Source organism: Hyaena hyaena, unplaced genomic scaffold (assembly GCF_003009895.1).
Source record: "Hyaena hyaena isolate Hyena2069 unplaced genomic scaffold, ASM300989v1 scaffold_21, whole genome shotgun sequence".
In the NCBI taxonomy this organism is placed as follows: domain Eukaryota; kingdom Metazoa; phylum Chordata; class Mammalia; order Carnivora; family Hyaenidae; genus Hyaena; species Hyaena hyaena.
The window spans coordinates 1,241,329-1,359,379 of record NW_024080653.1 but is presented as its reverse complement, the minus strand read 5'-3'; the positions used below and the strand labels follow the sequence as shown (position 1 = coordinate 1,359,379).

General features: G+C 53.1%; 6 protein-coding genes and 1 pseudogene across 14 annotated transcripts; 3 read left to right on the top strand and 4 right to left on the bottom strand.

Moving 5' to 3' along the window:
• The first annotated feature begins 5,078 nt into the window (after nt 1-5,078).
• On the top strand, nt 5,079-21,381 carry EXOC7 (exocyst complex component 7). 8 transcript variants are annotated; one of them, XM_039226336.1, is made up of 21 exons: nt 5,079-5,189; nt 5,385-5,450; nt 6,587-6,771; nt 6,962-7,067; nt 9,200-9,422; nt 11,299-11,466; nt 13,887-13,979; nt 14,890-14,958; nt 15,877-16,022; nt 16,250-16,402; nt 16,651-16,749; nt 17,016-17,078; nt 17,335-17,401; nt 18,066-18,104; nt 18,757-18,822; nt 19,040-19,160; nt 19,383-19,478; nt 20,388-20,451; nt 20,677-20,718; nt 20,821-20,954; nt 21,207-21,381. In XM_039226336.1, the coding sequence occupies exons 1-21, from the start codon at nt 5,130-5,132 to the stop codon at nt 21,307-21,309; spliced, it is 2,163 nt and encodes a 720-aa protein (XP_039082267.1). In that variant the 5' UTR covers nt 5,079-5,129; the 3' UTR covers nt 21,310-21,381. The 8 variants fall into 8 exon arrangements, with proteins under 8 accessions (XP_039082267.1, XP_039082270.1, XP_039082269.1 ...); XM_039226339.1 differs by lacking the exon at nt 13,887-13,979; XM_039226338.1 differs by lacking the exon at nt 14,890-14,958.
• Nucleotides 21,382-22,095: 714 nt separating this feature from the next.
• ZACN (zinc activated ion channel) lies at nt 22,096-25,609 on the bottom strand. Its single transcript, XM_039226271.1, has 9 exons — nt 25,480-25,609; nt 25,271-25,395; nt 25,067-25,111; nt 24,822-24,928; nt 24,425-24,594; nt 23,577-23,701; nt 23,239-23,449; nt 22,951-23,115; nt 22,096-22,488 (listed from the first exon to the last, which is right to left on the bottom strand). The coding sequence occupies exons 1-9, from the start codon at nt 25,607-25,609 to the stop codon at nt 22,301-22,303; spliced, it is 1,266 nt and encodes a 421-aa protein (XP_039082202.1). The 3' UTR covers nt 22,096-22,300.
• A 1,501-nt stretch (nt 25,610-27,110) lies between these two features.
• Nucleotides 27,111-29,527, bottom strand: GALR2 (galanin receptor 2). Its single transcript, XM_039226269.1, has 2 exons — nt 29,160-29,527; nt 27,111-27,897 (listed from the first exon to the last, which is right to left on the bottom strand). The coding sequence occupies exons 1-2, from the start codon at nt 29,525-29,527 to the stop codon at nt 27,111-27,113; spliced, it is 1,155 nt and encodes a 384-aa protein (XP_039082200.1).
• A 5,612-nt stretch (nt 29,528-35,139) lies between these two features.
• On the top strand, nt 35,140-65,656 carry SRP68 (signal recognition particle 68). The gene is made up of 16 exons (XM_039226491.1): nt 35,140-35,316; nt 36,875-36,941; nt 38,592-38,705; nt 40,448-40,643; nt 41,438-41,520; nt 41,797-41,906; nt 42,261-42,343; nt 44,252-44,392; nt 52,681-52,779; nt 55,006-55,070; nt 60,247-60,403; nt 61,034-61,128; nt 62,178-62,307; nt 63,829-63,904; nt 64,337-64,389; nt 64,850-65,656. The coding sequence occupies exons 1-16, from the start codon at nt 35,154-35,156 to the stop codon at nt 65,075-65,077; spliced, it is 1,860 nt and encodes a 619-aa protein (XP_039082422.1). The 5' UTR covers nt 35,140-35,153; the 3' UTR covers nt 65,078-65,656.
• Nucleotides 65,657-74,076: 8,420 nt separating this feature from the next.
• Nucleotides 74,077-92,882, top strand: EVPL (envoplakin). The gene is made up of 22 exons (XM_039226177.1): nt 74,077-74,208; nt 77,261-77,360; nt 77,923-78,077; nt 78,182-78,308; nt 79,062-79,187; nt 79,392-79,430; nt 79,550-79,711; nt 79,826-79,933; nt 80,111-80,206; nt 81,548-81,673; nt 82,119-82,265; nt 82,448-82,602; nt 82,765-82,862; nt 83,157-83,329; nt 84,505-84,683; nt 84,783-84,921; nt 85,014-85,207; nt 85,591-85,741; nt 87,951-88,034; nt 88,147-88,257; nt 88,365-88,457; nt 89,173-92,882. The coding sequence occupies exons 1-22, from the start codon at nt 74,111-74,113 to the stop codon at nt 92,611-92,613; spliced, it is 6,102 nt and encodes a 2,033-aa protein (XP_039082108.1). The 5' UTR covers nt 74,077-74,110; the 3' UTR covers nt 92,614-92,882.
• A 530-nt stretch (nt 92,883-93,412) lies between these two features.
• LOC120228228 (cyclin-dependent kinase 3) lies at nt 93,413-111,604 on the bottom strand. Of its 2 annotated transcripts, XM_039226498.1 has the most exons (12): nt 111,562-111,604; nt 110,237-110,355; nt 106,820-106,974; nt 97,747-97,837; nt 96,688-96,813; nt 96,290-96,367; nt 96,087-96,207; nt 95,823-95,993; nt 95,630-95,731; nt 95,168-95,371; nt 94,372-94,463; nt 93,413-94,146 (listed from the first exon to the last, which is right to left on the bottom strand). In XM_039226498.1, exons 2-12 carry the CDS (start codon nt 110,323-110,325, stop codon nt 94,011-94,013), a joined length of 1,365 nt encoding a protein of 454 aa, XP_039082429.1. In that variant the 5' UTR covers nt 110,326-110,355; nt 111,562-111,604; the 3' UTR covers nt 93,413-94,010. The 2 variants fall into 2 exon arrangements, with proteins under 2 accessions (XP_039082429.1, XP_039082430.1); XM_039226499.1 differs by lacking the exon at nt 94,372-94,463.
• On the bottom strand, nt 103,285-103,402 carry LOC120228310 (annotated as a pseudogene).
• Nucleotides 111,605-118,051: the final 6,447 nt, after the last annotated feature.

Sequence of the window (118,051 nt, the reverse complement as noted above, 5' to 3'; positions counted from 1 at the left end):
GAACCCACGAACCGCGAGATTATGCCCTGAGCCGAAGTCGGACGCTCAACCAACTGAGCCCCCCACGCGCCCCTAAAAGAACCAACTTTGACTTCCTTGATTTTCTCTAGCAATTTTCTGCCTTCAATTTCACCAATTTCTAATGTCCGTTATTTCAATATTCTGCTTATTTCGGATTTAATTTTTTTTTCTTTTTCTAGTTCCCTAATGTGGAAGCTTAGATTTACTGATTTTATTCTTTTTAATTAATTATTTTTTTGTTTTTTAAATGTTTTTTAAATTTTTTAAAGAATCTTTTTTACCTTTCTTTTTTTAATGTTTATTTATTTTTGAGAGAGAGAGAGAGAGAGCTCACATGTGGAGGAGGGGCAGAGAGAGAGGGAGACACAGAATCCAAAGCAGGCTGCAGGCTCCAAGCTGTCAGCACAAAGCCTGATGTGGGACCCAAACCCACGAACTGAGAGATCATGACCTGGGCCAAAGTTGGACACTGAACTGACTGAGCCACCCAGGGGTCCCAGATATACTGATTTGATTTGATTTGATTTGATTTACTTATTTTTTTTAATGTTTATTTATTTTTGAGACAGAGAGAAACAGAGCATGAGCAGGGGAGGGTCAGAGAGAGAGAGGGAGATACAGAATCTGAAGCAGGCTCCAGGCTCTGAGATGTCAGCACAGAGCCCGACGCGGGGCTCGAACCCACGAACTGTGAGATCATGACCTGAGCCAAAGTAGGGCGCTTTACTGACTGAGCCACCCAGGTGCCCCTTTATTTTATTTTTTTATGTTTTTTTTTTTTTTTTCTGAGAGAGAGAGAGATACAGCATGAGCAGGGGAGGGTCAGAAAGAGGGGGAGATACAGAACCTGAAGCAGGCTCCAGGCTCTGAGCTAGCTGTCAGCACATAGCCCGACACAGGGCTCGAACCCACAAACCGTAAGATCATGACCTGAGCCTAAGTCGGACACTTAAGCAACTGAGCCATCCAGGTGCCCCCCAGATGTACTGATTTTAAATCTTTCTTCTCTACTGTATCCATTCAATATTATAAATTTCCCTCCAAGCCCTGTTTTCACTGCATCCCACAACTTTTGATAAATTGTATCTTCCTTTTCATTTAATTCAAAATTAAACACGAGATGCCATTCCTCGTCTATCAGACTGGCAAAAATGTTAAAATTCGATAATACTTCGTGTGGGTTTAGGTGTGGGGAAAGAGGCACATTTGTAAATTGGTATTGGAAACACAGAGTAGTTCAGCCATTTTGGATGGCAATTTGTACATATCTATACAGATTTTTAAAATATATGGTTTGGGGCACCTGGGTGGCTCAGCGGGTTAAGCGTCTGACTTTGACTCAGGTAATGATCTCACGGTTCATGGGGTCGAGCCCCGTGCTGGGCTCTATGCTGACAGCTCAGAGCCTGGAGCCTGCTTCGGATTCTATGTCTCCTTCTCTCTCTCTGCCTCTCCCCATGTGTACTCAGTTTCTCTCTCTGTCTCAAAAATAAATAAAACATTAAAAATTTTTTTAAGTATATGGCTTAACTTAGGAATATGTAGATGTCTGTACTGGGGTGCTCTGTGCAGGGTGTATAAGCCGTCCATGTGTAGGGGCAGAGTCTCCAATAGCAAAAACTTGGAAACAACCCAAGTGTCCATCAATGGAGGAAGGCTTTGCTATAATGTATCTCTTCAGTGAAATACTATGCAACGGAGGCGGGAGATCTCTGATACTGATATTGAAAGATGATCAAGGTATACTGTTAAAAGAAGATGCAGCCACAGGAAAGGATGTTTAATGTGATAGCATTTGCGTTTTTCACTTCTTTGTTTTTTAAATTTTTTAATGTTTATTTTTCACACACACACACACACACACACACACACACACACACAGTGCAAGCGGGGGAGGGGCAGGGACAGAAAGGAAGACCCGGAATCCGAAGCAGGCTCCTGGCTCTGAGCTGTCAGCACAGAGTCCAACGCGGGACTCAAACTCGGGAATGGTGAGATCATGACCTGAGCTGAAGTTAGACACTCAACTGACTGAGCCACCTAGGTGTCCCTTGTTTTGTTGTTGTTGTTTTTTAAGAATTGCATTAGGACTCCTGGGTGGCTCAGTTGGTTAAGCGGCCGCCTTCACAACTTCAGCTCAGGTCATGATCTCATGGTTCATGGGTTCGAGTCCTGCGTCGGGCTCTGTGCTGACAGCTCAGAGCCTGGAGCCTGCTTCGAATTCTGTGTCTCCCTCTCTATCTTCCCCTCCCCCACTTGTGATCTGTCTCTGTCTCTCTCTCTCAAAATAAATAAACATTAAAAATTTTTAAAAAAAAAGAGCTTTGGGGCACCTGGTGGCTTAGTCAGTTGAGCATCTGACTCTTGATTTCACCTCTGGTCATGACCTTACAGTTGTGAGATCGAGCCCAGCTTTGGGAGGGCTCCTTGCTGGGTGTGGGGCCTGTTTGGGATTCTCTCTCCCTTTCCCTCTGCCCCTCTCATTTCTCTCTCTCTCTCTCTAAACAAGCAAGCAAGCAAACAAAAAGAGAGCTTATTCTGTGTATAATATGTTAGGATTTGTATGAACACAGTTGGAAAGTGGTAACTGTGGTGACTTCTGGGACAAAGGGGCTTGGGGGTCAGCTCGTCAACACACGCCTGACACTGGGCTGAGAATAATTTAAACTCGTCTTTCATTCTGTCCCTCTTTTACTAGATATGGTTGTCATAAACATAACCTCCTTTTTACAATGGATTTTCTCGCAAATCAGATTGGCGGTTTTGCATGGCAGCAAACACCACGGGGGAGCTGCCCAGAGGTGGAGGCAGGGAGCAGCCACAGCTGTCCCCGCTCCCGGCCAGCTGTGTTGACTTAGTGCACCTGACCTCTCTCATCTGCAGAAGAGAGACAACAGCTGTGCCTGACTTGTCAGTTGATTGTGAGGATTAGATGAGATAAGGAGTCAGGATGGTATTTGTAGCAGAGATGGGCAAACAGAAGGCTCTCGGTACAGGATAGCTGACTACAAATTACACTTAGTGAAGGAGATTTGAGAAGATACAAAAGAAGCGTGCACACCTGTAATTTAATTGCAAAAACACAATGATGCCGTATAAAGTTCAAAGTATTTGTTCACAACCACAGGGATCTTAAGACTTACAGAGCATGATTTATCAGTATTTTTCTTGAGCATCTACTGTGGGCTAGGAGCTGTTCAGAGATGTAAAGTGCTGAAGGAGGCTCTCTGGGCTGCTCTGCTGAGCCCAAAGCCCTTTCCACTGTACCCCTCCAGGCCCCCATTCTGTACTGTGGCACCTCACTGTTTAAACTTTCCCCTTTACTTAGTTTTTAGTTCTTAGTTCCTTAGTTCATGACGACTGCCTCAGTGAAATCATCCCAGGTGCCCTTCCTCAATCAATCTGCTTTCTTTTTTTTTTTTTTATGTTTGTTTATTTTTGAGAGAGAGAGAGAGAGAGAGAGCATGAGTCGGGGAGGAGCAGAGAGAGAGGGAGACACAGAATCCGAAGCAGGTTCCAGGCTCTGAGCTGTCAGCACAGAGCCCGACGTGGGGCTTGAACTCACAAACCGTGAGATCATGACCTGAGCTGACGTCAGATGCTTAACAGACTGAGCCACCCAAGCACCCCTGAACCTGCTTTTTTATCTGCCCTATCTGCAATGGGGCTGTGCTTCTTGGAGATTTTCTTCAATGCCACGTTTGTAATGTCTTCCTGCCCCAGTGGAAGAGTTGCATAACCCTTCTCTGGGCTCTTGGTCCCATCTCTTTCTCCTCTTAGATGTGGCGGGTCCTGGGGTGACCTTGGGAATGCCATGGCTTGGCATCCTGAAATATTCCCACCCACCAGTACATGCCTTCTTGTCTGTCCCCTTCTGCCTGGATGCTGGGTCCGTAGAGGAACTGAGGAAAACCACACAGCCATTTAGCTCCCCGAGGACTAGGGCCCGAGGCAGGGTGGGCAGGGAAGGGATGGAGGAAGGAGTGACATTAGGGTTTGCAGGAGCTGAGTCTTGTGAATACAGAACATCCAGGGCCCTGTGGTTAGTGGAGGCTCTGGGCAGAGGAGTTAGGATGTTTTGGGACTCTGGAGAAGGGGCCCCGTCAGCCTTTTAGCCTTATCTGATTGCCCCAAAGCCTCTGTGAGAGAAATGCTCCCTGTGTTTCTGAATCCCCGCAGATAGGCGAGGTCTCTCCTGAACTGCTAATAGTTAAGATGCTGGGCCCCAATCCCTCAGGCAGGTTGGGGATCTTTCAGCCTTGCCCTTACACCTTTTCCGGATCTAGGTAAGCTCCCAGCAAAAGACCCTTCTCCACCAGCAGCCTGGCTCTCCCCTCCCCCCCCTCCCGCTACCCCCCAGCAAATAAAACCAGAGCTCTCTCCAAAACTGATGCTGTAGGGTCGGGATTGGACCGCCAGCTCCAAGCCGCCAGACGGATGCTCCGAGGACTCCGCCAGCCCCCAACCCCGGGGATCTGGCAGGCCCCACACAAGCCAGGATTAGGGTTATGGCTGCCACGTAGGCCACGGACAATCACTCTGTCCCCAGCCCCCAGTCCGGGGCTTGCACACGCGGCCCGGTGCACAAAGTTTTGCGTAATGTAGGGCCGATGGAAGAAGCCACTACGCAAGCCCCTGGTTCATTAAACGGCCACACGTTCGGGGCCTATAGTGTGACACGCTCCGTGCTGCGGTCTGCGGGAAGGAGACGTCGGTGCCTGGACACAAAATGTGATCTAGAGAAACAAATGTGTGGTTTTCCCCAGCGGCCTTTATCCAAAGGGTCAGCATTCACACGAAGACGGCAAATGAGCTGTCACCGTCCTGCCAGCCGCGCGACACAGCACCGCTTGTGAACCTTTTCTGACAAGGCAGGCAACCCGCGTTCGCCACTCCCAAGATGGCCACCTGCCCCGGCCCATACTCAGTTCTGCGCAAGCTCAGTTCCAGCTGCCACTCCCAACATGGCACCACCAGTGCGCCCCCCCCCCCCTCCCCCCGCCCCGCCCGGGGAGGGACATAGGGCGGAAGTGGGTGTGGCACAGACGGGAGCCGAGAGGGCTCGTAGCGGCTAGGCGCCGGGGAGTGGGAGCTGCTGGGCCGAGGCGATGATCCCCCCGCAGGAGGCGTCCGCCCGGCGGCGGGAGATCGAGGACAAGCTGAAGCAGGTGCGAATGGGGCCGGAATGCAGGTGAAGGAAGGGGCCGAGATCCGGGCCAGGGCTTCTACTCAGGGAGGAGACAGGGCTGGGAGGGAGCACTCGCTGCGAGGAGAAGGGGTTGGGGGCGAGGCCGCGAGGTTGGACGCGATGGTCAGCTTTAGCCTCTGGCTTCTTGTGATGCCCTCCCCTCCGCTTCCCCCAGGAGGAGGAGACGCTGTTCTTCATCAGAGACAGCCTGGAGAAGAGCGACCAGCTCACCAAGAACATGGTGAGTAACCCCTCAGGTGGGAGGGGCAGACAGGCCTCCAGACCCTGGGGGAGAGCCCTTTTCCTGGCGGTTCCGGTACTGAGGGCCTGGATTGGAGCCTGGGGGGTGATGGGGGTAACGTGTGGGTTTCTCTAGCAACAGTGTGGGGTGGCTTACCTAGCTCTCTTCCCCCTTTTCGCCCCTTCCCTGGGGATGCTGGCTCAGGCGTTCAGCTTTCTGTCCAAGCTCTCCATTCTTCCCTCCCCCCTTCCGCAGTCATTTAGCGAGTGTGACTGACGTGGGCTGGGTGCTGGTCCTGTGTCATCCTCACTTCAAGTGATGATCAGAGGACAAGGTTAGCCGGAGTTTCTGAGTCACAATACACTCAACCTTCACCTCAGAGGGCTTTAGGGCTCGATGGAACTTAGAAATCCGACAGATCTGGGATCTGCTCCTCACCCCTCCCCTTATTTGTGTGTGGCGCCTGACAGGTAGCTCTGACCTTTAGTTAACTCATCCACTAGGAGACAATGCCAGCCTCCCAAAGTGGCTCTGAAGGCCATAGGAGCCAATGCATGGGAATGCATCTTGCATCGTACCTGGTTTACAATAGGTGCTCAACAAATACGAATTTCCTTCCTTGTTTCTAGAAGAGACCAGGAAAGCTGAAATTGAGTAGATAAAAACTTGGGTATGTGTTTAGTAACACAATCATAAAATCCTCGTCCTTATTTAATGAGATTCACCCTTAGAGAGAGAGGGTTCTGAAGGTACTGGCAATGCATTTGAGACTATTCTGTATGGCACTATTTCCTGTTCACTCTAGTAAAGCATCAGAGAGAAGGTGAAATTGAGATTTGGCTTCAGAGGGTGGAAGGGAAGCCATCCTGGGGTGATTACCTTAGAAGGAGTTCGTCTGATCCTTGGGTTGCCTTCAAATCAAACTTCATCCAGTTTATTTGGACCACCTCCTCCTATGTGCTGTGCACATAGTAGGCACTGGGGGTACAGGGGTGAATAAGTACACCCTCTCCCTTCCCTCATGGACTTTATTATCTAAAAAGCCAGAGAAAAGGCGGCAAATGCGGTAGACCCCGTGGGTGGGTAGAAGCAGTTTGGGGACAACCTGAGTCCTGAGACTGGGCTGCCCTCCGCAGGTGTCGATCCTGTCCTCCTTTGAGAGCCGCCTTATGAAGCTGGAGAATTCCATCATCCCTGTGCACAAGCAGACGGAGAACCTGCAGCGGCTGCAGGAGAATGTTGAGAAGACTCTCTCCTGCCTGGACCATGTCATCAGCTACTACCATGTGGCCAGCGACACTGAGAAAATCATCAAGGAGGGGTGAGCTCGGGCCAGAGGGTCACATGGCTGACACCTCTTAGGCCAGCGACCCTAGGCTTTAGAAGGGAGGGTTTGAATAATTGAGCCTAGAATTCCCTGTGTGAATTCTCTTCTTTTCCAAATATTATTCGCTTGGTCTTTCCTCTTCATCTTCCACTGCCCAGGCCAACGCAGCTCTTCTCCTTCACAGCCCAACAGGCAGGCTGGAGGAGTATCTGGGGAGCATGGCCAAGATTCAGAAGGCGGTGGAGTATTTCCAGGACAACAGCCCAGACAGCCCAGAGCTCAACAAAGTGGTGAGGGGCCTGCAGGCTAACGTGGGAGGTTTGGGGACACCAGCCCCTGTCATGGTCTCATGAGGGACACTGGACCAGCTTAAAGGAGATCATATAGAAGAAACTAGTGTGTAATACAGTATGCATACTGTAGCCATTAAGATCTCTGCTTCAGAAATTATAGATACACGTTTTTATTATATTTTTGTAATTTGACTAAACTATAAATTATATAGCAGATGTTTTTATTTTTTATTCTTATAATTATTTTTTTATTTGAAAGAGAGAGAGAGTGAGAGAGTGCACAAATGCAAATTGGGGAGAGGGGCAGAAGGAGAGGGAGAGAGAGAATCTTAAGCAGGTTCCATGCTCAGCAAGGAGCCCAGTGCAGGGCTCGATCCCACAACCTTGGGATCATGACCTGAAACGAAATCAAGCGTCGGACATGCATCCAACTGAGCCACCCAGGCACCCCATAAATTTAACATTTGATCTTCATACATGAACGTGTGTTTTTTTGTCGTAGTGGCAAAATATACTTAATACAAAATATACCACGAAAAAAGTTTTTTAATGTTTGTTTATTTTTGAGAGAGAAAGAGCGTCAAGCAGGGGAGGGGCAGAGAGAGAGGGAGACACTGAGTCCAAAGCAGGTTCCAGGCTCTGAGCTGTCAGCACAGAGCCCAATGCAGGGCTCAAACCCACGAACCGTGAGATCACGACCTGAGCCAAAGTCTGGACGCCCAACTGACTGAGCCACCCAGGCGTCCCTCTTCTCTCGTTTTTGAAACATCTTTATTGAGATACAGTTCACACACCATAACGTTTGCTCACTTAAAGTACACGATTCACTGGTTCTAGTATAAATCGCAGAGTTGCACCATGTCCCTGGAACCGATTTGAGAACACTTGGATCACCCGAATAGGAACCCTGAACCCACTGGCAGCCACACCCCTCCACCCCTCTTCCCGCTCACCCAGCCTCTGCAAGACACTGGTCTGCGCTCTCTTTCTCCAGATCTGTCTATTCCGGGCTTTTCCTGTGCACAGGATCGTATAATATGTGACTGTTTGTGTCCGCCGCCTTTTACTTAGCATGTTGTTTTCAAGGTTCACGCACACGGTGGTGTGGGTGGTGTGTGTCAGTCCCGGGTATGGCTGAATAATACCGAGTTGCATGGGCGGACCACATCCTGGTTCTCCCTTAGCCACTTGATGGACTCACCACTTTTTGGCTGTTAGGAGTAACGTTGCCGTGAGCCCTCAAGTACACTCATTTGTGTGGACCCATGTTCTCTGTTCTCTTGGATGTTCTGGATATCTGTTCCTTATCAGATATATCATTTGCAAATGTTTTCTCTCATCCGGTGGGGTTTTTTTTTTTTCACTTTCTTGATGGTGTCCTTTGCAGCACAAGTTTTTCCTTTGACATTGATCGGTTGATCTGTTTTTTCCTTTTGCAAACCATTTTCCTGTTCCTTTTTTCTTTTTTTAAGTTTATTTATTTTGAGAGAGAGCGCGCGAGTGGGGGAGGGACAGAGAGGGAGGGAGGAGGGAGAGTCCCAAGCAGGCTCTGCACTAACAGTGCCTCGCCCAATGTGGGGTTTGAACTCACGAACCTGTGAGATCATGACCTGAGCCAAGTAAGAGTTGGATGCATGGGGTGCCTGGGTGGCTCAGTCGATTAAGCGTCCAACCTCGGCTTGGGTCATGATCTTACAATTCGTGGGTTCGAGCCCCGCGTCAGGCTCTGTGCTGACAGCTAGCTCAGAGCCTAGAGCCTGCTTCAAATTCTGTATCTCCCTCTCTCTCTGACCCTCCCCTGCTCATGCTCTCTCTGACTCTCAAAAAAAAAAAAAAGTCGGATGCTTAACCGACTGAGCCACCCAGGCGCCCCTGCAAACCATTTTCTAACAAGAGGAAATATTAACAGCTCAGTGAGAAAACAATCAGCCAATGTTTGTGAAGCATCCACGTCTTGTAGAACTGTGAGTTCCGCCTGTGAACATACATTTTGAGAGCACACGAGGCAAAGACATAAGCAAGGAGGGCTTCCTGGCCTTTCTTCTCAGAAGTGAAGGCAGAGGAGGCGCCGGCTGACTGCGGAGGCAGCCTCGGACCCTCTCCCTTCCTCCCTTCCGGTGTCCCCCTAGAAGCTGCTGTTTGAGCGGGGGAAGGAGTGCCTGGAGTCTGAGTTCCGCAGCCTGATGACCAGGCACAGTAAGGTCGTCTCCCCCGTGCTCATCCTGGATCTGATCAGCGGTGAAGACGAGCTGGAGGTGCAGGAGGAGGGGCCCCTGGAGCACCTGCCCGAGGGAGTGCTCCAGGACGTGATCCGCATCTCCCGCTGGCTTGTGGAATATGGCCGCAACCAAGGTGAGAGGGCCCAGGGGGCGAGGCCAGATGGAGTGGGATGTTTTTTTCCCCCTTTGATTTCTTTAATCCATGTGGATTCTGTTGCCTTTTTAATAAAAAGAAGTTTAATAGGAAATAACACACGAGCAATAAATCTACAGTTTGTGTACCAAATTGTGAATCCAGCCAAATTCAGGCTTTTCTTTATATACCTTAACCTCCTGTTTCTTTACTTTTTTGTTTGTCTTTTATTAAAAAAAAAAAAAAATTAATGTTTTAATTTATTTCTGAGAGAGAGAGATAGAGAGACAGCGTGAGCAGGGGAGGGTCAGAGAAGGAAACACAGAATCCGAAGCAGGCTGCAGGCTCTGAGCTGTCAGCACAGACCTGGACGCGGGGCTCGAACTCATGAACCATGAGATCATGACCTGACCCGAAGTCGGATGCTTAACTGACATTTAATAGTCAGGCACCCAGGCGTCCCCAGTTACAAAGACGTCAAATAGTGCAGAAAGCCTTTGTTCTTTTTAACAGCTGCATATATTTTGCGGCATGGCGGTAATATCATTTCTTTAGCCGGTCCTGGAATTTAAAAAAAATCTTGAGTCAAGCAAAAATTTTAGAAAACAAAAACTCCAATGAATATTCCATGTTAAGGTTTTTTAGCCCCCCAAGCCCTCCTTCTCTTTGTTAGCGTGTACGCACGCCCGCTGTCAGTGTGCATGACCGTTATCCCCGTCTTCCTTCACAGACTGCATGGTGACAAGTCTCAGGGCTACAGGTAGTGACCTCGTGAACGCATCATGGCTCATAAGCTGCACTGTGGGGGGGCCTCGGGGTCGGCAGGACATTTTTAGGGGCTCCCTGGCCAGAAGAGGGAAGCCGGTGGACAGCCTGAAGACCCCTCAGCACCCTTCAGCCAGAGCCTCTGTGCTTTGGCCCATTCTTTGCATCGGGGCTCCCTGCAGCCCATTTGTTGGGACCTGCTGAAATGTACCACGGTGTTTCCTTGCTCACTCGCGTTTTTGGATTTTCCGGTTTTCTGGTATTGAGAAATAGTACGGCAGGGAGCATACCTGTGCGATTGCCTTTCTTAGGTAGGGAGTTCATGGGTATTTTCTCAAAGACGTAACCATCGGATAGAAGCGTCCAAACAGACCCATAACCTTCTGCCATTGTGAGCTCCTCTCCAGTCGACAGGCCCACACGGTCCCGTGGCTCTTTCTTCTTCATTAATTTCATTGACCTCATTTAGGACTGTCACAGTCCTTTTTCCCCCCCCCAACTTGCTCCTCATTAACGGCTAAAGATACAGCGCGTTTTTCGTTCACCAACGTTTGTTTTCTCTTTGGCTCCTGTAAATCGCCCACGTCCTTTGTCCCCTTCCCAAGGTGAATCTGGATGTTAGTTTTCTGTTTTTTATCTAAAAGAAACTTACCTTGGAAACGTAATTATCGGTTTCCCTTTTTAAAAACAGCCTGGGGGCGCCTGGGGGGCTCAGTCGGTTAAGTGTTTGGACTTCGGCTCAGGTCATGATCTCACGGTTGGTGGGTTCGAGCCCCGCATTGGGCTCTGTGCTGACAGCTCAGGGCCTGGAGCCTGCTTTGGATTCTGTGTCTCCCTCCCTCTCTGTTCCTCCCCTGCTCACATTGTGTTTCTCTCTCTCAAAAACAAATAAACATTAAAATAAGGTGAAATAAATAAATTAATAAAGGTAGCCTGATTTGGGATCAGGCTATGTGGGTGACTGAGAGCCACAGCAGATGCCGCGAACGGGTTAGCGGGCAGAAACAGCAGGCTCTACTGCTTCCCTGCATGCTTGTGTAGGGGGAGAGGGGGTCCCACGGCGGGGCAGGGACCCCAGCTGCCACGGTGCTGTCGCCCCATCTCTCCCCAGATTTCATGAATGTCTACTACCAGATTCGCTCCAGCCAGCTAGATCGCTCTCTCAAGGGCCTGAAGGAGCACTTCCGGAAGAGCAGTTCTTCCTCTGGAGTTCCCTACTCGCCTGCTATCCCCAACAAGAGGAAAGACACGCCCACCAAGAAGCCCACCAAGAGGCCAGGTGAGCCCCGACCCTGGCCTGTGCAGCCCCTGCCAGAAGGCTGCGTGGGGCCTGCCTTGCTTTGGGCCGCCCTGGGCTTAGCCGTGTCGGTCCCTCCAGAGCCTGCCCTCACGGTGACCCCCGACTGTAGGTTCCCAGGACAGAAAGCAGGTGTCTACCCACCTAGCAGGGCCCCATCCATTGCGGCCCCGCGCTCCCCGTGTGTCAGCCGCAGCTTGGCAAGCTGCCCTTGGCTGAAAGAGAGGCTAGGATATCACAAGGTGAGGAGCTGCCGTGAGCATCACCAGGCAGAGAAAGCCCGTGAAACCAGGGTCCTCTTCCACCTTAGCCCACGCTGCAAGCCGCGGTGGCAGGCACGTGCCGGGTGTGGCCTTGGGGACCCCGTCTCGTGACAGCAGGCTGTGTGTAGGGCGTTCCGTCCCCACCTGCCCATGCCCCTCAGAGCACCTGCTCCTGCTCCGGCCTTCAATTAAGGTTTGGAGACACGACAGAGCGGAGGCTGCCCTCGGGGGCCCTAGCGAGCAGAGGGCTAGGGAAGCCGGGCCTGGCGGCCCTAGCAGGAAATACACCAGGACACGGTGGCTGTCCCGGGGGTCACCTGGAAAACCTGCTCCAAACAGTGACTGTGCTAAGCTGGCCTGCCCAGCTGCAGCTGTCTGCACGCATTCGACCCATCCCGGTGCCTTTGCGAGTTGGGCAGGGACCTCGAGGCTGTGAGGCTGCCTGCCTCAGCCAGTCTGTGCTCTCTTCCCCATCTCTTCTCTGACAGGCCCACGTTGGGCGAGGGGTGTCCCAGAACCGGTCTGCACTGGCCAGGCCGGGGTTCACAGTGGGCCTAATCCGTCCTCGGCTTATGGGCCCCAGAACCAGGCTCTGGCTGTGAGGATCCCTGTGGTTGCCATGCGGGCTCCACACTTGTCAGCAGCCAGTGGGTCAGGACCGCTGTTGGGAACTAGGGAACCGGGCCCGGAGGAGAGGCGCAGGGAGGCCTGGGTCGGTCAGTAATTTAATACCAACCTCAGCGTCTCTGTGATAATTGGGAGCCTGATGGGTTTGGCGGCTGCCTGATCAGTGTCCCCCGTCCACACCCATGGCAGCGTTAGGCTCGTCAAGGCCCGTCTGCAAGCCCATCTGCTCCTGGCCAGTTGTGGGGCAGGAATCTGATTCGCTCATTAGCAGGATCGCTTGTCGAATGGGGAGAGCACAGGGAGACAGATGCTGAGCTGGGGCCCTGAACCTGCTCATTAGTAGCTAATTGTGATGTGGTACAAACAGAAAGAAATGAGCCACTCCAGACCTTGCCCCTTCTCCCCCAGCTGGGGGTTGGGGGTGGGGAGCTGCCCAGGACCCAAGCTGCCTCACTGTGTTCAGAGACACGGCTGGGGGTGGGAGACACAGGACTCTCCGGGGACGATGGACCAGAGTTACGTACTGGGGCCTCGTCCCGCCTCCCAGTGCATTTCATTCACGAGGCAGCTGTCTCGTCCATTTTCAATGCTGTTTCATTTGCCCGCGTTTTCTGCCCTGAGACGTCTCGTTCCTGCAGAGGTGGCTGACCCCGGCGGCTGTAGGCACCGCAGTGCTGTTTTCGTTGTTTTCACTTGTGATACTAACTGTTGTTTTTTTCCCCCATGCCGAGAGCATGCACCCTTTCTGCTGCCCTCCCTCCGGCTCTGTGTGGTGCCTTCTGTTAACTGCCCTCCTCCCCCCCCCCCCAGCTTCTGAGTTTTTTTCCCATTGCTTTGGGGGTTCAGGTGGCTTTGATGCACGGGGCCAGGCTGCCTCAGGGCCTCCAAGCCTTCCGCCTTGGGCATTGCTCTCCCAGGAAGCTCAGTGCTGTCTCCCCGACTCCCGGGTTCTGTTTTCTGTCCACCTCCGTTTGGCCACTTCCCAACACTGAGCATGCCCAGCAGGGGGACTCTGCCTGGGGTTTCAGGCCGGGCCATGGGCCTGCTGGCCTCCAGGGGTCCCCAGGCTCTGCCAGCCCTGGCTGTGCCCTCTGGGTGTGAGATCTTCATCACCAGCTCCTGTGTCCTGAGCCCTGGTCTATTCTGACTTAAATGCCACTCGCTAGTGTTTTTTCTTTTTGGCTTCTCCTGATGGATCTTTGCCCATCTCCTCTCCTTCACCCGCTGCACTTTCTAAAGAGAACTCAGTCCCGCACGGTGAGGGTCAGTAGCAGAGTCAGGAGGCCCATGTGGGAGACGACCAGCGGCCGTTCCTTCCCGCCCGTCTGCAGCGTCTCTGGCGGGCCTGGGAAGGGGCCCGCTGGAGAGGGGGCGTGTGGGCATGCTCACTGTTGGGGGTGCCGGGTGTGGGGCTCGGGGCCGGGGTGGGGGGGCAGGTGGAGGGCCGCTGCTGTTTTCTCTCACTCATTTCCTAGGTCCTCTTATCTCCTCTCTGTGTGGCTCTGGTGACAGGGACGATCCGTAAGGCTCAGAACCTTCTGAAACAGTATTCCCAGCATGGTCTAGATGGGAAAAAGGGGGGCTCTAACCTCATTCCTCTGGAAGGTAATCACCCTGTGTTCTCTCCTGTTCCCTCCTCTTCCACCATGTGTCCACACTCGCGGCAGGGCAGAGCCCCCGAGCCCCCAGGAGGGCTGCGGGAGAGTCCCTGAGAGGGAAGCAGGGGGTGGGAACAGCACGTCCCTGGTGCCACTCGTTCCGCTGGCACAGGGGCAGCCTTCTTGGCCTCGGCCTGGTCCTGTCTGGCTGCCGGCAGCTCTGCCCTCCCCGAGGCTTCCCACTCCCTCCCCTCCCTGTCTCTGTCCTTGTCTCCTATTTGAACTCAGGGGAGGTTCTTTGTCATGGGCAGCCCTTTCACGCTCAGACCAGCAGTGGTAGGACCAAGCTGGCCTAGGCCTCCGGGCCGCCCCCTCCGCCCCCGGCTTTAGAAAGGGGAGTGTGAGCCCCAAGGGGGACTGGCAGCCTGCAGGCCATGCCCCTCCGGTACCTCCTGTCAGAGGAAGGGCAGCCCTGCCCTGGTGGACCTGACCCTCCTTTGGAAGAATAAGCCGGGGAAACAAAAGAAGGCTGTTCCATTCACCCAGCAGGGACATTTGTCCAGCTGAGTCTCTCCCCAGATATGGCGAGGTCAGTAAGCCCCCTGGGGCCGAGCATCAGACCCTCTGCAGCTGTCAGGAGCCCTTCAGAGCTTGGTGGCCCTGCAGGCTTTCTCTGGCCTCGGGCTTGGAGAAGCAGCTCAAGAACGGTCTGGGGCGCTGCAAGTCAGGCTTGAAATGGCTGTTCCCAGGGTGGTCCCAGTCACAGGAGGGGCTCAGAGCCCGCTCCGGCACCCCTTCCCTTGCACCCCATCTCACACCCCACCCGGGAGATGGAGGGCTTCTTCCCTGGCCCCGAGGGCGAGCCCACCCGGCCCCCGGATAAACACTGCTCGCGTCTGCGACCGACCTCTCGCTAGGTCCCGAGCATGATTTCCGAGTTAAGCACCTGTCGGAGGCCCTGATCGACAAGCACGGGCCACTGGCTGGTGAGTACGCGCAGCCCAGCCCGAGGGCAGCCAAGGCAGCGGCCCACAGAGGGCTCTGCTCTGAGGATGAGCCAGGCCTATCTGCCTCCCTCCCTCTCTCTCTCTCTCTCTCTCAAGTCTCTCTTTTGGGTACTAGGTCTCCTTGCCTCTCCAGATGGGAGTGCATGCCTGGCTCTCAGGGCCTGGGCCAAGGGAGAAGTTGCTGCTACTTGGAAGGTGGCTCCCGGCAGGGCAGGGAGCCCTGACATCTGACTCCAACAACAGTTCCAAAGCTCTGACTCGGAGCCCGTTCCTTTGCTGATAGCACCAGGTTGCCTGCAGGCGGGGCCGGGTCTCCTCCGGGGGCAGCTGACCGGCCGGGAGCCCTCCTTTTCTGGGACTCACATCACCTTTTCTCAGAGGTTGCCCCTATGCCAGCAAGCCTCAGAGCGCATAGCCCACCACCTTCCTAGATATTCCAGAAGCTCTGGCTGGGCTGATAACTGCCTTCAGTGTCCCAGCATTTTCTCAGATGAATGGGCACTGCTGCTTGCCCACCTTGGCTGCCTTTCTAGTACCATCCTCAGGCCTGGGGTCAGGTACACCTTAGTCAGGAAGCTGATTTAGGGCTCCTGCCTCTTTATCCCTTTATCCATCTCCCTCTACCACCTGTAGCACATGGTACCCTGGGAGATAAATACTGTCTGGCAGGGCTGAAAGCAAAGCCACAGGGCAAAGGCTGGATTCAGCCCCCATTCTTTTCCCACGAACCGGTCAGGCCTGCTGGAGCCCTCTCAGCTTTCTGCCAGAACGGTCCACCTCCTCCCATGTGCTGCTGGCCTGGCCTACAGGCCAGGAGCTGGGGAGACCCATGCCCCCCCAGCAGGGAGAGCGGCTGCCCCCCAGCCCAGCTGCTGAGGGGCACTGCCGTCCCCCCAGGGAGAGACGACACGCTGGACGTGGAGACCGACGCCTACATTCACTGCGTCAGCGCCTTCGTCAAACTGGCCCAGAGCGAGTACCAGCTCCTGATGGATGTCATCCCCGAGCACCATCAGAAAAAGACCTTTGACTCCCTGATCCAGGTCCTGCCCCGCCCCACCCTGCTCCTGGGGCCTGGCCTGATGCCCCAGCAGAAGCTGTCACTGCAGAGGCTTGAGTTCGTCCACAGCCACCAGCGCGTCTGGCGGGAGGGGGTGTCTCCCCATTGCCATCTGCGTCTGCGGGGCACCCTGGCTTCCTTCCAGGAGTCCTTACTGTCCCCAGGAGCCAGATCTCACCTTTCTGTCCCCCTGTGTCCTTGCCCTCTCAGGATGCGCTGGATGGGCTGATGCTGGAGGGGGAAAACATCGTGTCCGCTGCCCGGAAGGCCATCATCCGGCACGACTTCTCTGCCGTGCTCACCGTCTTCCCCATCCTGCGGCACCTCAAGCAGACCAAGCCCGAGTTTGACCAGGTGCTCCAGGTATGTGGGTAGGAAGGCCCCTGGGGACACGGGGAGGAGGCCTCTGGCCCGCCTGGCGCGGCCCCCCGAGGGAGCCGCCTTCTCCGGCCCTCACACCTCTGCTCCCGGTGTGAGTGGAAGGGCTTCAGCGGGGCCCTGGACATGTGGGGACACTCCCGGGGTGACCGGACAAGAGGGGAGGCCCTGGGGTGAGGGCCAAGGAAGCGGCTGGCAAGGAGCTGGCCTCCCCTGCTGTGTTTGATCCTTAGGGAACGGCCGCCAGCACCAAGAACAAGCTGCCTGGCCTCATCACCTCCATGGAGACCGTCGGAGCCAAGGCGCTGGAGGACTTTGCTGACAACATCAAGGTGCTGTCTGTGGGCAGGACCACCAGGGGCCTGCTTCCTGCCAGGACCCGCTGGCCTCCCTTTCTTTCCCGGGGGGGGGGCTCCTGGGCCCCCCGAGGGGTGAGGCTCCTACCCCACTTGTCCTGTCCCGTCCTGATCGCCTTTGTGCCTGAGGGGCGCCCTGACACCGATCTGCCACGAGGTGGCACCAAGAGCCGACTGCCTGGGGCCCGGGGTGGGGGGGCCTTGGGAGCAGGTTCCGGAAGTTGGGCTGGTTTTTTCCACAGAATGACCCGGACAAGGAATACAACATGCCCAAGGATGGCACCGTGCATGAGCTCACAAGCAACGTAGGTGCTGCCCCAGGCCGCCTCGGGGGGTGGGGGGGGCCCAGGCTGGCCCGGAGCCACGTGCCGCGTGCCGGCAGCCAGATGCATGGCAGAGTACTTGGCATCTCCAGTAGAGCATTCAGGGCAGGAGGCTTGCGACCACCCGACTCTGGGCAGACCCCTGGCCCTGCACGTGCCCTGGAAAGGTCGGGGGGGTGCGTTTGGGAGGCGATCTGACCTTTGGGTCCTGCCCTTAACCTTTCTTCTCCTCACACAGGCCATCCTCTTCCTGCAGCAGCTCCTGGACTTCCAGGAGACGGCTGGCGCCATGCTGGCCTCGCAAGGTACTTGCTGCCTCCCAGTGGGGCCCCTGACCGCATGCCCCTCTCCTCCCTCTGGCTGGAAACACGGGGTTACCGGCCACCTCCGGAAGAGATTTCCTCCAGCCCTGTGCAGTGGGGTTTGAGTGTGCCTTTCCTGTCTCCCTCCCTTCTCGCTCCTTCTGCCCTCCCGGCTCTGGAGAGTGGCAGCCCCTGGGTCAAAGATGCCCCGCCTGCCTCGCCCCTCCTTCCGCATGTCTCTGCTTGCTCTTGTGTTCGCCTGTCTTCCCAACGGGTCCCACGCAGCTGACCGTTCCGTGGGCTGGCGCTCAGGGCTGGCCTGGTGTCTTCCTGCCGACCGCTGCCCTGGCACAGGGGCATTTCTGAGCACCAAAGCCCAGCCCAACTTGTTGGGGCCCCTGGGCCCTCCCTTCCCCCGCCCCCCGTTTTGGGGTGAGGAGCGAGGAGCGGCCTCTGGCTTGTGGTTCTCCAGCCCCCCACTTCGCTGCGTGTTCCCTTGCGCTCGGGTCCGGCCTGGGTGTGTCCTACTATCTGTGTTCTGGCTGCCAGGGGAGGGTTCTGCTTGACTCGGGGGACATGGTCTCTAACCTGTGTTTGCACTTTGCGTCTTTCTCCCTTCTTTGTCTCTCCCTCTGCTCTTCTGAGTGCACTGCCTTTCACTCCGTAGTTCTTGGGGACACATACAATATTCCTTTAGACCCCCGAGGTAAGCAGCGGGGCTCTGCAGCCCTATGGTACCCCGGTGTAGCCCCACGGAGGACAGAGACCCCTGGACAGACTCAGGACCTACTGGGGAGCGGGTGTCAGAGGGGACATGGGTGTCTTCGCAGCGCTCCCAATGGTCTCAGCTCCCCACAGGGCCGCTTTCTGTCCCTGAGCTTACTCAGGTGGCACCCTGCATGGCCCCTCCCCCTTGGCCTCTGCTTGTTCAGAGGGGGCCTGATGGAGGGGGTTGTGGGAAGTGGGGGAGAAGGGGCAGAGGCCGTGGGGAGCCAACAGATGGGATAGGTTGGCCTTGTAGACAGCACCCAGCGTGGGTCGGGTCTGGGGGGCACGGGGGTCCCACTCCTTTCCCGCCGGCCTTCCTGCTGGTCATAGGCCAGCTCATTAGCCATGGCACCCAGTCACCGCAGAGGGGCTGGCCCTGGGCTCCAGGAAGGGTCTGAGGGAGGGTTCCCTGCAGCAGGCAGGAGCCCAGTGGCTCTGCAGACACCCAGCTCTGCCCTCTGAGCTCCCCCGCATCGTCTACTCAAGGAAGGCTCGGGGCCTCTCCCAGGGTTCCCACAGTGGCTTCTGGGGCTGAGGGAAGGGTCCTGGCTACTCCCACCATTGCAGTAACTGCCCTTTTCCTCTCCCAGAAACCAGCTCTTCAGCCACCAGCTACAGCTCCGAGTTCAGCAAGCGCCTGCTGAGCACATACATCTGTGAGTGCCGTCTAGCTGGCCGCCCGGCCTTTGGGGCTGTAACCTAACCTGCGATTTAGGGGCTGAGGGGCGGCGCTGGGCAGAGGGCCCCTGAGGCATGTGGAGCCCAGAGTTGGGAGGGACAAGGACGAGGGGTAGGAGCTGATTCATGGACCAGGGATTAGGTCATGTTGGTCAGACTGCCATGGTGGATGTAGCCACACCCTCCCCCGTGCAGGTAAAGTACTGGGCAACCTGCAGTTGAACTTGCTGAGCAAGTCCAAGGTGTATGAGGACCCGGCTCTGAGCGCCATCTTCCTGCACAACAATTACAACTACATCCTCAAGGCCCTGGAGAAGTGAGTAGATGCAGGTGCCGTGTACAGCTCTCCCCCCCCTTCCTCCCAGGGCGGCCCGTGCCCTCTGCGCAGCCAGGCGAGGAGGCAGCGCTTTACCCCTTGAGGCCCCAGGACCTGGAGTGCATAAGGCAGGCCGCACTGGCGCTGCTGCGGAGGCCGGCCACCTTCGGGCCTTGAGAGCCGACTCGGTCCCCCTCTGCTTTCGCCCTGCTCCTGCCCCAGGTCCGAGCTGATCCAGCTGGTGGCTGTGACCCAGAAGACTGCCGAGCGCTCCTACCGGGAGCACATTGAGCAGCAGATCCAGACCTACCAGCGCAGGTGGGCCCCTGCCGCGCCCTCCCCTCACCCCTTCTTCCTATCCGAGCTTCAGGCGGAGTGGGGTCGGTAATGGGGTGCCCTGTGGAGCCAGTCCCAGCCCTCCGCTTGCTGTTAACCACTGACAGCGAGGAGAGGGGGGCCGCCTCCCCTGCCGCCGCCGCTGTTCTCGGGGCTGCAGCAGCCAGCCTCCCCAGAGGGGGCGCTGCGGGGGCTGCGGGCTAAGAAGAATTGAAAGGCCGCCGTGGGAGGTGTGGGAATGTGAGGCCAAGCGAAGAACAAGCTTGCCAAAGCACTTGAGCTTGCGGAGCCTGGGCCTGCGGCTCCCCTCCTGCTCCTCCTCCAGGGCCCTCTGGGGTTCGCGGGTCTCCTTTTGCGTGTTCCTTCCCGTGAGTGGTCTCCCTCCTATCTTTGTCCTCTGAGTGCTTCTCGTATCTGTTCAACATCTTGAATTTTGTTTCTTGTTCTTAAAAGCAAGCAGCGTGAATGTTATCTTTGTCCGAGGAAAAAGTCTCAGTTGTGTTCTGCCTAGACGTGACCCCAGTTGGTTGCTGACCTCCCCCTCGCTCAGTAGATCAAGAGACTTAAAAAGCAAAACAAACGAAGGGCGCCTGGGGGGCTCAGTCAGTTAAGCACCGACTTTGGCTCAGGTCATGGTCTCACGGTTTATGGGTTTGAGCCCCGCCTTGGGCTCTGTGCTGACAGCTTGGGGCCTGGATCCTTTTTCGGATTCTGTGTCTCCCTCTCTCTCCGCCCCTCCCCCACTCATGCTCTCTCTGTCTCTCTCTCTCTCAAAAATGAGTAAACATTAAACACACACACACACACACACACACACACACTAAACCTGGGAAGCGGCAGCAACCTGAGGCGTTCCCTTCTCCACCTTCTGCTTCTCTCCCCTCCTGGCAGCTGGTTAAAGGTGACTGACTACATCGCTGAGAAGAATCTACCTGTATTCCAACCAGGAGTCAAGGTGGGTGGAAGGCCTGGGCTGGGAAGGGCTGCCCAGCAGATGTGATGCTTGTTGTCACATCTCTGGGGAAAAAATGCACGAGCATCCCACTGGGATGAGCGAAGGATGCCTGCAGCCACCAGGGCAGCGGGAGAAAGGGCTGGGCCAGGTGTCTCGGGAGGGAGCCAGTGTCAGGGCGGCTCTGCTCTGAGGGACACTTTCTCTGCCCTGTCTCGCCACCCCCAGCTGAGGGACAAGGAGCGGCAGATGATCAAGGAGCGGTTCAAGGTGAGCTGGGGTCCTCTCCCCTCCACTGCTTCCTGCCGCTGTTGCAGGGACACGGGCCCAGAGTCTTTGGGTTGCTTCTATTTCCACCTTTTTGGTGGCCAGGGCTTCAATGATGGCCTTGAAGAACTGTGCAAGATCCAGAAGGCCTGGGCCATTCCTGACACGGAGCAGAGAGACAAGATTCGCCAAGCTCAGAAAAACATCGTCAGGGAGACCTATGGGGCCTTTCTGCACAGGTAGGCCCTCCAGGCTCCACCTTCCCAGCCCTCCGCCCCTCACTTCCCCCCTGGCTGGGGCTCTGCTCTGCTCCTGTTCAAGAAAACACGGAGAGGCCGGTGGGTGTAGGTGGCAGAGCCAGTGCCCTGGGTTTCGCTGGGGGGCCAGACAGGGATGTCACTCAGGGGCCCCCTGTCAGGAGTGCCTTAGGCTGGGATGGAGCCGGTTTGGGGGGATTGCGAGCCTGCCCCCTGACCTCAGTGCCTGGTCAGGTACGGCAGCGTGCCCTTCACCAAGAACCCCGAGAAGTACATCAAGTACCGCGTGGAACAGGTGGGCGACATGATTGACCGCCTCTTTGACACCTCTGCCTGAGCCCGCTACTGTCACTGCCTGGTTCTGCCAGATCAGCCATCTTGTTGGACAGATAAACCAGTGTTAACTTGCCTCCGGGCCTGGTGAGTGTGACATCCTTGGGGACAGGGGCCTTCTTCCAGCCCTTCCCCAGCCCGGCGCCCTGTCCCCGAGCCCTCGGGTCCTGGTTTGCATTCCTTCCTGGGGCCCCCCAGGCCACCACTCTCCCGGAACACTGGAGTTCCCTCACACCTTAGGTTTCATGACCCTGAGCCTGCCTGGGCCACTTGCTGGCTTCCAGACAGGAAAGGACAAAGAAGAAAGACAAAGGCCTGTGTCCACAGTTGCCTCCTGTGTACAAGGGCGGGAGAGCAAATGGCCCACCGCTGGCCCAGTTTAGAGCTGGGGGTGGAGAACGCCCCCTTTAGCTCAGAAATGTCTGTAGGTCCCAGGGGGGCAGGCCACAGCGCAGCCAGAGAGCATGGAGAAAAGACCAGTAAGACCGACCCACTCATGGATTCGGTGCAGAAAACGTCCCCCATCACCCACGGTCAGCAAGTTGGGGTGTTCTGCCTCCCAGGCATCCCCCAGGGGACTGGAGCGGAAGTGCCCTCTCTCCATGGTGTCTGGGGTCCAGCACACTGCAGAAGGAGCTCTGAGAAGCTGTGGCCTGACTCAGTCCTGTCCTGGTGCCCAGGGCCCCCTGGCCCAAGGCCAAACAGCGGTAGTCTCAGAAATGGGGGCCAGGAGCACAGCGGGACTTGCGTGCGTCGGCCCCACCCACCTAGGACAGGGATGAACAGCCAGTTCAGTGAAGACAGGTGCTTGAGGTGCACACGCACACGTCACTTGGGTGACGGGTTTATTTCACGCTCTGCTTACATGCTGTCAGAAGGGAGAACTCAGGGTGGCCTGGGATCCTCCAGGCTTCGGAGAAGAGTTGACTTCCTCCTTTCTCCAGACACTCTGTCATGGCCCAGCCCCTGGGTGTGCAGCTCCAGGCCCTGTGCTGTCACAGCCTGGGCTGCCCGCCGTGGGGTACGGCCTTGCCAGGGGCTGGGTCAGACTTGCACGTCGCCCACATCCAGAGTCCAATGAAGAAGAACTGGCTACACACTACCCCCACCACATACGCCAGGAAGAAGACGCGGTCGGCAGCCTCGGCCAGGCTCCTTCTCGACCCCTTCGCTCTGGGGGCGCCTGGTCAGGGGAGGTGCAGGAAAAAGCAGTGTTTTTTGGGGCTCACCCAACATGCTGGCCCAGAGCAGAAGAGTGAACCCTAGGGAGCTGCCAGCCTCTATCTGTCCCTTCCTTAGATTTACAGCTAATATTTGGGTCGGGCCCATTTCAAGCCTTCTTGAATTGAAGAAACAGGCTCATAGAGAGGCTCCGGTGGGCATAGGGTTATCTCCAGGAGTTGAAGTCACCTGGGCCCTTACAGAAGCTAACCTGGCTCCCTGCGCCAGACCTGCGTCTTCCAAGGTGGGACACAGTGGAGCCCAGGGACCGTGGAGCGAGCAGAGTGAATGCACGGAGCCTCTAAATAGGCTAGCGGATCCCGGCCTCAGCCCTGGGTGCGGGCCTGCTGTCTCTGCCCAGTCACACCTGCTCCTAGGCTTACTCCTCCCTCTTCCCCTGGTCCAGGAAGGGGCTCCTGCCCACCTTCAGGATTTGGCTCTGAGTCCCCATGATCTTGCTGCTCCCCTCTCCGGGCTGGGCTGGGGCCGCTCTTGGCCCTGAGGTTGCCCCAGGCCAGCAGCGCGGCCAGCATCACAGTCTCCATGGTGCTGACGAAGAGCAGCAGCAGTAGCACAGTGAAGTAGTAAACTGGGGGCAGGAGGGTGGGGTGGGGAGGTCAAGGCCAGGCCTGCACCTCTCCTGCCCAGGGAGCGAGGCGCCGCCCGCCCGCAGAGGGCAAGGGGAGGGGCCGGGGAGGGCGCAGGGACTCACTGAGCAGCGGGTTGCAGGAGGAGGAGCTGGGCAGGGCCTGCACCAGGGAGGAGTGGAAGACCAGGTAGCCCAGCAGCAGGGTCACCTTGTAGGCAATGCGCTCAGCGGCCCGGAGGGGCAGCAGCCCCCCGCAAATGTCCGCCAACAGCAGCGCCTCCCCAGGCACCAGCAGAGCTATGATGGCCTTCAGCGCTGTGTTCTCCAGGCGCAGCTGGAGGGAAGAAAGTCAGGGCTTTGTGGGGGGGTCAGGGGGCTGGGCCGTTGCACGGTGACTCCATGGCCTCTGACCGTGTGCATGACGCCCCCATCAGCCCTCTGTCAGCCGCGTCCCAACTCACCGTCACCTGAAAGCAGGGCACCAGCTGCTGGGCTGGGACTTGGGTTTTCAGATCCCGAACTACGTACTCCCTCTTGACGCTCACGATCTCGTTCACCGCGTGTACCCGGAACTCCAGCTCCAGCGCTGGAAGGGGTGAGGGTGGGAGTGGCCAAGTAGGAAAGAGGTACCCCTGCCCCCCTCCGAATCTCTCTTGGGAGTAAGGGGCAGGGACCAGCTGGAGTCCAGGGGTGATGGTGGCTGGGGGCTGTGCAACCCCCCACCTTCTCTCCAGCCCGGGAAGGGCCTTCTGAGATGCGGAGGTGAATTGAAGTAAAAATAAATGCCCTTGGCACCGCTCCTTGGAGAGAGGAATGGTTATGGACTCCTCCACCGGTACCTCATCTCACACCTGCCCTGTTAGCCCCGTGGGGCAGCCGCTTCTAGTATTTCCTGGGGGGGGTGGGGGGAATGTGGGCCAAGGGTGGAATTTCTGGGCCAAGCTGGATGTCACCCTTGGGTCTGTGGGATATTTACTGGTGGCTACGCCTTCAGAATGCTTCCAGGAATAAGGCTGCAGCAACCCAGGGCTCTGGGCTCGATAAGAGTGGCCCAGACACTGCGGTTAGGCCCTGGCCATTGAGGGCAGTTGCCCTGGGGACGCTGAGGGGAGACTAAGGGGGGCTGCAGCCCAGAGCAGGGGAGAGCTGGGGGGTGGGCCGCCGTTCGGGAGCTGCTCTGCTCTGGGATCCCTTCAGCTCCCCTAGACTGGTGTGAGCACAGGCCTGCTGCCCCCGTATGGGTTGTCTGCTGGAGCCCAGAGGCTCCCCTCTCCCCTCCCCCTTCCCCCAGCTCGTGTCCAGTCAGCACCACTGTTGCTGAAAGCGTAGAAGCTGAGGTTGCAGTCGCTCTGGTCCCTGGGGAAGTGGAGGAGCTCAAAATCACAGTTGGTCTCGGTGGTGAGGGCCAAATACAGGTCAACGTGGCCGTCGGGGTCCACTCGGGCCCGCGGGCTCTGATCCTGCCAGTCCACCCAGAGCCTGTTGGGCAGGGGGAAGACACCACAGCCAGAGGCTCAGCCCTTTCTCAGAAGGGGTATGTGGGGCAGACCCCGGCACAGCCCAGCTGCCCTCTATTGCCATCCGGGTTCCAGAAGGGTGAGGGAGACACGGGGCAGGGAGGCACCATCTGTGGTCCGGCACGGCCGCCAGGAGGGGGATAGTCACTAAGGAGGGCTTCCCGGCACAAGAATTCCCACCTCACTTACGCCTCCCGGATGGTGAGTCCCGGAGTCCAGAGTGAGTCCCAGGGCAGTGTGACTGCATGCCATGGGTGCACACCCGCGTTCCAGGCCAGGCGAGTATCCAGCCAGGACTGGGGACACAAAGAAGCCGCTAAGTCTCCCGCTCCCATTTATTCACAAGCCTCTTGGCAGTTTGCTGAAGGCTGGTGCCCCTGAGCTGGACGAAGAGGGGGTTCTCCCGTCCGCCTTCCCAGCCCCTGGGCGCTTACCAGCCGAAGCAGCAGCATGGAGGACACTGTGTACCGCAGGATGTCCTGAGGGAGGGGGCAGGGCGGGCAGTGTGTCACCTGGGGTTGGGCACTATGGGACAGAAGGAGGCAAGAGACCCCACCGCTTGCTGGGCGCTGAGTCCGGTCCCATCCCCAGCTCAGCACCTGTTTCCTGCTCCCTCCACGGCCTCCGTTAACACTTACCACGTTAAACACGTTGGACACAAACACTTGCACGTCCACGATCAGGGGGGCGCTCCCATTGTTTGGAATCTGGATGGTTTCCTCAATCTCCTGGGGCCAGTTGGGGTCGAAGTAGGCTGGCCAGGCTGAAGAACGGAGGTGGAGGTCATTTGGGTGGGTGCCCTGGGGTCCAAATCCCAAAGCTTAACGACTTTACTCTCTCCACCTACCAGCGGCTCGCGTTCTAAAGCCCCGCCCCTGGACCGTGGGCCCAGCGGTGGTGGTGGCAGTGAGCGTGAGGAAGGCCAAACGGAGCAGGAGCTGCCGGGCCATCTGCAGTGGCGACGTGGAAGGCTGCATGGAGCAGCAGCATCCAAACTGCAGCCTCTATTTCTGTTGCTTTGCTGGGGGACTGGACAGTCGGGCGGGCAGCTGCCCTGTGCAGGGTCTCTGGGGCCTTGGAGTCGGCACCCTCCCATCCCCAACCCAGGGTTCTGCAAACACCTGAAGACAAAGCACAGGACCCAGCCCCACCCATCCTGCACCTGCCCAGGCTTCCCTGCCACGCTCCATTTCCACCACCTGCAATCAGTTGCCCCATTCAAAGATGGCCAAGCGGACTGGGCAAGCACAGATCCCCCCTCCCACCCCACCCCCACCTGCTCCTCTCAATCTGGGCACATGCCGCGGGTCTTCCCTGACGTTTTGCAAGAGGGCACCTGCCTGGTTTAAGTATTCAAGCTCTTGCCAAAGTACCCTGCCCTCAGCACCATGAGATACGTACACCGTTGGGAGTTTTCCTGCCTCTCCTCACTGAACTGATTCCATGTAAAAAGCCTCGAAAGGCTCAAGAACTCCCAAGAGTGGGGCAAGCCCTGGGCGGGCAGAGGTTGGGTCCTGAGCAAAGCCCTGTGGCATTCCCGCTCCAGCACCCGAGTCTCAGCCCGCCCCAGCCCAGCAGTGCCTTCGAAGGGCTCCTGGGTGTCCCGGAGCAGGACTGCCGGTGAGGGGTGGCTTCCCTGGCCCAGAGGAAATACCTAGCTGCTGGAGACCTGACCCCAGACAGAAAGAAAGCCCAAGGCTGAAAGTGGGTGGGCGCTGATCAGTTTGCGGACACTGGGAAGGGCCCCAGAGAGCTGTGCAGGAACGTTACTAGGAACACAGTGTCTGCACCCGCTCATCGACCGACTTAATCGTGAGGGCTTAAACACTCTGCCTGCCTTTGTCGCACGCGTTGGTGGCTGCCGGTTCCCCGATCTATATATACTTGGCGCCTCTATGTGCAGAGAGCCTTGGTCATCCTGTGCTTCCCGGCTTCAGTTAGGGATTTCCATGCTGACTTTTTTTTTTTTAATATTTTTTTAATGTTTTATTTATTTCTAGGAGAGAGACAGAGAGAGAGAGACAGCGTGAGCAGGGGAGGGTCAGAGAGAGAGGGAGACACAGACTGAAACAGGCTCCAGGCTCTGAGCTGGCAGTCAGCACAGAGCCCGTCGCGGGGCCTGAACCCATGAACCACGAGATCATGACCTAAGCGAAAGTCGGTCGCTTAAACGACTAAGCCACCCAGGCGCCCCTTCATGCTGACTTTTAACTCGGCTGCCTTTGGTGCCTTTGTTACCCTCTTTCCCTGTGGCTCATTAAAGCACCTTGCATCCATTCATCCACAGCTCCCCCGTGAAGTCCCAGAGGCTTCTGACCAGGGGGCCTCATAACCATGAGATATGCGGAGACACAGGGGTGGTTGCATGTGAAAAGGTTTGCATATTTTATTAACAGATGAAATTCCCTCCCAAACCGCCCCCCACCCCCACCTCTGACGCCAATCCTTTAACACCAAAGCATACTCGCTAAAGTGCGCTCAGGTCGCATTCACTGTCGGGATGCCGTAGGGCGCATTTTGGTCGCGCCAGGAAGGGCTCAAGGCTGGCGGACCGCTGAGAGGTGCCAGCACAGGGGCGGAGGGCCCGGCAGCCTCGCTCACGTGCGTCAGGTCGGTGGATTCGCGCTCCAGGACGCTGCTGCGGTGGGTGCCCTGCGCCGCGTTGCACACGCGGCCTGAGGCTCTCCGCGTGGCACGGCGCAGCAGACCTGCGCAGATCTTGCGGAAGCCCTTGCGGAAGTGCTTGGAGACCAGCGCGTAGACGATGGGGTTGACACAGGAGTTAGCATAGGAGACTAGGTGTGAGAGGATGCGCAGCGCGTAGGTGGCAGGTGTGAGCGGGAAGCGGCCGAACCACACGCAGAGGATGAGCGCGTGGTGGGGCATCCAACAGAGGCAGAAGAGCGCAGCCACGATGATGATCATGCGCGTCACCTTGCGCTTGGCGCGCCGGGCGCTCGAACCGGCGGCCACCGGGTCAACCGTGCGCCACAGGTAGCGCAGGGTGCGCGCGTAGGTCAGGCCCAGCACCAGCACGGGAAGCAGGTAGCTGAAGACAAAGGTGCAGAGGTCCATGGCGCGGCGACGAGGCGCGCTCCACGCCGGGTGGCACACAGTCAGGTTGGCCAACTTCGACTGGCGGTAGTAACTCAGGTAGGGTCCGGAGAAGAGCAGCGACAGCCCCCAGATGAGCCCGATGGCAGCCAGCGCGTTGCGAGGCGTGCGCAGCTCCCGGGAGTGCAGCGGGTAGCGGATGGCCAGATACCTGTGGGTCAGGCCGGGAGGAGAGACGGGTGAACAGCTGAATTCGCGGCGCAGGGCCGGATCTTTAAACCTTGAACCCCTCACCTTCTCTCAAAGAAGGTCCCTAGCGTAGGATCGCACCGCACACGGCCGGAGAGAGCATCCCAGACACCGCACTAGCGGAGATGCAGATTCGGGGCGGAACCGGCAGCAGGAAAGGCTGGCGCGTGTAGGTCACTCATCTGTTCTTCCCGGGACATAACCACAGTTGGACGCCACCCGGAGGGCACTCCAAGGTTGAACCGGCTTTGGGGTTCTGAGAGGCTGTGATTACCCACCAGTGCCTGTGCCAGGCGCCTTGGGGCTCTAGCAGCCAGCCTGGTGACCCCGTGAGGTTCTATGGGTCCCACCAGCACTCTCTGAACCAGAACCCACACACTCTGCGCTCAGTGGAAGTGGGAGGTATATGGGGGAGGTGGCCTCACCTAGATGCCTGTCCAGGAGAGATCGGGGGGACGTGAGGGTACAGTGACCTGGGGAAATCATGGAGTCCGACCCAGATTTCCTCCCCAGGAACTATCCAGGTGTCCAGCAGAGATGGAAACCCTCTGGCGCCCTCTTCTCTCTGCCTTTGACCCTGGGCCTGGATGTATGTCCGTGTGTGTGTGTGTGTGTGTGTGTGGTGGGAGGTGTCTAGGGACCCTCGGGCGTGTCCGTTTGGACTTTGGCCGGAGCCCTTGCAAAGGACTCAAATTCCGCAGTCTGGACCAGAGCCGACTGCGCCGAGCAAACCGTGGATTCGTGGCTAGAGAGGTGAAGGTGCCTGAGTTTGACGCCAGGAAACAGACCATTGGTTCCATGCACACGATTACTGGATGGGCCACTCTGAATGAGTCACTTCTGAACTCCATCTCCTCTGTCAATTGCGCATGGTAATCCCATCTCAACTCCACAGGGGCACTGAGCTCAAAAGAGACAGAAGCATGGGAAAATGCTCTGCGCCAGAAAACGCTCCACCTTCAGGTGCCAGTGGCGCTGGAGACCTGAGATCTCCAGGATGGAGGGGCGAGGACTCACCTAGCCGAGGGACACTGCAGTCCCCCATTCTTATTCCTCTTTTTCCTCCTCGGCGTCAGTTTGTCTCTCACTGTCTTCCAGTCCCTTTGCCTTCTTAGTGTCCTGTCTACTCTCCATAGATCCCTGCTTGACCCTGGAGTCCCTCTCCCTTCTCCAGCCACCACCCGGGTGTCTGACCCTCCCGGGACCGCCAGGGGACTCGCTCACCTGTCCAGGGAGACAGCGGCCAGTGTGAAGCTGCTGGCGTACATGGTGAGGAAGATCAGAAAGTGCACAGCCTTGCAGAGCAGCCCGCCGAACACCCAGCCGTCCAGGGTGTAGATGGTGGCCTGGAAAGGTACGCAGCACACGATGAAACACAGGTCGGCCACGCCCAGGTTGAGGATGAACAGATTGGTGGTGCTGACCGCCTGGCCGCCGCGCAGCAGCACGGCCAGCACCAGCGCGTTGCCCACGGTGCCCACCAAGAAGATGAGCACGAACAGCATGGGCACGATAATCGCCTCGGGCTGCCAGCTGTCCCTGCCGTTCGCCTCACTGGCGTCCTCGGCCCGCGGGCCACCCGAGCCATTCATGGCGTCCCCGACCCCGAGGCTGTCAGGGCTCCTGCCGCCGTCTGAGTTCTGGCGAGCGCGCAGCTCCCGCGGCTCCAGCCGCTGCAGCGCCGCGCGAGTCGCCCGGAGGTGCGGGCGGAGTGAGCCTCGCCGGGCTGGGGCGGGAGTTGGGGTGCGCTGGGGTCAGGGGGAGGAGCGAGCAGCCCGAGGGGTGGGTTGAGCCCCGCGGCAGCCTGCCGCGCTGGGGGAAGGGCTCTCGAGGGGCCCACCCCGAGGACAGGGGCCGCCGGTGCCTGCTCCGCCCGTCGGCGCGCTCCAGCACCCAGCCAGCCGGTGCCGCGCGGAGAGACGAACTGACCTTCCAGCCGTGCGCCCCGACTCCTGGCGCCTGCGTGTGCGCCACGGAGCTGGGAGCGCACGCCTGGGGACCACGCATACCTCTCCCTGCAGTCTGGCCGGCGTGCCTGGCCTCCCCAGGCTGGCTGGGCGCGTCCTGGGAATATTCCCGGGAGGCCCCAAGGGGGTGGCGAGGAGGTGCCGAGAGGCGGAGGTGGACGGAGGGGCCTCGGCTTTCCCCAGCTGGCGAGGGGGACTGCACTGCCGTGCCCCTTCTGTGTGTCAGTCGCTGTCCCTTGGCGCCGTGCCTCAGTTTCTTCAGCTAACCTGGGATCATAGGACCTTCTGGGAGGGCTCTGGTGAGCGTGGAATGCGATGTGTGGCCTGAAGCCAGTTAGTTGAATCTCAAATGAATCAAATTCCTCTCTGTCTCCTTGCCCCAGTCAGATATCCAAAAAGGGAAAACATGAAGGAAATATATAAATAGCAGAGTCCCATGCACCAGGAGCATTTTCCTACATGGCCAGGAGGGTGTTTAGGTTTCAATAAAACTTAAGTATTTATTTCTAATTTTGACTCATTAGACATCAACACTGGTGACGCAGAATCATTACTGTTTCTATAGAATGACCCACATCCCCTCTCCCAGTTTTCTGGGTCTGAAATTCACCATCCTCTGCCACTGTAGCTTGGTCTCTGCTTCATCTTTCCCTGCCGTGTTCATGGGGCTCCATTCTGGAACATTCTTTTTTCTTCCCCCCCATCTAAGCCCCCAAAGCCCTACTCCTACACCTTTGGGCAGGGAAACCTTAGCCATACCCCTGCCCTGCCTGCCTATTCATCAAATCAAAAGATAATAGCAGTTCATGTTTATGAGATGTTTGCCATTCTTTTTTTTAGTACGTATTTTTTTTAAGTCTATTAATTTATTTTGAGAGAATGCGGACCCACAGGTGCATGCACTTTCAAACCGGGGAGGGTCAGAGAGAGAGGGAGAGAAAGAGAATCCCAAGCAGGCCCTGCACTGCCAGCACAGAGCCTGATATGGGGCTCGAACTCACTCAGGAACCATGAGACCGTAACCTGAGCCAAAGTCAGATGCTTACCCACGTACTGGTCTGAGTCCTTAAGATAGACCAGTGAGCACTAGAAAGATCAAGGCCCTCTGTGAATTTCCTTTTAACAGAGGAGATAGACAATAAACTCAAGTAGGTTATTAACCTGTTACAAATTGATAAGTACTTGCAGGAAAAGTAGATCAGGGTAAGGGAATTGGGAGTACCATAGTGGTGGAGATGGTGCTATTTGAACAAGGGGCCAGGCAGACCTCATCAGGAAGGTGACATTTGAACAAACACTTGGAGGAGGTGAGGGAGCTAGAGTAGCAGATATCTAGGGGAAGAACATTCCAGAAACAGCAGTCAATGAAAAGGTCCACAAGCAGGAGTGTGCTTGGCATGTAGGGCTTTTTCGGTTGCAAGGAACATGCTTTCTGTTGTGAGCGGAATGAGGAGCCACTGCAGAGCTCTGGCTAGCTAGAGGACTAATACCATCCAACTTACTTTTTTTTTTAATTTTTTTAAAAATTTTATTTTTGAGAGAAAGATAGAGACAGTATGAGCAAGGGAGGGTCAGAGAGAGAGACACACACACACAGGATCCCAAACAGGCTCCAGGCTCTGAGCTGTCAGCACAGAGCCCGACGTGGGGCTCGAACCCACAAATCGAGAGATCATGACCTGAGCCAAAGTCAGATGCTCAACCGGCTGAGCCACCCAGGCGCCCCCCAACTTACTTTTTAAAAAGATCTTTATTGAAATATAATCCTCATGTCATACAATTTACCCACTTAAAGTGTGCACTTGGTTTTTAATATATTCACAGTTATGCAGCCATCACCACAATTTTTTTTTTAATATTTTATTTATTTCTAGGAGAGAGACAGAGAGAGACAGCGTGAGCAGGGGAGGGTCAGAGAGAGAGGGAGTCACAGACTCTGAAACAGGCTCCAGGCTCTGAGCTGGCTGTCAGCACAGAGCCCGACGCGGGGCTCGAACCCACGAACAGCGAGATCATGACCTAAGCGAAAGTCGGACGCTTAACCGACTAAGCCACCCAGGCGCCCCACCACAATCAATTTTAGAATGTTCTTCCCCAAAGAAAGTCCTGCCTTTTAGACATCAACCTCCAATCTCCACTCCCACCTAAGCCCTGGGGATCCAGTTACCAATTTCTGTAGATTTGCCTTTTCTGGACATTAACATATGTATTATATTTTATATAATAAAAATATTATATTTTATATATAATATGTATGCTATATAATTTTTAAGTTTTTATTTAATTTAAAATTTAAATTTATATAAATTTAAAATATAATTTTATTTTTTATTTTATTTTTTAAGGTTTATTTACTTAATTAATATCTTACTTATTTAACCTCTACACCCAATGTGAGGCTCAAACCCATGACCCCGAGATCAAGAATCACATGCTCTACTGACGGAGCCAGGCACCCCTGGACATTTCGTATAAATGGGATTACACAGTATGTGGTCTTTGTGTGGCTTTATTCACTTAGCATAATATCTTCAAGATTCACCTGCACTGTAGTATGTATCAGAGCTTCATTGCTTTTTATGGCCAAATAATATTCCATGGTGTGGTCATACCAATTCTGTTTATCCATTCACTTGTTGCTGGACATTTAGGAGACATATTTTTAATTTTTTTAATGTTTTCATATTTTTAAATGTTTATTTATTTATTTGTGGGGTAGGGGCAGATGGAGAGAGAGAGAAAAATCCCAAGCAGTCTCTGCACTGCCAGTGACAATCCTGACTCAGGGTTTGATCCCGCAAACCGTGAGACCATGAGCTGAGCATAAATCAAGAGATGGCCGCTTAAAGTATTGTCATCCAGGCACCCCAGGAGACTTACATTTTAAAAGATTTTATTTTATGTTTTAGTGTTCTCTACATCCAATGTGGGGCTTGAGCCCACAACCCCAATATCAAGAGTCACACGCTCGATGGACTGAGCCAGCCAGATGCCCTGAGACTTATTTTTTTAAGATTTCAATTGTGGCAAAATGCACAAAACATACAATTTACCACCCGAGACATTTATTTATTTATTTTTTTAAATGTTTTATTTATTTCTAGGAGAGAGAGAGAGAGACAGCATGAGCAGGGGAGGGTCAGAGAGAGAGGGAGTCACAGACTGAAACAGGCTCCAGGCTCTGAGCTGGCAGTCAGCACAGAGCCCGACGCGGGGCCCAAACCCACTAACCGTGAGATCATGACCTAAGCGAAAGTCGGACGCTCAACCGACTAAGCCACCCAGGCGCCCCCCACCCGAGACATTTAAAAATGTATGATTCAATAGTAGTAAGTCAATTCACATTGTTGTGCAACCGATCTCCAGGACTTTTTAATCCTGCAGAATTGAACCTCTGTATCCATTAAACAATAACTCCCCATTTTCCTGTACCCACCAACTGGCAACCACCATTGTACTTCCTATGAATTTGACTACACTAGATACCCCATGTAAGTGGAATCATACTAGTCTTTTTTTTTTTAATAGTTTATTATCAAGTTGGTTTCTGTATAACACCCAGTGCTCATCCCCACAAGTGCCCTCCTCCATGCCCATCTCTCCCCTCCCCTCCCCACACCCATCAGTCCTCAGTTTGTTCTCAACATTCAAGAATATACTAGTCTTTTTTGGACTGGCTTACTTAGCCCAATTATTTTCAAGCTTCATCCATGTCATAGCATATGTCAGAATTTCCTTCCTTTTTAAGGCTTAATACTATTTCATTGTATGGATATACCACTTTTTGTTTATCCCTGTGGGCCACTGGGTTCTTTCCCTCTGTTGGTTATTATGATTAATGCTGCTATGAAGATGAATGTACAAATACCTCTTGGAGACCTTGCTTTCAATTCTTCTGGATATATACCCAGAAGTGAGATTGCCAGATCATACGGTAATTCTTTAATTTTCCAAAAAAACCATCATACTGTTTTTCACACTGGCTGCACCACTTTACATTGGCACCAAAGAGCACCAGGGTTCTGATTTCTCCATATCCTTGCCAATACATGTTATTTTCTGCTATTATTATTTTTTTTTTTTAGAAAACAGGAACCATCCAAAATAAATAAATCAAAATAGTAATCATCCTAATGGCTGTGACAGTTCATTGTGGCTTTGATTTGCAGTTCCCCAATGTTTAGTGATACTGAGTAAAGACTTTTTAAACTTTTAAAAATATTTATTCATTTTTGAGAGACAGAGAGAGAGCAAGCGCGCAAGTAGGGGTGGGGCAGAGAGAGGGAGACAGAATCCGAAGCAGGCTCCAGGCTCTGAGCTTTCAGCACAGAGTGGGATACGGGGCTCAAACCCACAGTGAGATCACGACCTGGGCTGAAGTTGGACACTTAACCAACTCAGCCACCCAGGCGCCCCAGTAGAGACTTAGTTTAAATTGTCTTCATTTCATCTTCATAAAAACCATCTGAACTGGTTACCTCCATTTCACAGGGGAGGGAAAAGATTTAGAGGAGACTAAGTCATTTGCCCAACATCTTCCAACCAGTAATGGGGGAGACAGGGTCTAAGAGGTAGGACTCAGACCTTAAAGCCCACAAAGTGCCATATTGCAAAGCAAAGAATTCCGTGTCCGTCGCCCAGCACTTCTTCCTCCTGAATTGCTTTAACTGCTGGCTCCAAAGACCAGAGACATGGGTCCCCAGCAGTCTGACAAACTTCCTACACTTGGTGGCCGCTTGCGGGCCCCTGACCCCACCAGCGCTTCCTCTGGCCATGGCTTTCTCAGGGCAGCCCCAGATGAAAGCGTAGAGGCGGTTCCCTCACAGGAGAGTCTTTCATTCGGGTAGGGTGGGAACCCCATGTCTCGAGTATCCAGGGAGGCAGACACCCGAAATCCAGTCTTTAGCTAACCACTCTCTCCCTCTGTGCTTGAGACGTGAGCCCGATCCCCCGTGCAGGGATGCAGGAGCGGGGAGTGTGGAGCGGGGGTGTCCATCTTCCGGTCCTCCGCCTTAGGAGGAGGGGAGGAGGGTTCACCCCGAAAAGGTGTCAAAACCTCTAGCTTCCCTGCACGGACGAGCCCCAAGCCGACGCGCAGGCGCACTCCCACAAGGGCGTCTCGCCTGCTGCCAGGGCCGTCGGCGGCGGAGTCCGCCACTATCCCGTCAGGCCGTCGGGGCCGGCCTCGCTCTTTTCCGCTTCTGTCGTCCCGCCTCCTCTATCCCGTCTGGCTCCGCGGCTCGGGGGCAAGATGGCTGCTGAGAAACAGGTTCCCGGTGGCGGCGGCGGCGGCGGCGGCGGCGGCGGTAGCGGCGGGGGACGCGGTGCCGGAGGAGACGAAAACAAAGAAAATGAACGGCCCTCGGCCGGATCGAAGGCAAACAAGGAATTCGGGGATAGCCTGAGTTTGGAGAGTATCCTAGAGTAATCGGGCCTAACTCGCAATGACTACGTGTCGATATGCAGAGCCGGGGGCGGGAGACGCGGCGGGTCCCGGCACGTCCCGGGCAGGAGAGGCCGAGGGTTGCAGTTTCTCTCGCCATTACTTTCGGGGCCTCAGAGTGCCAGGGTCTGTATTTCGACCGGCCTTTTCTCGCATCTCATTCGGCTTCCAGGTTGGGAAACGTCCTCTTCTTTCTAGCGGCACCAGGCATGTTGGGCAGATTTCTCCAGTTTCCCCCCAGTTGCCCGCTTGGACGGCTGGTGACAGGGCTGACACTGGCCACCCCAGTGAGCTCTTGTCGTGGCACCGTGAGCCACTGAACTGAGGAGGGGAAACTGCGGTGTGGACGTTTTTGGCTTAAAACTTCTGTCCTGCGGCCGTCGGAGAACGGATAGTAAAAATTACAGTTTGATGTCCTGGCTGTGGAGGCAAAGATCGATTGCTCTGTGGAAAAGCTTTTTGCCCATTTTGAATATAAACGTAGCTTAACATCACTTGTATAGCTTTCCTAATAGGCTTGTAGGCATTTTATCTTGTTGAGAGTCGTTCAGTTGAGCTGGAGGAATCCGTTTGTAGTTTTCATCAGAATGTCACAATTGAGTGCCTGAGACACTAGTTTGTGGCTTTTTGTAACGAATAACACTTGGAGAAAACGTATATGAATTTCTGAAATAACACATTTAGCTTGACATCTTAATGAAGTTTTCAGGGGGTTGAGCTTTTACTTTTTGAATGGTGTAGTTACAAATGGATGTTAGAAAACCTTTTTTTTTTTTTTTTTTTAAGGAGACTTATGGCTTCTTATCCCTTTTTAATTGTTGAAATAGCCCTCTTAGTGTTAGTATTTTAATATGCATCTGTAGAGAAACACTGAGGAAACTAAAAGAGAATTGAGATTGTAAAGCTCACTAGACTGCCTAAGGTTTGGTACATAATCTTAAAATATTTTAAGATTCTTAAAAAGGAAAACAAAAATAAAAAGTTTGGTCAGAGCTTTTTCTGTTAAAAGAAAAACTAACGTTTTTACGTAACCTGTCATCTGGGTTGGTTAGCGTGTGCTAGCCGTGGGCTCCTGTGGCTTTACAGCTGTTAAGGAAAGGTAGATTTGGCAGAGGTAGGAAGTTATGCAAATAGAGTAGTAGTACATGTCACGTATAGCCTGAATCTGCTTGAATGAGTAAAACACTGGGTATAAGTCAGTGGCAACCAATCCAGTTAGAATCAGCAGTTTGAATCCAGCAACTTTAGCTAAGCTGTTGGGTTTCAGTAATCCTCAGTGGCTAATGATGCCGTCCTTTTTAGTTTGAAAGTTGGTAATAGTTCAGGCAGTCAGTTTTTCTACATGCTTAGCCCTGTCCTATGCAAGATAGCTATTGAAAATGATTATAAGAGATTTCAGTAGTTACTGTACTAAGTACTTCAGAAATGGTTAATGTGCTGTGGTTTGATACAAGTATAAACTGATGGGAATGTGTTTTGATTTATATGGATTCTTACTCTTGGAAGCTTTTCCTTAATCTCGGCTCTAGTTCTTCAGATTATTAAGGAATCCCAGCAGCAGCATGGTTTACGGCATGGAGATTTTCAGAGGTATAGGTTAGTATCATGGGCAAGATGTATGGAAATTGTGGAATTTTCAGACTTGGTTTACTTTTGTTAATATCCTACCTACGTATTTTGCTGTATCAGAAAGTATACTTAGAAACTCTTGCTTTGAATTTAATATTGAATCCTCAGAATGTACTTTTCAAATTCAAACTTTCATAATGAATAAAAGGAGCCAATCTTTTTATCCATTGTACTTCACAATATTGTAGATGCATTGGAGGCTTCTGCTGAAAATGACAAGCAGTTATGGTAATCATTTTTTTTTTTAACTTAACCGTGTTGTAAGAGTCTTGGCTAAATGCAAAGCTTTTCAGTTTTTTAAACATTATAGAAGAAGATTTTCTTTCCTTTTTTTTTTTTTTAAATGTTTATTTATTTTTGAGAGAGAGAGAGAGTGCGAGCGCATGAGGGGGGGGAAGGGCAGAGAGAGATGGAGACACAGAATCTGAAGCAGTCACCAGGCTCTGAGCTAGCTGTCAGCGCAGCTCAAACCCACGAACCGTGAGATCATGACCTGAACTGAAGTCGGACACTTAACCGACTGAGCCACCCAGGCGCCCCTACCTTTTTTTTAAAATTTTTTTTAAGGAAGTTCTGTGCCCAGTATGGGGCTTGAACTCAAAATCCTGAGATAAGACCCACGTGCTCCACTGACTGAGCCAGCCAGACACTCCTTTATAAGGAGAATTTCTGTGATATCATGATAACTGAGTGGTAAACTTTGTAACAGCCTCGAGTTGGAAAGCATTTAATATGACTCTTAAAAAATAGAATAGATGCTTAATGTACAATACAGTTCAGTACTTTGGAAACAGAAGTATCCAATGAATTTATATTATAGGTATAGGTTTTGGCTACCAGACTTTTAAAATTACTGCTAAGCAAAAACCCTCTGCAGATTCTGAAGACTCAGTCGTGTTGTAAAGGGTCAACAGCGCTGAGGCAGCTTGAGCAAGGTGGGCAGAGGTGGGAGATGAGGGGGGAGGGTCCTGTAAGCCAGTGTAACTCATTCAGTTGTTAATTGAGGTATGGTGGGGAAGCCATGAAAAAGTTTTAGACTGTTAAGACTTGAGGGTTTTTTGTTTGTTTTTGTTTTTATTAAGAAAATCAAAAGCAAAACAGATGGGGAGATGATAGTACAATGAACGTATTATTCAGTTATTATAGTGATCAGGTCTCTGCGCTTTTGTTTTCATCTGCTCCCTCTGCTTTAAAAAAAATATTTTATTGAAGGATTTTTAAATTGTTTTATTGAAGTATAATTTATATACAGAGAAGTATACAGAAAGTGATGAATTTTTCACAACCTGTAACCAACACCCAGATTAAGAGACAACATTACCAGCATCCCTAAAGTCCCCCTTTGCCCCTTCTAATCACAAGCCATTCCTCCCCAAAGGGCACTGCAGTTGTGACTTCAGACACCTTAGATTAGCTTTGAAAGGTGTTTTCTGTGACACCAGTCCTTCACCCTACAGGTTTTAGTTCACTACGTGTTTATAAGATGATGTGTGGTATCAGTGGTAACCATAAGTAGCACACCTCAAGCCTTCGCCTTGACTTTCATATAGAATTTGCTATTGGAAGTAAATAGCAAAGTTCAGCTTGTCTGAATTACTTTTTTTCTTTTTCTTTCAGGGGCTACTGTTCCCGTAGACAAAGACGCCTTCGGAAAACTCTCAACTTCAAGATGGGGAACAGACATAAATTCACAGGGAAAAAAGTAACTGAAGATCTTCTGACGGATAACAGGTACTGACTCTTCAGTGGTAGTTGTTACATACGCCTTGCTAATACATTTACTGACCAATTATGTGTTAGACACTGTGCCAGAACTCTTTACTTACCTGACGTGAGTCTTTTAGCAGCTCTGTGGGATGCACATTTTTACTATTCTTGTGCCATGAGATGAGAATACTGAGGTTCAAAGAGGTTCAGTAACATTTTCAAGAACTAGGGTGAAATGCTAAGTGTTAAAAGTCAGTGATATTAGAATCTAATTAGTATTAGGTGGGGTTTCTAGAATGCAGATTTCAATGTGTACGTGATTACTTAAACCAGTAGATCTTAAATCTGTGTGTAAGGTGTTCCAGAAGAGTTTTATGTTTCAGTGTTGAACGTAGCCATGCTTCATATTTGCTGAAGGATCAATCTGTCAGGCAGCATGTATTAAAGGTCTCGAGGCCAGTGTCTCAGATTTCAGCCTGTGGGCCACATTGGTCCTTTGCCACCTGTTTTTACAAAGTTGGGTTGGAACACAGCCACACCGTTTCTTCAGGTATTGGTTTACAGCTGCTTTGTACTACAGTAACACGATAATAGAGTAGTTGTGGCGGAGACCATATGGCCTACAAACCCTAAAATATTCACTATTGGGCCCTTTACAAAAAATTGTTTGCTGTCCTCTAGTCTAGTATGTGCCCAAGATGGAGTGAGGCACCATCTTGGATGTAGAAGAGTTAGGGAGGCATAGTTCCTTGTTGACTGTGATCTTGTTCAGAGATTATCAGTCAGGTGGAAGACAGAGAGCGCTACGAGATAGGGAAACTACCACATGGTGTGTCATTTACTCTTTAGAATTCTGAAGTCTCAGAGGAGAGATGTTAGCTGGGAGTTTTTGATGGGGAAGCCAGGAAGCCTGAATGGAGGAGGCCGGACCTTGAGGGATTTGTGAGAGGAAAGAACAGTGTGTGCGGGGAGACAGCGGGCATGGTGTCTGAATGCTCTGTAGGATTTATAACGCTCTGGACAGTTGAGAGAGGCTGGGAGCTGGGTGTATGGAGACATAGTCGGAAAACTAGAGCATCGAGACCATGGTGGGATTCAGCAGGATGCATTGGTTAAATCTGATAAGAACAAGTTAGGAAGGGTCTCTCATGGTGAGATTCTTTATTTTGAAGAGACAAGATTAAGTTGATGTTTAAGGAAATCTAATCAAGGCAGTTGTTTAACAAAAGATTCACCATAGTAATAATAATAATAATAAATCAGCTACTTATTGAGTCCTTAGTAAGTGCCAGACTGTGGTTTAAATGTGTTACCTGTATTACTACATGGGAGACTGAGGCACAGAAAGATTAGCTCTTTGCTCAAAGTCCCATAGCTGGGGCGTGGCACTGAGATTCCAACCCCTGTTCTAGAGCCTCTAAGTTTATTTATTTTGAGAGTGAGAGCACGCATGTGTGTGTGCAGGAGCTGGGGAGGGGCAAAGAGAGGGAGAGAGAGAATCCCAAGCAGGCTCTGAGCTGTCAGTGCAGAGCCTGATGCAGGGTTTGATCTCACGTTTGGTAGGAGGTCAGATACTGGGGGTAGAGCCTGGTCCGAGATACCGATTGAGTGTCAGAGTTGGTACCGGGAGAGGGGTGGGTCTGAGGAGGAAGGCCAGGGAGGGCGAGGAGAAAAGTTGAGAGGCTGAAGATTGTGCCTTGAAGAATATCGGAGTCTCACGCTCCTGGCCTTCATTGTTCAGTTTGCCTGTTCTCTCTCTGGTTTAGGTATTTGCTTCTGGTTCTGATGGATGCTGAGCGAGCCTGGAGCTATGCCATGCAGCTCAAACAGGAAGCCAATACTGAACCCCGAAAACGGTTCCATTTGCTGTCTCGCCTGCGCAAAGCCGTGAAGCACGCAGAGGAATTGGAACGCTTGTGTGAGAGCAATCGCGTGGATGCCAAGACCAAGTTGGAGGCTCAGGTTAGTGTCTTCACGCCAGCTTTACTGTATTGCGGAGGTGAGAGACGTGACTTTACCGTTAACGCAGAAGAGCTTCCCAACATTATAAATTGACAGGATGGACAAAATCATGGTCTTGGTTTTTTAAGGTAAAGTTGGCATCTCTTTCTTTTGTTTTTGATCTCTTGGTTTTTAATAATTAGCTTTAACTTTTAAAAAAAAAAAAAGCTCATGCTTCTCTTGAAATGGATATGGGAAATTTGAATCTTAGATCTGAGAAGTTCACAAGATAAGAATTTTTTGAAATGAATTTTTAAAGAGGGATAGACACTGCAAATCTATGTTCAGTTTCTGATACTGAAAGTCATAGCCTGGAAGCTGGTTGTTAAGGAAACAGATTTTCTTTATTTTGAAATTCTCTCCTGGGAAGTAAATGAATCATAATGAATTATCTTTATGTTGCATCTTGTTAAATAAATTTTCTCTCTCTCTCTTTTTTTTAATGTTTATTTATTTCAAGGGGGAAGGGAGGGGCGGAGAGGGGTGTGGAGACCGAGAATCCCAAGCAGGCTTCAGGCTGTCAGTGCAGAGCCCCGTGCGGGTCTTGATCTCACAATCCGAGAGATCGTGATTTGAGCTGAAATCAAGAGTCGGATGCTTAACTGACTGAATCACCCAGGCGCCCATAAGTTTACTCTTTGAAAATTACTCCGAATATGTCTATATTCCTGACGTCAAAGCTGAAAGGTGGAGGAGGTTGAGCTGTGACATCAACTTGTGGGTGTTGAACCTTTCCCTTTTCCCACCCCTCCCAGGCTTACACAGCTTACCTCTCAGGAATGCTGCGATTTGAACACCAGGAATGGAAAGCTGCCATTGAGGCTTTTAACAAATGCAAGTAAGTCCTCCAGTCCAAAAGCCAGGGCCACTTTTGATTGTACATAGTCCTGTTCAAGCAGTAGATTACCTAATGATTGTTTCTATGAAAGTACAGTTTCTTTTATGTTCTTTACTTCCCTTTAGAAACGTTGATTATTCTCATTCATCTTTAGAATATGCCAATTCTCGTAGTTCGTAGAAGGACCTCAGGGTGCCGTGTTTTGTTTTCAGCCACTATTCCTTTTTATTTTCTTAAACAAGGCTGCTATGAACCCGGGTGTCTCTTCCCTCGCAGGACCATCTATGAGAAGCTGGCCAGCGCCTTCACGGAAGAGCAGGCCGTGCTGTACAACCAGCGTGTGGAGGAGATTTCACCAAACATCCGCTACTGTGCATATAACATCGGTGAGCAAGGGCTGGGCTGTGCGCTGGCGGGTGGGTGGTTGCCGGTTCATCCAGGAGAGCCTGGAGGACTTATTCACTTCCCTTCTTCCCTCGTCCTTGCATCCATCTGTGACACGGGCTTTGGCTGATGAGAGAAGTGGAGCTATTGATACCAGCTCGGCTTCGAGTTGCGGAAGGCAGTTCCTGTGCTTTGCGTCCATCCTGCCAACTTCTGTGCCCCTGGGGAGCTTTGTGCAAGGCCCGGGTTCACCGCAGCGTGCTCGCGCAGTGGGAAGACGGGGAGTTTCATCTGGTGGTTCTCAAGAGAACAGACCTGTGAGGATTTTCCACTCAACACCTCTCTCTCTTTCTCAGGGGACCAGTCGGCTATCAATGAACTCATGCAGATGAGATTGAGGTCTGGGGGCACTGAGGGTCTCCTGGCTGAAAAATTGGAGGTAATCTGGTCCGTACATTTTTGTGAAGTCTTTGGTTTGAAAACAGCCAGGAAAAAAAAAAAAGTTACAATCTCATCACCTAGTGTAATCGCTATTAACATGTATGTTTATGTCCGTGTATTTTACAGAATGTGTACATATATTTAACTTTCTTATGTTTATGTATTTTTGAGAGAGAAAGAGAGACCGCGCAAGCAGGGGAGGGGCAGAGAGAGGGAGACACAGAATCCCAAGCAGGCTGCAGGCTCTGAGTTGTCAGCACAGAGCCCAGTGCAGAGCTTGAACTCATAAACCATGAGATTATGACCTGAGCTGAAGCCAGATGCTTAAGAATATATATATTTTTAAGTTTACTTGTTTATTTTGAGAACGACAGAGACAGTGCATGTTGGGGAGGGGCAGGGAGAGAAGAGAGAATCCAGCACAGAGCCTGATGCCGGGCTCACACCCACGAAGCTATGAAATCATGACCTGAGCTGAAACCAGGAGTCGGACGCTTAAGGCACACAGGCTCCCATCTGTCTCTCTCTCTCTCTCTCTTTTTTTTTTTTTTAATTTTTTTGTTTATTTTAGAGAGAGCATGCTAGTGAGGAGGGACAAAGAGAGAGGGGAAACAGAGGATGTGAAACAGGCTCCACACTGATAGCAGAGAGCCAGATGTAGGGTTTGAACTCTTGAAACGTGAGATCATGATCTGAGCTGAAGTCAGACACTTAACCACTGAGCCACCCAGGCGCCCCTCCGTGTATTTTTAAGAAAATTTTTTCATTGAATATTTAAAAGTATTCAGTTTTTTTAATCTCATATTTATGTTCTAAGTAAGTAACATAGACAAATAGAAAAGTAGGAAATACAAAAGATGGAGGAAGACTAAAATCACATGGCAAAATCAGAGGTAATTACCTCTGTGAAGAATAGAGATAATGTGAAAAATAGCTTGCAGACTTTTATATGTGTAGGAAAAAAAGCAAGTATTTTTTTCTTTTCTTTCTTTTTTTTTTTTTTTAATGTTTTATTTATTTCTAGAAGAGAGAGAGAGAGACAGCGTGAGCAGGGGAGGGTCAGAGAGAGAGGGAGTCACAGACTGAAACAGGCTCCAGGCTCTGAGCTGGCAGTCAGCACAGAGCCTGACGCGGGGCCCGAACCCACGAACCGTGAGATCATGACCTAAGCGAAAGTCGGACGCTTAACCGACTAAGCCACCCAGGCGCCCCGCAAGTATTTTTTCAAATGGGATCTCAGTACATGCTGTTTAGTAACATGCTTTTTAAATATAATATCTTAAGTATTTTTTCCCACTTTAGTAAATATCTTTGTTTTGACACTTTTTTAGTAAACAAAAGTGTCATCTTTTGAAAGCCACATGGTGCTCTGTTGTGCTGAAGTCTGCTTCACATGAGCATTTCACTTATTTCCGTAGGATACATTCCTAAAAACGGAATTGAATACTTTACAAGTTTTTGATTCATTGACAAATAACCTGTAAGTGTCTACTGATTTACATTTTTGCTTGTAGTATACATGGATATGCTTTTCTCCTTACACCCTGAGTAGTACTCTTTTTATTTTTGAAGTTTTTAAAATTTTATTATTATTATTTTTTTTAAGTAGGCTCCATACCCAACATGGGGCTTGAACTCACAATCCTGAGGTTAAGAGTCTCAGGCTCTACCATCTGAGCCAGCCAGGCACCGCAGTGTTGCTCTTTTTAGCCTTTTGTTATGCCCTTTTCATGTTTGAATTTCTTTAAGTTAAGATAGATGATAGCCATGGAGGAGTTCTTTAAGTACAATTTATATTTTGCTTTATAAAGTGAACGGTGTGGATTATAGAGAGAGACAACTAGTAGTTTTTACTTACTTCAGCCGTCACCAGTTAAAGCTGTAATTTTTTAAAACTCCTTTCCAGGCATTGATCACTCAGACTCGAGCCAAACAGGCAGCCACCATGAGTGAGGTGGAGTGGAGAGGGAGGGCGGTGCCAGTGAAGATCGACAGAGTGAGGATCTTTTTATTGGGATTGGCCGATAATGAAGCAGCCATTGCTCAGGTGAGGAGGAAGCACCAGCTGTCTCTCCTGTAGGTGTCTGAAGCTGTCCTTGTGTGTTTGAGGTTCAGTGGTTGTTTTTTGTTTGTTTTATTTATCGACTTTGAGAGAGAGAGTGTGTGAGCAGGGGAGGAACAGAGTGAGAGGCAGAATCCCAAGCAGGCTCTGCGCCGTCAGCACAAAGCCCAAGAAGGAGCTCGAACTCCTGAAACCATGAGATCGTGACCTGAGCCGAAATCAAGAGTCGGACACTCCATCTGCTTAGCCACCCAGACGCTCCCAGGTGTAGTGTTTTCTTGGTGTTCATTTCTCACAAAACAAAAATTTGTCTTAATGCTCTTTGGGATCTCGTATGAGATCTGCCTTCAATCCCGCTTCTCATATACTGTCACTGATGTTGCCTGGACTCATGAAAAGGGCAGCGTGTTTCCTTTTCTTACTTGTTGAAATCACATTGAGATCCAGTTATGCATCCTATTTTTTTTAGTGTGTTGTAAGGATTTTTCCATGGTCTTAACACATCAGTGCGCAAAATTGAAGACACAGTGGTCACCTGGACAGAGACACCACAGAGATGAGCAAAGGAGGGTGACGGTCCTCTTTAACGTCCCAGATACGCTGTCTAAAGCTTTCGTGTTTTTACCTTAACTCTGTGGGGTGGGTACTACTCTCATTTTACAGATGGGAAAACAGTGCTTGCCTTTAAAATCATGCCCTTTTTTGGATCTCCTCTCCCTCTCTCTCTGCCCCTCCTCTGCTCTCTCTGTCTCTCAAAATTAAAAAAAAAAAAAAGGGGGGGAGGCACCTGGGTGGCTCAGTTGGTTAGGCGTTTGACTCTTGGTTTCAACTCAGGTCATAATCTCACGGGTTGTGAGTTCGAGCCCTGAGTCAGGCTCTGCGCTGACAGCACAGAGCCTTCCTGGGAGTCTCTCTCCCTCTCCCTCTCTGTCTCTCTGTCCCTCCTCTGCTCTGTCTCTCAAAATAAATAAACTTTAAAAAATCTTACTTTTAAAGAAAAAGTAAAACCATGCCCTTTGACTCATGTTCCTTGAACCTTCTCACATACCACGAATGCTAGTAACAGGATCATTTTGCTTGATTTTGGTGAATAGCTAATGTAATCTTACTTAGTACGTTGCACAAGCAGAGTCCTGGACCCTTGGGATAGGCTGCGTGAGCAGGGCCTTCATTGAAACAAATAGTCCTTGGGTTGCTTGCGTGGCTCAGTCGTTTAAACATCTGACTCTTGATCTTAGCTTGGGTCTTGATCTCAGAGTCACAAGGTCAAACCCCACGTTGGGCTCCATACTGGGTATGGAGCCTACTTTAAAGAAAGAGAGACGGAGGGGTGCCTGGGTGGCTCAGTTGGTTAAGCATCTGACCTCCGCTCCATCATGATCTCATGTTGTAAGTTCGAGCCTGGCGTTGGGCTCTGTGCTGACATCTTAGAACCTGGAGCCTGCTTCAGATTCTGGGTCTCCCTCTCTCTCTGCCCCTCCCCCACTCATGCTCTGTTTCTTTCTGTCTCTCAAAAATGAATAAATGTTAAAAAAAAATAAAAATAAAAAAGAAGAGAGGGAGAGCAGGAGAAAGAAAAAGAAACAAAAAGTCTTTGGCAGAGGAATCATCTTCGAGCCAGTAGTTAGTGGGAGGAGAAGGAATAACGGTATTTTATCTGAATTTATCTTTCTTCTGTTTTGTACACATAATTAGAAAATAAATATCCATCTGGGGGAAGATCTATTTGCCTTATTTGTGAAATTAACTTGAACTAAATTAGGTGAAGTAAAAGCACTTTTTGACTGTATGTGAAGCTATTGCTTTTGAACTTGAAGATCATTTCAGTCATGCGATGACTAGTTGAGCTTTGTGTATATATTTAAAAGGATCACTCTTATTTATTTATTTTTTTAAATTATTTTTTAAATGTTTTTATTTATATCTGAGAGAGAGAGAGACAGCGTGAGCAGGGGAGGGCAGAGAGAGAGGGAGATACAGAATCCGAAGCAGGCTCCAGGTTCTGAGCTGTCAGCACAGAGCCCGACGCGGGTCTTGAACCCACCAACTGTGAGATTATGACCTGAGCCAAAGTCTGACGCTTAACCGACTAAGCCACCCAGGTGCCCCTGAAAGGATCACTCTTAAGCTCAAGTGTTAGTATACATGAAGGGTTGACTTCTGAATCTTTAGATCATAGCCACTCCATTTTTTTTTTTAAGTTTATTTATTTATTTTGAGAGAGAGACAGAGAGAGAGAGAGAGAAGGCAGGCCGGGGAAGAGAGAGAGGAAGACGGAGAATCCCAAGCAGGATCCGTGCTGACCGTGTGGAGCCGGAGACATAGGGCTCAAACTCATGAACCGTAGGATCATAACCTGAGCTGAAATCAAGAGTTGGATGGTTAACTGAGCCACCCAGGTGCCCAATAGCCACTCCTTTAAACCACCTCAAGATTGGCCAAAATTTTGATAGTGTTGGCAAGAAGAAAACAGCAGTGTTATTCCAGCCTTGAATAGATTTTTTAAAAAGTACAGTTGATCCTTGAACAGCATAGGTGTGACTGTGCAGGCCCACTTACACGTGGGTTTGTTTTATGTAAATACAACACTGTGGATGTATTTTCTGTATGATTTTGTTAACGTTTTCTCTCCCCTACCTTATTTTAAGAACATAGGACGTAATATAGACTGTAATATGTAGAATCTAGTCTATACCAGAGGGGAGGTGGGAGGGGCTGGGTGGGTGAAACAGAGGATGGTGATTCAAGAGCACACTTATCTGGGCATTTGGCTGGCTCGGGCAGAGGAGCCCACGACTCTTGATCTCAGGGTTGTGGGTTCATACCCCACGTTGGGTGTAGAGATGATTTAAGTAAGTAAATACTAAAAAAAAAAAGGGGGCACCTGGTTGACTCAGTCAGTTAAGCGGCTGACTTCAGCTCAGGTCATGATCTTGCAGTTTGTGGGTTCGAGCCCCGCGTTGGGCTCTGTGCTGACAGCTAGCTCAGAGCCTGGAGCCTGCTTCAGTTTCTGTGTCTCCCTCTCTCTCTGACCCTTCCCTGCTCGCGCTGTCTCTCTCTCTCTCTCTCTCTCTCTCTCTCAGAAATAAATAAAACATTAAAAATTTTTTTTTAAATGATAAAAGTTAAAAAAGAATTTTGCATCTATTTTCACGAGGAATAGTGGCTTATAATGTCTTTTTTCAGGCTTTGGTATCAGGGTTATATACAACTTCATAAAATAAGTTTGGAGGTTTTCCTTCCTTCTCTTGTCTCTGAAAGAGTTTATGTGTAATATCAGTATTTTTCTTTTTCAAATATTTGTTATAATTTACTAGTGAAACTATTGGGCCTGGACTTTTCTTTGTAGGAAGTCGGGGGTTTGGGGTTTTTTTGGGGGAGGGGGATGGGTGTAATTGACATAAAACATACTTTCAGGTGTACAATATAATGAATTGATACTTATGGGAAGGTTTTTAAAATTTGTTTTTGCTTGTAAAAAAAAATTTTTTTAATGTTGGTTTTTTTTTTTTTTTTTTTTTAAATGTTTTATTTATTTCTAGGAGAGAGACAGCGTGAGCAGGGGAGGGTCAGAGAGAGAGGGAGTTACAGACTCTGAAACAGGCTCCAGGCTCTGAGCTGGCAGTCAGCACAGAGCCCGACGCGGGGCTCGAACCCACGAACCGTGAGATCATGACCTAAGCGAAAGTCGGACGCTTAACCGACTAAGCCACCCAGGCGCCCCTTAATGTTTGTTTTTGAGAGAAAGAGCTCAAGCAGGGGAGGGGCAGAGAGAGAGGGAGGCACAGAATCCAAAGCAGGCTCCAGGCCGTCAGCACAGAGCGGGACGTGGGGCTTGAATTCACAAACCATGAGATCATGACCTGAGCCAAAGTCGGACGCTTAAACGACTGAGCCACCCAGGCGCCCCTGTTTTCGCTTGTTTTAAACAAATATAATTCCTTTATGAGATAAAGAGGCACTCAGATTTTGTTTCATCTTGTGTCCTTTGGATGAGTTTCAGTTTTAAAACGTATATATTATTTTTATGTTGAATTTATTCACATAAAATTTATAATACTCCCTTATCATTTCAACGATTGTAGGATGGGTAGTGTCTGTTAGCCCCTATCAAGTGCCTAGTTAATGTGCTGATTGCAGTAAATACAGTGATATCTGGCTGTTAAGGATCTTACAGTGCATTAGGGTCACTTCTGAGTATCAGATCTTTAATGTGGTAAATGTAAAAGGTACAGATCAAGCAGAATGTGTCAATCCCAGGGAATCCTGGTAAGATCTTAACATTAGAAACAGTTCAGTGCCTAGTGTCCTAGATCACACGTACACCAAATCTAGCCGGTAGATATAATAATTCAAGTACAGTATGAAGTAAAGTTTAGTTAAGTCCTTAGGTGTCAGGTCGAGCACTGGAGCTGATTACATGTCTATTGAAGTGAATCAACCATGGGTTCTTAACTATGGAGAATGCCCTTTGGCCATTCGAGGTTAATCCCAGGAAGTACCATCTCCCCCTTTGTGCCCCTGCCGGATTATTTGGCTGGATATCACTCAGGCCCTGTCCACCTTGCCCGTTCTCATTATGTGGAGTTGTTCTGTGCCCTGGGAACCGAGAGCTGTGCCTTGGAGATTCAGGGCTCCTGGTTTCAGTGCTTCAGTGCTTCTTTTTCTTTTTCTTTCCCCTTGAAGATTTTAAGTAACCTCCATACCTGTCATGGGGCTTGAACCCACAACCCCGTTATCAGAAGTCATGTGCTTCACCCACTGAGCCAGCCAGGCACCTCTTCAGTGTTTAACCTAACTTAACCTGACTGGTATTGGTATTTGCCGGCCCCTCCCCCACCCTCCCCGGCCGGGACTGGAATGCAGGAATTTGGTAGGCCCAGTTGATGCTTGCTTGTAGAGGTTTTATGACGTTTAAATATTAGAACAGCAGTTTACTGAAAAGCATGGAAGGAAGAAATAATTCAGGGAAATAGAGTGTTAGCCCAAAAAGACTGGAGCAGAGAATAAATCCGCTGCCAAAATCCAGTTGCAAAATTCTTGGTCTCCTGAGCCAGGCTTTACGTCTTTGTGTGCTAAATAATTGCCTTACTTTATAATTTGTTTCTGTTTTGCTTTGTTAATACTTGATGATACCTGAATTGTCACTGGTGATTGCATTGTGAGAATGTCACCAGGCAGCTCTTTTGGGGAGGAGGACAAGTTTGATGAAGTCTTATCCTCGGGTCGTGGTTACTATTTTAATGTGTGGGTGGAAGGGAGACTGCTTGTCCGCCTCTCCCGTGAGTGAGGTCTGTAGCCTCCGTTGCCAGATTTCCGTGTGTTGTGTCCTGGCCTTAGCGGCCCGGGGAAGGCTTGCTTCGCGTCTCCGTGCTTCTCCTGTGGGTGCGGTGGAAAATGTGGTCAGACTCGTCTCGTCGGCCTCTTAGTCCCAGCGCCACCTTCCCGCAATCTTTGTAGACCAGTGAAAACAGTCTGGAAGCCCTTTCTAATAGCGGGGGTGCCTTTACCCCAGGACACACAGCGCCTGCTTTTCCTCTGTACGTGTACACGGCCCTGAGACGTCCCGAGTTCTATAAAAATTGATTCGAATTTTTTTTTAATTTATTAGGCCCGAGTAACACATTGCTTCTGGACTTAAGTTTTCTCTGTCTCATAGGCACACCTGGGAAGGGGTGTGGGCTGACCACAAATTCTTAGGCAGGGAGGTGGCCCCTTGAGTCCAGGAGCCCGTTCTCGTTGGTTCCGCGGCAGACGTGGGGGGTCTGCGCGTAGATACTGAGGAATCCTGCTTCTCCTGGAGACGTGGTTCTTGTTCCGGTTCTTTTCAGGACCAGTAGGCTCTGAGATAGGCTTAGAAATACAGGTGAAAGTAGCAGAGTACGTTGAGCCTTCCTGTTTGGAGACCTCTTGCCCGGCCCAGGGTGAACCCTGAGAAGCTCTGCTGCAGAGATTCGTGATCTCTGAGTCACTGTGCGGTGTGGGCGCCAGAAGAAAGCATGGTGACCGCGGCCCTCCCCTTGCCGTGGGCTTTCTCCTGCTGTGTGGTTTGGGGCTTCTGTAAACCCCCCAGGGGAACGGAGGCTGTCGTGGGAGCAGTGTTCGCTCGTGTTCAGCACCTTGGTGCCCGGGCGTCCTTACTCAGAGGGAATGGGGCGGCCATGGCAGTAAAGAGGCTGAGCATTTTGCATCCCTTTGGTTTTTTACCTGAGCCACACTCTCTCTGCGGGAAGGCAGACCGCTCCTGGGTGGCCGGTGAAACAAGGCTCGCTCTTCTCTTAACTTTCTATGCCCTTTGCCCGAAACGGCGAAATCTGCCCCTGACGCGGTGCTGGCCACATGGGCCCATCCTGCCTGTTACCCGCGCAGCTCGGGCTTCGTGCGTGGTCAGTGGCAAGTGTGTCCACAGGTCTTACTCTGGTGTTAACTGTTACGTGGCCGCCCCGGCCCGCAGGGTTCATACTTCAACACGTTTGGCCAGCAAAATTGATTCAGTTATTACAGAGAATCTTGCTAACTTGAGGTGCTGCTTAACAGCGTTTCGTGTGGAGTGTTTCTGTGCGCCGTCGAGTGCAGTAGACACTTGAACATGTATGGCTGTTTACATTTAAATTAGTGAAAATTCCAAGTGCTCAGTAGTCACATGTGGCTGAAGACAGCAATTTCATCATCACAGAAAAAAATTTTTTTTTTAAATAAGGATTTCATTTTTAAATAAATAATCTCTACGCCCAACATGGGGCTGGAACTCACAACCCCGAGGTTAAGAGTCACCTACGTGTTTACTGACTGAGCCAGCCAGGTGGCCCCTTACAGAATGTTCTGTTGGACAGTGTTCTTCAGGTTTCAGTAAATTAATGGTGGCCATGTTTGCCTTTATAGGTTTATAGAATGACTGTGCCCTTGATTTTTTCCTAAGTTAGTGATCAACAGGAAACTCAATATATATTAAGTAGAAAAGTATGTTTGATTTATATTGGGTAATTTACAAGGACTTTTTTTTTTCTACACGGGAAACCAGGAAAAACATAAGAGTTCTCAAGAGAAAGAAAGGCTTTTCTTTAAGCCCCTACCAGCCTCTTCAAGGAGTGGGCAGTACTGGCTTTATTTTTGAGCTTAAAGGTCAGTTGAATGTCAAGAGATCAGATTGGATGTTTCTGTGGAAAGTCAAATATAATAATGGAGTGGTGATGTTTTAATGTCACGGGTCTGCTGGTAACACAAGTTCATCTCCTTTCTGCCTCTCATCCATCTTTACCTGCTCAATCAGATTCTTTACTGTGGTAATGTGGTTTGGCAGGTGCTCAATTTATGAATCACTTTTCCCTTATCCCAGCTGGCTGGCAGAGAGGTGACCACGCCCTTTGTACAGAGATTGTCATGGAGTGCTTGTCAGCCTTCGCGTAGCCACAGGGATTATCAGGGTACAAAATTTCTGTGGTGAAAGGAGCTTCATATGATACTTAGTAGAAATATATTAAAAAAAATTTTTTTTAATGTTTTATTTATTTCTGAGAGAGAGAGAGAGAGACAGTGTGAACAGGGGAAGGTCAGAGAGAGAGGGAGACACAGAGTCTGAAACTGGCTCCAGGCTCTTAGCTGTCAGCACAGAGCCCAACATGGGGCTCGAACCCACGAACCATGAGATCATGACCTGAGCTGAAGTCGGACACTTAACCAACTGAGCCACCCAGGTGCTCCTAGAAATATATTTTTAACTGGGTATTGGTTAGTAACATTACTTCCTTGCTTGGACCTCGTAGAAATTTAGCATCTGCAAGTCTTGGGGTTACATTTATAAGGGTAATTCTGCGGGCACACGGTAGGGGTGAGGACCATTCGCTCTGGCCTGCTGTGTTTCAGTGCGGGGTGTGCTGTGCTTTGGGGATGTCGGGCGTAGGTCCTGAGCAGCGGTAGAAGCGTTGGAGGAAAGTAATTGAGTTTATGATAAGAAAAGAGTTTAAAGCATCTGTTGTTTGACAGATAGTTTCAGATCAGTTATGCAGATTCTTTTTCAGTATGTTCACTTTATATTTATATGTGAACATGTATAAAATTCCGTTTCCATATGATTAATGAGTAAGACTATAAGAAAAATCTGACATGGTGGAAAAGAGTGACAATTGAAATGATCTATGCTTTGAGGTGTTTGGGGCTGGATGTGTGTGTTCATGTGTAATGAGGGGAATAGAGGCGCTGTTATGCCCTCCTCCCATTAGAATACTGTGGCTCACTCAGAAGAAAACCCTTTACTTCATTCTGCCTTTGTTTAGGCTGAAAGTGAAGAAACCAAGGAGCGTCTGTTTGAATCCATGCTCAGTGAGTGTCGGGACGCTATCCAGGCCGTTCGAGAAGAGCTGAAGCCGGATCAGGTAGGACTGTCACCGGGGCCACAGGCTCTTACCCGGGGCTGAGGGCCTTCTCAGTCTGTGTGTTTCATTCTTAGTGCGGGAGTGGGGTGCGGGGGTCCAGTGGTCTGAGTGCAGGGACTCTTAGGTGTGGTATTTTTAGCTATGGTGGTCTGCTGACAAACAACAGAAGCAGTGAACTCCATCAGACAGAGATTTTCTCTCCATCCTGTTCCTCTTAATGGGCTCATATATCACCCGTTAAGCCTTTGGTCTCAAATTCATAGCTGCAGGTAGTTTTCCAGCGCTCCCTTTTTCTCACATCACTGATTCTTTCAGGCGTCTAGGCTGAGAACCTTGGAACCGTCTTTGTCTCTTCATATCACCGGAAGCCCTGCTGACTCTCTTTGTAACTTCTGGGTCCACTCGTCCACCCCCCACCCTGGCCCCGTTTCTGATTAGCCTTTTGTCTTCACGCCTGGACTGCCTCAGAGGTCTGACTGTTCTTCCCCATCTTGGGCTGGGTTCAGTTCTCCAGATCTTTCCAGCTGGCAAAAAATGGGACCTTTCTGGGTCCCATCTCATTGTCTCATTGAAAAGCCCAGTGATACTCCTAGTTCTAGAGCGGTGGTCTCCGAACTTTTATGACGATGCACCCCGTACGTACAATTGACCATGTACCTCTGATATGCTTATTTGTAAATATGTTGTGTGCACTCAGCGTGAGAGCCCACTGGTCTAGCAAGTGCAGTTCCAAGTCCGTGAGCTGGTGTCTGGGCCTTCCCGTTTCCAGATTGTACTTCGCTGCTCCCCTCTGGGTCCTCCGCCTCAAGCTGCTGTATTCGCCGTCTTGTTAATGTGCCTTTCCCGCCTCCGTGCGTTCCTACCCGTCTCCTGTCCCTGCTCAGACCTGGCTCGTCCGTCCTCCCCTGTCCAAACCCGGCCCTGGTGCTCCGGGTCCAGCGCGTAGCTCACCGTGGCCGGGAAGCCCACTTACACCGTCCTCGCCCAGAAAGGTCTCCCCGTGTTCTAAATATCTGGTACTTGTGGCTCTAATTTTTGTTTGGTAGTTATTCAAGCATTCCCTTTTAACATCTTGTATATTGTTTTTTATGTATTAACTTTGTTAAGTACGGTTTTTTCAAGATTATAACCATATTAAAAGCAACTTTATATTTTTAGCGCCTGCTGTGGTACCTTGAGTATGAAGCGTTAATAACTATTAGTTAGGCTGTGGTCCTGTTTCCTTTATCATTAAGCCACGTTTGTGTTTTATACTTCCCTCCATCCACTTAATGAGTGCCTATAGAGCCCCGCCCTCCGTCATTCACCTTGACTTCATGGCAGCTGGGCAGCTGTGGGGACTCCTCGCAGTGTGTGATGAATACAGTGATACCAAGGTATCTTCGTTTCCTGTGGCTGCTGTGACATTACCACAAGCCTAGTGGCTTCGAACAACACACCTCTAATTCTCTCCCACCTTCAGATGGTGTTAGTATATGATGGGTTCGTAGGGCTGCATTCCTTTGGAAGTTCTAGGGGTGGAATCCTTTCCCAGCATTCCAGAGAATGCGTTCTCCCAACTTATAGAGACCACCTGTTTCTTGCCTTGTGGCCCCTTCCTCCATGTTCAGAGCCAGCGGCTTAGCCCCTTCACTCCTCTCTGACCTCTTCTTCAGTCCCGCGCCTTCTCTCTGCCACCAGAACCTTCTGGCTCCCTCTTAGAAGGAGCCCGGATAACACTGGGCTCACTCGCACTGGGCTCGCACTGGGCTCGCCTTGATAATCCAGGCTGAGTAAGAGATACTTAACTTCCATCACGCCTCTTACCGTATGAGGTAACACCTTCACAGGCCCTGGAGTTGTAGGAGCCATTGTTCAGCCAACCACAAAAGGCTGAGCTGACAGCCCAGGGTTTGGATCACAGAAAGCGCGTCTGGGGCGCAAACCCTAAAATGGAGCCACGGGCTGTGGACTGTCTTGTTCATGCTTTGGGTCTGGACACTGGGAGCAGTGGCCAGGAGGCCTGACTGGCTGTAACTCTGAATTCTCTCGTAAGTCCAGTTTTTAGGTGCTGGTGACAGCTGAGTGGCCCTGTTGTTCTAGAATATGCCCAGGAAATCTTTGATATTTAAAGACCCTAATTTACTGGAGCCTGGACCTGTGCTCCAGGGCACTTTGGGGCCCTGAGGTGGTCAGAGCCGAACACAGGATCAGCTCTTATACCTCTGCCTTTATTGCTTTCTGCAGAAACAGAGAGATTACACCCTTGACGGGGAGTCGGGGAAGGTATCTAACCTTCAGTACTTGCACAGGTAAGGGCTGTCACTTTTTTTACTTTTCACGCTGTATATATGATGTTTATGTGTATTTTAATATTTAATTTATTATATAGCAAATAATACTAACGGACACATGCATGTTTTATCATAAAAGTATATACACTGGGGCTCCTGGGTGGTTCAGTCGATTAAGCATCCAACCCTTGATCTCAGCTCAGGTCTTGATCTCAGGATTGTGAGTTCAAGCCTCACATTGGACTCTGCGCTGAGTTCAGTTTCACCTCAAGTTTAATTCTATCTGGAGTTTATTTTGAGTGCAGTGTAAGGATCTACTTCACCTTTTTCCATTAGGATAGATTGTTCTGGTGCAATTTATTGAGTATGCCATCCTTTCCCCATAACCTGTAGGGCCAGCCTGGTCAGGCGCAGATCCTGTGTTCTCCTCTTGTGCACTTTTCTGGACACTCGTCTCCGCTGATTTACCTGCTGTGCTCGCACCAGCACGGTGATTTCCTGTGACTTCGTAGGAAGTCTTGGTGTCTGGTGGAGCAGGTCCCCCCCACCCCCCCAGGTTTTTCCTCAGACATAGCTGGACTCTTTCTGCCCCTCTGTTCTTTCATATACATTTTTAAATCACCTTGTCAAGTTAATTTTTTTTTTAAAGTATGGCTCATTTTGTTTCACAGAAGAAGGATGGAAGGAAGAGTGACTTTTTTTTGGAACTTCATGGGGAGAAGTAAAGTGACCTGGGAACACTGCACTTCTCAGATTCTCTGCCCCATGTGACCTTGAAATCTTAATTAGTTATTGCTTGCAACTTTTTTAGTGAACTTGGCTTTGTTTTCAGCCATTCCCCCAGCCCCTCCCTTTTTTTTTTTTATAAAAATAAGACTATGCAAACGCCTCTCTGTACCTTAGTCTACATTAGAGAATTTAATATTTTGTGAATGTCATATTGAGTGGCAATGACTCCAAGGGGTATCAGGCAAGAATATCCCTTTGATGTCCTGTATTTCAGCAGTCCTGTGAGAAAGCCCGGGGCCAGGAGGCTAGGGAGTGTGCTTGTAATTAACAGCCACTGAGAGTTGAGTCAGGAGTTGATCCAACTTCCTAACCTTGAAAAGACCCTGAGAGCTTCAGCAGAGCTCAGAAAACCTTCAGATTGTGACGTCCCCTGCCCTTGGATCCCTTCTCCCACTTTCACATCTACTGGTACCAGGACCGTGGATGGGGCACCTGGCTGGCTTAGTTGGCTAAGCGTCCAGCTTCATCTCAGGTCATGATCTCGTGGTTCGTTGGTTCGAGCCCTGCGTCAGGCTCTGTGCTGACACCACAGAACCTGGAGCCTGCTTCGGATTCTGTGTCTCCCTCTGTCTCTGTCCTCCTGTGATCACGCTCTGTTTGTCTCTGTCAAAAATAAACATTAAAAAATTTATTTATTTAATAAATTAGCTGGTACCAAGGCTGTGGATTTGTTAAGCCAGCTTTGGGGTAAATTGACAGCAGGAATCAGGTAGCTCTTGTATTTTCATAAAAAGTTTGTAAAGATTTCTCTACTACTCTGAATAATGCTTTGTTTTGAGAATCTCGTTTTTCTGAAAAGCTTCAGGAAAATCCACCTCATGATCTTTCTCTCCCATTTCTCAGAAACCTCCACTTGTCTTTTTTTTTTTTTTTTTTTTAATTTACATCCAAGTTAGCATAGAGTGCAGCAATGATTTTAGGAGTAGATTCCTTACTGCCCCTTACCCATTTAGCCCATACCCCCTTCCATAGCCCCTCAGCAACCCTCTGTTTGTTCTCCATATTTAAGAGTCTCTTCTGTTTTGTCCCCTTCCCTGTTTTTATATTATTTTTCCTTCCCTTCTCTTATGATCATCTGTTTTGTATTTTAAATTCCTCATATGAGTGCAGTCATATTTGTCTTTCTCTGACTTATTTCTCTTAGCATAATACCCTCCAGTTCCATCCACATAGTTGCAAATGGCAAGACTACATTCCTTCTGATTGCGGAGTAATACTCCATTGTATATATATACCACTTCTTTATCCATTCATCCATCAATGGACATTTGGGCTCTTACTATACTTCGGCTGTTGTCAGCACTGCTATAAGCATTGGGGTGCATGAGCCCCTTTGAAACAGCCCACCTGTATCCCTTGGATAGATAACCTAGTAGTGCAATTGCTGGGTCAGAGGTAGTTCTATTTTTAATTTTTTGAGGAATCTCCATACTGTTTTCCAGAGCGGCTGCACCAGTTTGCATTCCCACCAGCCGTGCAGAAGAGATGCTCTCTCCACATCTTTGCCAACATCTGTCATTGCCTGAGTTGTTCATGTTAGCCGTTCTGACAGATGTGAGGTGGTATCTCATTGTGGTTTTAATTTGTATTTCCCTGATGATGAGTGATGTTGAGCAGTTTTTTGTGTGTCAGTTGGCCTTCTGGATGTCTTCTTTGGAGAAGTGTCTATTCATGTCTTTTGCCCATTTCTTCACTGGATTATTTGTTTTTTGGGTGTTGAGTTTGATAAGTTCTTTATAGATTTTGGATACTAACCTTTATCTGATATGTCATTTGCAAAAATCTTCTTCCATTGAGTTGGTTGCCTTTTAGTTTTGACGATTGTTTCCTTCACTGTGCAGAATCTTTTTATTTTGATGAGGTCCCAGTAGTTTATTTTTGTTTCTGTTTCCCTTGCCTCCGCAGCGTGTTGAGTAAGAAGTGGCTGTGGCCGAGGTCAGAGAGGTTTTTGCCTGCTTTCTTCTCTAGGATTTTGATGGCTTCCTGTCTTACGTTTTGTTTTTTCATCCATTTTGAGTTTATTTTTGTGTGTGGTGTATGAAAGTGGTCCAGGTTCATTTTTCTGCATGTCGGTGTCCAGTTTTCCCAGCACCATTTGCTAAAGAGACCGTCTTTATTCCGTTGGATATTCTTTCATGCTTTGTCAAAAATTAGATGGGCATATGTTTTTGGGTCCACTTCTGGGTTCTCTGTTCTGTTCCACTGATCTGACGTCTGTTCTTGTGCCAGTACCAGACTGTCTTGATGATGACAGCCTCATAGTACAGCTTGACGTCCAGGATTGGATGCCTCCAGCTTCAGTTTTCTTTTTCAAGCTTGCTTTGGCTGCTTGGGTCTTTTCTGGTTCCATACAAATTTTAAAGATTGATTGTTCTAGCTCTGTGAAGAATGCTGGTGCAGGGGCGCCTGGGTGGCTCAGTCAGTTAAGCGTCCAACTTCGGCTCAGGTCATGATCTCACGGTTGGTAGGTTCGAGCCCTGCGCTGGGCTCTGTGCTGACAGCTCGGAGCCTGGAGCCTGTTTCAGATTCTGTGCCTCCCTCTCCCTGACCCTCCCCTGCTCACGCTGTCTCTCCCTCTCTCTCTCTCTCTCTCAGAAATAAATAAAACATTAAAAAAAAAATGCTGGTGCTATTTTGATGAGGATTGCCACTTGTCATTCTTTCAAGTCTCTTGGTACTTACCTCTAAATGACAGGAATACATTGGATTTAGGTATTCCTACCCCTTCCCATGATGGCCCTCGCTCCTCCTCTGCTCCCTCTCTCTACCCTGACTCTTCTTGACCTCCTAGCTGGCTTCCTTACAGGCTTCCTCATTTCTGATACCGTTTTAATTTCTTTTTTTTTTTTTTTAATATTTTATTTATTTCTAGGAGAGAGAGAGAGACAGTGCGAGCAGGGGAGGGTCAGAGAGAGAGGGAGTCACAGACTGAAACAGGCTCCAGGCTCCGAGCTGGCAGTCAGCACAGAGCCCGACGCGGGGCTCGAACCCACGAACCGTGAGATCATGACCTAAGCGAAAGTCGGACGCTTAACCGACTAAGCCACCCAGGCGCCCCATTAATTTCTAAGAGCTTGTGTGTGTTGTTGGAATTTGGAATTGTTAAATAGCGTCTCTTTTTTCTTAATATTTATTTAGAGAGAAAGCGTGCACACACACAAGTTGGGGAGGGGCATAGAGAATCTCCAGCAGGCTCTGCGCTGTCAGCACAGAGCCCGATGGGGGACTCGATCCTCCAAACCATGAGGTCACAACCTGAGGTGAAATGAAGTTGGATGCTTAACTGACTAAGCCGCGCCTTGTGCCCCAGTAGTGTCTCTTTCTAGGCTTATGAGCAGAAAGTTTTCCCTCCCTCTTCTTCCTGCAAAGTCTGATTCTTCCAAGTTGCTGTTTTTTCCCCTTGGTTTTGGCCTCTTCTGCCTTATTAGATGTTTTCTTTAACCACACGGTATTTGACATGTTAAAAAACGTACCTTGTCTGGTGGGAACTGTCCACTTGTACATAGTGCTCATCAGCTTGGCCTTCACTGCAGGTGCTCTGGTTCTGCGCTTTCACCCGGGGCCCTGACTCCAAAGTCTCGGAGGGCGTTTTCTTGGGTGGGTCAGATCCGCAGAATGTACCAGCAGCTCTTGTCCTACCAGCCGAGTAGGAGATGGCTAGTAGGCGGCGCCTAGGACTTGACGGTCTCATAATCGCCAATGTTCTGTAAGGAGCCCTGGCTGCAGCTGTGCCCATGTGCCCCTCCCCAGGCTGTGCCCTCTCCCAGGGATGCCTCCAGTCTTCGGCCAGAGTAGGATGGATATATAGAGGCCCGAATACTTTTGCCTCCTTCTAAATACTTTTTAAATAGTCTTCAATTGTTACCATATTTATAGCCCCAAATATTAAAGGAAATTTTCCAGGCTGTACAGTTAAAATAAGCAGGCATAGTCTCTGGCGTGTACATGTGTGCAGTGCAGTCCCTTAGTATTTTCTGAGAAGAGAAGGTCATCAGATGAGTAGGAGCAGCTGTCGTGCAAGCTCAGTGTCCTCGTAGTGAGGGCCAGCACTTCATTAATCCTTGTTCTGGGGATGGGCTTGCCGTCCGTGGATCATCACAAGGGCTAATGGTGACCTCTGAAGTTAGTAGCTTTGTGGCTCTTCATGAAAGAAATGGGATGTAATTCAAGCTAAAATCAGATTTCATCATAAGGTCTCACACTGGCCCCCCGCAGATTTGCCACTGAATAGCAGCCAGAATTGAGGGCCCGTGGAGCTTGAGGCTGAGGCCAGACGGCCTTGCTGTGTGACACGCCCTTGCCCCCACGCCCTTCCCCTAGGTCAGTCCCAACTTGCGGTCCAGTGCTCTCCTCAGAATGCCAGCTTCCCTGAGCATAACCTGAGCTGACGTGTGGTACATTCCAGCTACCTGACTTACATCAAGCTGTCAACGGCCATCAGGCGGAACGAGAACATGGCGAAAGGTCTGCAGAAGGCATTGCTGCAGCAGCAGCCGGACGATGACAGCAAGCGCTCCCCGCGGCCCCAGGACCTGATCCGGCTCTATGACATCATTCTGCAGGTGACCCGTGAGCACTAGGGAAGCGAGGGCCCTGTCCTTTGTGTGTGTTGGACACAGCACAACTTAGCTTCGCATCGTGAAGGGGCTGGGACAGGCTACGGCTGTTAGTATCTCGGGAAAAGGAGTCATCCTACCAGCTCAGCAGTGTGGGCCTCGACGCGCCACGTGTCAATGTGTAGAGGCCAGTAAACCCTTGGGTATTGTCTGTGCGAGATCCTCCCCCACGTACTGTGGGACCCCCTGAAGTCACGCCGTCTTGGCCCCTGGGAGTTGGTCGGTGAGTAAGATTGAGAGACACGTGCACACAAGCCAGGCCGCTCTGGGAGATGCCAAATGGGGGAGGGCTGCTCTGAAATAAAGGATCAGAGCCAAGAGACCCCCTCTTGCTGACTTGGTCCGAGAGGCCTCAGAAGGACGGGAGATGTGAGCAGTCGTGAAGGGCAAGTAGGCTTTCTGTAGCAGAGAGAGGGTGACCCCAGACACGGCTGCCACCAAGCCTCTCCTTGCAGACCTTCCCGTTATTTCTGGCCTGGGCTCTCTTTGCCCATGTGTGTTTTTACAGGGTTTCCTGTCAGAAACCCAGCCCAAGGTCTGCTCTTTATGAATTTTCTTGTTGCATCTCTTGTGCAGAATCTGGTGGAATTGCTTCAGCTTCCTGGCTTGGAGGAGGACAGAGCCTTCCAGAAAGAGATAGGCCTGAGGACGCTGGTGTTCAAGGCTTACAGGTAAGGTCCCATGAGGCAATGGGACTCCCCTGTGTAGCCTGCTGTCTCTGGAGGCCTTGGGAGCATGGACCAGACTCGAGAAGATCGGGTCGTGGCTGCGTGGTTACCTGGCCCCCGGTCAGAACAGCCCAGCGTGTTCAGGGGAAGTCTTTGCTAAAGGTGGCGGCTGGAAGTTTCCAGTGTACCTCGTTTGCTCTTGAATAGGGTGAAGGGGATGGAGGGGCACCTGTTAAAGGTCTTCTCCCTCCTCTCCCCTCCTTCCTTCCAGTGGGAAAGGAACAAGTGAAGGAAAAGGTGTTAGTTAACAGAACCAGAGTGGAACCTGAATTGAATCAGGAGGAGAAAACCAAGCCTTTGCTTTTTTTTTTATGTGCGTCACGTTATCTGTAACCTGGAGGTGGGGTGTGTGGAGCCAGACGGACGTGGACAGAATGGCAGGATAGAGCCGCCTGTGGGGTTGCGCTGCTGCCTTCTGGCCCTCAGGCTGTCGCGCTGGCTCTCTAGCGTGCCCCAGCGTCGCTCTGGTCACCCTCCTCATGGTCCGTGTGGACCCTTCTGTTAGGGACCAGCAGCCCCCCAGGCCCTGTTGACCCCAGTGGAGTAGTTTCCATTAGGAAGAGGGTTCTTGGGTTTGGTTTTTGAAAAAGGTGAGCAGGGATGAACGAGCTGGCCGGGACGTGTGCACGGTAGGTGGATTCGTACTTGAGCCAGACCGCGTTCCTCCTTCGTGCCTGTCCCCGCTTCTGCCATGTGCCTTCGGAGCGGCAGAGTCAGACAGTAGATGAAAGACAGTGGGTCTTTTGTCGTCTGGGATTTGCACCCTCCCCTGCGGTGGCAGGGAAGGGGGTAGGTCAGCCTGGCGAGCCTGGGCATGGAGGGGGCTGGGCTCAGCCCATGCAGTGATCAGGGCGTCAGGGTCGTGCTTGCAGTGATCCTGAGGTTAAGAAACCTGTTTCCAAATTTAAAATGTAGCGTAAGCTTCACGGAAAGCCTTGATCTTGGGTAACTGTTGCTCTAAAATACTCTGGCTCTTTCCCTTTCCCCCTCAGGTGTTTTTTCATCGCTCAGTCCTATGTGCTGGTGAAGAAGTGGAGTGAAGCCCTCGTCCTGTATGACAGGGTCCTGAAGTATGCAGACGAAGTAAACTCTGATTCCGGAGCCTTCAAGAACAGCTTAAAGGTGAGTCGTTGGCCCTTGTTCCCAAGTCCGGAGAAGTTGTGCGGTGAGACCCCTCCTCAGGCTGGCCCTGCCCGGTCCGCCTGAGACGGGTGCGTCCTGGGTGCCCGGGAGCCGCAGGCTGTGACTCCTGGCAGCGTTCAGGCCTGACGTGGACTCAGGTGCTAACAAGGAAAGCCATTCCCCAGTTAAAATAAGCCTGAAGTACTGTTCCCAGACTCAGCTACGTGTTACAGTCACCCGGGAAGATCATAAGAAGACGGCTGAGTCCCACCCCAGGAGATTCTGGTTCTGATCAGTGTGGTGTTTGGGGTGGGCACTGGGCTTCTTTAAAGCCCCTCAGCAGTTGTGACACGCAGCCAGGTTGAGAACCAATGAGGAGGCCTTTCCACATGCAGTGTGCCTGTGCCGGCAGCAGCATTTGGGAACTTGCTAGAAGTGCACATCCCCAGGCCCCACTCCAAGCCTCCTTAGTTAAAATCTGCGTTTTAGCAAGTCCCCCAGGCAAGCGGGGTATATACCTCCTCGAAGCTTGCCTGCCCGTGGCAGGTACCTGGTGGTTTGGATCATGTTACTGCTTGATGGCTGACCGCTAGCTTCTTAAGCGGCGGTCTGCTGGGATGAGTGCCGCTCAGAGCTTTGGCTGGGCCGGCGAGACCAGCACTTGCACTGGCGGAGCCCGCTTGGCAAGGCGAGCGGGATTGTCCTGGCGGAGCGCTCGCCCGCTCCCTCAGAACGGCGCCGGGCCCCGGGGTAACGTGCTCACCTGGCTTCCGCCTTCAGAGAGCTGGTGGTTTTGTCGCAGACACAGACTGGTGTGCGGGAAGGAGCAGGTCGTCTGGTGAAGGTGGAGTGATGGGAAGGAGTAGGTGGGGGCGCATGTGACCAGCATGGCGGCGGCGTGACGGTGGGAGATCCGTGGGACGTGGAAGCAGACTGTGCGGACGGTTATGCCAGGAGGAAGGGGTGTTTACAAATGCCCGTCTGACCGAAGTCGGGAATGGAGGCGGGAGGGGTCAGGTCATTCCGAACCTTGCCAGGTGTGAGGCTGCAGCTCGCCGTGGGGCCCCCTGTGCGTGTCTCCTCCGTAACGTGGATGCAGGTTCTTTCAGGAGGGCTGCGCAGGTGGAATTGCAGTTAGGCGACTGCTCAGCACCCCAGGCCTGTCGTGCATTTAATGTCTGATCTGCGTGTTCACTAGCCTCCCCGTCGGCATTGTTACTTAAGCCACAGCATGGCTTTTCCTGTTTGAAACAGTCTAGTTGTTGTCTTTGTTTTGTTTTTTAAGTAGGCTTCACGCCTAATGTGGGGCTTGAACTTACACCCTGAGATTGAGTCGCACCGACTGAGCCAGCCACGCACCACCCCAAGCTAGTGTTTTGTTTTTTAATAGGGCAAACCGTTTATAAAGTCTCAAACCCTATGAAAATACCAGTGGGATCGCTTGGCTCGGTCAGGTTAGTTTGGGGCGCTTCTCTGACCTGGCTCTGGCTCGTGAGAACCTGTTTTCTGACTCGTTAACAGGACCTGCCTGACGTTCAGGAGCTCATCACGCAAGTGAGGTCAGAAAAGTGTTCTCTGCAGGCGGCCGCGATCCTGGGTGAGCCACTCGCCTGTTCTTTGCTGACCGTGTTCCCAGATTTCCTCTGCGTCCATCCCTCCTCTCTCCCACCCCCTACGCTGCTGTTTGGTTAACGTGTGAGATTTTTATTTTTCTCTGCTATTACATCTGCCACCGTAAGGCATCAAACTATGTGGAAGAATTTAGAGAAACACCGTTAGGCTGTCTCTTCTCCCCAACAGTAATTTTCGTACCGCCGCGGGAGCTCCACTGGGCTGACGTGACTTCCGGGTCTGTCATCTGTTTGTCTGCGGTGCTTAGCAGAGTTTGGCCCAGGAGGGAGAGGGCTAACTTCCCCACATGTTGGCTACCTTTGCTCTTGGGATTTAGAACCCATACATGCGGCAGGGGTCATTTGTGAGCGTAGTGTGTCAAGTGTCTGTTCTTACTGAATCCCTGTGCGACTTTCAGATGCAAGTGACTCCCACCAGACGGAGACTTCCTCCCAAGTGAAGGACAACAAGGTACGTCTGGGGCTCTTGAGGAATGAACAGTAGGATTCATAACTCGCTAGAAATGTGTGCTGAGTTACAGGACAGGACCCTAAGTAAACACCGTACCTGCCCCCCTTCTTTTACTCCGAGACCTCAGAGCTGCTGTGGAAGCGTGGCGTCAGCGAGAGGGCCCCAGATAAGTTGCTTAGGAACGTGTGCTGTGCCCAACAGCCCCGCTGGCCAGGCGCTCTGGCTGGGACGTCCGGTACGCCTGTGCCCGGGTCCCGGGCCACCCGTCTCTCAGCCTCTCTAGGCTTCAGTGACTCTCCGCTGTGAAGTGGGAACACGACGGCGCCCGCATAGGAGATTGGTGGGGATCAAGTGAGGGGGCCCGTGTGGGCTCCGAGCTGCGTGTTCAGCGCGTGGCGGGTGACGCTCCCTGGCGGCCTGTGATTAACGCCTGGCTTCTTCCCTCTCGTTTGCCTTCCAGCCTCTGGTCGAACGGTTTGAGACTTTCTGCCTGGACCCTTCCCTCGTCACCAAGCAAGCCAACCTGGTGCACTTCCCGCCCGGATTCCAGCCCATCCCGTGCAAGCCTTTGTTCTTTGACCTGGCCCTCAACCATGTGGCTTTCCCACCCCTTGAGGACAAGTTGGAGCAGAAGACCAAGAGTGGCCTCACTGGATACATCAAGGGCATCTTTGGATTCAGGAGCTAACCAGGCTCTTCTTGGGGGCAGGGGGAGAATCTCACTCTTCATCTGTATTGTGAGAAAACCCCAGCAAGTTCCAGGATATTAAATCCAGGCCTGCATCGGCCCAGGGCCGGAGTGTAATAACATCCTCAGCGCTGCGTCCCTATGTCTTGTGTGTTTGTGCACTTACGTTCTTAACCGGTGTGCTCAAAGGGGACCCTGCTGTCTTCCGGTGGACGTGTGCTGGATCCCTCCGTCCGCACCTCCTGGAGGAAGGGCCGTTGCCAACTGGCCACGTGTCCGCCGCGTTTGGGTGGGTCCACGCCAGGCATGGATGGGAGCTCGGAACTTTCTGTCGTGTTTCTTCAGTACCATGGATTTGAAATGCACTCCTCCTCGCCATGAGCATCCAGAGTCCCGCGAGGGGCCTGTGACCAGGAAATACTGGCAGCGTCACCCCAGAATTACGGTCAGCCTTATTCCCTGTCACCTCCAAGTGGAAGTTAAGTTTCAGAACAAGCAAAGAGCTCTATTTTTAGAAGAAATGTGTTACACTCAGAAATGATGGAAACAAATCTTATATTAAAAGGCAAAGATGCTGGAGACTGTGCCCATTTTTTACGTGCCCTCGCCCCCCCCTCCTGTCAGTGTGCCCCGACTTGTGGCCACTCGTGTGTCCGCGGCCAGATAAGGGAGTGTTAGAGGCACTTTCTGAAGTGCTCCCCCTCAAAAGCTTTAGATGCCATAATTATATTAGAATCTATTTGCATACTTCTAATTTTTTTCCCCTCGTGACCCTTTTCTATTTCTGTCATAGCATCAGCAGAAGTCCCCAAAGCAGTGTAAGGAAGCAAGGAATAAAAGCGATTCAGACACGAGCTGTACCTGAAACCACTGGATTCCCTCTGGGGCCGGACACTCACTCGCCCCAGAGGAAAGCGAAGCCGCCGCGGGAAACGTTGGCTTCCCTGCGCCGCGCGGAGCGGCCTGCAGGGAAGGCTGGGTGGTTGACGACCTGAGACCAGTATTTCAAGATGGCACCCACAGTGCCTTGTGTTTTCCCAGGGAAACGGGGGGGGGCGGGGGGGGGCGGGTATTGCCAGAGGTTAGGAAACGGGAAGACAAATCAGCCTGCTTCGTTGGAGCTGACTGTTGTCGAGGACACCAGATGCTCAGATTGTGCGCTCTCCTCCCCTCAGGATCTGCTCTGGGTCAGAGAGCCTTAGGAAGCGGGTTTTGCTTCTAAACGGAATTTTTTGCCATTGGTGCCCTATAGCCGCGGAAGATACAGCTCGGGTGACCTGAGCGTGACATCTTGGGTTTTGGTCCCAGAGGCTTGGAGCGGTGTCCAGTGGTCCGAAGGAGCGCTGGGGGCCTTTATCCTTTCCCGCGCCCTCTTCTCGGCTCCGCGGCTTGGCAGCAGCAGGCTGGGGTCCAGGCTCGGTACTCCCCGTGCCACGTTCTCCGCTGACTGCCTGCAGCCACAGCTGGGCCCTCCAGCCTGCGTCTCCTGCCCTCACCTGGGAAGGTGGCCCTTTGTGTTGCACGGGGCCCCTCCCGCCCCTCCCACTCTTTAGAGTGCTGGCTGCTGGCGCCTGGAGGGAGTCAGAGTCCGGACTCAGTCGTGCTGATTGACCTTTTCTAAGCTTTTCCTTTCTTGTGGCGACACCAGAAATTCCCTTCCCCCCGGTGTCCCTGGCAGCGGCTCCGTGGCGGTGGCTGCGGTCAGCCAGTGAGGCCGGCACAAGGTATGTTTAGTATTAGGAGCACATGTTTACACAAGCAGACAGGCCTGGCAGGGCCGAGGCCTCCGGTTTGCTCGTACGACCCTTCACACGGGATCCCTGGACATGAAACAGGCTGTCGTGGGAGACAGAGCGCCAAAAGCAGGACCCCATTCTGTCCTCGGGCCAGGAAGCAGCTCTCTCCTCTTCATGGGAATGGGTTCAGATTGAGCCCGGGCTGCTCCTCAGGCCCGCACATTTTGCTGGGTAGGCTGACCGAATGAAATGCCAGAGGCCACTCAGTCTTTCCTGCTCAGGGAACGGGAAGCGGTGAGGCCTCGGGGCGTAAGGAGTGGGTGCGGGCACACGCTTTGTTTCCTGTGCCCCTCCTCTCCCTGTGTTGGGATGACCGCGCTTGGTCAGCGGGTTTGGACTCTGCCAGAACTTTGGTCTCCCAAGCTGCAGAGAGTAGGAGAAGCATAATTGGGTCTTTGCACTTTAATTTTTTTTTTTTAATGTTTATTTTTGAGAATGAGAGAAACCGTGCAAGCAGGGGAGGGCCAGGGAGAGAGGGAGACAGAATCCGAAGCAGGCTCCAGGCTCAGAGCTGTCAGCACAGAGCCCATTGCGGGGCTGGGACTCATGAACCGTGAGATCATGACCTGAGCCAAAGTCAGAAGCTTGACCGATGACCCTTCCCCCCCCCCCACTCCCAAGGCGCCCATAGTCTCTCCACTTTTAGAAAATGCCCTAGAGCTGCTATGCTAATTGTTTCTATTTTCTTCTCTGTTGAGTGGTGGTGGTCTTGATCTGCAGGAACTAGTAGTGAAAAGCTAACTTCAGTTACCAGGGAATGATGGTGAACATCCGACTGAAGGATATAATTTGGCCAAGTTCGTTGCCTGTAGATCTGTTGGTCCTGTTTGGAAAAAAGGAGCGTTGAGACACCTGGGCTGGGCCAAGCCCGGCATTGCTCAGTCTCCTAGGTGTTTCCTCCTTTCCATGTGCATCGTTCTGCGGTGCTGTGTCTCCTTCTGCTTTTACGTCAAGCCAAGAATTCTTGGATTCCCTCTTTCAAATAAAACACTGCCTGGTTCCAGCTCCTGGTGGCAACCTGAGCTTTGACCTTGGCCGTGAGGTGACAGCCTGTGGTGGCAGTGCACCCCGCCCCCCACGGTGGCCTCACCCCGTCTAGGGCAGGACAGTTGACTTGGGGGGCTCCCCAGGAGCGGCCGCGCTCTCTCTGGCCGCGGTCCGGGCTGTGGCGATGCTGATTTTGCGCATCTGGCCTCATTCCTACCAAAAGCTAGTTGATCGCAGAATTCTAAACAGCACATTACCGTCCACAGCCTTCACAAGCTTGGAACCTTCAGAGGTCTAGGAAAATGTCCAAAGATGGGGGAAAAAAACGCGTGTTGGTTTTAATTTTATTTTTAAGACACTTGTTGCTACAGAAGAGACGGAAACCAGGTTTAGCTGTAAAATTTATGGGTGTTCCAAAGCCGAGAGATAGATCGGAAGCTGCCTGCATCCTGACAGCCCCAGCTGGAGGACTCTCGCCTGTGGTCTGCCTGTTAAAGAGCCCGCACGGGGCACGGGCGGGCCGGGCCCGAGTGGCAAGCACCCCCTGGCACGCAGAGCCCTCTGCAGTGTTAGCCGTGTCACTAGCTGGTATGAGTTAGAGGAAACAGGCTCTCAGGTGACGAATACTGATGGAGTACTCGGTTGTGGGCCTTTTCGGTTGTGATCTGAGGATCTAAGGTTTGGTTTCTATTTTTGGCTTTAAGGCAGGACTGTGACAGCCTCCGCAGCCTTCCCAGAGCCCGTCCATCCATCTGATGACCTGCTCTGGGCTGCGGCCAGGACCCGCAGAAAACACCAAGCACCTGCTTTCCTCCTGGCGGCACCCACTGCCTTGTGTTGGAGGGGGAGCCTGGCGTCTCTGGGGTCCCCTCTTTTTCACCTCCATTAACTGGAACTCTGTGTCCTCACGCTCAGTCTGTGGCGGAATGACTCCTCACGCTTGGAGAAGAACCACATCCCTCCTATTGGGGATCCTAGAGGTCTTCTGGCAGGAGGCAGGCAGGTAACCGGCCCCCGAAACCTGGCGGCGATAGCTTACTCTGGCTCGTCTGTCCGGTGGAGGGGACGTGCAGTCCCTCACCCGGAAAAGAGGACCATCTGTCTCTCTAACTGAGAAGGGAAATGGACACAGGGCTTACGACTTACTAGGCGCTTGACAAAGAGGAATGTCCTTCCCTTCGCTCCTCTGCGGACAGAGCTGCCATGAGAACACGTGCTTCTTCCTCCAGTGCTGCCTGTAGCCCACTGGGACCTGAGCAGCATCAGGGCCCTGACCTGGGGGCTCGCTGGAGGAGCCCCTGCCTAGCCAGGACCGAATCCTAGAAAAGTCTCCTCTCTCTGTAGCCCACCAGTGAGCGGCTCTCCCCTGGGACAGTGTGAGCCCAGGATCCAGGAAGCGGGGCTGCCGTGCAGGCAGTCGGTGGGGCCGAGGCAGCCGAGAGCAGAGGGAGCCCTTCCCTGGACACCCAGCCCTGTCCCTTCCCTCAGCGCATCCCACGGCCTTTGCTGCCCTCCCGAGCCGGGCCCTGCTGGGTCTGAACAGCGTCCCCAGGACAGCAGCCGAGTCCACGGAGCCTGCCCCATGTGCTTCCAATTTCCTGCCAGGGAAGGCTGATTAGGAAGGGCTGCTCCTCAGCTACGAAGACTGTCAGTAGTTCTTTAGGTTTTGTTCTATAAACCAGTTCCTGGCTCGGGCCAGTGACTGGGGCTCCGTGCACGTTAGCCGCCGCCGGTTCAGTCGGCCCCGCAACTCCCTCCAGCTGCTGAGCTGAGCCGCCGCCATCCGCCCTGAACTTCAGGAGGCCGCAGGGTTTCCAAGTGGCAGAGAGCCCTGAGCCCTTGGGCACCTGGGGAGACCCGGAGGCCCAGCAGTTCCCGAGGGTCAGTGGGCAGCTGCAGACTTCTGGAACATCGGCGTCGCTTGCGCAGTAGCGGCTGCGCTGAGGCCCAGAGGCACGGTCGTCCCAGCGCTGATCCCACACCTGGACGGGGCCGGCCGGCCTCTGTGGAAGTCATTCCTAGAGGGGCACAGACCCCAGAAGGCAGCCTTGACCTTGTCCTCCCAGGCTGACCTGGGACTTGAGGACTCCTGAGGTCACCCTGTATTCCCTATCTCACCATCCGGTATGGGGGACCCTAACCTCCCGATAGGTGGGGTTGGTTTGTTGGTTGGTTTGAATTGCTAGACTCTTCCTATAAAAGGCCCGAAAGGAAGCACCAGCTCCTTTTCCTTCTGCTCTCGTTAGGCAAGCCACGGCCACCTTGTCTCCAGGCTGACCTTCCGGCTTGTTGGGCAAACTCACAGCCAAGAGAACCTCCTGCAAACCCCCCCACCCCACCCCACCCCTGCCGTGGGTTCTTGGCCTCTCAGCAGCTCCGCCCCCCCTGGAGCCTGCAGGCAGGGGGAGGCTCATCCGGAACTCCCTGCCCCTCGCCCTCTCCAGGCCCAGCTGCTGCAAGCACCTTCACTCCCCTGCAGGCCAAGGAAGTGTGAGGTGGGAGAGCTTATCAGCCCGCTCAGCGCCACGGCTCTGGTGGCAGAGCCTCCGTACAAACAGAGGGCAATTTCCTGAGACGGAGGCTTGGCCCGATCGAGGCGCATACGGGCGCTTGGCAGGTTATGATATGGCTCCCAGGGCAAAGTCAGCAATCCCCACCATCTGCTTCAGCAGGGAGGAGAAAGCCCCTCTCTGCAGGAGCCCGGAGAGCAGGGGGAGAGCGGGCTGGGGGTAGCGCAAGCCCTGGCACGCTGTCCAGGCTGCCACCCTGCTGCCTAGCTGCATGCGTGCGGGCGGCCTCGGAACTGGGAGCTGGGCAGCTCTCGGTTCCGATCAGCCCTGCTCGGCCCGGTGCGCTGCGAGTGGCCCACGTTACCCGGCCTGCGAGCTCCGGGCCGGGCGTGCAAGCAGCTGCTGCTTGAAGCCACAGCTGGCACGGTGCTGGGGGGAGACCCCGAGCCCATCAACCTCAACAGCTCACTCCACAGAGGAGGAAGCCAGACCCGGGCGAGGGGAGGCCCTGGGGACAGGGAAAGGGGGCAGGCGGAGCGCGGCCTGCTTGGTTCAAAAGGAGATGTGGCTGGGGCGAGGCCTGGCAAGGCTGAAAGTTGGGGTGCCCTGTCCAGCCACCCTGTTTGGTAGAATTGCACAGTTGACCCTTGAAAAAGAGGGGTTTCTCCTGTGCTGCCCATCTAATATGGGGCTTTTTTTTTAATAACAAAGGCAGTCCAGTACCATAGATAGATTTTCTCTTAAGATTTTCTTAACATTTTTTCCTCCAGCTTTCTTCATTGTGAGAATATAATAATAATACATATCACATATAAAATACGTGTTAATCATTTATGTTACCGGTAAGACTTCCAGTCAACAGTAGGCCGTTAGTAGTTAAGTTTGGGGCGAGTTGCAACTTATATAGAGATTTTCAACTACATGGGGGGTCGGCGCCCTTCACCCCCACATTGTTCAAGAGTCAGCTTTGGGGCGCCTGGGTGGCTTAGTCGGTTAAGCATCCGACTTTCGCTTAGGTCATGATCTCGCGGTTCGTGGGTTTGAGCCCTGCGTCGGGCTCTGTGCTGACTGCCAGCTCAGAGCCTGGAGCCTGTTTCAGAGTCTGTGTCTCCCTCTCTCTCTGACCCTCCCCTGCTCACACTGTCTCTCTCTCTATCTCTCTCTCAGAAATAAAACATTAAAAAAAAAAAAGGTCAGCTTACTGTGAGCCACAAATGCAAGTCTGTAGTTTTAAGTTTTCTGGTAGCCACATGAAAAAGAGCCACAGATGAAACTAATTTTTAAAAATGCATTTTATTTAACAGTCTATCCAAAATATTTTGGCTGTAGTCAATATGAAAAGATATGAGCTATTTTACATCTTTTCATCCCGAATCTTTGAAACCAAGTGGCTGCCATGTGGGAAAGCGCAGGTCTCCGGCGGAGGCTCTGTCCCAACCCGGCCTTCTAAATGAAAACCCTACATCTTTCTTCGTCCCTGCCCTTTCTCCTGTGCTTTTAGTCTTGGGAGCCAGGTTCACTGCCATCTGACAGTTGCTGTCTGTGAACATTTCTGAGACCAGGCTGTTCCAGCCGCCTGCGTGTCAGCCCCTGTCTGGGGAGCTGGGTGCTGATTTGACTCGGCCTTAGACAGTCACGCCAGGAATTCAGCCCTTGTTTTTCTTGCAGTGAATCAGTTAGCCTTAATCGCTGGGGCGTGTGAGGGCCTCCTGTGGCGCTCATTTCTTTCCAGGAGACTTCTGCGGACAGGAGACAGAGCTCAAATGTTCCAAATCCCCGCCCCGGGCAGTCCCAGCTGGGGTCTGCTTCCCTCTCTCCTGTCTAGCCTGAGGGGGGGCCTCCTGCTCCCGGGGCTGGAGTCTAGACCTCTTTTCTCCTGGCCCCCTCCCTCCGCGGACCACCACCACCCAGGAAGAGGCTTGGAGCTCTCCGGGGGGCGGATGGGGGCTGGGGGCGGGGGGCAGCCTTCTGTCTCCGCTTTGCCAGGTGCCTCCGCCACCTGTTCAGTCTCAAAGATAAGGAAGTGAGCTCTCTGGTTGGAGATGTGAGGTTGGCATTCAGGGCTGGCTGCTGGACCCTGCAGGCATTTAAACAATGGCCCTTTTCTGAGAGCAGTTGATTGCTAGCAGTGGTTAGAAGAAAATTGTCACCCTGGAATAACAATAACGTGGAGGGAGGGCTGGGGTTGGGGTGGGGGGCGCGTGGCCTCTGGGCCTGGCCTTCCATCTCTGGCTCCAGCTCACGGTCAGGTTCAGCGGGAACAGGACTTTGGAGCCCACTCTGCTCCCCTATTGCTACTGGCTCTGTCAAGGCTCCCTGGTGCCCTCCCCACCCCTGCTGCCCCGCCCTCCCTCAGCCCTCGCCCCTCCAGGATGGGTGACTGCTGTGTCCCCTCTCCAGGACCGAGTTCAGTGGCTTGTCCGTGAGATGCAGCCAAAAGGGACTCAAACTTTTTTCTGTCCTACGAGCACACGCGGCCAGTCTCAGTTCCGTCCCTGTCCTCTCTAGTCGGAGGGGTCCTTCTTTCCTCTCGGGGTGTTTTCTGCCCTCAGCTGGGCCTGCCGGGAGGTCCCAGGGCTCCCCAAAGCCAGTGGTGCTCCCTCCCCTTCACTACTGCCCAGCCCTCCCTCCACAGAAACTGTGATGCTTCCAGGGGGTGGTCTAGAGCCGCAGAAGGGTTCTTCGCGGTGGGCCAGTGACATGAGTGCCTGGAGCGGCTCCCGGATGGCCTGCCTGGCACTCAGTGTGAGGAAGAGGCCAATAAACTGGTACCACTGCCCACCACTCCATCTGACTCGGGAAAAGCCACCAGGAGCCCCTTCTGGGGGACCAGGTGAGGAGAAATGGGCAGGAAAACCCAAGCCCAGTAGGTTCCCAAGGGGCTTGGCCGGACCCGAGGCCCAGCAGCACCTGAAGGCTGATGCTGGGGAGGGGCCTTGGGGAAGGGGCCTTGGGGGCATCCCAGTCCCTCTGGAACTGGTCTCAGACTCTTCGGAGGATCCCAGCGATGCATGTCCTGTTGCATCTGGCCCCAGAGCCACGGACAGATAGGACGACACTGAGCCAGCCAGGAAGATTGGGCAGCGGGACTGTGGGGGTGTCCTCTGGGGAGACAACTGGGTGGTGTCCACTTTTAAAAATGTACCTTGTGCCAGTTGTCTGGGGTGAATGCCCCCTGGCTGCCCCATCAGGGTGATGGAGAGCACGGAGCCACCCCACCTCCCCCGGTGGGGTAAGAGCTGTGGGTGGGGGGCGTGGCCGATAGCCCGATAGCCAGGTGTGCTGTACTGCCCGGAGGTGTTTATTAACCCCCAGCCCGAGCACTGAGCATGCGCAAGCGTCTGTCTCCAGCCCCGTCCCTCCTGGGCCCCCGGTATTTCCCCGGCTGCATGTGCTCTCTGCCACTTCCCTCTGGGTGTGTGGGTGTAACAAGTCCAGACCTTCCCTGGGAGTCAGGCAGGCTCGGGCGCCCCGCCCTCTGGGCTGCGCCTTTTCCTCCCAAACTGGTTGTGCAGGAGCCGCCGAGTGTGGGCAGTGTGGGTGCATGCGTGGCAGCCCCGGCCGGTGCCCGCTCGCTGCCCCACCTGCGGGGAGGGGCCTCCCAGAAACTGCCTTCTCGGTGCCCCGCCAGCCCGCCTCGCCAGAGCCCAGCTGAGCCGCCAGCGAGGACACACGCCTGCTGCCCGCCACCCGCCTGCACCGGCCAAGCCCAGCCTGAGCCGGCACCTGCCTTTACAACCATGTTCAAGGGTCTGAGCAAAGGCTCCCAGGGCAAGGGGTCCCCTAAGGGCTCCCCGGCCAAGGGCTCTCCCAAGGGCTCCCCCAGCAAGCACAGCCGGTAAGCGGGGCCCGGGACAGCGGGCTGGAGCAGGGGTGGCTCCCGGCCCAGGTGCTCCGTTTCCACCTGGAAATGGCAGCCCGCCCGGAGCTCAGGACCAGCCCAGCGCTGGCATTCAGTGTCCTGAGGCCAAAGGGCCCCGGGGGTGGACTCTCTCCTTTGCCCAGACAGAGCTCTAGTCCTAGCAGGAGGCCAGGGATGGCCTGGGGCTCCCACATTCCAGGGGCCTGAGGGCCTCGGGTGGGGGTGCTCTGCAGGAGACCCACCAGATGAGTAGGGGCCCGGCAGGGGGTGGGGTGGGTGGCTGGGAGACTGGAGTGCCCCGCTCCCTGTCCGTGGCTCTGCCCTCACGGCCCTGCTGGAGCTGGGCTGACCCTTGGAACCCGGGTACAGGGTGGGCAGGGGACGGAGGCTGAGAAGGGAGGCCGGGTGCCTGGCGCAGGGAGGCGGGGCTGTTGTGCTGCGGGCTCCGAGCTGGAGCTTTCCTCTCCAGGCTCTCACCCGGGGCCCTGAGTTTTGTTACTGTGTTGGGGTGTGAGGAGCCGGTGCTGCAGGGTAAGGGGAGGGCCAGCCGGCCCCGGACACCCTCAGCCGCCCTCTGCTCCCCCAGCTCCCTGCCCGGCCCAGCCCCCCTTTCAACAGCCTCATGGTCCGCAGACAGACTTGGCGGCTCCCTTCTCCTTCCCTCGCACTGGCCCACTGGCCGTCAGCCCCCTCTGTAGGGTGGAGGTGGCAGATGGGAGCGGAGATGAAAGGCTCATTACCCTGATAGGGATCAGGGCGATGACACCTAGGCTGGGCTTCTGGGCAGACAGGAAAGACAGCAGGTAGGACTCTCACTGGAGTGGCCTGTCCTTTGGGGCTCCTGAGCCCTGCCCAGGGTGGAGTGTGCTCCTCCCGATGGGAGCAGCCCTCCCAGGAGGCCGGGCCTGAAGACAGGTGGCCCAGCGCTCAGGAGCCACAGCTCCCTGTCCCCAGGCAGGCTCCCTGCAGGGCTTTCCTAGCCTGGGGCAGCTGGTAGCTCTGTCTACACTGCCCCGGATGGCCGTGGCTGCAGTCCCCCCACCCCCACCCCCCGCCCAAACAGTGCTCATTGTTCCCCTCAAGTGCAATCTATTCCTTTGACACATTTATTGAGCACCTGCTATGTGCCAGGACTGTTCTAGGGACTGAGGATGCCACTTACACAGAACTAACAAACAGGTCCTTAGCTACGTGGTGCTTTTATTCTAGTGGAATAAACACTCGCTGGATGCTGACTCTGCACAGGCTGTGCCCTGGATGCTTCAGAGGGATTCATTCTCCTAACACCAAGCACTATGATGTAGATAACATTGAAGCCCCACTTTACAAGTGAGGAACTTTGGGCACAGAGAGTTTAAGTAACTTGCCCAAAGCCACATAGCAGTAGTGCTGGAAAATGATTAAACCCAGGCTGTTTGGTCCACGGTTCTTTCATTTTTTAAAAAATGTTTATTTTGAGAGCGAGAGAGAAGCACTTGTGAGTCGGGGAGAGGCAGAGAGAATTCCAAGTAGGCTCTTCGATATCAGTGCAGAGCCCAACTTGGGACCCGATCTCTGGAACTGAACAGTGAATTCATGACCTGAGTCAATCAGGTCAAGAGTGGGATGCTTTGGGCACCTGGGTGGCTCATTTGGTTAAGCACCCAACTTCGGCAGGTCATGACCTCATAGTTTTTGGGTTCAAGCCCTGTGTCGCCCTCTGGGCTGACAGCTCAGAGCCTGGAACCTGCTTCGGACTCTGTGTCTCCCTCTCTCTCTGCCCCTCCCCTGTTCCTGCTCTGTCTCCCTCTCTCTCAAAAATAAATAAACATTAAAAATTTTTTAAAAAGGGGCACCTGGGTGGCCCAGTCGGTTAAGCGTCCGACTTTGGCTCAGGTCATGATCTCGCGGTTCGTGGGTTCGAGCCCCGCGTTGGGCTCTGTGCTGACAACTCAGAGCCTGGAGCCTGTTTCAGATTCTGTATCTCTCTCTCTCTCTCTCTCTCTCTCTGACCCTCCCCTGCTGACTCTCACTCTCTCTCTCTCTCAGAAATAAATAAAACATTTAAAAACTATTTTTTAAAAAAATTAAAAAAAAAAAAAAGAGTTGGATGCTTAACCAAATGAGCCACCCAGACGCCCCTGCCCAGAGCCTGTCCGCCTGGGTTTTTACTGGCACTGCCCCTCTGTTGGGGCTGTGGGGTTCATCCTTTGATTCCTAATTCAAGGCCCAGCTCAGTGAAGCCTTCAGCGAACCCTTCCCCTTCCCCAGAGCTGTGAGCTAACAGGGTGCTGTGCTCATGAGGCTTGGACCACTCCGCCTTTTATTCGGTTTGCTTGACCCTCTGGGCCCCAGAGAGTGAGGTGCCCCGTGCAAAGGGCCCCGGGGAGCCAGATCAGGCTTATACTCTGCTCCTTGCTGTGTGACCTAGAGCAAGTCAGGTCCTTCTCTGGGCTTAATCCCCAAATCTGGGCAATGTTGGCGCGTCTCTGCAATCTCTGCCCACCCCCCCCCCCCCGCCCCAGTGCCGTGGGGCTCCTCCAGACGGTTGTTAGCCTCAGCATAGGCAGAGCCCAGGGCGACGAGGGGGAGACAGGGCTGGGGTGGGAGGAGGTTGGGGTGGGGGACATGCTGCTTCTCCCCGGCCAGCCCAACTGCCCCTCCCAAAGCCCAGCCATGCCGTCTCGTCTCTGGGCATTAGTGGCCGAGGCATGATTCACTCCCAAGTAAGAGGCGGGGAGCTGGGTGGGGTCGGGAGCTCCCTGCCAGGACAGTGAGGTTGGCCTGCTCCCTCGTGCCAGACACACTGGAGACTTCTACTCTCTGAACCCTTGTGCGGACACAGTGCTACCCGACCTTCAGGAATCTCCCAGAACGTCCTGCAGAGAGAAACCAGGGCTCCCCACATCTTGGATGCCTCCCTCCTGGGCAGTGAGCCAGGCTGCAGGGCAGGACGGGTCCGAGGGACACAGGGGACCCCACATAGGTGGACCCCATGCAGGTGGGTCTTTTCCAACCAAGCTGCCCTCTGTCCCCACCGCTACCCCAGGGCTGCCACCCAGGAGCTGGCCCTGCTCATCTCCCGCATGCAAGCCAATGCCGACCAGGTGGAGAGGGACATCCTGGAGACCCAGAAGAAACTGCAGCAGGTGAGGCCCCAGAGGCGAGCAGCAGGGGGGCGGGGGGCGGGGGCAAGGGAGGTTCCCTGAAGCCCCTGAGCTCCCAGCGCAGATGGTGAAAGTGGGCCAGAAAACCCTTGGCTTTCTCTGGTCGTGCCCCGAACCCAGTGGGCAAGAAGGCTCGGCTCGGCTTCTCTGTTGGGCTCCCGGCTTGGGGGTCAGAGGGGCTCCCGCATGTCCTTGTGGGGGTCAGAGGGACTCCCACGTGTCCTTGTGGGGGTCAGAGGGGCTCCCGCGTGTCCTTGTGGGGGTCAGAGGGGCTCCCGCGTGTCCTTGTGGGGGTCAGAGGGGCTCCCGCGTGTCCTTGTGGGGGTCAGAGGGGCTCCCGCGTGTCCTTGTGGGGGTCAGAGGGGCTCCCGCGTGTCCTTGTGGGGGTCAGAGGGGCTCCCGCATGACCTTGCACCTGCCCCACAGATGCCCTGGGCCTGGCCCTCTGCCGGTGTGGGCACCAAGGTCGGCAGATGGGAACGCGGGGGTGGGTCTCCGGGGGGTGGTGATGACGGGCAGCGAGGATGTGGCCCCACACCTGCAGGACCGAGTGCACAGCGAGGAGAACCAGGCCCTGAAGCACCGGCAGGAGGTGGGCCGCAGCCTGAAGGAGGCCGAGGTGCTGCTGAAGGATCTCTTCCTGGACGTGGACAAGGCCCGGCGGCTCAAGCACCCGCAGGCCGAGGAGATCGAGAAGGAGTGAGTGGGGTGGCGGCGGCCGGGCCGGGGCTTGACGATGGAAGCCTTGGGGTCCCAGGGGAGCCCCCCGCCCCGCCCTGATCTGCCGGCCGCCTCCTTGGCAGCATCAAGCAGCTGCACGAGCGGGTGACCCAGGAGTGTGCCAAGTACCGCGCCCTGTACGAGAAGATAGTGCTGCCGCCCGATGTGGGGCCCAGAGTCGACTGGGCACGGGTCCTGGAGCAGAAACAGGTCGGGGCACCCCCAGTGTCGGAGACCCCTCAGGGAGCTCGAGGCTCACACCTGACCCAATCAGGAATCCCAGAGCCTCGTGTCCCCAGGGGCCTGCTGAGGGCTTGGACCTGGGAGGGGGCTGGGAAGGGCGAGAGCACAGGAGACCGCGCAGCCAGGGAAGGCTTCCTGCAGGAAGGGGCGTGTGAAGAGGTGGGAGGGTTCAGTTAGGCTGGGGTGAAATGGTGAGGAGAGGACATTCCAGATAGAAGAAACACAGGCTCCAGCCCGGGGTGTGGTGGGAAGTGAGGTTTTCTGGGCAGGCAGGCAGAGCCAGGTCACGGGCGTGTCACCCTGAACATCGGGTGAGGGAACTGTGCTCTGATACCACAACAGAGAGATGCAGTGATGACAACGAAGGGGCAGTGGGGAGGGCGTGGGCAGAGCAGGCGTCGCGGGGTCCCTGAGCCTAGCGAGACGTGTGCAGGCGGGAGGTGCCAAGGCCAGGGTGGGTAAGGAGGCCGGGAAGACCTTCTAGCAGCTTGAGACCTGCGTTCTGGGGACCGGTAGGAGTCAGGGACTGAAATCATGGTGACACTGAGGCCTCAGCAGCGTGTCCCTCGGGGTGAGCTGCCTGCCATTCACCGGGGCCGCCCAGCTGGCCCGTCCGCCCTCTGCCCAGACGACCGCCACAGCTCCTCTGCACGGGGCAGTGTGGAGGGCGTGGGGGGCTGCCGCCCTGTGGCTGAGCTGAGCGGCCCGCTCCTTCTGCAGAAGCAGGTCTGCGAGGGCCAGTACGGGCCGGGCATGGCCGAGCTGGAGCAGCAGATCGCCGAGCACAACATCCTGCAGAAGGAGATCGAGGCCTATGGGCAGCAGCTGCGCAACCTCATCGGGCAGGTGGGGGGACGCACGTCCCTGCCTGGCCCCCCGCCCTGCCCCCCCTTCCCTTAGAGCCTGAGTAGCCCAGCTGGCCTTCTGGGGCAAGGGATGGAGGTGGGGGGTCCAGTGGGCCCAGGACGTGGGGTGCAGTCTCCCCTGCGTGCCGCCCCCCCTCACGGAGCCCGCTTTGTCTCCCCCCCTCCCCCACCTTGGTGGAGCCAGGACGCAGCTACCATCCGGAGCCAATACCGGGACCTCCTGGTGAGCACAGGAAGGACTGGGCTGGGTGGGTGGATGGGTGGGCAAGGAGGGGCTGGCGTTTCTGGACACGGCCTGACACGTCCCTTGCCGCCCCCCTCCCCACGCGTCCCGGAGCACAGAAGGCGGCCTCGTGGCGCGGGCAGAGCCTGGGCAGCCTGTACACGCACCTGCAGGGCTGCACGCGGCAGCTGACCGTCCTGGGCCAGCAGCAGCAGGCCATCCTGCAGCAGGACTGGAGCGACCTGATGGCGGACCCTGAGGGCGTGCGGAGGGAGTATGAGGTCGGTGGGGGAGGGGGGCTCTGGAGTGGAGGGCGTGAGGACCTCCCATCCGCCCCGCCGCTCTCCCCCCCCACCCCCCCACCCCCCCCACTGACGCTCCGGACTCTCCCCTAGCACTTCAAGCAGCATGAGCTGCTGAGCCAGGAGCAGAGCGTGAACCAGCTGGAGGATGACGGGGAGCGCATGCTGGAGCTGGGGCACCCCGCTGTGGGGCCCATCCAGGTGCGAGGGACAGAGGTGCTCGCGGTCTCAGGGACGCCCGCTCCCTCGATCCAGGGGCTGCCCGGGGAGGCTGGGGGGAGGGAGACGCAGCCCAGGTCAGGGCGGAGCCGAGCAGGCAGTGTGATGGGTGCAGAGCAGGGCGGGTGCCATCCGAGGGCTCCATGTTGCTGTCCTCAGACCCACCAGGAGGCCCTGAAGATGGCGTGGCAGAACTTTCTGAACCTGTGTATCTGCCAGGAGAGCCAGCTGCAGCACGTGGACGCCTACCGCCGGGTGAGCCTGTGTGCGGGGCGGGCGGCCACCAGGGCCCTGGGCGCAGAAGTGCCTGGGGGAGGCCACAGGCCATGCTCACACGCAGGGAGACAAGGCACTGCATAAAAACGGCAGAGCTGGGTCATCGTGACTGGGTCCCAGAGGGAAAGTGATGTCACACAAACATTAACAGGATGATGTGGTTCTCGGGGGCAGGGAAGGGGTTGGTTCTCAAGGGCAAAACAAACAAACAAATAAAAATCTTCCTCTTTGGGGCTCCTGGGTGGCTCAGTCAGTTAGGCGTCCGACTTTGGCTCAGGTCATGACCTCACGATTCGTGGGTTCGAGCCCCATGTCAGGCTCTGTGCTGACAGCTAGCTCAGAGCCTGGAGCCTGCTTTGGATTCTGTGCCTCCCTCTCTCTCTCTGACCCTCCCCTGTTCACGCTGTCTCTCTCTCTCTCAGAAATAAATAAAAAACATCAAAAATTAAAAAAAAACCTTCCTCTTCTGCATAAATCACAAATATATACACCTAATGGACAGACAGCACATCGGTAGTGTTACGATTTTATAGAGATGGTGGGGAAATTAAGGGAAAGATGTCTAAAAAGTCCCCTTAGAAGGGGCAATAATGAAAAAATGGTTGAAAAACTTTGACGTAGTATACAACAGGGAAGTTTTTTTTTTGTTAATTTCCACCCAAAATGTTTCATATACTTTGAGAGGGACAATTGCCGAAGTGTTTTTCCTTCCTTTTTCTTTTTTTCATATTTTCCTATGTAACCGGCATACATGATCACATGGACAAGAATTCTGTAACATCACCCAACTGCACGATGTTCCTTTTTTTTTTTAAGTTTATTTATTTTGAGAGAGAGAGAACATGCATGAGTGGAAGAGGGGCAGAGAGAGAGAGAGAGAGAATCCCGAGCAGGCTCTGTGCTGTGAGTGCAAAGCCTGACATGGGGCTCGATCCCACGAACCATGAGATCATGACTTGAGCCAGTCAAGTCAGACACTTGAGTGACCGAGCCCCCCCGGGTGCCCCCAGGAGTTTCTTTGCAAAGTACACTCCCAGCTTCCACCGGGGGGGCACCCACCTGAGATTCCAGCCAGGACGACTATAGGGACTCGAGTAAGCAGGAGAGCCCCGCTCCCCTGGGCAGGGAGCACCTAAGTCACGGCGGTTTAGAACACTGAAACAAGTCCAGCGAGCTGGAAATGCCCAATTTTGCAGAACATTCCAGTTAAAAAGGCCCCAAGGCCTGGTGGAAAGGCCAACGGTGCAGGGACCAGTGGCTTGCAGGGGCGGTGGGCGGTGGGCTGCTCTGGGCTCTGCCCCAAACTACCTACGACTTCAGTTCCAGGAAGAGGCCGACTCTGTCAGCCAAACCCTGGCCAAGCTGAACTCCAGCCTGGACACCCAGTACAGCCCTGCCCCCGGGGGACCCCCTGGCGCCCCCACAGAGCTGCTGCAACAGCTGGAGGTGAGCGAGCCCCGCCAGGCCACGTGCACCCCGCTCCGGGGAATGGGGCTAGCCCTTGCATCTGGGCCTCACCCTTCCCTGGGGCTTTAGTCACGTCCTGAGCCCATCCTGGGTGGGGAGAAGAAGCGGGGAACTGCTCTAGTAGGAAGGGGCTGGTCTGTTACCAGCAAGCCCCTCCCCCCTCTGGGCCTGTTTCCTTACGTGCAATGTGACAGAGACCCCCTGGGGGAGCTCTGAGCAACTCCCACCAGCCCCTACTCTAGAGGCCTGGGTGACACTGAGCCACCCCCCGCCCCACCCCAATCAGCAGACTCCCGGGATCCTGGGCCCCTTGAAGGGCCTTCTTTTACTTCCCTAAGAAACCCTGTCTTCATGAAGGCCCCTTGGCTCTCATGGGAGGGGGGCAGTACCGGACCGGCCTCAAGTGCAGCCTGGGACCCCGCAGGCAGAGAAGCAGCAGCTGGCTGTCGCTGAGAAGACCGTTGGGGACCTGCAGCAGCAAAGCCATCAGGTGGCCCCTCTGCCGCAGCGCAGGAACCCACCCCAGCAGCCTCTGCACGTGGACAGCATCTGCGACTGGGACTCAGGAGAAGTACACGCTCGGCCCAGCCAGCCTCAGCCCTGCCTGTCCAGTCCCACCACTGCCCCCGCCCTGCCCACCCCTCCAAGCCCTGCTCTGCCTCTGGCCTGTCCAGCCCCGACCCCACCTTGGCCTTAGCTCCCTCTCTTCCCTGCCCCTGAGCCAGCCCGAGCCCCTCCCGCCCTGTCCCGCAGGTGCAGCTGCTGCGGGGGGAGCGGTATATGCTGATGGACAACACCGACCAGCACACCTGGGTCGTGCAAGGCCCAGGTGGGGAGACCAAACGTGCCCCAGCTGCCTGCCTCTGCATCCCAGCTCCGGACCCTGAAGCCATGGCCACAGCCTCCAAGTGGGTCTGCCTGGGGACACTCGGGGGCAGGAGGCAGGCTGTGGGCCCAGACCATGTCCTGTGGTGTTCGCCTTTCGCCTGGACCAGTGACTCCTGGGGCGGGGGCGGGGGGACGGTTCGGAGAGAGAGGAGAGATGTCCTTCTCTGATCTCCTCGTTCTAGGCTGGCCTCGGAGCTGCAGGCCCTGAAGCAGAAATTGGCCACAGTCCAGAGCCACCTGACGGCCAGCACTACGCAGCCCTTACAGACTGGCCAGCAGGGTACTGAGGGCTGGCCAGAGACTTGGGGGATCGTTGGAAGAGAAGGAGTACATCCTACTTTGGTTGCTGTCGGGGGGGGGCGGTTTGTGACGGGCACGGGGTGACCCTGGATTAGGGACTTCTGCTGGGGGATTCCATCTCTTGGGCTGGCATGGCCCCTCACCCAGTTAGGCCCTACCCACCCCTCGCACCTCCCCCCACAGGATGCTCTGGGGGTACCAGGGAAGAGGCCCTCAGGCAGATGGGGAGACGGGAGGTAGGCTCTGGACCCTTACAGGCACCCTATGTCCCCAGCTCCCGCTGCCTCAGCGCCAGAAGACCCACAGGCCCAGAAGCTTCTGACACAGATGACCCAGCTGGATGCAGACCTAGGGCAGATAGAGAGGCAGGTGCTGGCCTGGGCCCGGGCCCCCCTGAGCCGCACGGCACCCCTGGAGGACCTGGAGGGCCGCATCCAAAGCCACAAGGTGGGTGGAACGCAAGGACAATGGGGATAAGAATGGCCCCGCCCTGGGGGTGCGTGAAGGAAAGGTGAGCAGAGCACGCAGGGGCCCGGGGACAGTGGGAGGGAGCGGACAGTCCAGGACTCAAGACCAGCTGGTTCCTGTCCTGGCTCCTCTACTGCCCAGATCTGCGATCTTCACAAATCACTTAACCTCTCTGGGCCTTGATTTCCTCACCGCTGAAAACAGACACAGTAATACCCACGCATGGTTGTTCCGAGGATGCCATAAAGCTCAGAGAAGTTTCTAGAGGGACAGGGCCCAGGGTAAAGGCCTGCACTTGGGAGATGTTCCAGCGAGGGTCCTGAGAGCACCAAAGAAGGCTGGGCGTCTGAGGGGTGATTCCTCCTGGAGGCAGGCGGGGGAGGCCCCTGGACGGGTTGAGGACGTGTCCTCCGAGCACTAACAGTGAAAGCAGCCCCTCCCCACGGGGGAGGGAAGGAGGGGGTGCGGTTCGGGTTATGTCCTTGCCGACCAGGTTCTGTTCAATACAGTGTCGGCGTTTGGTTTCTAAATGTTTGAGTCTCGATGGTCCCTGTCCCCGTGCAGCTGGCTGTTTCCACTCCATCCTGTACGGGACGTGTGGGGAACTCAGAGGGCCAGTGGGGACAGGAGGGCTCCTGGGCTGGGACAGGATGGGCGGGAGGTGACTGCACCCAGTCGAGAACTCTGAGGGGGCATCATGGGGAGACGGGGCGGGGGGAGCAGGCAGGGGGCACAAAGTAGCCTCAACACAGATCCCGCCGCCATCTGAGGCTCTGGGGCCGACAGGGGGCTGGGCCTTTACACCTGGGCCGGTGAGTCACCGGCTATGACTGCACAGGGGACATGGCAAGTCCTGAAGCCACCACATCTCCCACGTTAGGGGTGCTGGGGGCCCCCAGAAGCGCAATTAGTCCTGAAGTCTTGTGAGCGGCACAGCGACACCCCCGGAATTGTGCTGCCTCCTCCCATCAGTCGTTCTGCACATGAGGACATGGCGGGGGGGTGCTCAGCGAGGTTGACCGGCCCAAGGTCATCCACAAGGGGATTCTGGGGACCAGGAATGATCCTGGATCTCTGGCCATGTGAGCAGGGTTGGGTGGACCCTTCTGGAAGGAGACCTCTGACTCTGTCCATCCCCCCTACCCCCCACCCAGGGCACAGCCCAGCGGCTGCAGAGCCTGGGAGCAGAGAAGGAGGCGGCCCAGCAGGAGTGTGAGGCGTTTCTGTCTGGCCGGCCCGTGGGCCCCGTGGCCCTGCACCTGCCCGTGGCCCTCAACAGTGTCAAGAACAAGTATAGTGATGTTCAGGTTCTCTGCAACCTCTACGGGGAGAAGTGAGTGCTCCAGGGACTGGGAAGGGGGACAGCGGGGTGGTGCCATTGAGGTGCGTGTGGCCTCGGGAGTTCCTGACCTTGAGCCCCCACTTGAGACAGAGCCAGAGCGGCCCTGGGTCTGGAGCAGCAGATCCAGGAAGCAGAAAGGGTCATCCGAGGCTTCGAGTCCTCTGTGGCGCAGGAGCCCCCTCTCCCTGCCAGCCCAGGCGCGCTGCAGGACAGGGTCAGCGAGCTGCAGGTGAGGGGCCCGGTGGCCCTGCCAAGGATTTGCGGAGGGGTGGAGGTGGATGGAGCCACGGGTGCAAGGCACTGTGTCCCCTCCCCACCCAGCGCCTGCGGAGGGAGCTGCTGGGACAGCAGGCCTGCGTGCTGGGGCTGCACCGCGAGCTGAAGGCCACCGAGCACGCGTGCAGCACCCTGCAGAACAACCTGCGTGAGTTCTGCCAAGATCTGCCCCGCCAGCAGCGCCAGGCGAGGGCCCTCACCGACCGCTACCACGCTGTGGGGGACCAGCTGGACCTGCGGTGAGTGGCTGGGCCATGAGGGCTCGAGGCACGCCCCCCACAGCGCACAGCAGTGGCTGCTACCCCCACGCTGTGTGACCTTGGACTGGCGACTTCACCTCTCTGAGGCTAGGTTTTCCGCAACTCTAAAATGGGACAATAACAGCACCCATCTCCCAGGGTGAGCCTCCTTCCCTCCCTCCGTCCCTGGCACGGACCCTCTGGTCTATCCCTGAATGCCCAGCTCCGGCATAGGGTCCAGAGTCAGGGCATCAGCACGGTGGGTCCCTCAGGCCTCCTGACCCGTCCCAGGGAGGGAGGCACCCACCAGTCTCCTCCGTGCACCCCTCGCCTGTCCCCAGAGGGTAGCTGTCACCTCTGCTCTGGGTCCCCTCCTCCCGCAGGGAGAAGATGTTGCAGGACGCCAGCCTCACCTACCAGCAGTTCAAGAACTGCAGGGACAACTTGAGCTTCTGGCTGGAGCACCTGCCCCGCGGCCAAGTGCGGCCCAGCGACGGCCCCAGCCAGATTGCCTACAAGCTGCAGGCGCAGAAGGTGAGGGAGGAGCCGAGGCTGCAGGCTGCTTGGGGCCTCCCCACGGTAGAGCTGCCTGGGCGCGAGTGGCCCCCTAGTGGCCAGCGTTCCAAGAGCCCTCCAAGCACCGCCCCCTTCGGGGGTCACCCCTACCCGAAACACTGGCTCCACTTTGCCCACAGAAACGGCAAGCCCATGTCCATCTGGTATGAGGCGGGCAGCGAGCTGTATGCTCCTGGGGACTCCGACTCTTAGCACATCCTTTTCCTCCTACTTGCCAACCCCCTACTATGTACTGGCAATGAACCAGGGGCCCCGGGGGCAGCCAGTCTGGTGGGGGAGGCCGGTGCAGCACAGACCACCATGCTGGTAAGGGCCCTTGGGAAGAGCCCGAGCAGTGTGGGAGCCCCTAGCAGGACACAGGGGGGTCAGGGCACGTGGTCTGGAAGATAGGCGCCCGGGGCGGCAGGAGGGACGACAATGTCTAGGGAGAGAGTAACCGGGTAATGTCAGGCAGGGGGCTTGGGACAGAGATTCTTAGACCTGGCTGCAGATTAGAATCTCCCAGGGGGCTTTTAAAACATCCCTGTACCAGAGCCCCATTCCAGACTGATTAAATTGGAATGGCTGGGACCAGAACATTGGTACTTTTGTTTTTTTTTAAGTTTGTTTCTTTATTTTGAGGGAGAGAGAAAGAGAGCATGCACTTGTGCATAGAATAGGACTGGAGAGAGAGAATCCCAAGCACAGAGCCAGACTCGGGGCTCGATCTCACGAACTGTAAGATCATGAATGACCTGAGCCAAAATCAAGAGTCAGACACTTAATTGGCTGAGCCCCACATCAGTACTTTTAAAAAAGTTCCCCTGGGGCGCCTGAGTGGCTCAGTCGGTTAAGCGTCCAACTTCGGCTCAGGTCATGATCTCACCGTTCATGGGTTCAAGCCCCGTGTTGGGCTCTGTGCTGACAGCTCAGAGCCTGGAGCCTGCTTCAGATTTTGTGTCTCCCTCTCTCTCTGACCCTCCACTGCTCATGCTGTCTCTTTCTCTCAGAAATAAATAAAACATAAAAAATAATAATAACAATAAGAAGAACTTCTCAGTCCAAGAGGTGGTTCTCGGGTCCCTGGGCCTGCAGCACAGCATTATGGAGACACTTAGACATGCAAATTCTCAGGCCCCAGCCCAGGTCGGCTCAGTCAGGAACTCTGGAGGTGGGGCCTTCAGGCTCTGTTTTAACAGGCTGTCTAGGTGACTCGCAGGCTGAAGGCCTCTAGGCTAGGACATGACTCTGAGGGGCACTAGGCAGAAGGAAGCGATTCTCCCAAAGAGAGGAAAGAAGAATGGCGGCTCAGTCGGTTAAGTGTCTGACTTTGGCTCAGGTCATGGTCTCACAGTTCGTGGGTTCGAGCTCTATGTCTGGCTCTGTGCTGACGGCTCAGAACCTGAAGCTGCTTTCAGATACTGTGTCTCCCTCTCTCTTGGCCCCTCCCCCACTGTGTTCTCTCTTTCTCTCAAAAATAAACAAGCATAAAAAAAAAAAGGGGGGGGTGTGTGTGCCTGGGTGGCTCAGTCGGTTGAGCATCCGACTTCGGCTCAGGTCATGATCTCACAGTTCGTGGGTTCGAGCCCCGCATCCGCCTCTGTGCTGACAGCTCAGAGCCTGGAGCTGCATCCGATTCTGTGTCTCCCTCTCTCTCTCTGACCCTCCCCTGCTTGCGCTGTCTCTCTCTTTCTCTCAGAAATAAATAAAACATTATGGGGCGCCTGGGTGGCTTAGTCGGTTGGGTGTCCGACTTTCGCTCAGGTCATGATCTCGCGGTTCGTGGGTTCGAGCCCCTCGTTGGGCTCTGTGCTGACTGCCAGCTCAGAGCCTGGAGCCTGTTTCAGAGTCTGTGACTCCCTCTCTCTCTGACCCTCCCCTGCTCACGCTGTCTCTCTCTCTCTCCTAGAAACAAATAAAACATTTAAAAAAATTTAAAAAAAATAAAACATTAAAAAAATATTTAAAAAAAAAAAAAGAGGAAGGAAGAATTTCTGGAAAGAGAGACCCCGGAAAGGGCAGCTTCCCAAGCAAGTTTCTGCCCTGCGGCCCCAGGCGTGTGCTGCCTGCCTGAGCGCCGCCGGGAGGAGGGTGCCGGGAGGAGGGTGCCGGGAGGAGGGCGCCGGGAGGAGGGCGCCGGGAGGAGGTGTTTGCTCGCCTCCCTTGACTCTCGCTCTTGCCCTGGCAGAGGCTACAGCAGGAGATCCAGGGCCGAGAGCAGGACAGGGCCACGGCCTCCCGCCTCTCCCAGGGCCTGCAGGCAGCCCTCCAGGTGAGCGCAGTATGTCTCTCCCCTCCCTCCCTCCCCCTGCCAGCCCTCGGCTCTCCCATCCCCTGCCTCCCCCCGCTGACCCCTGGCCTGCTGTCCTTCCCTCCCTGCTCAGGACTACGAGTTGCAGGCAGACACCTACCGCTGCTCCCTGGAGACCAGCCGGGCAGGGGCGGCCCCGGACAGACCCCGAGGGGCTCCCCTGCAGGAGAGCATCCAGGCCCAGGTGAGAGGGGACCCAGCAGGGTCCGTGTCCGTCAGCGCCAGCTCTGCCAGCTCTGCAGCTGAGCTGACTCTGACCTCGCTCTCCCTCCCCGCGCCCCCCGCCCCCAGGAGAGGGACCTGACAAAGGCCTACACGGAGGTGGCAGCCGTGTGCCAGCAGCAGCTGTGCCAGCTGGAGTTTGCCAGAAGGATGCTCGAGAAGGTATGGGGACAGCGGCCACTCCGGCCCTGTGCTAGGCAGCCTGGGCTGGTCACTGACGGGGCAGGCTCGGCGGCCTGAGCACTACCGCTCCCTGCCTTCCCTGGTTCTCTCCTCAGCAGCTCTTCCAGGCCGGGAACCACCTCAGAGTCAGGCCCCGGAGACGTCAGTCAGTGCAGTCACAGCTTAGCCGCCGGGCAGTCCGCCCGTGGGGACAGGAGAAAATCCCCCACAAAGTCTTCAGCTTAGGACCAGCCGCGAGGGGCAAGAAGCCACCTGGGTCTCCATCGCTGGGACACAGAGCCTTCTACGGCTCCTGGAGTCTGGCTGAGAGACTTGCCAGCTTTCTCCTGCCCAGCGGAGCACCCCCCCCAGCACCCCCAGAGGAGCGTAGGCCCATACCCCGGAGCCTGGATGGCTGGATGGAAGGGGAGGGGTAAAGCTTTGGAAAGGAGACCCTGTCCTGTGTGCACGCTCCAGTGCAAATGCCGCCTGAACGCTGCCTTGCGTCACGGGGCCGAGGGGTCCTCTCAGAACCCTGCATCCAAGCCCCTCGGGTCTGCAGCCCCTGCTCCCAGAAGCCTCAGGAAGCCTCAGGAAGCAGGGAAGGAGCCTCTGATCTCAGGGTGCGAGGGGGGCGGTAGAAATGGGGCCCCTCCCTTCCTCCCACCCCGCCTCCCCTCCAGGACCCTTCCCCTCCTCCCCTCTCTCTCTGCAGAAGTTGCTCAGTGAGGACAGCCAGGTGGCGCACGCTGCTCGGCAGGGGTGTGAGGGCCCCGCCCGAGCAGGGAAGGAGTCCGAGGCCCTGAGGTCCCAGCTGGAGGAGGAGAGGAAGCGAGTGGCCCAGGTGCGGCACGAGTTGGAGGAGCAGAGGCACCAGCTGCTGCAGCTGAGGACCCAGCGGCCCTTGGAGAGGCTGGAGGAGAAGGAAGTGGTGGAGTTCTACCGGGACCCCCAGCTGGAGAGCGACCTGTCCCGGCTGAGGTCCCAGGTGGAAGACGAGGGCCAGAAGCGGGCCGGCCTGCAGGCGGACCTGGAGGCCGCGGCCCAGCGCGTGGTCCAGCTGGAGAGCAAGCGGCGGGCTGCGCAGCCTCACCTGCTGACCAAGGAGGTCACCCAGATCGAGAGGGACCCTGGCCTGGACAGCCAGGCGGCCCAGCTCAGCAGCGAGATCCAGCAGCTGCGGGGCCAGAACGCCGCCGTCTCGGCCCGGCTGGAGGAGCTCAAGAAGGAGCTGCTGGCCCTGGAGAAGAAGGAGCCGAACGTGAAGGAGAAGGTCGTGGTCAAAGAGGTGGTCAAGGTGGAGAAGGACCTGGAAATGCTCAAGGCGGCCCAGGCCCTGAGGCTGCAGCTGGAGGAGGACACCGCGCGGAGGAAGGGGGCGCAGGAGGCCGTGGCCAAGCTGCGGGCTCGCATTGACGAGCTGGAGCGGGCGATCGGCGCCGTGGAGCCCAAGGTGATCGTGAAGGAGGTGAAGAAGGTGGAGCGGGACCCCGGCCTCCTGGAAGAGGCGTCGAGGCTGAGGAGCCTCCTCGAGGAGACCCGGAGCGAGAACGTGACCCTGGCGCGCGAGCTGGAGGAGCTGCGTGGCAAGCACAGCGCGGCGGCGAAGCAGAAGCCCAAAGTCGAGCTCCAGGAGCACGTCCGCGAGACCTTCCAGGTGGCTCCCGAGACGCAGCAGGAGATGGCGCGGCTCCGGGCCCGGCTGCAGGAGACCGCCGGCCAGAGGAGCCGCGTGGAGAAGGAGGTGGCGGCGCTGCTGCCCGACCTGGCGGCCCTGCGCGCCCAGAAGCCCGCGGTGGAGTACAAGGAGGTGACGCAGGAGGTGGTGAGACACGAGAGGAACCCCGAGGTCCTGCGGGAGATCGACCGCCTGAAGGCGCAGCTCAACGAGCTGGTCAACAGCAGCGGGCGGGCCCAGGAGCAGCTCATCCGGCTGCAGGGGGAGCGCGACCAGTGGAAGCGGGAGCGCGCCAAGGTGGAGACCAAGACGGTGAACAAGGAGGTGGTGCGCCGCGAGAAGGACCCGGTGCTGGAGAAGGAGGCCGAGCGGCTGCGCCAGGAGGTACGAGAAGCCGCGCAGAAGAGGCGGGCGGCCGAGGATGCGGTGTCCGAGCTGCAGAGTAAGTACCTGCTGCTGGAGAGGAGGCGGCCCGAGGAGAAGGTGGTGGTGCAGGAGGTGGTGGTCACCCGCAAGGACCCGCGGCTCCGGGAGGACCACGGCCGGCTGAGCCGGAGCCTGGACGAGGAGGCGGCCCGGCGGCGGCGGCTGGAGCGGGAGGTGCAGCAGCTCCGGGCCGGCGTGCAGGAGAAGGAGGGCCTGCTCGGCTTCCGGGAGGACCGGGGCAAGAAGCTGGCCGCGGAGAGGGAGCTGCGGCAGCTGAGCCTGCGGATCCGGGAGCTGGAGAAGCGGCCGCCCGTGGTGCAAGAGAAGATCATCATGGAGGAGGTGGTCCAGCTGGAGACGGACCCGGACCTAGAGAAGTCCATGGAAGCCCTGCGGCAGGAGCTGGGCCGGGAGAAGGCCCAGGTGACAGGGCTGCATCGGGAGTGCAAGCAGCTGCAGGTGCAGATCGACGTTCTCCAGACGGCCAAATCGCAGGAGAAGACCATCTACAAGGAGGTGATCCGGGTGGAGAAGGACCCGGTGCTGGAGGGCGAGCGGTCCCGGGCGTGGGAGGCGCTCAGCAAGGAGCGCTCGGCGCGGCAGAGCCGGGAGGAGGAGGCGCAGCGCCTGCGCGCGCGCATCGACCAGGCCGAGGCGCTGAGTAAGACGTGGGCCCGGGAGGAGGCCGAGCTGCAGAAGGGCCGGGAGCAGGCGGCCCAGGAGCGCCGGCAGCTGCAGCAGGAGCTGCGGGAGCTGGAGAGGCGGAAGCAGCAGACGGTGCTGCATCTGCAGGAGGAGGCGCAGCTGCTCAGCCAGAGGTCGGAGAGCGAGCGCCAGAAGGCCGCCCAGCGGGGCCAGGAGCTCTCGCAGCTCGAGGCGGCCATCCTCCGTGAGAAGGACCAGATCCACGAGAAGGAGAGGACCCTGAGAGACCTGCACGCCAGGGTGAGCAGGGAGGAGCTCAACCAGGAGACCCAGACGCGCGAGACCAACCTCTCCACCAAGATCTCCATCCTGGAGCCAGAGACGGGGAAGGACATGTCCCCGTACGAGGCCTACAAGAGGGGCATCATCGATCGAGACCAGTACCTCCAGCTACAGGAGCTCGAGTGTGACTGGGAGGAGGTCACCACCTCGGGCCCCTGCGGGGAGGAGTCCGTGCTCCTGGACCGCAAGAGCGGGAAGCAGTACTCCATCGAGGCCGCCCTGCGCTGCCGGCGCATCTCCAAGGAGGAGTACCATCTCTACAAGGACGGCCGCCTCCCCATCTCTGAGTTCGCTCTGCTCGTGGCAGGGGAGACCAAGCCCTGCGCCTCGCTCTCCATTGGCTCCATCATCTCCAAGTCCCCGCTCGCCTCCCCAGCCCCCCAGAGCGCCGGTTTCTTCTCTCCCGGCCTCTCTCTCGGGCTCGGCGATGACAGCTTCCCCATCGCTGGCGTCTACGACACAACCACAGACAACAAATGCACCATCAAGACGGCAGTGGCCAAGAACATGCTGGACCCCATCACCGGGCAGAAGCTACTGGAGGCCCAGGCAGCCACGGGGGGCATCGTAGACCTCCTCAGCCGGGAGCGCTACTCCGTGCACAAGGCTATGGAGAGGGGGCTGGTGGAGAACACCTCAACGCAGAGGCTGCTCAACGCCCAGAAGGCCTTTACGGGCATTGAGGATCCCGTCACCAAGAAGAGGCTGTCGGTGGGTGAGGCCGTCCAGAAGGGCTGGATGCCCTGGGAGAGCGTGCTCCCACACCTGCAGGTGCAGCACCTGACTGGGGGGCTCATCGACCCCAAGAGGACCGGCCGCATCCCGGTCCCGCAGGCCGTGCTCTCCGGAATGATCAGCGAGGAGCTGGCCCAGCTCCTGCTGGATGAGTCTGGCTATGAGAAAGATCTGACAGACCCCATCTCCAAGGAGCGGATCAGCTATAAGGAGGCCATGGGGCGCTGCCGCAGAGACCCCCTGAGTGGCCTGCTGCTGCTCCCAGCTGCCCTGGAAGGGTACCGCTGCTACCGCGCCGCCTCCCCCATGGTACTGCGCTCCCTGCGCTGAGGGGATCCGGGGGAGCGGGCGTGAGGGGGAGGGTGGGACGCGCGCACCCCTCACCCCTGGAACGGCCTCATCCGAGGCGGTGGGTCTTCCGTCTGATCCCTGTGCTATATTATTCAAAAGTTTACGGTGTGGGACCCTCTCCTCTAACTTTGGCGCCCAGTCCATCCCCAGACCCAGCGATCGGTACGTCTGTCTTTCCTCCCTCCTCCCCGACCCAGTGCTTCCAATAAACGAATTCTCCCAGCGTCTAGTTCACGTTTGGGAACGCATGATGGATTTGTCTGAGTCGTAAGCACAAGGGACACTTGATGGGGTCCTTCCCAGGTGGGAAGCAGACCCACCCAACCAGTCTGGCCAAGGGGACGGGTGCTTCCAAGGGGCTTCGGCTCCCTGGACTCTGGGAGGGGTACACTGGTGGGTCCCGGAGAGACCCTGAACAGCCCCTCCCTGCTGCCTCTGCTCTGGGTCTCTGACTTCCGGCCAGGAACAGTCTCCAGCCCAATGTTAACCTCCCCCTTTTCAAATTTTTAAAAAATGTTTTATTTATTTCTGAGAGAGAGAGAAAGCGTGAGCAGGGGAGGGTCAGAGAGAGAGAGGGACACACAGAATCTGAACCAGACTCCAGGTTCTGAGCTGGCTGTCAGCACAGAGCCCAACGCGGGGCTCGAACCCACGAACCGTGAGATTAGGACCTGAGCCGAAGTCAGACGCTTAACCGACTGAGCCCTCCAGGCACCCCAACCTCCCCCCTTGTCAGCAAATCTCTGGTAACCCCCAGAGGAGAAAAACACTGAAAAACTCAGGAATATAGCACTTTTATTTCCTGTTCTTAAGCCAGAGGCAAACAACATAAGCATATCCTAAGTACAAACCAACTACTTAGAACAGCCACACACATACCCTGACCTCCCCTGGGATCAGGAAAATGTCTCTCTCTCTCTCTCTGGCCTTGCTTCCTGTTTAACTTGGACTCTTAAGAATGCAACTCTTCCCCCAAACGTTTTAAAGCCAAAAAGACCAGCAGAGGGCACCCTTTCCCTTGGCGGGTGGCGGGGGGGGGGGGGGGGGGGGGGGGGGGGGGGGGGGGCTGCCGCCACATGGGGGCAGCCTTCCTCCTCTCCTTGGCCACTGTGGTTTCAGGCGCCAGGGGGCCCAGCCTCTAACATACGCCTTGCACAGGGGGCTCCAGTGCCCCCTCTTGAACCGGGACTGTCTAACCCAACAAACAACACAGGAACTCATTAACCTGCGGGCAGGACTACCCCAAACTCAGCCCTCTGGCCGCTGATGCCAAATTCCTCAGAGCTTTGCTCTCTCCCAGATAGGTCCTCTTTCTCGGGACGTGGGTGGGAAGACAGCTGGGGCAGCAGTGGAGAGAGGCTCCGAGGCGGAGGGCCTCACACCCTCTCAGCGGCAGAGATGCTCCAGCACGCACTGGTGGGGGGCCCGGGAGGTCTCGGCGCCCAGGAAGTACGGATGTGCGAGGGCGGCCTTGGCGGAGATCCGCCGGCTGGGGTCATACTGCAGGAGTTGCTGGGGAGGAAGGAGGAGGAAAGAGATGGGAGTCTTGGTGTGGCTGGGCCCCCAAGAGGAGTTACCCTCAGGCCCTAGGTGGCGGGCCCCAAACCCCAGGCCGGGTGCCTTCAAGCCAGACCTGCAGGCGACCACCACTTCCCAGCTCGCAAGCCAGTTCTGGACGCTGTCGGAATCAGGGGACCAAGAATGAGTTCTAGTCCAGCCCTGGGAAACCTTCCCCACCTCCTGCAGACCGGAGGCTGAGTCCATCTGTCTTCTCCCTGTCTAAGGTTCCCAGACCTCAGCCCGCGTCTGGTTGCGGCAGACTTCTCGTTCTGTATGGAGAAGGAGAGGGCCCTCCTGTCCAGGGAGCATACCTGAGGGCAGGGCAGGAACTGAGTCCCTGAGCCCCCGGCCAGGCTGTGGACAGACCCCTTGCCTAGAAGCAACCCGGATGGAATGCTAAGCCACTTGGCCGGAGGTGTATGCTGTCTTGCTGGCATTGGGTTGGTAAAGAGACACACACAGGCCTCTGGAAAGATGAAAATACAGCCCCGCCTTCCTCTGGCCCAACTACCAGATTCAAGAGACAAATGTGGCTCTAAATCTTTGTGGGCAAGAAGAGAGGGTTCCATCTGGGGCCTTCTGAGCAGTCTGGCCTGGGCCCAGCCCGATGGGTCAAGATGGTGTAACAGGGGCCCAGACAGCAGGGAGCACCTCGTACGGAGAGTAACCACCGTGGCAGGAGGCGTGCTCGCTGCCTGGGAGAGCTTACGGAGAAAGGGCAGGTATCGCAGCATAAAAACAAAGCTAGCTAGAAGACTGGAGTTTTAAAAGGAGACACGAACACTGGACTCCTCAGGGGAGGGGCCTCCAGACTGAACCATCAGTACGCACAGAGTCAGGGACAGTCAGGGGTCAGAAAAGAGACTCAGAAAGAGGTAGGGTGACACAAGGCGCTGGCTGACAAAGTGGATATTTCTGGTGGGAGCAGCAGCAGCCTTTCTGGGCCTCCCCTGCCCCCGACAGCTGTACCTACCATGAGCAGGTCCTTGCCCTCTGGTCCCAGACCAGGCACAATCTCCTCCAGCCCCTTCCTGCTCCACTTGGGGAAACTGCCCTTATAGTCAGGCAGCTGGGTGACTCCTGGCCACATGGCTTCACTGGGCGTCCCCAGGGTCCGAAAGATTCGAAAGAGCTGGTCAATCTCAGAGTCACCAGGAAACAGGGCTCTACGGGTCACCTGAAATGAGGACGATGGGGGGTGGGGTCCGCTCCTTTGTTCCGCAGAACCCAATACCAGATAAGATATCCTTCCTGGGGCTGTGCTAAGAATCCCGATCGTTTCTGGAATGGGGCCCCATTTCCTCAGTCCCACAACCAGTCCCAAACACCCCTTAATCCACTTCTAATGGGAGCATCAGTGTCCCCTGTCCCCCCGACCCCCAGCAGGACCCTGCCTGTGGCCTCCCCACGTGGCCATGTCTGTCCCTCTCTCTACCATCTCGGCAAAGATGCAGCCAATGCTCCAGATGTCCACGGCGGTGGAGTAGAACTTGCTGCCCAAGAGGATCTCAGGGGCGCGATACCAAAGTGTCACCACCTGTGGGGGGCAAGAAAGCAGCATCATGCAGGGTGGCTGAGTGTTCAGGTGACGGCCCTTCAGGCGTCCTCTCCCCTCCGTCCTGCGGAACCTCGTGGGTGTAGGTGCGTAGGGGCACCCCGAAGGCTCGCGCCAGTCCGAAGTCGGCCAGCTTGATGGCACCCAACTCATTGATGAGCAGATTCTGGGGCTTCAGGTCTCGGTGGATGACCCGGTGAGAGTGGCAGAAACTGACTCCCTGCAGCAGCTGGAAGAGGTAGCTCTGTAATGGCGAGCATGGGAAAGGGCGGGCTGAGCAGACGTGGGGCTGGTGGAGCGGGGCGGTCCCTGGCCTTCCCCTTCCTTCCCTCGCTACCTTGACCAAGTGCAGGGGGAGCTCGGAGGCCGGCATGGAGTCCATGTACTTCTTCAGGTCCTGGCTGAGATACTCAAACACCAGGTAGAGCTTCTTCTCACTGTGCACCACGTCCAGCAGCCTGGCCGGGGTCCACCGGTCACAACGCAGCTCCCGGCTGGACTGGGACGGGCCCAGCTTCCCCGCCTCCTTCCCCACCTCACCTGACGATGTTGGGGTGCTTAAGCTCTTTGAGCAGGGAGATCTCCCTGATGGCAGTGCTTGGGACTCCCTCAGTTTCCCTACAGGAAAGGAGGGTACTGCAGTGGAGGCAGGGAGCCAAAAAGGCGGGGGGAGGTCACCTATGTGTTCTGTATTCCAGAAGGATGGCCCGGACCCCAGTGCCGGGGCGCTGTGGTCCTCAGCACATACTACCACCAAGACCAAGCCCCGGCAAAGCGTGGCGGGAATGAGGAGGGCTGCACCTCTGAGCACCACCGCCCCCTTCCCGCTGTAACTGCGCACACTCAGAAGTGCAATTGAATGTAAAACCCTGAGGTGAGGGACGGGACAGGGGTCACCCTCGGGGCCAGTGTGTCCCAGGGGCCCTCTGGGCACTCACAAATCCAGCCTGATCTTCTTGAGGGCCACAAGCTGCCCTGTCTCCTTGTTCTTGGCCTTATACACCACCCCATAGGTGCCCTCTCCGATCTTCTCTACCTTCTGGAACACATCCATAGCCGCAGAGCTGCCCAGGAAACAAAGTGCGCCTGGGGCATTCACTGGCACACTCAGCGCCCCCCACTGCCCGTCCAGCCCACCCCTGCCCAGGCCCAGGCCCGCCTCTGCCCCGCTCAGCCCCGGGAGCTCATCCCCAGCCCAGACCTCCCCCGGCCCAGGCAGGAAAGTGTCTGGCTACGGAGTGCAGGAGGGCCCAAACTTCTCAAAAGACCCCCCCCACCCCCACCCCCGGCTTTCCCTGCCAGCCCCAGGCTCTGGGGGCAAAGGCCACCCACAAGGGTGGCCTGAGGGGCCGGGGTCAGCTCAGGGCAGAGGTCGGTGGTCCGAAGGGAGTTCTGAAGCCACAGTCCTGCCCTAGGCCGCAAGGCCAGGGTGAGGGGCTGGGCCTCAACTGTTTGGAGATGCCTGGCCTCCTGTGAGGGCAGAACCTCAGTGGGGACAGCCCCCTTGCATCCCGGGCCCCCCACCCGGGCCCTGGGGGTCCCTAGCACCACCCCCCTGGTAACCCCAGCCCAGAATTCACCAGAAACCCTGCGCTCCTGGAGCTTCACTGCTAACAGGCTGCTGGCTCCCCAGCTCCCCCTCCTGGTCCCCGCCGGCGCTGCACCACGTGCACACAGTACAAGGTCTCCCCCCTCTGGGGTTTTTATTCATGAGGACTTTCCAGAACCCTCCATATTTCCACTCGAGGCTCAGGCCCCAGCACCCCACGGTGCAGCCTCCCGCAGGGTGTCTGGAACAATCCAGTTAGCCACCCCACCCCACCCCCGACCACTTCTCTGCAGCTCCAGACAAAGGCTGTCACTTCCTGGGGAAGGTCCTGCATCTTCTCTGCAGCGGCTCTAGCATCTCAGGGGGCTTGACTCAGGGGCAGGTCTGGGGGGCACAGTTGTCAGGAACTGCCACTTGCTGCTGGCTGCTGTCCCTCTCCTGCTGGTACCTCCTCTGCTCCCGGACGGCTTGTTCTAACAAGGGTAGATTCATTCCTTCCACACAAGTCAGCACCCGGGCCTTCACCACAGAGCCTCCGTCTGAAAGACACCAGCATAAGGCACTAGCAGTGACTGACCCATGTGTCAGCCACACATCTTACAGATGCCTTCCGGCTGTTTCCCTGGCCTTGCTCTCAGGCCCGAGTTTTGACAGGATGAGTTTGAGGGATAGCATGTGGCGTCCCGGTAATTTTCCTACGAGGGCTTCAGAACTGTGGCCCTGCCACACACAGTTAGCACACGTCTGGAACTTAGGGGACAGCCTGAAAGTCCCACTTCTGCATGGAGGAAGGGCCAGGTAGATGTACCACCCTCTGCTTCCCTCCTTGGTTGTCGGTTTTGTTTTTATTTTGTTTTTTTTTTAAAGTAGGCTCCACAGCCAGCATGATGCCCAGTGTGGGGCTTGAACTCACGACCCTGAGATCAAGCCCTGAGCTGAGATCAAGATTCAGATGCTTAACCGACTGAGCCACTCAGGTGCCCCACCTTTGTCGTCTTAATTCCTGCCACCTTCTCTGTAAGACCCACGTGCCTGGGGTTGAGGAGGGTCTCAGTCACCCTCCTAGTTTTCCATTTGTCCTAAGGGAAGGGCCCCCGTGGTATACTGGGCCCACTGGCATTGGAAATTGGGGCAAAGAGAACCCCATAATTAGTCAATCCAAGGGATTACACTTGGCCTTATAGGGTCAGGTTATCCCACCCTGGATGAGGGGCTGGGAGGTACTCCTAGCATAGGCTGTTGACCTGATGGAAAGATGTTGGCATGCAGGTGACATCAAGCAGGAAAGACACGTGGGGTTTACCCTAACAGTTTCTTTTTTTCATCCATTTTTTTTTTATGCTCTCTGGGCACGTCATGAATACATTCAATGTTCTAGGACATTATCCTGTCTTCTTCTGATGCAGTTTTGAGGTAGAGGCTCTCTGGTTAGATAAGTCTATGCCTAGGCTTCCTTCTAGTCTAGACCACTTTCTCTTTTTTTTTTCCCCTCTTTCTCCTTCCTTCCTTCCTTCCTTCCGGCTCTGCTCTCAATGTGGGGCTTGAACTCACAACTCCGAGATCAAGAATTGCACACTGTAGGGGCACCTGGGTGGCTTAGTCGGTTAAGCGTCTGACTTTCGCTTTGGTCATGATCTCTCTGTTTGTGGGTTCGAGCCCCGCTTCGGGCTCTGTGCTGACTGCCAGCTCAGAGCCTGGAGCCTGTTTCAGTCTGTGACTCCGTCTCTCTCTGACCCTCCCCTGCTCACGCTGTCTCTCTCTCTCTCTCCTAGAAATAAATAAAACATTAAAAAAAAAAAAGAATTGCACACTGTACCGACTGAGCCAGCCAGGCACCCCTAGACCACCTTAAAAAAAAAAACTTGTTTAATGTTTACTTATTTTTGAGAGAGACAGAACGAGAAAGAGACAGCACTAGCAGAAGTAGGGCAGAGAACGAAGGAGACACAGAATCCGAAAAAGGCTCCAGGCTCTGAGCTGTTAGCACAGAGCCCGACGCGGGGCTCGAACCCACAAACCGTGAGATCATGACCTGAATGGACGTCCGACGCCTAACAGACTGAGCCACTCAAGCACCCCCTAGACCATTTTCTTGATTTAACATAGACTGGGGGGCAGAATTCAGAATGTTGGACTGTCTAAATTCCAGCCTTCAGGACCGGAAGATGAACTTGTTTGGAACAGGAGGCTGCCTGTGTGTCCTCAGCTTCTACTGGCCCCGGTGCTGGGCAGCAGACAGGACGCAGCCTGAAGAGCAGCGGGCGTGTGGCACTGTCTGGATCTCTCCATCGCTGTAGATGGCTTATACCCATCACTTGGGCCTCTTCAGGAATAGGTGGGTGACAGATACTGATCAACCAAACAGGACATCTGCCAAAATGTCACCTGGCACCGAAAGTCTAGGCCTTTTCTTGTGACACGTGTAGCCCGTACAGGTATCACAGAGCAGAACAAGAACAAAATCTTGTTGGAACAAGAACAAAATCTTGTTGAAACAAGAACAAAACCACAGACCTCATTTACAATTAAAACTACCTGTACCAAGATGTTCTTAGTTATTTGACATGATTTCGCAAGACCTTTTTTTTTTAATAGTTTGTTTATTTTTGAGACAGAAAGAAACAGAGCATGTTGGGGAGGGCAGAGAGAGAGACACAGAATCTGAAACAGGCTCCAGGCTCTGAGCTGTCAGCAAAGAACCTGATGCGGGGCTTGAACCCACGAACCGTGAGATCAGGACCTGAGCCTAAGTCAGACGCTTAACCGACTGAGCCCCCCAGGCGCCCCTTGCAGGACTTTTCTTACAGGAAGCCCATGAGCCCTTTCCTCCCGTCAGCCTGGGGCAACCCTTCCTTCCCTATTTATAGTGAGGAACATGTTGTTTCTCCCTGTGAATGAAAAATGTTATTAAACATGGAAGTGACCTTTAGAAAGATGATTATCACAAAGGACACACTGGGAAAGTCTGTCAGTCCATCTGTGTCAGCCCATCTGCAGAAGGTCTCTGTAACTGGGGTAAAAGCCTTTGAAGAAATGCCGTAGGGAGGGGAGAATAGCGTTTACAAACAAGATGGCCAGGGAGAGAGTCATTTAGGGGAAGTTCCTGGAAGCATAACGAACCCAGAGCAACAGAGACTGGATGCCAAGAACAGTTGGAATGCAGTGGGTGGAGGCATGGGTAGAAAGAAGGGTGATATGAAGAACAGACCTTCTTTCTTTTAAGTGTATTTATTTTGAGAGAGAGTGAGCCTGAGCAGGGAAGGGGTGGAGAGAGAGAATCCCAAGCAGGCTCTGCGCTCTGTGGGGCTCGAACCCTTGCACCGTGAGATCACAACCTGAGCCGAAACCAAGAGCCGGACGCTTAACCGACTGAGCTGCCCAGGCGGCCCAAGAAGAGACCTGCTTTTAGGAAGTTTGCCCAGGCATAGGGCGCCTGGGTGGCTTAGTCGGTTAAGCGTCCGACTTTCGCTTAGGGCATGATCTCGCGGTTCGTGGGTTCGAGCCCCGCGTCGGGCTCTGTGCTGACTGCCAGCTCAGAGCCTGGAGCCTGTTTCAGTCTGTGACTCCCTCTCTCTCTGACTCTCCTCTGTTCACGCTGTCTCTCTCTCCTAGAAATAAATAAAACATTAAAAAAAAAAAAAAAAAAAAGGAAGTTTGCCCAGGCAGAGAAAGAAGGTCACAGCGAGGCAGGGATACAGAGCAGAGGAGAACACTGTTATTTTAATGGAGAAGAAGCTTGAGTGATTTATATGCTGACAGGGAAGAAGCAGTGGGAACAGGTTAGGGATTCAGTTGGGAGAGCAAAGTCCCCACGGAGGGCAGGCTGTTGTCACAGCACAGGGGCTGAGCCGCAGGGAGGTCGGACCCTTCTCCCTCGCAGATAAGAAAGAAACATCTGTGGGTGTGTACGCAGGTAATTTAAGATTTCACCCTTGACACAAGAGGTAAGGTAATCTGCCAAAGAAGCCTGGAGGTGATGAAGTAGACGTGTGACAGGGAGTGGCTGAAGCAGCTGTGGTGGATCACGATCACGGGGGCGGTGTTGCTGATTGGGACGCGCGGAAGACCCAGCGCAGTGAGACACCTCGAAATCGTCATGCTGGGATCCACGGAGTGGGCGAACCTGCTCCATCAGCCGTCGGTGGGACCCTAGAGGGCGGAGGTTGGGGGTTGGTCAGGCCGCTGTGATGGAAGCGTGGGCAGGGAAACTTCTGCCAGCGGAGGAGGGGCTGCCCTCAGCATGAGGCGGGGCTCGAGTGGGGGGGAGGGGGTGGGAGAAAAGGCATGAGTCCCAAGTCCACAGGTCCTGTGGCACTGCAGGGGCGAGAGCAGCAGACAGATACCAGGCCGCCCAGCCCGGCCGCAGGGGTGTGGCCATGGGAGGCAGAAGTGGGGCAAGAGGCGCCTGCGAGCAGAACTGGTCGTCCATCTGTCCTGTCTTTCCTCAGAGAAGGATAAAGTTTCACAATGGCAAACCCAAGCCCCACGCCTCCGGGTCTGGTGGTGGGAGGGACCTGGGAGGCAGACGACGCGCCACACGGGGACCGGAGGAGAGCTAGAGTCCTGGGGAGGAGCTGGGTTCCAGGCAAGTCCCAGTGAAGGTGAGAGCATAAAAAGGAGTCTTTCAGGGAGGAGAGAAGGTTCTAGAGAACACAGCAGGAAGGCTTGTAAGGGAACTACGGTCAGCTGGAAAAAAAAACCAGGCAGGTGGAGTTTATGGGGTTTAGGGCGAGGGCCCTAGGGCAGCGCTCTCGCTGCAGGCGAGGTCACGGGCAGCCTAGGAATTCTAGGGACTCTGGAGCAGCACTGGGGGAAAGCCTGCATCCCCAAGCCTCAATCCCCGGGCAGGACGCCTTTGGGCCCTTAGATGGTGTCCAAAGGACATGTCCCAGCCAGCGGGTTTCTGATGTGGCTTCACCTTTCGGTTCTCCTTGGCTAGCTAGCTACGTGTACAAATTTCAGAACGTGGACTTAGGTAACCTCTCGTCTGTCCTTGGAACAGCTAAGCTTGCCAAAGAGCATATCTTGTGTCTAGTTGATCTTTGTGGCCCCAAGAACTTGGAATCTGGCCAGGACAGGGCATACAGAGGAGGTTTGAAAGCAGCCACACAGGAACGTCGCCATCTATGTGGATCAGCGGGCACCTCCAGGCTCGGCCAACACTCTGCCCCTCCCTCCTCACCGCTGTCTTTCCTTCTGTGTGTCCGTTGCAAATGGGGAGCATGTTTTATTCAGAAATTAGAAATTTAGGGGAAGCTTAAAAATTTTTTTTTAATGTTCATTAATTTTTGAGAGACTGAGAGACAGAGTGCAAGCAGGAGAGGGGCAGAGAGAGAGGGAGACACAGAATCCGAAGCAGGTTGCAGGTTCTGAGCTGTCAGCACGGAGCCCGATGCGGGGCTTGAACCCACGAGCGCGAGCTCATGACCTGAGCCGAAGTAGGATACTTAACTGATTGAGCCACCCAGGTGCCCTGAAACATGAAGCAGTAAAGTAGCCAGAGCTTAGGGAGATTGCTGGTTGATCTGAGATCTGATTATTCAGGTTCCATTTTGGGGAGCGGGGGACAAAGACACTGAGAGTGGTACTGTCTGTGCCTTCAAAGTGCGTCACAGCGCAGGTGTGAGACTGACCAATCTGCTTCCACTGAGTCGGGCTTATGGGGCAGGTCTGGGTGCTGCTGGCTGACTCCAGCTTTGCAAGGTTCAACGGGAGCAGCCAGTGATAAGATCGACTGATCATTGCCTGGATTCGTTATTTCATCAGGGCTTTCAAAGAGGTGCCTCTCGAAGTTTCCTGCGTTTATTGACTGTGATTCTTCCCTAAAGAACCTTTTCTTCTCTTCGACCCTGTGCTGTCCCTGAACTACACTCAGGAAAAGGCAGGAAACAGAAGGTTTAATGCAACCAGGAGGAAACAATCGGCCAATTCCAGACCCGAGTTCTCTAATAAATGACATTTAAAAAAGACAACTATTACAAGAGACTTGGGGTATGTAACCCAAATGCAATATACAGACTTGGGATCTTGATCTGAACTAACCGATTTTAAACTGAGAAGAACAGATACTACACTTGATCTTAGCCAAAAGGCTGAGAAGCGATGAACTAAGCAATTTTAAAAAGCCAATAAGGGGCGCCTGGGTGGCTCAGTCGCTTAAAGCGTCTGACTTCGGCTCAGGTCAAGATCTCGTGGTTCATGAGTTCAGGCCCTGTGTCAGGCTCTTCACTCTCACTGAGGAGCTGGCTTCACATCCTCTGTCTCTCCCTTTCTCTCTCTCAAAAATAAACATTAAAAAAAAAAAAAAGCCATGGAGAGGAGGAGAGTGAACACGGACAAACAGATATCAAGGAACAGCTATTTTGTTGAGTATGATTGTGGTAATGTTGGAGACGTAGGAGGTGTTTCTGGGTACACAAAATAACAGATTTGCTCTACCAGACACCAACAGAACGAATAAATAAATGCAGGCAGTGTAGTATAAATGCAGAAAGAGTAGACTACGGATTCCTGCTGAATCTGGGTGATGGGCACAGACAGGGAGGTCCATTCTACCATTTCACTTGTGCACATTTGATTTGAAAATATTAAATTTAAAAAATTATATGGGTTGAACTTACACACGGTTTTTTTCCATTTTTCTTCCTGCAAGTAATTCTAAATATCCACGCCAGCTCCTGCTCTCATCCTGGCCTGCCATCCTGAGTTTCAACCCCTCTCCGGATTTGCAATCAGGCCTTAGCACCCCAGACCCTGGGTGGTGGGCTCCTGACAGCTCCCAGGATTCACTGCAGGGCCGGGGGTACAGGGAAAAGCCTCAGGTGATCCAGGACTGCAGTCAAAGTGGAAATCATTTGTGCAAAAGCCCTTTGTACCTATTCGCAGGCCCCTCCTGATGCCTCTCTCAAATCAACAGGAGGGAAGGAGCTCTGTGAGCTCAAAGGCTTAAGCCTGAGTAAAGATTAACTATTATGAAATCAAAGATAATTAAAGTAAACACCATTAAATAACATTTCTTCTAGTATATTTCATCCAGAGTTAAAAACCACCGTGACTTTTAGAAAGAAAGTTGATGGTGTAAAGCAAGAAACATACATGTTTGTATCCTTTGATAGAGCAATTCTACGTTCAGGAAACTATTTTGAAGAAATACTCAGAAAATGGATAAAGATTAGTGCCGAAAGGCATTAACTGTAGCATTTTTAATATGTCTCAATATAGATAGATTTTTTAAAAATTATTTTTACCCCTCTGGCTATAAAAACATACATTTTTGGGGTATCTGGATGGCTCAGTAGGTTAAGCATGTGACCCCTTTTTTTTTTTTAACTTTTTAAAAACTATTTATTTATTTTTGAGAGAAAGACAGTGTGAGCTTAGTAGGGGCAGAGGGAAGGAGACAGAATAAAGCAGGCTCCAAGCTCTGAGATGTCAGCACAGAGCCTGACACAGGCCTAGAACTCACAAATCATGAGGTCATGACCTGAGCCAAAGTTAGACCTGAGCCAAAGTTAGGCGCTTAACCAACTAAGCCGCCCATGCGCCCCCGACTCTTGGTTTCAGCCCAGGTCTTAATCTCGCAGTTCATGGATTTGAGCCATGTGCTCACATCACAGAGCCTGCTTGGGATTTTCCCTTTCTTTCTTTGCCTTTCCCCCACTCACGCTTGCGCTCTCTCTCTCTCTCAAAATATTCAATTAAAAACAGTTTTAAAGGAAGATGAAATAAAAGCAATATGTTTTCACTGTAAAATGCTAATACAAATACAAAGAACCCCACAATCCTACCGCTCAGAAAAACTACTATTAACATTTCGATGAATAATTTTTCAAACTTCCATGTATACAAAAAAATGTATATTGGGGTGCCTGGCTGGCTCAGTTGGTAGAGCAGGTGACTCTTGACCTCAGGGTTGTAAGTTCGAGCCTCATGTTGGATATAGAGATTAGTTAAAAATAAAATCTTTCTTTAAAAAAAGGGCTCTTACAATACATACTGTTTTGTAAACTGCTTTTTCTTAGTAAGATACTATGAACATCTCTTCATGTCAATTGATGAAGATTTACAGCACCATTTAAAACATTTTTTTAACGTTCATTCATTTTTGAGAGACAGAGACAGAGCATGAGTGGGAGAGGGGCAGAGAGAGAGAGGAAGACACAGAATCTGAAGCAGGCTCCAGGCGGACATGGGGCTCGAACTCACAAACTGTGAGATCATGACCTGAGCCGAGGTCAGACGCTTAACCGCCTGAGCCACCCAGGTGCCTCTACAACACCATTTTTAATAGCTGCATAATATCCCACTGACAATATACTATAATTTCTTTAACCAGTCAATGTACAGGATATTTATAAGAGCAAAAAATGGAAACAATATGCATGTTCAATGATCATGTGAATCAAGATACACATCTAATCTATCTATAAAATACAGCTATCAAGTACTATGTCTACACAAATTTTAAAAACATGGGGAAATGTTTATGATGTACGTGAAGCCAAAATAACCAGATACAACATTATGTAGCATGATATCAACTGCGTAAAGGAAGGTGGCATAGGGATGGCCAGAGGGCAAAGCAAAGAATCCATTCAGGTACCTAGGTTTTAAAGAGCAACTTTTGGGGCGCCTGGGTGGCTCAGTCGGTTGAGTGTCCGACTTGGGCTCAGGTCATGATCATATGGTTGGTGGATTCGAGCCCCGCACTGGGCTCTCTGCCGGCAGCACACAGCCTGCTTTGGATCCTCTGTCCCCCTCTCTCTGCCCCTCCCCCACTCTTGTGTGGGTACGCTCGCTCGCTCTCTCTCCCTTTCAAAAATAAACATTAAAAAAAAAAAAAAGAGCAACCTTCAACTCTTGATGCCAGAGAGACTCTCCCCGGTTGCTGATATTCCTTCCTTTCTATTCATCTTAGAAACAGACTTGCTGGGGGGCACCTGGGTGGCTTAGTCGGTTAAGCGTCCGACTCTCGCTTAGGTCATGATCTTGCGGTTCGTGGGTTCGAGCCCTGCGTCGGGCTCTGTGCTGACTGCCAGCTCGGAGCCTGGAGCCTATTTCAGAGTCTGTATCTCCCTCTCTCTCTGACCCTCCCCTGCTCACACTGTCTCTCTCTCTCTCCTAGAAATAAATAAAAAAATATTAAAAAAAAAAAAAAAAGAAATAGACTTGCTGGCCTGTTATTCCAGCTGCATCCTCCCTGAGCCTGGGCTTCCTCATCTGTGAAACAGCAGCAGTAAGACTCAGTGGAAGACCCGGTGGACAGATTCACAAAGATTTAAGCAAACTGTCTAGTACCAGGCCTAGCACGAGGTAAGCCTTCGGAGATGAATGGCTTCTCTCCCCACTCACTTCCCTAGGGCAGGTCCACTGAGCCGGATCACATCCGTTGCCCATGACTCTTGAACTTGTGGGCTGCTTTGGAAGGAAAGTTAACCCCAGTTGAGGGCCCCCACCGTCCTAACTGGAGACTGTCCCGCTCAGGCCCCACAGTGAAGAGAGCATGGGAGGCCACGGCTTACCCTGGCGCTCCAGCTCCCCGAGGACAAGGTACATGGAGTCCAGCTGGGCTTGGAATGGCTCCACCAACTTGGTACAGACCAGGATCTGGTGCTCGTCAGACCCGTGCTGGGCCCTCAAGGTGACTCGGGACTGTGCCATGTCATAGAGGCATAACCTGCAGGTCAGGAAAGGCGTGGTCATTGGTATCCACACACAGAACAAACACAAAGAGTTCAAACAGTTCCAGGAGCCCAGTGAACCCAGGGGACTCTGATCAGAGAAATAAAAATGGCAGCAACAAGTGAGAAAAATTGTTTTCAGTCTGCATTGTTAAGATATCTTTTTAAAAAATTTTTTGTTTATTTATTTATTTTTGAGAGAGAGAGAGAGCAAGCAAGCATGAGCTGGGGAGGGGCACAGAGGGAGAGGGAGACACAGAATGCGAAGCAGGCTCCTGAGCTGTCAGCACAGAGCCCGACGCAGGGCTCGAACCCACAAACCATGAGATCCTGACCTGAACCAAAGTTGGATGCTCAGCCGACTGAGCCCCCCAGGTGCCCCTACATTGTTAAGATATCAATTTTATGCATTACGAGGCACCTGTTTAACGAGTGTTGACAAAAGTATACACTTAATGTAGCCACCACCCTAGTTAAGATTCATCACATTTCGGGGCACCTGGGTGGCTCAGTCAGTTGAGGTCCAACTTCGGCTCTGGTCATGATCTCACCGTTCGTGGGTTCAGGCCCCTCATCAGGCTTTGGGCTGACAACACGGAGCCTGCTTTGGATTCTGTCTCCCGCTCTCTCTGCCCCTCCTCCACTTGTGCGCACGTGCTCTCTCTGTCTCAAAAATAAATATTTTTTAAAAATCCTCTAAAAAAAGATTTGGCACATTTCTATCGCCCCCAAAAGGTCCCTTGTGCCACTATGAAATCAGTCTCCACATCAAGCACCTCATATAAATAGAATCACAGCAATACGTATTCTTTTGTGTCTAGCTTTTCAGTCCGCAGAATGGTTTTGAGGTTCACTTATGCTGTTGGGTAAATCAGTGGTTTATTCCTTTTATTGCTCAGTCAGACTCCGTTGAAATTATTAAAAATAATTTGTTTGGGGTGCCTGGGTGGCTCAGTTGATTAAGCGTCCAGCTCTTGATATCAGCTCAGGTCATGATTCCAGGGTCGTGGGATTGAGTGTGGAACCTGCTTAAGATTCTTTCTCTCTCTCTCTCTCCACACCCCCCACCCCCAACCCCTGCCCTTCTCCCACTTGCACGCACATGCTTTCTCTCTCTCTTAAAAAAAAAAAAAAAAAAAAAAAGTGTAGGGGGACCTGGGTGGCTCAGTTGGTTAAGCGTCCGAATTTGGCTTAGGTCACGATATCGCAGTTCATGGGTTCAAGCCCCGCATCAGGCTCTGTGCTGACAGCTCAGAGCCTGGAGCCTGCTTCGGATTCTGTGTCTCCCTCCCTCTCTGTCCCTCCCCTGCTCGTGCTCTGTCCCTCTCTCTCAAAAATAAAACATTTAAAAAATAATTTAATTATTAATTAAGCATTTAATAAAATAAAATAAAATATGCACAAGTCTTGGTGCAGACATGTTTTCATTTCTCTTGAGTACATATCTAGGAGCGGAATAGCTGGATCATGTAAATGCATGCTTATATACGTATATAATTCGTTTTAATTTAAGTAATTTCTTATACCCAATGTGGGGGTTGAACTCATAACCTTGAGATCCTAAGAGTTTCATGCTCTATGGACTGAGCCAGCCAGACACCCCATTAGAAGTATGTTCACCTTTTAAATCTTTTCTTTCTTTCTTTCTCTTTCTTTCTTTCTTTCTTTCTTTCTTTCTTTCTTTTCTTTCTTTTCTTTCTTTTCTTTCTTTTCTTTCTTTTCTTTCTTTCTTTCTTTCTTTCTTTCTTTCTTTCATTTTATTTTAAAGAGAGAGAGAGAGAGACTGGGAGCAGGAGAGAGGAACAAAGGGAGAGAGGGAGAGAATCTCAAGCAGGTTTCACACTCCGTGTAGAGCCCTATGTGGGGCTTGATCCCATAACCCTGGGATCACGACCTGAGCTGAAATCAGAGTCAGAGGCTCAACCAACTGAGCCACTTAGGAGCCCGTGTCTAGCTTTTAAAGAAACTGCGAACCTGTTTTCCAAAACACTTGTGCCATTTTACATTCCTACCAGGAGTGTGTGGGAGTTCTAGCTGCTCCACACCCTCATCAGCATTTGCTTTTGTTAGTCTGCTTTAAAAATTTTTATAGTTTATTTATTTTTGAGAGAGCGTGAGAAAGAAGGGGAGGGGCAGAGAGAGAAGGAGAGAGAGGGGGAATCCCAAGCAGGCTCCACACTGTCATCAAAGAGTCTGATGTGGGTCTCAATCTCATGAACCATGAGATCATGACCTGTACCGAAATCAAGAGTCAGACACTTGGGGCGCCTGGGTGGCTCAGAAAGTTAAGTGTCTGACTCGACTTCAGCTCAGGCCATGATCTCATGGTCTGTGAATTTGAGCCCTGCATCAGGCTCTGCACTAACAGTGTGGAGCCTGCCTGGGATTCTCTCTCTCTCTCTCTCTCTCTCTCTCTCCCTCCCTCCCCCACTTGCTCTCTCTCTCAAAATAAATTTAAAAAAAAAGAAAAAGAAAAAGAAAGGAAAGCCTTCTCTTTGGAAAAAAAAAAAAAAGTCAGATGCTTAACCGACAGAACCACCCAGGCATCCTTCATCATGGGTTTGAATTTGCATTTCCCTCATGACTAATGATGCTACACAGATTTTGTACGAACACAGAGCCATCCTCATATTCCTGTGAGTACATACATACACATGAAAATGTGTGAAGTAATCACCAAAAGGGTAGCAGTGGCTGTCTAGACAGTGAGATTACACCTGTTTTTGCTTGCTTTCTTCATACTTTTATCAACTGTCTACATTTTTTACAATGAAAACATATTAGATTTTTAGCATTTAGGGGCACCCGGGTGGCTAAGTCGGTTGAGTGTCCGACTTCGGCTCAGGTCATGATCTCACGGCTTGTGGGTTCGAGCCCCGCATCGGGCTCCGTGCCAACAGCTCAGAGCCTGGAGCCTGCTTCAGATTCCATCTCCCTTTCCCTCTGCACCTCCTCTGCTGACTCTCTATCTCTCCCTCTCTCAAAGTAAATAAACAAACATTTAAAAAATTTTTAAATAAAATAACTAAACACGGGGTGCCTGGCCGGCTCAGGTGAACATGCAACTCTTGATACTGAGGTCGTGAGTCTGAGCCACATGTAAGGGGTAGAGATTACTTAAATAAATAAAACTTGTAAACAGTTCAAAAAAATAACTAGAGAAAATTACAATAAAACTATTTTAGTTGTTTTTTTCTGTCTGTGGAGGCGGGTGGGGAATTGAAACATCCCCCCACCTTGTGAAAAGGCCATTCTCACCTTCCGAATGTTCTCAGTGTGCCTCCGTCGGGAACTTGGCCGGCACTGACTTCCCAGGGGAAGTAGTAGGTCCCAGGTTTGGGCAGCATCTCAGAGCGGAGATGGATTTTTGAAGATTCCTGACAAACCCAGCAGAACACAAGACTGAGATTAGCAGATTCCTGAGACCAGCAGCACGGGAAAGGCTAGTCCCAGTGGGTGGCAGTTTAATATATAAAAAAAGATTTTGGGGCGCCTGGGTGGCTCAGTCAGTTGAGCTTCTGACTTCAGCTCAGGTCATGATTACACAGTTCCTGGGTTCAAGCCCCACCGCAGGCTCTGTACTGACAGCTTAGAGTATGGTGCCTGCTTCGGATTCCATACCTCCCTCTCTCTCTCTCTGCCGTTTCCCGGCCCACACTTTGTCTCTCTCTCACAAAAATAAATAAAAACATTTTAGGACACCTGGGTGCCTCAGTCGGTTAAGCGTCCGACTTCGGCTCAGGTCATGATCTCGTGGTCCATAGGTTCGAGTCCCACCTCGGGCTCTGTGCTGACAGCTCAGAGCCTGGAGCCTGTTTCAGATTCTGTGTCTCCCTCTCTCTCTGCTCCTCCCCTACTCACGCTCTATCCCTCTCTCTCATTATTAAAAAAACATTTAAAAATGTTTTTAATAAAAATATTTAAAAAAATTAAAAAACAGGGCCGCCTGGGTGGCTTAGTCAGTTGGGCGTCCGACTTTTGCTTGGGTCATGATCTCGCGGTTCATGGGTTCGAGCCCCGCGTCGGGCTCTGTGCTGACTGCCAGCTCAGAGCCTGGAGCCTGTTTCAGAGTCTGTGTCTCCCTCTCTCTCTGACCCTCCCCTGCTCACGCTGTCTCTCTCTCTCTCTCTCCTAGAAATAAATAAAAACCATTAAAAAAAAAAAAGTAAATATAAGTAGATATTTATTTTCCCTCTATAGTATACATGCTGTTCTGTATCTTGATTTTTTTCACTTGATATATTTTGACATTCTCTCATAGGTGCACATAAAGGAAGACTTCATTTTTTAAAACTCACCTTTCTTATTTATTTATTTTTAATATTTTTGTTTATTTATTTTTGAGACAGAGAGAGACAGAGCACGAACAGGGGAGGGGCAGAGAGAGAGGGAGACACAGAATTCGAAGGAGGCTCTAGGCTCTGAGCTGTCAGCACAGAGCCCAACATGGGGCTCGAACCCATGAACGGTGAGATCATGACCTGAGCCGAAGTCGGACGCTTAACCGACTAAGCCATCCAGGTGCCTCTGAAATCACCTTTTTATTTTAGAATAGTTTTAGATTTATATTAAAACAAACAAACCCGTAGGGGCGCCTGGGTGGCTCAGTCGGTTAGGCGTCTGACTCTTGATATCAGCTCACTTCTGGATCTCAGGGTCTGGAGTTCAAGCTCCACATTGGACTCAGCGCTGGGCGTGGAGCCAACTTAAAAAAAAAGAAAGAAAGGAAAGAAAACCTGTAAAGATGGTACAACTTACCCAGTTTTCCCTATAATTAACATCTTATATTAGTACGACACACTTGCCACAATTAATGAACCTGTATCAATACAACTTGACAGCACACTTTACTTGGATTTTCTTAGTTTTTTCCCTAATTTCCTTTTTCTGTGTCACAGTACCCTCCAGAATGCCGCATTACATTCAGTTGTTATGTCTCTTTAGGCTCCTCTGGGTTATGATAATTTCTCAGACTTTCCTTGCCTTTTGACCTTGAGAATTTTGAGGTATATCGGTCAGGCATTTTGTAGAATGACCTTCAGTTTGGGTTTCGTCTGATGTTTTTTTCATGGTTAGATTAGGGTTACAAGTTTTGGTGAGTAATTTTAAAAAGAGAAAGAGAAGGGCGCCTGGTTGGCTTAGTCGGTTAAGTGTCTGATTTTGGCTCAGGACACGATCTCACGGTTCATGGGTTCGAGCCCCGCATCGGGCTCTGCGCTGATGGCTCAGAGCTTGGAGCCTGCTTCGGATTCTGTGTCTCCCTCTCTCTCTGCCCCTTCCCCAGCCATGCTCTGTGTCTCTCTGTCTCTCGAAAGTAAATAAAAACACAAAAAAAAATTTAAAAAGAGAGAGAAGACCAGTTATATAAGTGATGTAACAACGACACAGTGGACATTCCGCAGCCTGCTTAGGATGATGCGTTATATGTGTTCTCACGGCAAGATCTTCAAGATACACCATCAGGAAAAAAAGTAAGGAGCAGGCATTTCTGTCTAATATGTACATTTATGTGAGCGCAGAAGAACACTCCAGAGTACAATCACATGAGGCTCATGAGGATCAATGATAACAGCATCCTGAAGGTGACAGGCTTCAACTGTTTGATAGGCTACGCCAAGGGACGTGTAAATACAGAAAATGGCAATTAAGTCACCCCAAGTAAGACCGTTGCAAAAACCAGAGGACACAGCTTTAGTGCAGAAGTTTAATGTTACCCAGAAACTTGCACCATTGGTTTCAGGATCGTCTGACATGAAGGCCATTGGGAATGTTGCTGGTCAATGTTCGAAGGTCATATTCAAGACAATGTTCGCCCAACAGCGGTATAGGGGCAACTGGCCAAGGCCCTGTCCTATTTTTCCCTAAATGCAGATGCTCTTCATCGCTGTGACCAGGGAGCAGAGCTGCTCCTGTTCCCAGAAATGAGACAGCCCCCCCCCAAAAAAAAAGAAATGAGACAGCCCCCTAATCATCTTTGGCACGGGAGAGAAGCAAACAAACAAACAAACAAACCAAAACACCCAAAAATCAGCCATGAAGGGGGAAAAAATGTGTTTTCTATTTTGGAATAATGGGGACAATTGTGTCCAATCTAGCAAGAAAGGTGAAAACTTTGAATCTTTTGGAAAAAAGTAACTTTTCTGCTCTCTGACACCATATATACTATAAGTTATAAGTAACTACGTCATTAAACTTATTCTTCTTTTTTTAATTATCATACAGTGGAATTGACTCGGGGCGCGGGCATAGGCTTTTGCAAATTTTAACCTCACTGATTTTTTTTTTTCAAATAAAAGTCGCTATGTGTTTATTAAGACATGTCTGTTAACTTACAAAGTGCAGAGGGCTCACAAATCATTATGTTATCGTCAGACATTTAAAAGAGTTTCTGAGTAGATGTCAGGACTGGCTTTTCTTGTGGCTCAACTGGATTTCAAATAATGTGTTTAGAAGTCTGGGTACTGGTAGAACCTGTACTTGGGAGCCTTGCCCTTTCTATTGCCCAAGGCAAAATATCCATTTCTGGGAGAAAAATCTATGGTATGAAGAAGAGAAATCTTCTTCTCCTTCTCCTTTTTTTTTTTTTTTAACAACTGTCAACTTAGAAAATACCATACAGGAAGGATGGTGACCCAGTGTGACTGCTTCTTTCATTTTTTCTGCTAAGATTTCTGCAGTAGGATTGAAGGTCAGAAGTAACACATGTAACCAAGATCATTACAGCCTTTATCAACTTTGGGTTTCTTTCTAGGGGATAAGAATCTTGACTGTATATGTTTACTACTCTACAGTTGGAAGGCATTACTGGTTTATTATAGAAAGATAAGAGTCAGGAACATCCAGATGGAAGAGATATTTGGCACAAGGTATGTGGGAAGGAGCAGGACCCCTCCCATGCTGTCTCAGAGCACCCCACTGTGCTGGTATCTGGGCTTATTCACCAGCCCTGAAGCGACTCATAAATATTTTTATAGTTACAATTCTTAAAAAAATTTTTTTTATATGTTTTATCTTTATATTTGAGAGAAATAGACAGAGACAGGGCGCAAGCAGGGGAGGGGCAGAGAGATGGAGACAGAATCTGAAGCAGGCTCCAGGCTCCGAGCTGTTAGCATAGAGCCCCACATGGGGCTCGAACTCATGAGCAGTGAGATCGTGATTGGATGCCTAACCGACTGAGCCACCCAGGCGCCCCTAAAGTTACAATTCTTTGTTAGTTTACATTGCACAATGAGCCTTCAACATTAAAACTCAAATTGCACCATGTTATTTGAACTATGGCCTCAAAAGATTCTGTCACATGGCGATTACTACAAATTTTAAATGTAACCTCAACGAAGTGAATTTTACAAAAACTAAAATAAAAGGATTGTGTACTATGTCTTTAAAAGTTCTGGAATTATCAGATGAAGAATCATCAGTGGATATTACATGTACTGGGCAAAAGTCTGATGAGGGACAGGATATTGACTTCGTCTCAACAGATCTGCCCAAAGATTACCTATTAATTACAAAGAAAAAATTGATCTACTTCATAGTAAACGAACTTAGCAAATACTACCTTTGTGTACCGCCTGGATATGAAGCACTCAAACAGACATGTTGTTTTGTGCTATATCTTTCTACAAAAAGTGCATAACCTGAATTGAATCATGAAGAAGTATCAGACTTCTGAATGGAGGGACATTCTACAGAGCAAATGGCTTATATACTTCAAACGTGTCAGTAATAGAAGACAAGTAAATTACTCCAGTTAAAAGAGACTAAAGAGGGGCACCTGGGTGGCTCAGTAGGTTAAGCATCCAACTTCGGCTCAGGTCATGATCTCATGGTCTGTTCAAGCCCCATGTAGGGCTCTGTGCTGACAGCTCAGAGCCTGGAACCTGCTTCGGATTCTGCGTCTCTGTCTCTGACCCTCCCCTGCTCACAGTGTCTCTCTCTCTCTCTCTCTCTCTAAGAAATAAATAAACATTAAAAAAAATTTTTTTTAATTTTTAAAAGAGATTAAAGAGATACATTAACTGTTAGGGGGTAAAATGTGTCCTCTCAAAAAGAGATGTTAGAATCCTAACTCCCAATACCTCAGAATATGACCTTATTTGGAGACAGGGACTTCACAGAGGTAATCAAGTTAAAGTGAGGCCATTAGGATGGGCTCTAATCTGGTGTCCTTGTAAGGAGAGACTCGGACACAGATGTGTGCACAGGGAGAAGGGCCCCGTGAAGGTGAAGACAGAGGTCAGAGTGATGTGCACGGAAGTCAAGGAACACCAAAGGCTGCCAGGAAACCATCAGAAGCTGAGAGAGAAGCACAGAGCAGATTCTCCCCCACAGCCTCAGAAGGATCCAAAGCTGTCTACATCTTGATCTTGGACTTCTGACCTCCAGAATTATAAGACAATAAATGTCTGTTATTTTAAGGCACCCCGTCCGTGGTACTTTGTTACAGCAACCCTAGAAAACTAATACAACTAAATATAAGTCACGAGCCTGGCCTGGATCTGGGTTGCCCGAGAAAAGTATGATGAAGGACATGACTGGACAACTGTCAATCCATACAAAGGTTTGCGATTACAGTATTGTATCAATAGTATTGTTATTTCCTTGATTTGACCACTGCTGTTCTGCTATTCTCGTGGACCATTTAGACGGGTCCTGGGGCGGAGGCGAACTAGACACAGGTAGGTGATGTTTTAACCAGAACCAAGTCCTGTGGCTCTAAAATCACCTCCAGGCCGCACCCCTGTGTCACATGTGCTCTAGCCCAGCAGTCATTCTTGATGTGTCCCTCTTCTCATGGTCTCATCCTACTCGTCACAAGTTTCTGTCAATTCCACCTCAAAATACACACTGAATCCATGCACCTCAGTCCAACCAAGCCACCTCAGTCCAAGCTTTCATCAGCGTTGCCACCGGTCTCTGCTTCCACTGTTTTCCTTCTATGGCTCTCTCTCTTCATAACGGCCAGAGCGATATTTTAAAATGGAAAAATATGCCATAGGGAGTCTTTTTTGCCAGAACCTCAAGTCTGAGTCTAACAATACCTCTAGATACAGCCAACAGCTTACAGAGGAACACAGCAAAGACGCAAAGAGATGGTAAAAATCCAGGTTGTGGGAAATTCAACGTGAAAAATGACCTAGCTTTTTCAATAAATAAGCTGTGGGAAAAAATTGTATAGTGGAAACCTATAAAAGAAGAAGCTTAAGAGTCTTACCTCAACTGACTGCACCCTGTAAACTTTGTTTGGACCCTGATTTGAACAAACTAACTGTAGATAATTTTGTAAAATGTAGTTTAATGTTTTTTATATATTTTAAAAAATTTTTAATGTTTATTTTTGAGAGAGACAGAGCACAAGTGGGGGAGGGGCAGAGAGAGAGGGGAAGACACAGAATCTGAATGGGGCGCCAGGCTCTGAGCTGTCAGCACAGAGCCCAACGCGGGTCTCGAACTCACGAACTGCAAGATCATGACCCAAGCTGAAGTCAGACGCTTAACTGACTGAGCCACCCAGTTACTCCTGCTGTAGACAGTTTTTTGTGAGATATGTGAATACTGATTGCAATGATGACAAGAAATTTATGTTAATATTTCCAAGTATGATAATGGTATTAGGATCATGTTAAAAACAGTTTAAAGATACATATTAAAAGTATTTATAAATGACAGAATATCAGACGTGCTTAAAATTAACGTGGTAGGGAACTGGATGGAGTTATAGTGGATAATTATTGGACCTGGGGGTAAAGTTTATGGGGTTCATTGTATTATTCCTTCTACCTTTGTACATGTTTGAACATTTCCACAATAAAATGTTTAAAAATGTGAATCAGATCATATAACCCCACTGAAAATCTATTAAAAGCTTCCTATTATAAATTCCTGTTAAAATTGAAGATCTTGTATGGAAAGAGCCTAAGTGTCCATCAACAGACGAATGGATCAAGAAGATGTGGTTTATCTATACCATGGAATACTACATGGCAATGAGAAACAATGAAATCTGGCCATGTGTAGCAACACGGATGGACCTTGAGGGTGTTATGCTGAGCGAAATAAGTCAGACAGAGAAGGACAAATATCATATGTTTGCACGTATAGGAGGATTAGGAGGAACTTGACAGAGGACCAAGGGGGAGAAGAAGGGGGAAAATGGTGGGGGAAAGGGAGAGAGGCAAACCATGAGAGACTCTTGAATGCTGACAAAAACTGAGGACTGATGGATGTGGGGGGGGGATGGGCATGGAGGAGGACACTTGTGGGGATGAACACTGGGTGTTATGTGGAAACTAATTTGACAATAAACTATTTGTAAAAAAAAAAAAAAAATTGAAGATCTTGGGGCATCTAGGTGGCTCAGTCAGTTGAGTGCCTAACTCTTGATTTTGGCTGTCATGACCCCAGGGTTGTGGGATTGAGTCCCTCATCAGGATCCTTGCTGAGATTGAGCCTGCTTAAGATTCTCTCTCTCTCTCTCTCTCTCTCTCTCTGCCCCTCGCCCCTGCTCCCACTCACTCTCTAAAAAATAAAGCAAAACCTTGAAAGCCTTTGCATTGGCCCACAATGCCACAGGAGGTCGGCACCTGGCCTACCTTTCTGCCCTTGTTTACCATCACACCCCCTCTAGCTCGCCCTAGAGCCATCACACCCCCTCTGAGCTCTTGCCCTCAGGACCTGCACACTTGCTTTTCCTCAGACTTGAGCAGTCTTCCCCAGACCTTCACGTTGTAACTGATTTTCTTTCCTTACTTTGGACCCAGCTCATCCTCCTCTTCCTCAGCAAGGCCTTCCCTATATACTCTATCTAAATTAGCATTCTCCAAGGGGTGCCTGGGTGGCTTAGTCGGTTAAGTGTCCGACTTTCGCTTAGGTCATGATCTCGCGGTTCGTGGGTTCGAGCCCCACGTCGGGCTCTGTGCTGACTGCCAGCTCAGAGCCTGGAGCCTGTTTCGGAGTCTGTGACTCCTTCTCTCTCTGACCCTCTTCTGCTCACGCTGTCTCTATCTCTCTCTCTCCTAGAAATAAATAAAACATTAAAAAAAAATTTTTAAATTAGCATTCTCCACCACC

Coding starts and splice junctions, on each gene's coding strand:
- EXOC7 (XM_039226336.1), top strand. CDS start 5,130: ATGATCCCCCCGCAGGAGGCGTCCGCCCGGCGGCGGGAGATCGAGGAC. Junction 6,772..6,961: donor GAGAAAATCATCAAGGAGGG/GTGAGCTCGGGC, acceptor TCTCCTTCACAG/CCCAACAGGCAGGCTGGAGG. Junction 16,403..16,650: donor AGTTTGACCAGGTGCTCCAG/GTATGTGGGTAG, acceptor TTTGATCCTTAG/GGAACGGCCGCCAGCACCAA.
- ZACN (XM_039226271.1), bottom strand. CDS start 25,609: ATGCAGCCTTCCACGTCGCCACTGCAGATGGCCCGGCAGCTCCTGCTC. Junction 23,450..23,576: donor TGCCCTGCTTTCAGGTGACG/GTGAGTTGGGAC, acceptor TCTTCCCTCCAG/CTGCGCCTGGAGAACACAGC. Junction 22,489..22,950: donor CTCAGAGCCAAATCCTGAAG/GTGGGCAGGAGC, acceptor TCCCCTGACCAG/GCGCCCCCAGAGCGAAGGGG.
- GALR2 (XM_039226269.1), bottom strand. CDS start 29,527: ATGAATGGCTCGGGTGGCCCGCGGGCCGAGGACGCCAGTGAGGCGAAC. Junction 27,898..29,159: donor GCCGCTGTCTCCCTGGACAG/GTGAGCGAGTCC, acceptor CCTGACCCACAG/GTATCTGGCCATCCGCTACC.
- SRP68 (XM_039226491.1), top strand. CDS start 35,154: ATGGCTGCTGAGAAACAGGTTCCCGGTGGCGGCGGCGGCGGCGGCGGC. Junction 38,706..40,447: donor GATCTTCTGACGGATAACAG/GTACTGACTCTT, acceptor TCTCTGGTTTAG/GTATTTGCTTCTGGTTCTGA. Junction 60,404..61,033: donor TCTATGACATCATTCTGCAG/GTGACCCGTGAG, acceptor TCTCTTGTGCAG/AATCTGGTGGAATTGCTTCA.
- EVPL (XM_039226177.1), top strand. CDS start 74,111: ATGTTCAAGGGTCTGAGCAAAGGCTCCCAGGGCAAGGGGTCCCCTAAG. Junction 77,361..77,922: donor CCCAGAAGAAACTGCAGCAG/GTGAGGCCCCAG, acceptor CCACACCTGCAG/GACCGAGTGCACAGCGAGGA. Junction 88,458..89,172: donor CCAGAAGGATGCTCGAGAAG/GTATGGGGACAG, acceptor CTCTCTCTGCAG/AAGTTGCTCAGTGAGGACAG.
- LOC120228228 (XM_039226498.1), bottom strand. CDS start 110,325: ATGCTGCCCAAACCTGGGACCTACTACTTCCCCTGGGAAGTCAGTGCC. Junction 106,975..110,236: donor ACACTGAGAACATTCGGAAG/GTGAGAATGGCC, acceptor CCTGACCTGCAG/GTTATGCCTCTATGACATGG. Junction 95,732..95,822: donor TACGCACCTACACCCACGAG/GTTCCGCAGGAC, acceptor TGCCCCCCACAG/GTGGTGACACTTTGGTATCG.